The sequence below is a fragment of the Girardinichthys multiradiatus genome, chromosome Y (genome assembly GCF_021462225.1).
Source record: "Girardinichthys multiradiatus isolate DD_20200921_A chromosome Y, DD_fGirMul_XY1, whole genome shotgun sequence".
NCBI classification, from domain to species: Eukaryota; Metazoa; Chordata; class Actinopteri; order Cyprinodontiformes; family Goodeidae; genus Girardinichthys; species Girardinichthys multiradiatus.
The window spans coordinates 27,802,336-27,917,118 of NC_061818.1; the positions used below are offsets into that span (position 1 = coordinate 27,802,336).

The window sequence follows — 114,783 nt, forward strand, 5'->3', positions numbered from 1 at the left end:
GTGAGTTGCATACAGGAAGCATAGCAGTTTGTTTGCAGACTTCTGGTAGAGCTGAACCACTGAATCGTTCAGTGGGTCCTTGTTCTTGTCCAGCCAGCCAGTGATGTTGTAGTCCACTGTACCAGCATAGTGAACCAGGGAGAAGTGAGCCTCAGCTTTGCCCTTTCCAGGCTTTGGCTTCTCAAAGGCTTTGTTCTTGCCAAGATGCTGATCAACCAGCTTGTTCTTGAAAGTTGTATCAGAGGCTTTGGGGAACATACATTCCTCTTCAAGGATGGAGAAGATTCCCAATGGCTGTGAACAATTATGAATTTAAATCAGAACACAAATTTTAAATCAAGCTTCAAATCCATATATATTATTGGAGATGATTACTTTAACCTGACCAATACAGCTACTCACCTTCTCAATGAGCTCGATGCAGGCAGCCAAGTCCATACCAAAGTCAATCAACTCCCACTCAATGCCTTCTTTCTTGTATTCCTCTTGCTCCAGGACAAACATGTGGTGGTTGAAGAACTGTTGCAGTTTCTCATTGGTGAAGTTGATGCAGAGCTGCTCCAAGCTGTTGTACTGTAATTATAGAGATTCAATTAACTTATTTGAAAGTTAGGACATTTTTATAAGACTTTTAAAAATAATTTCTTATTTACTCACATCAAAGATCTCAAATCCAGCAATGTCCAGGACTCCAATGAAGAAGGCTCTTGACTGCTTTGTGTCCAGCATCTCATTGATACGGATGACCATCCACAAGAACATTTTCTCATAGATAGACTTGCACAGAGCGCTGACTGAATTGTTGACCTATATGAAGAAATTCTTTTAAGTAAACTTATCTTAACAGTTGCCATATAACAACAGTTAAGATAAGGTTTGTTATACTTGGATAAAATAAATTATTGCATCACAGATGGGTTTAATTTACCTGAGGGACAGTTTGACCTTTGGTGACCATCTCATTTCCGACTTTGACTCTTGGGTAGCACAGAGCCTTCAGCATATCAGCTGAGTTCAGACCCAGGAGGTAGGAGATTTTATCAGCCACTTTTGGAAAGAAACATAACACATGGTAAAAATGAATCGATGTTAAACTGATTGTTCAATGTATCTAAAGATATTGGTGATATCTTATAACTTACCCTCAGTGCCATCAGGTTCAGCCTGCTCCTCACGCTGCTTCTGCTTGAACTTCATGGTGCCATGATGCATCACAGCACCAGTGAGCTTGTAGATGTTAAACTTTTCATCAGCAGTGAAGCCCAAGATATCAATAGCAGTCTGTGTAGAAAGAAAGGTATAAGTACACTACACATGTGTTTTAAGTAAGTCATTTTTAAGACACCAAAATATTATTTACATCTGTAGCGATGAACTCTTCCACATCATTGATACTCTTGACAGTGATTTCACCCTGGCTGATCATTGGGAAGTCATAGGGGTTGGTGGTGATCAGCAGAGCATCTGAAACAATGGAAACAAAACAGAGCCTTCAAAAAACTGTAGGTTTTTTATTTTATAAGGTTAAGTTTTGTTAAACTTCAGATTTGAAGTATTTGGTCATTTACCAATGAGCTCAGGCTTGTGGCCTGTCATAAGCTGATAGAAGATATGGTAGCTCCTCTCAGCAGACAGCTGGAAGGTAACACGGGACTTCTCAAGCAGATCTAAGAATTACATGAATACAAGCTGAAACTTTGATAACCATATTAAGTTTTAAACTATAAAATAGAAAAAAAATACTTTAAGTGTTGATAACACTTCATTTTTGACGTACATGTTTCAATATCAGCTGAGGCCAGCTTTCCACTAGTACCAAAGTGGATCCTGATGAATTTACCCTAAGCAGAAATACAAGTATGTGTTACTTTGTGCAGAAAATCAACTATTAAATATCAAACACCGTTTTAACATTGTCTTAACTTACAAAACGGGAAGAGTTGTCATTCCTCACTGTCTTGGCATTTCCATAAGCTTCTAGCAGAGGGTTGGCAGCAACAATTTGGTCTTCAAGGGAGCCCTGAGTTTTACAGTTATTTACATGAACATTTCATACATTTAAAGAAAGTATTGAGTTGGCAGTTCTTCTTAAAACGCATAATCACCTGTATTTTGCCAGCAGCTTGTGTCTCCTTTTTGCCACCCAGAGCTGCAATTGTTGCAAAGTACTGGATGACACGCTTGGTGTTGACAGTCTTCCCAGCACCGGATTCTCCGCTGAGGTAGAAGAGATACATTTTCAATTCTCAACTTAATTATTGTGGAGTTTATAAAAGAAAGTCCAATTTAGTGTTTGCTATACTTACGTAATCAGGATAGACTGGTTCTCACGATCTAAAATACAAATAAAGAATCTTTAAAAATGTTTTTTTTGATGTTACTCTTCATGTGGTCACATTTTATTTTGGCTTTGGTAACCACTAGTAAGTTTGTCCTACCTGTGAGCATGGCCTGATAGCCATTGTCAGAAATGGAGAAGATGTGGGGTGGAGCCTCAATCCTTTTCTTGCCTCTGTATCCTCCTACAACAACAGGATCATACACAGGAAGCCACTTGTAGGGATTCACGACCACACAGAACAACCCGGAGTAGGTCTGTTATAGTAGAAGACATAAACATTAATTCACCAAGAGACATTTAAATGATACATGTTATCATTTTCCTTGAACTAAAGTGCAAACCCACGTAGATCATCCAGGATGCAAAGCGATCCTTCAGGTTATACAGCACACAGGGCTCGTTGAGGTGGGTCATCATGGCCAAGTCCTCAAGCTTGTCAAACTTTGGAGGGTTCCTGGGAAAGATTTCATCCTCTTTGACGGTGACAGTCTAAAACAAAAAGTTGTTTTTTGTATGTTTTATGATTGCATCTTATAAGAAGATAGTAAGAAAAACTACACAAAAAGAATGCACAATAAAACAAAACTACTTACCTTTCCTGCATCTGTCTCAACTGTGACTTTGCCACCCTCCCTCTTGGTGACTTTGCACTTGACGTACAGATCCTCTGGATCCACCACAAAATATGCGGTTTTGGCATCAAAAGGAGTAGTTTGAGCCTCAATCCTCTCCTTTTCTGACTTCCGGAGGTAAATGGCGGCCGGGCCATACTGCTCCATTTCTGCGTCCGTGCTCATGGTGGCACTTTGGTGGAGCCTGCATAGTTTACAGATGATCTTTCATTATTTAAAAAAGTCTTATTTTAATGTGTGTTTGTGTGTAATTTTAAAAAGATTTTTTTAAACATGAAAGCGATTTGCTTACCTTACCACAGGATCCTGACTGAAAACTACAGATGTCTTGTGGAAACCCCAAAATGCTATAAAAAAGAAAATAACCCATATTAAAATGTTTTATACACCTTAACACACAGTATGTTAATATTTTATTCATATATTTTCTTAATTCATTTTTACCATTTAAATTTTGCTAGATTGTTTACCAATATATTTAACTACAAATTTACAAACCTGAAGAAAAAAAAAACCATACATCTATATTATACATAATTGACTTCTCTCACCTGAGTCAGATGCCTGCCTGATGGCTCAGGCATCTAGAGCGGCTGCTTATATTTGCTCAAGTATGTCTACTCAGCAGTAGGGGGTGGCTTAGTTTGGTAAAATGCAAAATGCTCATCACGTCTTCACTTGCCATTCATGTCCATATTCTGTATATAAGGACACAATCATTAAATGCAATGGTGTCAAGCTATTATGTAACAACATAAATAAATAAAGTCAGTTTACCCTTCTTTCATTTGATTTACAATAAATATTGCTGAATTGAATTTTATATATGTGTACACCAACAACAATTTTAAAGATTTTGATTTTGATGCAGAACTGTTTAGTTAGTGTTTACTAATACAAATTCAAGTCCCAAAGGATTTTAAGAATGTTTAAGAAATAAAGTACCACTACAGTTCCTATACATACTTTTGTAAAAATTTCTAAATTGTAAATGTTAGGTCTGAAATTGGTTCATAAATATTTACAAGGTCTCATGTTCACAGTTTAAACGACATAGCATGAGTGCAGTGCATGGTTTGCAATGTGTTTTGCCCATTAAACACCAGGATTTATTTAGACTCTGATTTTAGTTCAAACACTTTATGATATGCACTTGTCTCCAATTTAATTTTAATATCACAGCCAGTGCTGAGTCTCAAGAAGTCAGAAGCAACAGAATGTCACCAGTGTACGGTTGCAGGGTGCAGACGCTTCATATGTCTAATATTAATTTCACACACAGCTATGCCCATTTGTGGCAGAGTTAAATTAAACTAAATTGAGTTATATCAATTCCATTTTCTCAGCTGAACACATATGCAAGATGTTCGGGACTGTGTAGCTTTTTTGTGCTCACATGTAAAAATCCCCTCTCTTCATTTTCTTCACCACATTGTACCACAAAAACACCTTCAAAGAGAAACCGTCTCGGAATCATTTTGTTGGTCTTCAAGGGAGCCCTGCAGTAATTCAATTTGTTTTCATTCAGTTCACTTCATTCATAAAGCACCAATTCATAACACATGTCATCTCAAGGCATTTTACAAAGTCAATTTCATCAAATCATACAGATTTTAAGTCATGTACATACATTCCACTTAACCATAACAATCAAACAGTGCTGTCAAATTTATTTTACTATTCAAATTGGTTATAAAGTTTTCTATGGAAAGGAAGCCCAGCGGATTGCATCGAGTCAATGACTTGCAGCGTTCACTCCTCCTGGATGAGAATGTAGCAACAGTGGGCAGTTGCTTGCATTAAACTTGCAGCAGAACCAGGCTCAGTGTAAGTGGCCATCTGCCACAACTGACATGGAGTTTGAGAGGACAGAGCATACACACAAAAGAACACAGAAGAATTCATACCTTCTATGGGAAAGAAAAGAAAAACATTAATGGTAGTATCACTTTTAGTGGCTTCATCTAGTAGGGACACTTTACTGGAGGTCAATTTAATGTTGTCCACATAAAATCAAACTAAGCAGTTTCTCTTTCAACGACTCCGAGCCAAAGTTGATAACTTTCTTTTCTAAATTTAGAAGCAGAAAATTTTAAGTCATCCAAGTTTTTATGTCTTCAAGATATAGTAGATTTACCACAGTTTGGGTTGGTAATTAAACTTTTTTTTTTTTTTTGTAATTAAGAATTTGGATTTCTAATTATTATACTATACTATACTGTTACATAGCACATGTGTTGTCTAACACATTTTGAAAGCAAATGAGGAAACAAACATACTTTTTAAATATAATATAACTGATTAGTAAAATGTTCAGTATGAATCTGATGCTTGCTGTACAACTATGCTGTGTTTTTTATAAAGAAAATACACTAATACATGATATGATAGTGCTTATTTTTTATTTAGGTTTTACAGTGGAAAAATAATTCAACTTTTGATTCATATTTTATGAACTCTGCTGAAAAGCTCCATTAAGGTCTGGTCTCTTATTCAGCAGAATCACTCTGAAAAACAGGGGAAGAACAATCAGCAATGAATGGTTTAAAGCACTGTATGAGCTTGATATAAAAGGAAGGAATAAGGGTTGCTTCCATCATGAAATATATTGAAAATGTTACCTTTCCAGCATCATGGCTCTTGGCTCTGAGCTTGTTGACCTGAGACTCAGCAATGTCAGCACGCTCCTGAACTTCCTCCATCTCATGCTGGACCTTCCTGAGACTGGACATGTGGGTGTTGGCCTGCTCCTCCTGAGAGTTTTGAGAAAACAATTAGTTTAGTGTAAAGTAAACTGAAAGTTTTATACTGTCCTTACTTAAATGGGGCAGTGTTTGGTGAAGGACAATCAACTATTTCACTTACCGCCTCCTCAGCCTGTCTCTTGTAGGTCTTAACTTTAAGCTGTAGCTTGTCCACAAGGTCCCGAAGTCTTGCCAAATTCTTCTTGTCCTCCTCAGTCTACAGGGATCAAGAAAATATTTGTGAAGACTTATACTAAACAACAAGACAAATGAATAGACAAGATGAATATTATTTTGTATTTGTATTTTGTATCATTTGGTTGTCTTAAATTCTTCTGTTTAAATTGGGCTCTAATGGTGTGTTCCAATTGTACTTGGAAGTGGGATTTTCAAATGGAACGCACCCCAAAATTGGAGTTACGAGTCAGACAGTTAGAGCAACAGGACCATACCCAACTTCCACAATCAAGATGGCTGCTACTTGCATCAACAATGGAAAACTTTCTTGCTGTGACTGTTTTTAGCAGTTCTGTATTTTTTATGTAGGTTAATTCTGAGGTTAATGAAAGGCACAATAACACTAAACTCACCTTGTTGGCATGGCTCAGCTGAATCTCCATCTCGTTCAGGTCTCCCTCCATCTTCTTCTTGACTCTCAGAGCATCATTCCTGCTCCTGACCTCGGCATCAAGAGTGCTCTGCATGGAGTCAGTCACCCTTTGGCTGTTTCTCTTAATCTGCTCCATTTCTTCATCTTTTTCTGCCAGCTTCCTGTCAATCTCGCTCTTGACCTGGTTGAGCTCCAGCTGGACGCGGAGAATCTTAGACTCTTCATGTTCCAGAGTGCCCTTAAAAGGTTTAAATACAATAAAGATTAGATCATGTGACAATAAAGTGATCTGAACATAAATACATGTATTATGTCATTTAAATGTTTTATTAGCTGGTGAGAATGGTATTACCTCTGCTTCTTCCGGTGCAGCCTGAATTTCAGACTTCTCAGTCTCCACTGTCTTTTTAGCTTTCTCCAGCTCATGGATACTCTTTCCAGTCTCACCTATCTGTTCAGTCAGATCTGAGATCTCCTCTGAAATGAAAAATAAATGGCCTTGGCAAAAGCCTCCATGTTGCTGGACAGGTCATCAATCTCCATCTTGTACTTATTCTTCTCCTTCTCCAGCTTCTGTTTAACATGCTGCGGGATGTCGATCTGCTCTCCCAGCTCAGCAACGCAGTCGTCCTCTCTATAATCTTAACAAAATCCTTCCTCATGACATATCCTCTGCTATGTTATGCAGTATTTATGTCTTATTTATCTCATGGGAGACATACCTTTTTGTGTCCAAACTTGTACTGAGTATGGTCCACATCAATGGAGCCCAGCAGTTTCTCTGAGGCCTTCTTGTTGTCAATAAACTGTCCCTCAGGGATTCAATTCAATTCAGTTTTATTTATATAGCGCCAATTCACAACACATGTTGTCTCAAGGCACTTCACAACAGTCAGGTACATACATTCCAATTAATGCTAACCATTGAACAGTGCAGTCAAAGTTGGTTATTTATTCAAATTGGATAAAATGTTTTTCTGTCTAAGGAATCCAAGCAGATTGCATCCAGTCAGTGACTTGCAGCATTCACTCCTCCCGGATGAGCATGTAGAGACAGTGGACAGTCACTGGCGTTGACTTTGCAGCAATCTCTCATACTGAGCATGTATGTAGCGACAGCGGAGAGGAAAAATTCCCTTTTAACAGGAAGAAACCTCCAGTAGAACCAGGCTCAGTTTGAGCGGCCATCTGCCACGACCGACTGGGGGTTTGAGAGAACAGAGCAGAGACACAAAGAGAACACAGAAGCACTGATCCAGGAGTACGTTCTATGGGAAGGAAAGGTAAATGTTAATGGATGTAGCTCCTTTAGTTGTTTCACCTAGAAAGAAAGAACAGATCAACTCTGAGCAAGTTTTCAAGGTTAGAGTCTGAAAGAGAGCACATACAGTTAGTTCCAGTTAAGCTCAGTCAATCGCCATCTCTAGGAGAGAGAAAAGGTTAAACACTAAAAGACAGGGCTATGTGGATCATCGGTAGAGGGTGAGCATTAAGTTGTTGCCCGCAGAAGCTCGGACGACTCCCCTCTCCAGAAAGGTGTCACAGGTAGACACACAGCCAGGCCAGATGTAGCTTCTAGGAAGAGAATAGAGAGATCAAGGTTAAAAGCTGAAATAACAGCAAATAATGCAAAATTGGAGAGTAGTGTGAGAATGTAGCGCAGAGGGTGAAAGTGGTCATTATGTCCCCCAACAGCCTAAGCCTATAGCAGCATAACTACACAGATAGTTTCAGTTCAAATTATTTAGTTAAACGGCGCTTATTTACAACGTCGTCTCAAGGCACCCCACAAAGAGTCCAACTGATGGTCATTGTTATACTAAAAACCAGAAGGATTGGGATACCTCTCTCTGTCAGACTGATTATAACCATTGGAAAAGAGAGGGGGTCATACAGGTAGCCGAAATGGAGGGTGTGTTTGCACCTCAGCCATAACTGAGCCGGTTTAGGCTGAACCTGACTCCCCCTCACTCCAACCAACATGGAGGGAGGAAGGCTCCCTCCCTGATAACCTAAGCCACTCTAACTATAAGCTTTATCAAAAAGGAAAGTTTTAAGCCTAGCCTTAAAAGTAGACAGGGTGTCTGCCTCACGGACTAAAACTGGGAACTGGTTCCACAGGAGACGAGCCTGATAGCTAAAGGATCGGCCTCCTATTCTACTTCTAGAGACTCTAGGAACCACCAGTATACCTGCAGTCTGAGAACGAAGTGCCCTGTTAGGAATGTATGGAACAATCAGATCTCTGATGTATGATGGAGCTAGATCATTAAGGGCTTTATATGTGAGGAGGAGAATTTTAAATTCTATTCTGGATTTAAAAGGGAGCCAATGAAGGGAAGCTAAAATAGGAGAAATATGATCTCTCTTTTTAATTTTCATCAGAACTCTTGCTGCAGCATTTTGAATCAGCTGAAGGCTTTTAACTGCATTTTGTGGACATCCTGATAGTAAATAATTACAATAGTCCAGCCTTGAAGTAACAAATGCATGGATTAATCTTTCAGCGTCACTCCTGGACAGGATATTGCTAATTTTGGCAATGTTCCATAGGTGAAAGAAGGAAATCCTAGAAACCTGTTTAATATGGGATTTAAATGACATGTCCTGGTCAAAAGTAACACCAAGGTTTTTTACTTTATTACCGGAGGTCAATTTAATGCCATCCAGGTTAAGTGATTGACTAAGCAGTTTCTTTTTTAAAGACTTCGGTCCAAAGACGACAACTTCTGTCTTGTCTGAATTTAGAAGCAAAATATTTAAAGTCATCCAAGTTTTTATATCTTCAAGACATGCTTGTAGTCTATCTAACTGGTTGGGCTCATCAGGATTTATGGATAAGTAAAGCTGAGTATCATCAGCGTAACAGTGAAAATTTATCCTATGCTGCCTGATAATTTGACCTATTGGAAGCATATATATAGTAAAGAGAATTGGCCCAAGTACTGAACCCTGTGGTACTCCACAATTAACCCTGGAGTTTAAAGTATATTTATCATTTACATGAACAAACTGGAATCTGTCAGACAGATAAGATTTAAACCAGCCTAGCGCTGTTCCCCTAATCCCTACAGCATATTCCAGCCTTTTTAAGAGAATATTATGGTCGACTGTATCAAATGCAGCACTGAGATCTAACAGAACCAGTACAGACACAAGTCCATTATCTGAGGCCATCAGAATATCATTAGTGACTTTCAGAAGAGCTGTTTCTGTGCTATGATGAGCTCTGAAGCCCGACTGAAACTCTTCAAACAGGTCATTGCTGTGTAAATGCTCACACATTTGATTAACAACTACTTTCTCAAGAATTTTAGGTCTGTAATTTTTCAAGTCATCTCGATCAAGCGAAGGATTCTTAAGTAAAGGTTTAATTACAGCTAACTTAAAAGCCTGTGCTACCTAGGATTTTTCTTGTTCTCTTCTATTAATGATGAGAAATAAGCTGTTCTGGCTTGGCGAAGTGTCTTTTTGTACAACAGTAGGCTATTTTTCCAGATTAAGTAGGAATCCTCTAGGTGTGTAGAGCGCCACTTTCTCTCCAATTTTCTAACATTGTGCTTTAAAGTATGCAGCTCTGAATTAAACCAAGGACCTAGTCTCCTATGAATGATTACCTTCTTTTTCAAGGGGGCTGCATTGTCTAATGCATCACGCAATGATGAAGAAACACTATGAACAAAAGAATCAATTTGTGAAGGGGCAGAAACAGAATTATTGCCCTCCACTGTGCTTTTCAGTGATAATGAGGAAATTAAAAGTGGAACAGATTCTTTAAAGGTTGTTACAGCATCGTCTGATAATGATCTACTATAATGAAATTTTCTTTCAGGTGTGGAGTACTCGGTTAAATTAAACCAAAGGTTATTAAGAAATGGTCAGACAGTAAAGGGTTATGAGAAAATATTGTTATGTCTTTACACTCAATGCCATATGTCAGCACAAGGTCCAGAGAATGAAGACAAAGGTGGGTAGGTTTGTTAATGTTTTGAGCAAAGCCAATTCAGTCTAAGATAGCATTAAACGCTATATTTAGGCTATCACTTTCAGCGTCAACATGAATGATAAAATCCCCCATTTTAATAACTTTATCTGTATTTAACACTAAATCTGATAAAAGGTCTGAAAACTGATCTAAAAATTGCGAGTAAGGGCCTGGTGGACGGTACAAAACAACAAACAGAAGTGGTTTTAGTACTTTGTAATTTGGATGAGGAAAACTAAGGATTAAATATTCAAAAGAGTTGTAGCTATTGATTGGTCTGGGACTAATCAATAAATCGGACTGAAAGATGGTTGCTACTCCTCCTCGTCGCTGGTGTCTCTAGTGCCACGTTTTTGACTATGGAGCTGCCAATTGAGTTGGCTTCTCAGCGGGTGTGTTGCTGAGCGGGGATAATCTGTTAGAAACGCAGACGGGTTGGTGGTGACCTGTGGGCTGGGATCTAGGACTATGCTTTCTATGTACCGTCACCCAGCTGGCCTGAGGCCCCGGCTGCGCGGGCTCTGTTGGAGGACTGGTACGGGGAGCTACCCTCGGTGGCTCCGTGCTGGCTAAGGGGCCTCGGCTATCTGCTGGATTTTCAACAGCGCGGAGCCGGGCTTCCAATCCCAACACCCTCGCCTCCAAAGCTACAAAAATGCTACATTTATTACACGTACCATTATCACTAAAGGATGCAGGGGAGTAACTGAACATCTGACACAGAGAGCAGGAGAGAGGAGGAGACTCAGAACGGGTAGCCATGGTGGAGCTAAAGCTAACGCTAAGCTAGCGACCCCTTACCACAACTAGAAAAACCGTGTAAGACACGGAGAGTCCCCAAACGTTAAATACAGCAACAGAAAGTATGTGTTTTAACGTGCTTAGGTATTATAACAAGTCAGAGATATCACAGCAGAGAGAAATCAGATCAAAGAGAGAGCCTTTACACACCAAACAATTCACCAAGTGCAACAGCGAAAACAGGAAGTGACGTTACCCAGAGCTCCAGCCGACAACACTCGACAATGACCCCAAAAAATGACGCTGGCGTTCAATACTTTGTATCTACAAAGTTAATACAACTATATCAGTTTTTTATGATCTTTACTAAAATGACCAAATATTCAGTTTATATTAAAAACAGCCGCCAACTCTGCTTGAAGTCACCATAGAGGATTCTGCTGGGTAAGCCCTTTCTGCAGATTCTGATGCCCTCCAGCACACCATTACACCTCAGCTGGTGGATGACTAAGAAGTTCTCCATAAGACCTGGTTGTTGGAAATATATTTAGTCAAAAATAATTCCTCAGTGTCCCTAAGCTTTAAATCATTCAAATCTGTAAAAGTTGGCATCTTACCTGGGGTCTTTGTTTCATTGGGAATCAGACAATGCACAAAGTGAGGATGAGTGCTCCCCAATTTGGTCATCAGCTACAATTAGTCTCCAGTTTAATTGCAAACAGATGTTCTCTATGGAAGTTTACATACCCCGAACAGAGCAGACACAGTCTGGAAGGTACCACCCTTCTTCATGCCACACTTTTTCCACCAGCAGCCTCAGCTAAATTATGACCTTATAACAATGGTATTAAATTATAACTTGTGCCGCACTCTCTTTACTATAGCAGTACAATTTTATCAAACATTAATTCTAGAAAGGCTTGGACAAGAACAAATTTGTGCTAATAGAGTAAAATTAGCAACACATCACTTATGAATATCATGGCACAATTTAGTTTACTTTAAATAAAAAAAAGCTTTTCAAGATCACAATTCAATAGTTTTAGAACTTCTATCACTCTGCGTCTTTTCAGGGTGTTTCTCATTTTGGATTGTCTGCTTATTTTACTGGTTCTTACCCTCATCTCCGGCATGAGCTGCATACACGAAGCAGAACAGTTTGTTTCCAGACTTCTGGTAGAGCTGAACCACTGAATCATTCAGTGGGTCCTTGTTCTTGTCCAGCCAGTCAGTGATGTTGTAGTCCACTGTACCAGCATAGTGAACCAGGGAGAAGTGAGCCTCAGCTTTGCCCTTTCCAGGCTTTAGCTTCTCAAAGGCCTTGTTCTTGCTAAGATGCTGATCAATCAGCGTGTTCTTGAAAGTCAGAGGGTTTTGGGAACATGCATTCTTCTTCAAGGATGGAAAAGATGCCCAATGGCTGTGAGCAGTTATCAATTTAAATTAGAACACAAATTTCAAATGACACGTCAAATCCATAGAAATTGTTGGAGATGATCACTTTAACCTGACCAATACAGCTACTCACCTTCTCAATGAGCTCAGTGCAGGCAGCAAAGTCCATACCAAAGACAATCAACTCCCACTCAATGCCTTCCTTCTTGTACTCCTCTTGCTCCAGGACAAACATGTGGTGGTTGAAGAGCTGTTGCAGTTTCTCATTGGTGAAGTTGATGCAGAGCTGATCCAAGCTGTTGAACTGTAATAATAGAGATTTGTTTAACTTAATTGCAAGGAATGTTTTTATTTACTCACATCGAAGATCTCGAATCCAGCAATGTCCCAGGCTCCAGTGAAGAAGGCTCTTGCCTGCTTTGTGTCCAGCATCTCATTGATACGGATGACCATCCACAAGAACATTTTCTCATAGATAGATTTGCACAGAGCGCTGACTGCATTTTTGACCTATAGGAAGAAGGTTTCTGTTTTATGTAATAAACTGCCATATAACAGCAGTTAGGATAAATGTAGTTGTGATTGGAAAGAAATAAACCATAGCATCACAGATGGGTTTAATTTACCTGCGGGATGGTCTGACCTTTGGTGACCATCTCATTTCCAACTTTGACTCTTGGGTAGCACAGGGCCTTCAGCATATCAGCTGAGTTCAGACCCAGGAGGTAGGAGATTTTATCAGCCACTTTTGGAAAGAAACATAACATGATGAACATCAAGCAATTTTAAACCAATTTTTCAATCTACAAGATGAGAATGATATTTTATAACTTACCCTCAGTGCCGTCAGGTTCAGCCTGCTCCTCACGCTGCTTCTGCTTGAACTTCATGTTGCCATGATGCATCACAGCACCAGTGAGCTTGTAGATATTACATTTTTCATCAGCACATGTGTTTTAAGTAAATAATTTTTAAGACACCAAAATATTATTTTACATCTGTAGCGATGAACTCCTCCACATCATCGATACTCTTGACAGTGATTTCACCCTGGCTGATCATTGGGAAGTCATAGGGGTTGGTGATAAGCAGAACACCTGAAACAATGGAAACAAAACACTGTAGGTTTTTTATTTTATAAGGTTAAGTTTTGTTAAACTTCCGATTTGAAGTATTTGGTCATTTACCAATGAGCTCAGGCTTGTGGCCTATCATAAGCTGATAGAAGATATGGTAGCTCCTCTCAGCATACAGCTGGAAGGTGACAGAAAACAATGTGGGTTACATTGATAACTGGCGAACATTTTGGAGAAAACCTGGTCTGATCCGGAAAAACGGCATCCATCCCACTTTGGATGGAGCAGCTCTTCTTTCTAGGAATCTTGCCGAATTTATTTGTTCTCCAAAACTCTGACAACCCAGGGTTCAGACCAGGTAGCAGGGTCTTAGTTTAATACCCCTCTCTGCAGCTTTTGTACTGCTACCCACCCATTACCCTATTAAGACAGTGTCTCGCCCACGGCCCATATTGAATAGGTTAAAAAATAATCTAAAAGGAGGAAATCAGGAAAATCTCATAAAAATAAACACAACTCAGACCGAAAAGAAAAATAAAACCATTAAATGTGGCTTGCTGAACATAAGATCTCTCTCTTCAAAGACATTGCTAGTTAGTGACCTGATTTGTGACAATTAGATTGATTGATTTTGCCTCACAGAAACCTGGCTGCAGCAAGAGGATTATGTTACTATAAATGAGTCAACTCCTACTAATTATTTAAATTTTCCCATTCCTCAAAATACTGGGCGAGGAGGAGTAGCAACCATCTTTCAGTCCGATTTATTGATTAGTCCCAGACCAATCAATAGCTACAACTCTTTTGAATATTTAATCCTTAGTTTTCCTCATCCAAATTGCAAAGTACTAAAACCACTTTTGTTTGTTGTTTTGTACCGTTCACCAGGCCCTTACTCGCAATTTTTAGATCAGTTTTCAGACCTTTTAACTGATTTAGTGTTAAATACAGATAAAGTTATTATAGTGGGGGATTTTAACATTCATGTTGACGCTGAAAGTGATAGCCTAAATATAGTGTTTAATGCTATCTTAGACTCAATTGGCTTTGCTCAAAACATTAACAAACCTACCCACCTTTGTCTTCATTCTCTGGACCTTGTGCTGACATATGGCATTGAGTGTAAAGACATAACAATATTTTCTCATAACCCTGTCCTGTCTGACCATTTCTTAATAACCTTTGAGTTTAATTTAACCGAGTACTCCACACCTGAACGAAAATTTCATAAAAGTAGATCATTATCAGGCAATGCTGTAACAACCTTTAAAGAATCTGTTCCACTTTTAATTTCCTCATTATCACTGAAAAGCACAATGGAGGGCAAAAATTCTTTTTCTGCCCCTTCACAAATTGATTCTTTTGTTCATAGTGTTTCTTCATCATTGCGTGATGCATTAGACAATGCAGCCCCCTTGAAAAAGAAGGTAATCATTCATAGGAGGCTGGCTCCTTGGTTTAATTCAGAGCTGCATACTTTAAAGCACAATGTTAGAAAATTGGAGAGAAAATGGCGCTCTACACACCTAGAGGATTCCTACTTAATCTGGAAAAATAGCCTACTGTTGTATAAAAAGACACTTTGCCAAGCCAGAACAGCTTATTTCTCATCATTAATAGAAGAGAACAAGAATAATCCTAGGTTTCTCTTTAGTACAATTGCTAAATTTACACAGAGTCATAGCTCTGTTGAGCCATCCATTCCCTTAGCTCTTAGCAGTCATGACTTTATGGGATTCTTCTTAAATAAAATTGATTCTATTAAAAAGAAAATCTTTGACATACTCCTGAGAGTTCATTTATAACCGTTTTTCTTCCTAAAGTAAAAATTACTTTATTCCTAAAGTCAGATGACAGTCAGGCCTTGATCGAACGTCTGCCACCTATGATATTTTTTAAAGAATAAATAGCAGGAAAAATTACAGACCTATATCCAATCTTCCGTTCTTATCTCAAATTCTTGAGAAAATAGTTGCTAATCAAATGTGTGAGCATTTACACAGCAATGACTTGTTTGAAGAGTTTCAATCAGGTTTCAGAGCTCATCATAGCACTGAAACAGCTCTGCTGAAAGTCACTAATAATATTCTTATGGCCTCAGATAATGGACTTGTGTCTGTAGTTGTCCTGTGTGGAAATATAAATGCCTTATCATTAGTAGCTAAAGCTAAGATATATTTGGGATTTGCTGCTTATAGATTGATTATTATTAGGAGTTTTTAGTTATGGTTTTGAGAGTTAGAAAAATCCTTAAACAGTAGCTTCTGGTGTGGTCACACAATGAGTGTTTATTATTCAAGGTTAAAGCTTGCAGGTGTTTTCTGTCTGTATCGTACGGTGGCCGGGGGGTGCAAAACACTTTTTACAAGTACCGAAACAAATTTACATGTCAGAAAACAAATTTACATTTCAGAAAACAAATTTACATTTCAAAAAACAATTTAACAAGAAGCTAAACAAATTTACATTTCAGAAAACAAATTTACATTTCAGAAAACAAATTTACATTTCAGAAAACATTTTTGCATTTCAGAAAACTAATTTACATTTCAGAAAACAAATTTACATTTCAGAAAACACTTTTACATTTCAGAAAACACTTTTACATTTCAGAAAACAAATTTACATTTCAAAAAACAATTTAACAAGAAGCTAAACAAATTTACATTTCAGAAAACAAATTTACATTTCAGAAAACAAATTTACATTTCAGAAAACACTTTTGCATTTCAGAAAACTAATTTACATTTCAGAAAACAAATTTACATTTGAGAAAACACTTTTGCATTTCAGAAAACACTTTTACATTTCAGAAAATCAACCGGAAAGGGAATGTACCAACGCCGAGGCTGACCCGAAAGTCAGCCTCAGGGGCTGCATCCTTCGAAGGTCGTATTTGTAGGCCGATTATGTTATAGCGCGGCGACGAAGGCTGTCCCAATTCATGAATCCTTCCAAGCAAATGCTGCAGACAAATGTGTCCTTATTTTGACCGATTTGAAGGATGGGTCGTGAGTATCCTTCGCGGCCCATCATTTCCCATCATTCATTGCGGGTCGAAGCGGATTGGTCAAGCAGGTGAAGCCATGGCGGACCATAGCAACAAAAGCTGTGAGTAAATTGTGGGAAATTACACTTTCTGTGACACAAATTAACTTCTACAATGTTTTTAGTGCGGGAATATAACTATGTAGAAATATCTGCTTGATTTATCTAGACATTGCTTAATTTCAAACGTGCTCCGACGTGTTCGGAGTTTTCCGTTCCCGGCATAGTAACTGGCTCACTTCGCCAGCCCTACCGGCGGTGGAGCGAGCTAGCCCGGTAGAGATCTGACCGGATTATCAGCACTAAGCTCCCGCTGACAGTCATCACAGTGAACGTTTAACACAAGTGATTTCTAACAGTTTATGTTAGTATTTTAATTGTTACTGAAAATCAATTTAACATTTCAGGTGATATTAAGGTTAACCTGAATAAATGGACAGTTTTATGTAATCCAACTGTATCGCTGGAGAGTGTGATTGAGAATAAATAAGCTTTTCAATATGAATTTTTAATGAAGAAATTTTTTATATGTTTTAAAAGTTTATTTATAATTCAGTTAGCATTATAATTTCTGATTCCAGGTACACCCGACGAGGAATACACCTCCAAATATATATATATATATAAAATATGTCGACATACATTAGCCATAAAGTTGCTATCTCTTTGTTTATTGGCTAGTTAAATCAAACATCTTTTTTACCTGAACATGATTGTCTCTGGATTGTACCTGGAATCAGAAATTATAATGCTAACTGAATTATAAATAAACTTTTAAAACATATAGAAAATTTCTTCATTAAAAATTCATATTGAAAAGCTTATTTATTCTCAATCACACTCTCCAGCGATACAGTTGGATTACATAAAACTGTCCATTTATTCTGGTTAACCTTAATATCACCTGAAATGTTAAATCGATTTTCAGTAACAATTAAAATAATAACATAAACTGTTAGAAATCACTTGTGTTAAACGTTCACTGTGATGACTGCCAGCGGGAGCTTAGTGCCGATAGTCCGGTCAGATCTCTACCGGGCTAGCTCGCTCCACCGCCGGTAGGGCTGGCGAGGTGAGCCAGTTACTACACCGGGAACGGAAAACTCCGAACACGTCGGAGCACGTTTGAAATTAAGCGATGTCTAGATAAAACAAGCAGATATTTCTACATAGTTATATTCCCGCACTAAAAACATTGTAGAAGTTAATTTGTGTCACAGAAAGTGTAATTTCCCACAATTTACTCACAGCTTTTGTTGCTATGGTCCGCCATGGCTTCACCTGCTTGACCAATCCGCTTCGACCCGCAATGAATGATGGGAAATGATGGGCCGCGAAGGATACTCACGACCCATCCTTCAAATCGGTCAAAATAAGGACACATTTGTCGGCATCATTTGCTCGGAATGATTCATGAATTGGGACAGCCTTCGTCGCCGCGCTGTAACGTAATCGGTCTACAAATACGGCCTTCGAAGGATGCAGCCCCTGAGGCTGACTTCCGGGTCAGCCTCGGCGTTGGTACATTCCCTTTCCGGTTGATTTTCTGAAATGTAAAAGTGTTTTCTGAAATGTAAAAGTGTTTTCTCAAATGTAAATTTGTTTTCTGAAATGTAAAAGTGTTTTCTGAAATGTAAATTTGTTTTCTAAAATGTAAAAGTGTTTTCTGAAATGTAAATTTGTTTTCTGAAGTGTAAATTTGTTTCGGTACTTGTAAAAGTGTTTTGCACCCCCCGGCCATCGTAGTATCGTGAGAAGCCGGCAGTGCATTAGGGAGGCATGGTACTCCTCTCCCTGAAGATTCCTGAAGACGTGTGGGAAACAATTCTTTAATTAAATGATGAAATGTATCTCTGTTTCTTTGATACTGTTGCTGGGGAGACATCCACAGACAGAATGATTGTGTATGTGTACTGCATAGCAGCGTGGGGTATAAAATGTAATGTAACACAGCCCCCAGGGAACACACAGACGTTTCCAGGTACCCGTGTAAGTGTGTGTCTCCTCTCTGAATTCAGATTGGTTTTAATAAACTTGTGGAAACGTACAACTGATCTCTGACTGAGGATTGTCCTTTGGAGTGCTAAATAAAAAGAATCGATGAGAGGTGAGGAGTAATGTAAGAGTTAACTGATGGCCAGTAAAGTTTTCCTACCTCGACACCTGTTAGATCTCGGTGATGCATTTGATACAGTCGATCACAATATTCTCTTAGAAAGGCTGGAATATGCTGTAGGGATCAGGGGAACAGCGCTTGACTGGTTTAAATCGTATTTGTCTGACAGATTCCAGTTTGTTCATGTAAATGATTAATCATCTTTAAACTCCAGGGTTAATTGTGGAGTACCACAGGGTTCAGTACTTGGGCCAATTCTCTTTACTATATATATGCTTCCAATAGGTCAAATTATCAGGCAGCATAGGATAAATCTTCACTGTTATGCTGATGATACTCAGCTTTACTTATCCATAAATCCTGATGAGCCCAACAAGTTAGATAGACTACAAGCATGTCTTGAAGACATAAAAACTTGGATGACTTCAGTCAATTCAGACAAGACAGAAGTTGTCGTCTTTGGACCGAAGTCTTTAAAAACGAAACTGTTTAGTCAATCACTTAACCTGGATGGCATTACATTGACTTCTGGTTTTGACCAGGACATGTAATTTAAATCCCATATTAAACAGGTTTCTAGAATTTCCTTCTTTCACCTCTGGAACATTGCCAAAATTAGCAATATCCTGTCCAGGAGTGACGCTGAAAAACTAATCCATGCATTTGTTACTTCAAGGCTGGACTATTGTAATTCTTTACTATCAGGATGTCCACAAGATGCAGTTAAAAGCCTTCAGCTGATTCAGAATGCTGCAGCAAGAGTTCTGAGGAAAATTAAAAAGAGAGATCATATTTCTCCTATTTTAGCTTCCCTTCATTGGCTCCCTGTTAAATTTAGAATATAATTTAAAATTCTCCTCCTCACAAAGCCCTTAATGATCTAGCTCCATCATACATCAGAGATCTGATTGCTCCATATGTTCCAAACAGAGCACTTCGTTCTCAGACTACAGGTTTACTGGTGGTTCCTAGAGTCTCTAGAAGTAGAATGGGAGGCAGATCCTTTAGTTATCAGGTTTGTCTCCTGTGGAACCAGTTCCCAGTTTTAGTCTGTGTTCCTAGAAGCTACACCTGGCATGGCTCTGTGTCTACCTGTGTCACCTTTCTGGAGAGGGGAATCGTCTGAGCTTCTGCTGGCAACAACTTAATGCTCACCCTCTACAGATGATCCACATAGCCCTGTCTTTTCGTGTTTAACCCTTTCTCTCTCCTAGACATGGCAATTGACTGAGCTTAACTGTAACTCACTGTATGTGCTCTCTTTCAGACTCTAACCTTGAAAACTGGCTCAGAGTTGATCTGTTCTTTCTTTCTAGGTGAAACGACTAAAGGAGCTACATCCATTAACATTTACTTTTCCTTCCCATAGAACGTACTCCTGGATCAGTGCTTCTGTGTTCTCTTTGTGTCTCTGCTCTGTTCTCTCAAACCCCCAGTCGGTCGTGGCAGATGGCCGCTCACACTGAGCCTGGTTCTGCTGGAGGTTTCTTCTTGTTAAAAGGGAGTTTTTCCTCTCCACTGTCACTACATGCATGCTCAGTATGAAGGATTGCTGCAAAGTCAACGCCAGTGACTGTCCACTGTCTCTACATGCTCATCCGGGAGGAGTGAATGCTGCAAGTCACTGACTGGATGCAATCTGCTGGGTTTCCTTAGACAGAAAAACTTTTTATCCAATTTGAATAAATAACTAACTCTGACTGCACTGTTCAATGGTTAGGATTAATTGGAATGTATGTACCTGACTGTTGTGAAGTGCCTTGAGACAACATGTGTTGTGAATTGGCGCTATATAAATAAAACTGAATTGTATTGACACGTGACTTCTCCAGCAGATCTATGATTTACATGAATACAAGCAAAAACGTTAATGTTTAATGGATATTATCCTTAGTGAATGCTCGAAGTTTGCTGCTGCCTACCTGGATGATGTTGTGATTGACAGTAAGTCTTGGGAGGATCACATACAACACCTAAAGGTTGTGATGGCAAAGATCCAGAATGCTGGTTTGACCCTAAATGTGAACAAGTGTGCCTGGGCACAAGAAGAAGTAAAATACCCTGGATAACTTGTTGGACATGGACAAATAAAGCCACAAATTGAAAAGATAAAAGTTATACAAGCAATCCCCAGACCCAAAACAAAGAAGCAAGTGAGGTCATTTTTGGGTTTAGTTGGGTGGTATAGAAGATTTATTCCCCATTTCTCAACTTTGGCAGCTAGTCTGACTGAGTTAACAAAAAAATCTACTTCAAAGATCATGTGAAATGATGACTGTGAACATGCTTTTCAAACCTTAAAGAATCAGATATGTCAAGCTCCTGTGTTGCAGAGTCCTGACTTTACCAAGCCTTTTGTCGTACAAGTGGATGCTTCAATTGTTGGACTTGGAGCAGTACTGGCTCAGGGACAGGCTGGTGAAGAAATGTCTGTCCTTTTCTTGAGTAAGAAGCTCTGAGCGAGAAAAAAAGTACTCTACACTAGAAAAAGAAGGACTGGCAATAAAGTGGCCTGTGGACTCTTTAAAATATTACCTCCTTGGAAGAGAGTTCATTTTACAAACTGATCACAGACCATTGACATGGATGCACTCCAAGCAGCATCAGAATGCCCGAATATTACGTTGGTGCCTTGCCTTCCAGACATACCAGTTCACCATACAGCAATGTCCAGGTAAGAAAAACCTTATTGCTGACTACCTTTCTCGTAGGCCTGAGATTTGTCAACCAGAGGGGGAGGAAATGAGTAAATGTTAAGAAGCACTAAGTTCTTCTTTAACCTTTTTACATTAGTTCCAGTGTGGGATTTATTGCAAACAGTGTGTATTCGTATACTGTTGAATTGTTTGTTTACCATGTGGGTGTGTCTTCTGTGGCAGCCATCTGGAGTTCAGCTAAAGAGGAGGTCTGCCTCAAACCCAGCTCTGATATAGGAAGTGAGCTGATGAGAGCAGGCGTTTGATTGGTTGAAATTGGGTAGAAAGTTAAAGTAATTTAAAAAAATTATTTTACTTGTAAAATATGTATCTGTACACATACCAAGTTGCTAAATGTTTTACTATTGATAAAGAATTGTAAATGTCTTCAATATCAATGTGAAAATTAACTTATTTGTTTCTTTTCCCGCTCTGGAAGACAGAGATGATTGGCTGTTTTGAATTGGGGTGGGGTCTGGAATGTATATAAGATGACTGCTGGATGTCGTAGGGATCTGACTGAAGGACTGCCATTTTGAGAAGTGTTGTGATGGCCTGAAAATTAAACAAAATCAGCTTTGTTTGCTGTACTGCAAAGCCAGAGTAATGTTTTCTTTTCCACACCGACGCCTCTCAGTGTAACAAGCATATTAAGTTTTAAACTATAAAATAGAAAAATACAGGTCCTTCTCAAAATATTAGCATATTGTGATAAAGTTAATTATTTTCCATAATGTCATGATGAAAATTTAACATTCATATATTTTAGATTCATTGCACACTAACTGAAATATTTCAGGTCTTTTATTGTCTTAATACAGATGATTTTGGCATACAGCTCATGAAAACCCAAAATTCCTATCTCACAAAATTAGCATATCATTAAAAGGGTCTCTAAACGAGCTATGAACCTAATCATCTGAATCAATGAGTTAACTCTAAACACCTGCAAAAGATTCTTGAGGCCTTTAAAACTCCCAGCCTGGTTCATCACTCAAAACCCCAATCATGGGTAAGACTGCCGACCTGAGTGCTGTCCAGAAGGCCACTATTGACACCCTCAAGCAAGAGGGTAAGACACAGAAAGACATTTCTGAACGAATAGGCTGTTCCCAGAGTGCTGTATCAAGGCACCTCAGTGGGAAGTCTGTGGGAAGGAAAATGTGTGGCAGAAAACACTGCACAACGAGAAGAGGTGACCGGACCCTGAGGAAGATTGTGGAGAAGGGCCGATTCCAGACCTTGGGGGACCTGCGGAAGCAGTGGACTGAGTCTGGAGTAGAAACATCCAGAGCCACCGTGCACAGGCGTGTGCAGGAAATGGGCTACAGGTTCCGCATTCCCCAGGTCAAGCCACTTTTGAACCAGAAACAGCGGCAGAAGCGCCTGACCTGGGCTACAGAGAAGCAGCACTAGACTGTTGCTCAGTGGTCCAAAGTACTTTTTTCAGATGAAAGCAAATTCTGCATGTCATTCGGAAATCAAGGTGCCAGAGTCTGGAGGAAGACTGGGGAGAAGGAAATGCCAAAATGCCAGAAGTCCAGTGTCAAGTACCCACAGTCAGTGATGGTCTGGGTTGCCGTGTCAGCTGCTGGTGTTGGTCCACTGTGTTTTATCAAGGGCAGGGTCAATGCAGCTAGCTATCAGGAGATTTTGGAGCACTTCATGCTTCCATCTGCTGAAAAGCTTTATGGACATGAAGATTTCATTTTTCAGCACGACCTGGCACCTGCTCACAGTGCCAAAACCACTGGTAAATGGTTTACTGACCATGGTATCACTGTGCTCAATTGGCCTGCCAACTCTCCTGACCTGAACCCCATAGAGAATCTGTGGGATATTGTGAAGAGAACGTTGAGAGACTCAAGACCCAACACTCTGGATGAGCTAAAGGCCGCTATCGAAGCATCCTGGGCCTCCATAAGACCTCAGCAGTGCCACAGGCTGATTGCCTCCATGCCACAACGCATTGAAGCAGTCATTTCTGCAAAAGGATTCCCGACCAAGTATTGAGTGCATAACTGTACATGATTATTTGAAGGTTGACGTTTTTTGTATTAAAAACACTTTTCCTTTATTGGTCGGATGAAATATGCTAATTTTGTGAGATAGGAATTTTGGGTTTTCATGAGCTGTATGCCAAAATCATCCGTATTAAGACAATAAAAGACCTGAAATATTTCAGTTACTGTGCAATGAATCTAAAATATATGAATGTTAAATTTTCATCATGACATTATGGAAAATAATGAACTTCATCACAATATGCTAATATTTTGAGAAGGACCTGTATTACTTTAAGTGCTGATAACACTAAATCTCTGATGTACATGTTTCAATATCAGCTGAGGCCAACCTTCCACTAGTACCAAAGTGGGTCCTAATCAATACATTGGACTGAAGGATAGTCGCTACTCCTCCTCGCCCAGTATTATATGAACATTTTAATGATTAGAAGGAATTGACTCATTTATTCTAACATAATCCTCTTGTTGCAGTAGTGCAGAAACCTACAGTCAGGTTTCTGAGACAAAATAAATCAATCTGATTATCACAAATCAAGTCACTAACTCAAGTGCTACAAACAGCAAGTTTCAGAGATGTAACTAAGTATTAAAAGCCTTGCATCCCTCATTATTTGTTGGCAACATTTTTTTGTGGTGCTAGTGGCATTTTTGGACAGTAATAAGACAGGAAATGGGCAGAGAGTAAAAAGGGAAAGACATGCAGCAAGGGTCCCAAAGCTGGCAATCAAACCACAGACAGTAATGTTGAGTATACGCTCCATCGCTATGCCTTGAGCCACCTCTTTTGTCTAAGAATTGCTTCTGTCCATTTATGTGAATTCTTTTGACAAATGCATTAATATTTTTTGCTGAAGGTGTCTCTTTATTGCATTGGCAATTTTCATTTAGTGTATAAACGTTTTTTGGTTTAAAAATCATAAGTCATTCTACCATGTAGAAGAAGACTAAGTTGCATTGAACTTTCTTGTAGTTTTAGTTTTCATTCCATAAAACCTTGTATTACTGTACAGTACGTTTGAGCACTCTTAAAAGGTAAATTAAAAAAACTGACAAGCAGAGCTAGTTTGCTTTGGTCTATGAACATTTGCATGTTAATGAGTGTGATTGGGTGAATGTGGCTGAGGTGGTAGGGGTTCGTCTTGTAACCGGTGGGGTGCCGGTTTGAACACCTGCTCCGTCCGTCACTCGTTGTGTCCTTAGCCAAGACACTTAACCCACCTTGCCTGCTGATGGTGGTTAGAGGGTCCGGTTCTGTCAGTCTTTCCCAGGGCAACTGTAGCTACAATATAGCCTACCACTGTCAGTGTGTGAATGGGTGGATGACTAAAGCGCTTAGGGCTCTTCGGACTAGATGTATATGGCTATATAAGTGAACACCATTTACCTTTTATCATTGTGTAAACCTCTTTGATTGGTCAGTATTACTGGAAAAGTGCTATATAAATTCAGTCATTTACCATAATTTGGGTTGGTAATACATTTTTTTTTCTTTTGTTTGTACTTAAGAATTTGGATTTCTAGTAATTATGTAAGAAGCAAATGCCCAAATGTGTTTAATATGTTCAACTACGATTACATAGTATTGCACAAATACTATACTATTATATTGCACGTATTGTCTAACACATTTCGAAATAAAATTAGGAAACATACTTTTTGAATATAATATTACTGATTAGTAAAATGTTCAGTATGAATCTGATGCTATACAACTATGCTTTGTTTTTTATAAAGCAAATACACTCTAATACAAAACATGATAATGCTTAGTTTTTATTTAGATTTTACAGTGGAAAAATAATTCAACTTTTGATTCATATTTTATGAACTCTGTTGAAAAGCTCCATTAAGGTCTGGTCTCTTATTCAGCAGAATCACTCTGAAAAACAGGAAAAGGAAAAATCAACAATGAATGGTTTGAAGCACTGTAAGAGCTTGCTATAAAGTGAGGAATAAGAGTTGCTTCCATCATGAAAGATATTGAAAATGTTACCTTTCCAGCATCACGGCTCTTGACTCTGAGCTTGTTGACCTGAGACTCAGCGATGTCAGCACGCTCCTGGGCTTCTTCCATCTCATGCTGGACCTTCCTCAGCCTAGACATATGGGTGTTGGCCTGCTCCTCCTGGGAGTTTTGAAATTTCAAGTAATTTAGTTTACATTCAAAGTAAAATGAAGGCTTTATACTGTCCTTACTTAAATGGGGCAGTGTTTGGTGAAGGACAATCAACTATTTCACTTACCGCCTCCTCAGCCTGTCTCTTGTAGGTCTTAACTTTAAGCTGTAGCTTGTCCACAAGGTCCTGAAGCCTTGCCAAATTCTTCTTGTCCTCCTCAGTCTACATAGATCAAGAAAATATTTGTGAAGACTTATACTAAACAACAAGACAAATGAATAGACAAGATGAATATTCTTTTGTATTAGAAGTATTTCAAATGTTTTTAGAAAAAGACTAGTCACCTGGTAGGTCAGCTCCTTAACTCTCCTCTCATATTTGCGGACTCCTTTAACAGCATCAGCTCCACGTCTCTGCTCACCTTCAACTTCAGACTCCAATTCACGAACCTGTTTAAAGGGGTTTAATAAGTAAATAATTTAATATTAATACAAGTTATATATGAAAACCACAATGTGCATTCACAGCACAAAATATTCATACCCTCTGCTCCAGTTTCTGGAGCTGCTTCTTGCCACCCTTCATGGCGAGGTTCTCAGCCTCATCCAGGCGATGCTGCAGGTCTTTGACTGTGACCTCCAGGTTCTTTTTCATCCTCTCCAGGTGAGAACTTGTGTCCTGCTCCTTCTTCAGCTCCTCAGCCATCATGGCAGCCTGAAATGATGGGTGTTTTTTAAATTGCAACCTTTGAGTTTTTGCTAAATTAAACTTGTTTGGTAAGATAGTGGTTCAACTAGACAGTGAACTGACATCAGTGATAGCCTTTTTGGCCTTATCCTCAGCGTTTCTTGCTTCCTGAACAGCATCGTCCACTTCACCCTGAACCTGGACCAGATCACTTTCCAGCTTCTTCTTGGTGTTCAGAAGGCTGGTGTTCTGTAAATTAATCAGGGTGATACATTTTAGATGTGTTAGTTTCATAGCTTTGAAAGCCCTTATTTCTTGTTAATGACTAAAGCCCAACCTGAGAGTGAAGCAGTCCGACACGCTCACTGGCATCAACCAACTCCTGCTCAGCCACTTTACGTGCTCTTTCTGTCTGCTCCAGAGCGGCTCTAAGCTCTTCAATCTCAGCCACCATCAGACCGTTCCTGCGCTCCACCATGGCCACCTGCTCCTTCATGTCCTCTTGTCCTCTGAGGGCATCATCAAGGTGCAGTTGGGCATCCTAACAACAAAAACAATGATTGAGTCAGACATTTTGGTTGTCATACATTCTTCTGTTTAAAGTGGGCTCTAATGGTGTGTTCCATTTGTACTTGGAAGTGGGAATTTCAAATGGAACGCACCCCTAAACTGGAATTACGAGTCAGACAGTTAGAACAACAGGACCATACCCGACTTCTACAATCAAGATGGCTACTACTTGCATAAACAATGTCAACTTTCTTACTGTGACTGTTTTCAGCAGTTCTGTATTTTTTATGTAAAGTAGTCCGTCACACACGTACTACATTTCAGTATTTATAGGACGTGATGTTTCAATGGTGTTTGTTTACATGAAATACCACGTTAATACCGCGTTTATTGTCATTGTTATTGTCGGCGGTTACAGTTGCCAGCCATACTAACAAAAACAAGCAAGAAACTTGAACGTTATATTTCGGAGACGACATGAACTCCGACTTACCAGTTCTGACTTCTGAGGTTAATGAAATGCACAATAACACTAAACTCACCTTGAGTTGTCCTTGGACGTTCCTCAGTTGTTTCTGGGCCTCAGCAGCCTGCCTGTTGGCATGGCTCAGCTGAATCTCCATCTCGTTCAGGTCTCCCTCCATCTTCTTCTTGACTCTCAGAGCATCATTCCTGCTCCTGACCTCGGCATCAAGAGTGCTCTGCATGGAGTCAGTCATCCTTTGGCTGTTTCTCTTAATCTGCTCCATTTCTTCATCTTTTTCTGCCAGCTTCCTGTCAATCTCACTCTTGACCTGGTTGAGCTCCAGCTGGACGCGGAGAATCTTAGACTCTTCATGTTCCAGAGTGCCCTTAAAAGGTTTAAATGCATATAAAAATTAGATCACGTGACAATAAAGTGATCTGAACATAAATACATTGTATTATGTCATTTAAATGTTTTATTAGCTGGTGAGAAATGTATTACCTCTGCTTCTTCCAGTGCAGCCTGAATTTCAGACTTCTCAGTCTCCACTGTCTTTTTAGCTTTCTCCAGCTCATGGATACTCTTTCCAGTCTCACCTATCTGTTCAGTCAGATCTGAGATCTCCTCTGAAGTGAAAAATAAATAGAATGAAGTGAAAATGAAAATCTGCCAAATATGACTTTAAAGAATGACATTTAAAAATGGATGATTTTCCTTCAGGCTCATAAGAAATGTCACAACTGTAGCTAAAAATGGCCTCTATCTGATTAATTTAGATTTTGTTAAATATTTCTGCATATTTAAGAATGACGTACGCTGCAGGTTCTTGTTCTCTCTCTTCATGGTCTCCAGCTGATCGAGCGCCTCTTCATAGGAGTTCTTCATCTTGAACAGCTCAGTGCTCAGAGAACGAGCCTCCTTTTGGGCTCCTTCCAGCTCAGCCTGGCTCTCCTCATACTTCTGCTTCCACTCTGCCAGGACCTGGAAAAGTAAGAATTTATTAAGAATATGCATTTATCTGCATAAATCTGCTTTTCTTGTAAAATTACTGTACCTTGTCAAAGTTCCTCTGCTTCTTGTCAAGGTTGGCAGCCAGAGAATTAGCTCTCTCCACATCAATCATGAGGTCCTCCACCTCACCCTGGAGCCTCTGCTTGGTCTTCTCTAAAGAGGCGCACTTAGAGTTCACAGCTTCAATGGACTCCTCAGCCTCCTGCAAACGCTGGGCAAGCTTTTTCCTGTAGGGAAGAAGTAGAAAAAGTAAGAAGGTTAGTAGAAACAGACAATAAAAATTACATGTACTTTCTTTAAGAGACATTTATTTGAACTCACTTGGCCTCCTCCAGCTCCTCAGTGCGCTGAATGGCATCAGTCTCATATTTGGACCTCCACTGAGCCACCTCAGTGTTGGCCTTAGACATGCCTCTCTGCAGCTCAGCCTTGGCCTCCTGCTCCTCCTCAAACTGCTCTCTGAGCAGATCACAGTCATGGCGGGCCGACTGAACAGCATGGGCCAGGGCGTTCTTGGCCTGTGAAACACAAAGTTGAGAGTAAAATGATTTCCCACTGATTTCATCATGAGACAATGCTGTGTAAAATGTTTTTTTCTGTTAAACAAGAGAATTAAACAATAAACGTTCATACCTTCACTTCCTCCTCAATGTGTCTCTTGAGCTCCTCAATCTGCTGAGTAAATGCCTGCTTGCCTCTGGTCAGCTGAGAAACAAGAGCTTCTTTCTCCTCAAGCTGACGACCAAACTCACCTGTGAAAGTCACAAATGCATTATTCTGGGACATTTGCAATATATGTAAAACATTGGTTTAAGGTCAGGTCAATTACCATTCTCTGTCTGGAGTCTTGCTTTCAGTGCATTAATGTCATTCAGCTGGCGAACGTTCTCATCATTTTTGGCTTTGATCTCACTCAGCTGGTCCTCAAGAGTCCTGCACATTTTCTCCAGATTGCCCTGAAGCCATAAAACATTATTTTTATACTGGCAAATTTAATAGACAAAACAAAAATAATTTCTAAAGGTGCAAACTTGGTCTCTTACCTTCGCCTTGGCAACAGCCTCCATGTTGCTGGACAGGTCATCAATCTCCATCTTGTACTCACTCTTCTCCTTCTCCAGCTTCTGCTTAACACGCTGCAGGTTGTCGATCTGTTCTCCCAGCTCAGCAACGCTGTCGGCCTGCTTCTTGCGAAGAGCTGCTGCTGTGGATTCATGCTGCAGGGTGGCTTCTTCAAGATCACGGCGCAGCTTCTGGAACTCAGCCTCACGCTTCTTGTTCATCTCAATCTGAGCAGCTGTGGCTCCACCAGCCTCCTCTAGCCTCTCACTGATCTCCTCAAGCTCCCTGGAGAGGTCAGCTCTCTGCTTTTCTACTTTAGCTCTAGCAGCCCTCTCAGCCTCAATCTCCTCTTCTAGCTCCTCAATGCGAGCCTAGGATACAAGTAAATGGAAGTAATATTAAGATCCTTCAATAAAAGAATGAAACAATTTAGCCAAGAGCAATAAAAGTATTTTTTTCACACCTGGAGTTCCTTGATCTTCTTCTGAAGCTGAGCTCCAAGGGACTGTTCATCCTCAATCTTGCTAAGCAGTTGGCTGATTTCAAAGTCCTTCCTGGAATTTATCAAAACAAAGGTTGAGTTGAACATTGTGACATGACACTAACACCATTCTTTGGAAATAAAGAAAGTCTGCATTTACTTCTTGATTTTCTCATCAGACTGCTGCTTGTCATTCTCCAGATCCATGATGGATTCCTGGGCAAGCTTCAGATCTCCTTCAAGCTTCCTCTTGGCTCTCTCAAGGTCCATACGGAGCTTCTTCTCTTGCTCCAGTGAACCCTCAAGCTATCACATAGGAGGTAGATTCAGTTTTATGTATCAAAACAAAAACAGGTCATGCTTGTGGCCAAACTATAAAGGTAAATAAACAGTTTTCTTACATCGTCCACTTGCTGTTCCAGCTTTGTCTTGGCCTTGGTCAGAGTGTTGACTTTGTCTTCCTCTGCCTGGAGATCATCCAGTGTTTGCTGATGGGCCTCTTGGAGGGCTTTCTTCTCCTTGGTCAACTTGGCAATGGCCTCATCCTGAGTAGCCATCTCCTCTGTCAGGTTTTTCACCTAAAGGTTGCATGAAATACACAATTTTAAATGAACTCAAGCTTTTTAGAGTTGATAAATTTTGTATTTACGTGTATTGTACTCAAATAATAGTGCGTAATATGAACCTTGTTTTCAGTGGCATGTTTCTCCTTCTCCACTTTAGCCAAGGTGAGCTCCAAGTCATCAATATCTTTCTTCAGCTCAGAGCATTCATCCTCCAGCTTCCTCTTCTTGGCAGTCAGCTCAGCATTGATTTCCTCTTCATCCTCCAGTCTCTCACTTGTCTCCTTGAGTTTGGCCTCAAGCTGGATCTTGCTCTTAATCAGCCCTTCACATCTTTCCTCAGCATCTGAGAGACCTTCCATTTCCTACAATTAAATGTACATACAAAAGGATATAAAGAGAGCATCAACATCTGATAAACTGTACATTTTCCCTTTAAAAGAAGAGAATTGTACTAACAGAGGCCACTTGGAGCTGCAAATCATTCTTTTCCTGGAGCAAGGAGACCATCTTCTCCTCCAGTTCCTTCTTTTTGGCCAAAGCAGTAGTCAAGTCTGATTTCATCTTTTCATAGTTCTCCTTCATATTCTGCAACTCCTTCTCAGTCTCAGCACTCTTCAGCAGAGGCTTGATCTTGAAGTACAGGTTCATCCATGGCCAGTTCTTGACATTCATGAATGAACGGATGTTGTACTGAATACTATAGATAGCCTCTCTGTTTGGAAAATCAGTTCAACAAAAAAAGGTTATTTCTACTACAGAAGGAGCTGGCTTTAAAAAGGTAATGCAATTCATTTGCAAATATAATACCACTCCAACCTCCTCTCCATCATCTTAACAAACTCCTTCCTCATGACATATCCTCTGCAGAGAGCCTGAGTCATGGTGACCAGTGAAGCCAGTTTCTCATCTCTCATCTCCTCAAGAGTACCCAGAAGACCAGCTTTAAAGAACACCTATGTAGATATTGCAAATGTATTAAATTTCAGAATGAAAGGATGTTCATTGATTTGTTATGCTGTATGTATGTCTTATTTATCTGATGCGAGACATACCTTCGTGTGTCCAAACTTGTACTGAGTGTGGTCCACATCAATGGAGCCCAGCAGTTTCTCTGCAGCCTTCTTGTTGTCAATAAACTGTCCCTCAGGGATGACGCTGGCGTTCAATACTTTGTATCTACAAAGTTGATACAAGTATATCAGTTTTTCATGATCTTTACTAAAATGACCAAATATTCAGTTTATATTAAAAACAGCTGCCACCTCTGCTTGAAGTCACCATAAAGGATTCTGCTTGGGAAGCCCTTTCTGCAGATTCTGATGCCCTCCAGTACACCGTTACACCTCAGCTGGTGGATGACCAAGAAGTTCTCCATAAGACCTGGTTGTTGGAAATATATTTAGTCAAAAATAATTCCTCAGTGTCCTTAAACATTGGATCATTAAAATCAGTAAAAATGGGCATCTTACCTGGGGTCTTTGATTCATTGGGAATCAGACAACGCACAAAGTGAGGATGAGTGCTCCTTAAGTTGGACATCAGCTTGCCCAAGTTCTCCTGTAGATCAGCATTATTACATCAGTCCTTAGATAATTTTAACACACTAGCTTCTCATAGTTCTCTATGAACATTTACATACCCTGAACAGAGCAGACACAGTCTGGAAGGAACCACCCTTCTTCTTGCCACCCTTCTTTCCAGCAGCAGCCTCAGCTAAAATTATGACATTGTAAACAATGGTTTTAAAACATTACTTGTCCTAAGCTCTCTTTACTGTAACAGTACAATTTCATCAGACATTTTTGCTCCAAAGGCAGGATCAAAAGATGTAATAATAGTGTAAACTTATCACCACATCACTTATCATTTTTGTGGCACAATTTAGGTTACTTTAAATAAAAAAAGCTATAATATACATATATTATTATACATTTGTTTTCTTCAGCACTGATCTATACTTTTAGAACTTCTATTATTCTCTGTCTATTCAGGGTGTTTCTCATTTGACCTACTCAATTTGGGGTTATCTACTTTTTTTACTGGTTCTTACCCTCAGCTGCTCCGTGAGCTGCATACAGGTAGCACAGCTGCTTGTTTGCAGACTTCTGGTAGAGCTGAACCACTGAATCGTTCAGTGGGTCCTTGTTCTTGTCCAGCCAGCCAGTGATGTTGTAGTCCACTGTACCAGCATAGTGAACCAGGGAGAAGTGGGCCTCAGCTTTGCCCTTTCCAGGCTTTGGCTTCTCAAAGGCTTTGTTCTTGCCAAGATGCTGATCAACCAGCTTGTTCTTGAAAGTTGTATCAGAGGCTTTGGGGAACATACATTCCTCTTCAAGGATGGAGAAGATTCCCAATGGCTGTGAACAATTATGAATTTAAATCAGAACACAAATTTTAAATCAAGCTTCAAATCCATATATATTATTGGAGATGATTACTTTAACCTGACCAATACAGCTACTCACCTTCTCAATGAGCTCGATGCAGGCTGCCAAGTCCATACCAAAGTCAATCAACTCCCACTCAATGCCTTCTTTCTTGTATTCCTCTTGCTCCAGGACAAACATGTGGTGGTTGAAGAACTGTTGCAGTTTCTCATTAGTGAAGTTGATGCAGAGCTGCTCCAAGCTGTTGTACTGTAATTATAGAGATTTGTTCAAGTTAATTGCAGGTTAGGACTGTTTTATAAGACTTTTGCAAGTTTTTCTTTACTCACATCAAAGATCTCGAATCCAGCAATGTCCAGGACTCCAATGAAGAAGGCTCTTGCCTGCTTTGTGTCCAGCATCTCATTGATACGGATGACCATCCACAAGAACATTTTCTCATAGATAGATTTGCACAGAGCGCTGACTGAATTGTTGACCTATATGAAGAAATTCTTTTAAGTAAACTTATCTTAACAGTTGCCATATAACAACAGTTAAGATAAGGTTTGTTATACTTGGATAAAAATAAACTATTGCATCACAGATGGGTTTAATTTACCTGTGGGACAGTTTGACCTTTGGTGACCATCTCATTTCCGACTTTGACTCTTGGGTAGCACAGAGCCTTCAGCATATCAGCTGAGTTCAGACCCAGGAGGTAGGAGATTTTATCAGCCACTTTTGGAAAGAAACATAACACATGGTAAAAATGAATCAATGTTAAACTGATTGTTCAATGTATCTAAAGATATTGGTGATATCTTATAACTTACCCTCAGTACCGTCAGGTTCAGCCTGCTCCTCACGCTGCTTCTGCTTGAACTTCATGTTGCCATGATGCATCACAGCACCAGTCAGCTTGTAGATGTTGAACTTCTCCTCAGCATTGAAGCCCAAGATGTCAATAGCAGTCTGTGTAGAAAAGAAAGCTTTAAGTACACTACACATGTGTTTTAAGTAAATCATTTTTAAGACACCAAAATACATCTGTAGCGATGAACTCTTCCACATCATCGATACTCTTGACAGTGATTTCACCCTGGCTGATCATTGGGTAGTCATAGGGGTTGGTGGTGATCAGCAGAGCATCTGAAACAATGGAAACAAAACACTGTAGGTTTTTTATTTTATAAGGTTAAGTTTTGTTAAACTTCAGATTTGAAGTATTTGGTCATTTACCAATGAGCTCAGGCTTGTGGCCTGTCATAAGCTGATAGAAGATATGGTAGCTCCTCTCAGCAGACAGCTGGAAGGTAACACGGGACTTCTCAAGCAGATCTAAGAATTACATGAATACAAGCTGAAACTTTGATAACCATATTAAGTTTTAAACTATAAAATAGAAAAAAAATACTTTAAGTGCTGATAACACTTCATTTTTGACGTACATGTTTCAATATCAGCTGAGGACAGCTTTCCACTAGTACCAAAGTGGATCCTGATGAATTTACCCTAAGCAGAAATACAAGTATGTGTTACTTTGTGCAGAAAATCAACTATTAAATATCAAACACAGTTTTAACATTGTCTTAACTTACAAAACGGGAAGAGTTGTCATTCCTCACTGTCTTGGCATTTCCATAAGCTTCTAGCAGAGGGTTGGCAGCAACAATTTGGTCTTCAAGGGAGCCCTGAGTTTTACAGTTATTTACATGAACATTTCATACATTTAAAGAAAGTATTGAGTTGGCAGTTCTTCTTAAAACCCATAATCACCTGTATTTTGCCAGTAGCTTGTGTGTCCTTTTTGCCACCCAGAGCTGCAATTGTTGCAAAGTACTGGATGACACGCTTGGTGTTGACAGTCTTCCCAGCACCGGATTCTCCGCTGAGGTAGAAGAGATACATTTTCAATTCTCAAGTTAATTTTTGTGGAGTTTATAAAAGAAAGTCCAATTTAGTGTTTGCTATACTTACGTAATCAGGATAGACTGGTTCTCACGATCTAAAATACAAATAAAGAATCTTTAAAAATGTTTTTTTTGATGTTACTCTTCATGTGGTCACATTTTATTTTGGCTTTGGTAACCACTAGTAAGTTTGTCCTACCTGTGAGCATGGCCTGATAGCCATTGTCAGAAATGGAGAAGATGTGGGGTGGAGCCTCAATCCTCTTCTTGCCTCTGTATCCTGCTACAACAACAGGATCATACACAGGAAGCCACTTGTAGGGATTCACGACCACACAGAACAACCCGGAGTAGGTCTGTTATAGTAGAAGACATAAACATTAATTCACCAAGAGACATTTAAATGATACATGTTATCATTTTCCTTGAACTAAAGTGCAAACCCACGTAGATCATCCAGGATGCAAAGCGATCCTTCAGGTTATACAGCACACAGGGCTCGTTGAGGTGGGTCATCATGGCCAAGTCCTCAAGCTTGTCAAACTTTGGAGGGTTCCTGGGAAAGATTTCATCCTCTTTGACGGTGACAGTCTAAAACAAAAAGTTGTTTTTTGTATGTTTTATGATTGCATCTTATAAGAAGATAGTAAGAAAAACTACACAAAAAGAATGCACAATAAAACAAAACTACTTACCTTTCCTGCATCTGTCTCAACTGTGACTTTGCCACCCTCCCTCTTGGTGACTTTGCACTTGACATACAGATCCTCTGGATCCACCACAAAATATGCGGTTTTGGCATCAAAAGGAGTAGTTTGAGCCTCAATCCTCTCCTTTTCTGACTTCCGGAGGTAAATGGCGGCCGGGCCATACTGCTCCATTTCTGCGTCCGTGCTCATGGTGGCACTTTGGTGGAGCCTGCATAGTTTACAGATGTCCTTTCATTATTTAAAAAAGTCTTATTTTAATGTGTGTTTGTGTGTATTTTTAAAAAGATTTTTTTAAACATGAAAGCGATTTGCTTACCTTACCACAGGATCCTGACTGAAAACTACAGATGTCTTGTGGAAAGCCCAAAATGCTATAAAAAAGAAAATAACCCATATTAAAAGGTTTTATACAGCTTAACACACAGTATGTTAATATTTTATTCATATATTTTCTTAATTCAGTTTTACCATTTAAATTTTGCTAGATTGTTTACCAATATATTTAACTACAAATTTACAAACCTGAAAAAAACATACATCTATACTATAAATAATTGACTTCTCTCACCTGAGTCCGATGCCTGCCTGATGGCTCAGGCATCTAGAGCTGCTGCTTTTATTTGCTCAAGTATGTCTACTCAGCAGTAGGGCGTGGCTTAGTTTGGTAAAATGCAAAATGCTCATCACGTCTTCACTTGCCATTCATGTCCATATTCTGTATATAAGGACACGATCATTAAATGCAATGACGTCAAGCTATTATGTAACAACATAAATAAATAAAGTCAGTTTACCCTTCTTTCATTTGATTTACAATAAATATTGCTGAATTGAATTTTATATATGTGTACACCAACAACAATTTTAAAGATTTTGATTTTGATGCAGAACTGTTTAGTTAGTGTTTACTAATAAAAATTCAAGTCCCAATTGATTTTAAGAATGCTTAAGAAATAAAGTACCACTACAGTTCCTATACATACTTTTGTAAAAATTTCTAAATTGTAAATGTTAGGTCTGAAATTGGTTCATAAATATTTACAAGGTCTCATGTTCACAGTTTAAACGACATAGCATGAGTGCAGTGCATGGTTTGCAAAGTGTTTTGCCCATTAAACACCAGGATTTATTTAGACTCTGACTTTAGTTCAAACACTTTATGATATGCACTTGTCTCCAATTTAATTTTAATATCACAGCCAGTGCTGAGTCTCAAGAAGTCATAAGCATCAGAATGTCACCAGTGTACGGTTGCAGGGTGCAGATGCTTCATATGTCTAATATTAATTTGACATACAGCTATGCCCATTTGTGGGAGAATTAAATTAAACTAATTTGAGTTATATCAATTCATTTTTCTCAGCTGAACACATATGCAAGATGTTCAGGACTGTGTAGCTTTTTTGTGCTCACATGTAAAAATCCCCTCTCTTCATTTTCTTCACCACATTGTACCACAAAAACACCTTCAAAGAGAAACCGTCTCGGAATCATTTTGTTGGTCTTCAAGGGAGCCCTGCAGTAATTCAATTTGTTTTCATTCAGTTCACTTCATTTATAAAGCACCAATTCATAACACATGTCATCTTTGACTTTACAAAGTCAATTTCATCAAATCATACAGATTTTAAGTCATGTACATACATTCACTTGACCATAACAATCAAACAGTGCTGTCAAATTTATTTTACTATTCAAATTGGTTATAAAGTTTTCTATGGAAAGGAAGCCCAGCGGATTGCATCGAATCAATGACTTAAAGCGTAAAGAGTATCATCAGCATAACAGTGGTTATAACCTTAAAAGCCTGCGGTACATTTCTGTTTACTGAGCATAGATTAATTATATCTAAAATTGGTGTGGTAATCAAAGAGAACACTTCCTTAAATTATTTGATTGGGATTGAGTCTAACATACAAGTTGAAGGTTTAGATGAAGCTAATATTTTTCATAACCAAGAAAACTCCACTGGATTAAAATAATTCAAATATTGTTACCTCCTATGCTGTCTTACTTACTGAGGATGAAGTAATCATGTTCGGGAGTATGCCAATGATTTTATTTTTAATAGAATCATTTTCATTTAAAAGGAATCCCTGTCATTCGTTGTGTCCTTTGCCAAGACAATTCACATGCCTTGCCTGCTGATGGTGGTTAGAGGGCCTGGTTCTGTCAGTCTTCCCCAGGGCAACTGTTGCTACAATATAGCCTACCACTGTCACTGTGTGAATGTGTGTATGAAAGGATGGATGACTAAAGCGCTTAGGTCTCTTCGGACTAGATGAAGCGCTTTACAAGTGAAGGCCATTTACTATTGTGTAAACCTCTTTATATGGTTAGTATTACTGGAAAAGTGCTGTTTAAACTCAAGGATTTACCACAGTTTGGGTTGGTAATCAAACTTTTTTTTTTTTGTTTGTACTTAAGAATTTGGATTTCTAGTTATTATACTATACTATACTGTTACATAGCACATGTGTTGTCTAACACATTTTGAAAGCAAATGAGGAAACAAACATACTTTTTAAATATAATATTACTGATTTGTAAAATGTTCAGTATGAATCTGATGCTTGCTGTACAACTATGCTTTGTTTTTTATAAAGAAAATACACTAATACATAACATGATAGTGCTTAGTTTTTATTTAGGTTTTACAGTGGAAAAATAATTCAACTTTTGATTCATATTTTATGAACTCTGCTGAAAAGCTCCATTAAGGTCTGGTCTCTTATTCAGCAGAATCACTCTGAAAAACAGGGTAAAAACAATCAGCAATGAATGGTTTAAAGCACTGTATGAGCTTGCTATAAAGGGAAGGAATAAGGGTTGCTTCCACCTTGAAAGATATTGAAAATGTTACCTTTCCAGCATCACGGCTCTTGATTCTGAGCTTGTTGACCTGAGACTCAGCGATGTCAGCATGCTCCTGAGCTTCCTCCATCTTATGCTGGACCTTCCTGAGCCTGGACATGTGGGTGTTGGCCTGCTCCTCCTGAGAGTTTTGAGAAAACAATTAGTTTAGTGTAAAGTAAACTGAAGGTTTTATACTGTCCTTACTTAAATGGGGCAGTGTTTGGTGAAGGACAATCAACTATTTCACTTACCGCCTCCTCAGCCTGTCTCTTGTAGGTCTTAACTTTAAGCTGTAGCTTGTCCACAAGGTCCAGAAGTCTTGCCAAATTCTTCTTGTCCTCCTCAGTCTACAGGGATCAAGAAAATATTTGTGAAGACTTATACTAAACAACAAGACAAATGAATAGACAAGATGAATATTATTTTGTATTGGAGGTATTTCAAATGTTTTTAGAAAAAGACTAGTCACCTGGTAGGTCAGCTCCTTAACTCTACTCTCATATTTGCGGACTCCTTTAACAGCATCAGCTCCACGTCTCTGTTCACCTTCAACTTCAGACTCCAATTCACAAACCTCTTTAAAGGTGTTTAATAAGAAAATAATTTAATATTAATACAAGTTATATATGAAAACAATCCAAATCATCCTCTCCAGGTGAGCACTGGTGTCCTGCTCCTTCTTCAGCTCCTCAGCCATCATGGCAGCCTGAAATGATGGGTGTTTTTTAAATTGCAACTTTTGAGTTCTTGCTAAATTAAACTTATGTTTGGTAAGATAGTGGCTCAACTAGACAGCGAACTGACATCAGTGAAAAGCCTTTTTGGCCTTATCCTCAGCGTTTCTTGCTTCCTGAACAGCATCGTCCACTTCACCCTGAACCTGGACCAGATCACTTTCCAGCTTCTTCTTGGTGTTCAGAAGGCTAGTGTTCTGTAAATTAATCAGGGTCATACATTTTAGATGTGTTAGTTTCATAGCTATGAAAGCCCTTATTTCTTGTTAATGACTAAAGCCCAACCTGAGAGTGAAGCAGTCCGACACGCTCACTGGCATCAACCAACTCCTGCTCAGCCACTTTACGTGCTCTTTCTGTCTGCTCCAGAGCGGCTCTAAGCTCCTCAATCTCAGCCACCATCAGACCGTTCCTGCGCTCCACCATGGCCACCTGCTCCTTCATGTCCTCTTGTCCTCTGAGGGCATCATCAAGATGCAGTTGGGCATCGTAACAACAAAAACAATGATTGAGTCAGACATTTTGGTTGTCTTAAATTCTTCTGTTTAAATTGGGCTCTAATGGTGTGTTCCATTTGTACTTGGAAGTGGGAATTTCAAATGGAACGCACCCCTAAACTGGAATTACGAGTCAGACAGTTAGAACAACAGGACCATACCAGACTTCCACAATCAAGATGGCTACTACTTGCATCAACAGTGGAAAACGTTCTTACTGTGACTGTTTTTAGCAGTTCTGTATTTTTTATGTAAAGTAGTCAGTCGTACACGTACTACATTTTAGTATTTATAGGATGTGATGTTTCAATGGTGTTTGTTTGCATGAAATACCACGTGGATACCATGTTTATTGTCATTGTTATTGTCGGCTGTTTCAGTTGCCAGCCATACTAACAAAAACAAGCAAGAAACGTGAACACTATATTTTGGAGATGACATGAACTCCGACTTACCAGTTCTGACTTCTGAGGTTAATGAAATGCACAATAACACTAAACTCATCTTGAGTTGTCCCTGGACGTTCCTCAGTTGTTTCTGGGCCTCAGCAGCCTGCCTGTTGGCATGGCTCAGCTGAATCTCCATCTCGTTCAGGTGCTCCTGACCTCGGCATCAAGAGTGCTCTGCATGGAGTCAGTCACCCTTTGGCTGTTTCTCTTAATCTGCTCCATTTCTTCATCTTTTTCTGCCAGCTTCGTGTCAATCTCGCTCTTGACCTGGTGGAGCTCCAACTGGACACGGAGAATCTTAGACTCTTCATGTTCCAGAGTGCCCTTAAAAGGTTTAAATGCATATAAAGATTAGATCTTGTGACAATAAAATGATCTGAACATAAGTACATGTATTATGTCATTTAAGTGCTTTATTAGCTGGTGAGAAAGGTATTATCTCTGCTTCTTCCAGTGCAGCCTGAATTTCAGACTTCTCAGTCTCCACTGTCTTTTTAGCTTTCTCCAGCTCATGGATACTCTTTCCAGTCTCACCGACCTGTTCAGTCAGATCTGAGATCTCCTCTGAAATGAAAAATAAATGGCCTTGGCAAAAGCCTCCATCTTGCTGGACAGGTCATCAATCTCCATCTTGTACTAATTCTTCTCCTTCTCCAGCTTCTGCTTAACATGCTGCAGGATGTCGATCTGCTCTCCCAGCTCAGCAACGCAGTCGGCCTCTCTATCATCTTAACAAAATCCTTCCTCATGACATATCCTCTGCTATGTTATGCAGTATTTATGTCTTATTTATCTCATGGGAGACATACCTTTTTGTGTCCAAACTTGTACTGAGTATGGTCCACATCAATGGAGCCCAGCAGTTTCTCTGAGGCCTTCTTGTTGTCAATAAACTGTCCGTCAGGGATTCAATTCAATTCAGTTTTATTTATGTAGCGCCAATTCACAACACATGTTGTCTCAAGGCACTTCAAAACAGTCAGGTACATACATTCCAATTAATCCTAACCATTGATCAGTGCAGTCAAAGTTAGTTATTTATTCAAATTGGATAAAAAATTTTTCTGTCTAAGGAATCCCAGCAGATTGCATCCAGTCAGTGACTTGCAGCATTCACTCCTCCTGGATGAGCATGTGGAGACAGTGGACAGTCACTGGCGTTGACTTTGCAGCAATCCTTCATACTGAGCATGCATGTAGTGACAGTGGAGAGGAAAAACTCCCTTTTAACAAGAAGAAACCTCCAGCAGAACCAGGCTCAGTGTGAGCGGCCATCTGCCACGACCGACTGGGGGTTAGAGAGAACAGAGCAGAGACACAAAGAGAACAAAGAAGCACTGATCCAGGAGTACTTTCTATAGGAAGGGAAAGTAAATGTTAATGGATGTAGCTCCTTTAGTTGTTTCACCTAGAAAGAAAGAACAGATAAACTCTGAGCCAGTTTTCAAGGTTAGAGTCTGAAAGAGAGCACATAGAGTTTGTTACAGTTAAGCTCAGTCAATTGCCATGTCTAGGAGAGAGATAGGATTAAACACTAAAAGACAGGGCTATGTGGATCATCGGTAGAGGGTGAGCATTAAGTTGTTGCCAGCAGAAGCTCGGACGATTCCCCTCTCCAGAAAGGTGTCACAGGTAGACACAGAGCCAGGCCAGGTGTAGCTTCTAGGAAGAGAATAGAGAGAACAAGGTTAAAAGCTGAAATAACAGCAAATAATGCAAAATTGGAGAGTAGTGTGAGAATGTAGCGCAGAGGGTGAAAGTGGTTATTATGTCCTCCAGCAGCCTAAGCCTATAGCAGCATAACTACACAGATAGTTTCAGTTCAGATTATTTAGTTACACCGCGCTTATTTACAATGTTGTCTCACGGCACCCCACAAAGGGTCCAACTGATGGTCATTGTTATACTAAAAACCACAAGGATTGGGATACCTCTCTCTGTCAGACTGATTATAACCATTGGAAAAGAGAGGGGGTCATACAGGCTCCCTCCCTGATAACGTAAGCCACTCTAACTATAAGCTTTATCAAAAAGGAAAGTTTTAAGCCTAGCCTTAAAAGTAGACAGCATGTCTGCCTCACGGACTAAAACTGGGAACTGGTTCCACAGGAGACGAGCCTGATAACTAAAGGATCGGCCTCCTATTCTACTTCTAGAGACTCTAGGAACCACCAGTAAACCTGCAGTCTGAGAACGAAGTGCCCTGTTAGGAACATATGGAACAATCAGATCTCTGATGTATGATGGAGCTAGATCATTAAGGCCTTTATATGTGAGGAGGAGAATTTTAAATTCTATTCTGGATTTAAAAGGGAGCCAATGAAGGGAAGCTAAAATAGGAGAAATATGATCTCTCTTTTTAATTTTCATCAGAACTCTTGCTGCAGCATTCTGAATCAGCTGAAGGCTTTTAACTGCATTTTGTGGACATCCTGATAGTAATGAATTACAATAGTCCAGCCTTGAAGTAACAAATGCATGGACTAGTTTTTCAGCGTCACTCCTGGACAGGATATTTCTAATTTTGGCAATGTTCCGGAGGTGAAAGAAGGAAATCCTAGAAACCTGTTTAATATGGGATATAATTACATGTCCTGGTCAAAAGTAACACCAAGGTTTTTTACTTTATTACCGGAGGTCAATTTAATGCCATCCAGGTTAAGTGATTGACTAAGCAGTTTCTTTTTTAAAGACTTCGGTCCAAAGACGATCACTTCTGTCTTGTCTGAATTTAGAAGCAAAAAATTTAAAGTTATCCAAGTTTTTACATCTTCAAGACATGCTTGTAGTCTATCTAACTGGTTGGGCTCATCAGGATTTATGGATAAGTAAAGCTGAGTATCATCAGCGTAACAGTGAAAATTTATCCTATGCTGCCTGATAATTTGACCTATTGGAAGCATATATATAGTAAAGAGAATTGGCCCAAGTACTGAACCCTGTGGTACTCCACAATTAACCCTGGAGTTTAAAGATGATTTATCATTTACATTAACAAACTGGAATCTGTCAGACAGATAAGATTTAAACCAGCCTAGCGCTGTTCCCCTAATCCCTACAGCATATTCCAGCCTTTTTAAGAGAATATTATGGTCGACTGTATCAAATGCAGCACTGAGATCTAACAGAACCAGTACAGACACAAGTCCATTATCTGAGGCCATAAGAATATCATTAGTGACTTTTAGAAGAGCTGTTTCAGTGCTATGATGAGCTCTGAAGCCTGACAAACTCTTCAAACAGGTCATTGCTGTGTAAATGCTCACACATTTGATTAACAACTACTTTCTCAAGAATTTTAGGTCTGTAATTTTTCAAGTCATCTCGATCAAGCGAAGGATTCTTAAGTAAAGGTTTAATTACAGCTAACTTAAAAGCCTGTGGTACATATCCATTTACTAAAGATAGATTAATCATATCTAAAATGGGTCTGATAATCAGAGGGAACACTTCCTTAAATAATTTGGTTGGGATTGGGTCTAACATAAAAGTTGAAGGTTTAGATGAAGCTAATATTTCTGATAACTCAGGAAGCTTCACAGGATCAAAACAGTCCAAACACAAATCAGGTTCTGCAGTTCTTTCCAATGTTGTCTCACTTGCTGAGGATGAAGTAATCATCTTCGGGAGTATGTCAAAGATTTTCTTTTTAATAGAATCAATTTTATTTAAGAAGAATCCCATAAAGTCATAACTGCTAAGAGCTAAGGGAATGGATGGCTCAACAGAGCTATGACTGTGTGTAAGTTTAGCAACTGTACTAAAGAGAAACCTAGGATTATTCTTGTTCTCTTCTATTAATGATGAGAAATAAGCTGTTCTGGCTTGGCAAAGTGTCTTTTTATACAACAGTAGGCTATTTTTCCAGATTAAGTAGGAATCCTCTAGGTGTGTAGAGCACCACGTTCTCTCCAATTTTCTAACATTGTGCTTTAAAGTATGCAGCTCTGAATTAAACCAAGGAGCTAGCCTCCTATGAATGATTACCTTCTTTTTCAAGGGGGCTGCATTGTCTAATGCATCACGCAATGATGAAGAAACACTATGAACAAAAGAATCAATTTGTGAAGGGGCAGAAACAGAATTATTGCCCTCCACTGTGCTTTTCAGTGATAATGAGGAAATTAAAAGTGGAACAGATTCTTTAAAGGTTGTCACAGCATCGCCTGATAATGATCTACTGTAATGAAATTTTCTTTCAGGTGTGGAGTACTCGGTTAAATTAAACTCAAAGGTTATTAAGAAATAGTCACACAGGACAGGGTTATGAGAAAATATTGTTATGTCTTTACACTCAATGCCATATGTCAGCACAGGGTCCAGAGAATGAAGACAAAGGTGTGTAGGTTTGTTAATGTTTTGAGCAAAGCCAATTGAGTCTAAGATAGCATTAAACGCTATATTTAGGCTATCACTTTCAGCGTCAACATGAATGATAAAATCCCCCACTATAATAACTTTATCTGTATTTAACACTAAATCTGATAAAAGGTCTGAAAACTGATCTAAAAATTGCAAGTAAGGGCCTGGTGGATGGTACAAAACAAAAAACAGAAGTGATTTTAGTGCTTTGCAATTTGGTGAGGAAAACTAAGGATTAAATATTCAAAAGAGCTGTAGCTATTGATTGGTCTTGGACTAATCAATAAATCGGACTGAAAGATGGTTGCTACTCGTCCTCATCGCTGGTGTCTCTAGTGCCACGTTTCTGACTATGGAGCTGCCAATTACTAGAGTTGGCTTCTCAGTGGGTGTGTCGCTGAGAGGGGATAATCTGTTAGAAACGCAGGTTGGTGGTGACCTGTGGGCTGGGATCTAGGACTATGCTTTCTACGTACCGTCACCCATCCGGCCTGAGGCCCCGGCTGCACGGGATCTGCAGGAGGACTGGTACGGGGAACTACCCTCGGTGGCTCTGTGCTGGCTAAGGGGCCTCGGCTATCTGCTGGTTTTTCAACAGCGCGGAGCCGGGCTTCCAATTCCGACACCCTCGCCTCCAAAGCTACAAAAATGCTACATTTATTACACGTACCATTATCACTAAAGGAGGCATAGGAGTAACTGAACATCTGACAAAGAGAGCAGGAAGAGGAGGAGACTCAGAGAGAGAAACAGCAGAACGGGTAGCCATGGTGGAGCTAAAGCTAACGCTAAGCTAACGACCCCTTACCACTACTAGAAAAACCATGTAAGACACAGAGAGTCCCCAAACGTTAAATACAGCAACAGAAAGTATGTGTTTTAACGTGCTTAGGTATTATAACAAGTAAGAGATATCACAGCAGAGAGAAATCAGATCAAAGAGAGAGCCTTTACACCCCACACAATTCACCAAGTGCAACAACGAAAACAGGAAGTGATGTTACCCAGAGCTCCAGCCGACAACACTCGACAATGACCTCAAAAAATGACGCTGGCGTTCAATACTTTGTATCTACAAAGTTGATACAAGTATATCAGTTTTTTATGATCTTTACTAAAATGACCAAATATTCAGTTTATATTAAAAACAGCCGCCACCTCTGCTTGAAGTCACCATAGAGGATTCTGCTGGGGAAGCCCTTTCTGCAGATTCTGATGCCATCCAGCACACCGTTACACCTCAGCTGGTGGATGACCAAGAAGTTCTCCATAAGACCTGATTGTTGGAAATATATTTAGTCAAAAATAATTCCTCAGTGTCCCTAAACTTTAAATCATTCAAATCTGTAAAAGTGTGCATCTTACCTGGGGTCTTTGTTTCATTGGGAATCAGACAATGCACAAAGTGATGATGAGTGCTCCTCAATTTGGTCATCAGCTTGCCCAAGTTCTCCTGTAGATCAGAATCATACAATTAGTCTCCAGTTTAATTGCAAAAGGATGTTCTCTATGAAAGTTTACATACCCCGAACAGAGCAGACACAGTCTGGAAGGAACCACCCTTCTTCATGCCACCCTTTTTCCACCAGCAGCCTCAGCTAAATTATGACCTTATAACAATGGTATTAAATTATAACTTGTGCTGTACTCTCTTTACTGTAGCAGTACAATTCTATCAAACATTAATTCTAGAAAGGCTTGGACAAGAACAAAATTTGTGCTAATAGAGTAAAATTAGCAACACATCACTTATGAATATCATGGCACAATTTAGTTTACTTTAAATACAAGAAAAGCTTTTCAAGATCACAATTCAATAGTTTTAGAACTTCTATCACTCTGCGTCTTTTCAGGGTGTTTCTCATTGTGGATTGTCTGCTTATTTTTCTGGTTCTTACCCTCAGCTCCGGCATGAGCTGCATACACGAAGCAGAGCAGTTTGTTTCCAGACTTCTGGTAGAGCTGAACCACTGAATCGTTCAGTGGGTCCTTGTTCTTGTCCTGCCAGCCAGTGATGTTGTAGTCCACTGTACCAGCATAGTGAACCAGGGAAAAGTGAGCCTCAGCATTGCCCTTTCCAGGCTTTAGCTTCTCAAAGGCCTTGTTCTTGCTAAGATGCTGATCAATCAGCTTGTTCTTGAAAGTCAGAGGGTTTTGGAAACATGCATTCCTCTTCAAGGATGGAGAAGATGCCCAATGGCTGTGAGCAGTTATCAATTTAAATTAGAACACAAATTTCAAATGACGCGTCAAATCCATAGAAATTGTTGGAGATGATCACTTTAACCTGACCAATACAGCTACTCACCTTCTCAATGAGCTCAGTGCAGGCAGCCAAGCCCATACCAAAGACAATCAACTCCCACTCAATGCCTTCCTTCTTGTACTCCTCTTGCTCCAGGACAAACATGTGGTGGTTGAAGAGCTGTTGCAGTTTCTCATTGATGAAGTTGATGCAGAGCTGCTCCAAGCTGTTGAACTGTAATAATAGAGATTTGTTTAACTTAATTGCAAGGAATGTTTTATAAGACCTTTCCAAGTTTTTATTTATTCACATCGAAGATCTCGAATCCAGCAATGTCCCAGGCTCCAGTGAAGAAGGCTCTTGCCTGCTTTGTCTCCAGCATCTCATTGATACGGATGTCCATCCACAAGAACATTTTCTCATAGATAGATTTGCACAGAGCGCTGACTGCATTTTTGACCTATAGGAAGAAGGTTTCTGTTTTATGTAATAAACTGCCATATAACAGCAGTTAGGATAAATGTAGTTGGGATTGGAAAAAAATAAACCATAGCATCACAGATGGGTTTAATTTACCTGCGGGATGGTCTGACCTTTGGTGACCATCTCATTTCCGACTTTGACTCTTGGGTAGCACAGAGGCGTCAGCATATCAGCTGAGTTCAGACCCAGGAGGTAGGAGATTTTATCAGCCACTTTTGGAGAGAAACATAACATGATGAACATAAAGCAATTTTAAACCAATTTTTCAATCTACAAGATGAGAATGATATTTTATAACTTACCCTCAGTGCCGTCAGGTTCAGCCTGCTCCTCATGCTGCTTCTGCTTGAACATCATGTTGCCATGATGCATCACAGCACCGGTGAGCTTGTAGATATTAAATTTTTCATCAGCACATGTGTTTTGAGTACATAATTTTTAAGACACCAAAATATTATTTTACATCTGTAGCGATGAACTCCTCCACATCATCGATACTCTTGACAGTGATTTCACCCTGGCTGATCATTGGGAAGTCATAGGGGTTGGTGGTGATCAGCAGAGCATCTGAAACAATGGAAACAAAACAGTCAGTCAGTCATTTTCTACCGCTTATTCCATAGTGGGTTGCGGGGGAGCTGGTGCCTATCTCCAGCAGTCTATGGGCGAGAGGCGGGGTACACCCTGGACAGATCGCCAGTCCATCGCAGGGCAACACACAAACAACCATGCACACACTCATTCATACACCTAAGGTCAATTTAGAGTGACCAATTAACCTAACAGGCATGTTTTGGGCTGCACGGTGGTGCAGTTGGTAGCACTGTTGCCTTGCAGCAAGAAGATCCTGGGTTCGATTCCCGGCCTGGGGTCTTTCTGCATGGAGTTTGCATGTTCTCCCTGTGCATGCGTGGGTTTTCACCGGGTACTCCGGCTTCCTCCCACAGTCCAAAGACATGCCTGGAAACAAAACAATGTAGGTTTTTTATTTTATAAGGTTAAGTTTTGTTAAACTTCAGATTTGAAGTATTTGGTCATTTACCAATGAGCTCAGGCTTGTGGCCTATCATAAGCTGATAGAAGATATGGTAGCTCCTCTCAGCAGACAGCTGGAAGGTGACAGAAAACAATGTGGGTTACATTGATAACTGGCGAACATTTTGGGGAAAACCTGGTCTGATCCGGAGAGACAGCATCCATCCCACTTTGGATGGAGCAGCTCTTCTTTCTAGGAATCTGGCCGAATTTATTTGTTCTCCAAAACTCTGACAACCCAGGGTTCAGACCAGAAAGCAGGGTCGTTGTTTAATACCCGTCTCTGCAACTTCTGTACTCCTACCCACCCATTACCCTATTAAGACAGTGTCTTGCCCACGGCCCATATTGAATAGGTTAAAAAATCATCTAGAAGGAGGAAATCAGGAAAATCTCATAAAAATAAACACAACTCAGACCGAAAAGAAAAATAAAACAATTAAATGTGGCTTGCTGAACATAAGATCTCTCTCTTCAAAGACATTGCTAGTTAGTGACCTGATTTGTGACAATCAGATTGATTTATTTTGCCTCACAGAAACCTGGCTGCAGCAAGAGGATTATGTTACTATAAATGAGTCAACTCCTACTAATTATTTAAATTTTCACATTCCTCGAAATACTGGGCGAGGAAGAGGAGTAGCAACCATCTTTCAGTCCGATTTATTGATTAGTCCCAGACCAATCAATAGCTACAACTCTTTTGAATATTTAATCCTTAGTTTTCCTCATCCAAATTGCAAAGTACTAAAACCACTTCTGTTTGTTGTTTTGTACCATCCACCAGGCCCTTACTCTCAATTTTTAAATCAGTTTTCAGACCTTTTAACTGATTTAGTGTTAAATACAGATAAAGTTATTATAGTGGGGGATTTTATCATTCATGTTGACGCTGAAAGTGATAGCCTAAATATAGCGTTTAATGCTATCTTAGACTCAATTGGCTTTGCTCAAAACATTAACAAACCTACCCACCTTTGTCTTCATTCTCTGGACCTTGTGCTGATATATGGCATTGAGTGTAAAGACATAACATTTTCTCATAACCCTGTCCTGTCTGACCATTTCTTAGTAACCTGTGAGTTTAATTTAACCAAGTACTCCACACCTGAAATAAATTTTCATTATAATAGATCATTATCAGACAATGCTGTAACAACCTTTAAAGAATCTGTTCCACTTTTAATTTCCTCATTATCACTGAAAAGCACAGTGGAGGGCAATAATTCTGTTTCTGCCCCTTCACAAATTGATTCTTTTGTTCATAGTGTTTCTTCATCATTGCGTGATGCATTAGACAATGCAGCCCCCTTGAAAAAGAAGGTAATCATTCATAGGAGGCTAGCTCCTTGGTTTAATTCAGAGCTGCATACTTTAAAGCACAATGTTAGAAAATTGGAGAGAAAGTGGCGCTCTACACACCTAGAGGATTCCTACTTAATCTGGAAAAATAGCCTACTGTTGTACAAAAAGACACTTCGCCAAGCCAGAACAGCTTATTTCTCATCATTAATAGAAGAGAACAAGAAAAATCCTAGGTTTCTCTTTAGTACAGTTGCTAAACTTACACAGAGTCATAGCTCTGTTGAGCCATCCATTCCCTTAGCTCTTAGCAGTCATGACTTTATGGGATTCTTCTTAAATAAAATTGATTTTATTAAAAAGAAAATCTTTGACATACTCCTGAGAGTTCATTTATAACCATTTTTCTTCCTAAAGTAAAAATTACTTTATCCCTAAAGTCAGATGACAGTCAGGCCTTGATCAAACGTCTGCCACCTATGATATTTTTTAAAGAATAAATAGCAGGAAACATTACAGACCTATATCCAATCTTCTGTTCTTATCTAAAATTCTTGAGAAAATAGTTGCTAATCAAATGTGTGGGCATTTACACAGCAATGACTTTCAGTCAGGTTTCAGAGCTCATCATAGCACATAAACAGCTCTGCTGAAAGTCACTAATGATATTCTTATGGCCTCAGATAATGGACTTGTGTCTTTAGTTGTCCTGTTAGATCTCGGTGATGCATTTGATACAGTCGATCACAATATTCTCTTAGAAAGGCTGGAATATACTGTAGGGATCAGGGGAACAGCGCTAGGCTTGTTTAAATCGTATTTGTCTGACAGATTCCAGTTTGTTCATGTAAATGATACATCATCTTTAAACTCCAGGGTTAATTGTCGAGTACCACAGGGTTCAGTACTTGGGCCAATTCTCTTTACTATATATATGCTTCCAATCGGTCAAATTATCAGGCAGCATAGAATAAATTTTCACTGTTATGCTGATGATTCCCAGCTTTACTTATCCATAAATCCTGATGAGCCCAACAAGTTAGAAAGACTACAAGCATGTCTTGAAGATATAAAAACTTGGATGACTTTAAATTTTTTGCTTCTAAATTCAGACAAGACAGAAGTTGTCATCTTTGGACCGGAGTCTTTAAAAAAGAAACTGCTTAGTCAATCACTTAACCTGGATGGCATTACATTGACTTCTGGTAATAAAGTAAAAACACCTTGGTGTTAGTTTTGACCAGGACATGTCATTTAAATCCCATATTAAACAGGTTTCTAGGATTTCCTTCTTTCACCTCTGGAACATTGCCAAAATTAGCAATATCCTGTCCAGGAGTGACGCTGAAAAACTAATCCATGTATTTGTTACTTCAAGGCTGGACTATTGTAATTCTTTACTATCAGGATGTCCACAAAATGCAGTTAAAAGCCTTCAGCTGATTCAGAATGCTGCAGCAAGAGTTCTGATGAAAATTAAAAAGAGAGATCATATTTCTCCTATTTTAGCTTCCCTTCATTGGCTCCCTTTTAAATCCAGAATAGAATTTAAACATCTCCTCCTCACATATAAAGCCCTTAATGATCAAGCTCCATCATACATCAAAGATCTGATTGTTCCATATGTTCCAAACAGAGCACTTCGTTCTCAGACTGCAGGTTTACTGGTGGTTCCTAGAGTCTCTAGAAGTAGAATGGGAGGCAGATCCTTTAGCTATCAGGCTTGTCTACCTGTGACACCTTTCTGGAGAGGGGAATCGTCCGAGCTTCTGCTGGCAACAACTTAATGCTCACCCTCTACCGATGATCCACGTAGCCCTGACTTTTAGTGTTTAACCCTTTCTCTCTCCTAGACATGGCAATTGACTGAGCTTAACTGGAACTAACCGTATGTGCTCTCTTTCAGACTCTAACCTTGAAAACTGGCTCAGAGTTTATCTGTTCTTTCTTTGTAGGTGAAACAACTAAAGGAGCTACATCCATTAACATTTACTTTTCCTTCCCATAGAAAGGACTCCTGGATCAGTGCTTCTTTGTTCTCTCAAACCCCCAGTCGGTCGTGGCAGATGGCCGCTCACACTGAGCCTGGTTCTGCTGGAGGTTTCTTCCTGTGAAAAGGGAGTTTTTCCTCTTCGCTGTCGCTAAATGCATGCTCAGTATGAGGGATTGCTGCAATGTCAACACCAGTGACTGTCCACTGTCTCTACATGCTCATCCAGGAGGAGTGAATGCTGCAAGTCACTGACTGGATGCAATCTGCTGGGTTTCCCTTAGACAGAAAAACTTTTTATCCAATTTGAATAAATAACTAACTCTGACTGCACTGTTCAATGGTTAGGGTTAATTGGAATGTATGTACCTGACTTTTGTGAAGTGCCTTGAGACAACATGTGTTGTGAATTGGCGCTATATAAATAAAACTGAATTGAATTGAATTGACACGGGACTTCTCCAGCAGATCTAAGATTTACATGAATACAAGCAAAAACATTAATGTTTAATGGATATTATCCTTAGTGACTGCTCAAAGTTTGCTGCTGCCTACCTGGATGATGTTGTGATTGACAGTGAGTCTTGGGAGGATCACATACAACACCTAAAGGTTGTGATGGCAAAGATCCAGAATGCTGGTTTGACCCTAAATGTGAACAAGTGTGCCTGGGCACAAGAAGAAGTAAAATACCCTGGATAACTTGTTGGACATGGACAAATAAAGCCACAAGTTGAAAAGATAAAAGTTATACAAGCAATCCCCAGACCCAAAACAAAGAAGCAAGTGAGGTCATTTTTGGGTTTAGTTGGTGGTATTAAAGATTTATTCCCCATTTCTCAACTTTGGCAGCTAGCCTGACTGAGTTAACAAAAAAATCTACTTCTAAGATCATGTGAAATGATGACTGTGAACATGCTTTTCAAACCTTAAAGAATCAGATATGTCAAGCTCCTGTGTTGCAGAGTCCTGACTTTACCAAGCCTTTTGTCGTACAAGTGGATGCTTCAAATGTTGGAGCAGTACTGGCTCAGGGACAGGCTGGTGAAGAAATGCCTGTCCTTTTCTTGAGTAAGAAGCTCTGAGCGAGAAAAAAAAGTACTCTACAGTAGAAAAAGAAGGACTGGCAATAAAGTGGGCTGTGGACTCTTTAAAATATTACCTCCTTGGAAGAGAGTTTATTTTACAAACTGATCACAGACCATTGACATGGATGCACTCCAAGCAGCATCAGAATGCCCGAATATTACGTTGGTGCCTTGCCTTCCAGCCATACCAGTTCACCATACAGCATTGTCCAGGTAAAAAAAACCTATTGCTGACTACCTTTCTCGTTTGCCTGAGATTTGTCAACCAGAGGGGGAGGAAATGAGTAAATGTCAAGAAGAACTAAGTTCTTCTTTAACCTTTTTACATCAGTTCCAGTGTGGGATTAATTGCAAACAGTGTGTATTCATATACTGTTGAATTGTTTGTTTACCATGTGGGTGTGTCTTCTGTGGCAGCCATCTGGAGTTCAGCTAAAGAGGAGGCCTGCCTCAAACCCAGCTCTGATATAGGAAGTGAGCTGATGAGAGCAGGAGTTTGATTGGTTGAAATTGGGTAGAAAGTCAAAGTAATTTAAAAAAATGATTTGACTTGTAAAATATGTATCTGTACACATACCAAGTTTGCTAAATGTTTTACTATTGATAAAGAATTGTTAATGTCTTCAATATCAATGTGAAAATTAACTTCTTTGTTTCTTTTCCTGCTCTGGAAGACGGAGATGATTGGCTGTTTTGAATTGGGGTGGGGTCTGGAATGTATATAAGATGACTACTGGATGTCGTAGGGATCTGACTGAAGGACTGCCATTTTGAGAAGTGTGGTGATGGCCTGAAAAGTAAACAAAATCAGCTTTGTTTGCTGTACTGCAAAGCCAGAGTAATGTTTTCTTTTCCACACTGATGCCTCTCAGTGTAACAGGCATGTTAAGTTTTAAACTATAAAATAGAAGAATATTACTTTAAGTGCTGATAACACTTAAATATCAGCTGAGGCCAACTTTCTACTAGTACCAAAGTGGGTCCTGATGAATTTACTGTTGGACGATTTGTACATAAATTATCATTGCTTAGGTTAAAAATGTTCTTTATCCTTATGATTTACCATTAAAAGACCTTTTCATTTATTTAGTTTGTTGAACTTTGAGAGAAGTGGTTTGCATACTTTTCACATTTATTTTTGAACTACCTTTATGAACTCTTAACAGAATTGTCATCTTGTCTAAGAGTTTCATTTGGGTGGTTGCTATGCAGACTGAGCAGGAACTTGTGTGCGTGCGAGTTGTTCTGGGAAGAAGGCTGTTCGCATCCCAGCCAATCTTCATGTCCTTGAATGCCAGATGTCGACATATGTGCTGTATCAGTATCTGGACAGAACCAGTTCAGTAAAACTTCTATTTGTGAAACTGTGTGTAGCCACACCCACAATGCTGTAACATGAGTGTTTTTTCCTTTCTTTAATAAAAGGCTGTGACACAGGGCAGCTCCTCTGACAGAGAATGGACTGTCTTTCCCTGGCCAGCCAAAGATAACTTTGACCCACTTGTGTCTTCATCGCATACCTTCTCTGAGTTTATCAGTGTGTCTAACTCTGACGTTTCCCCTGAGCAAGTTACAAGTATGTGTTACTTTGTGCAGCAAATCAACCATTAAATATCAAGCCCCGTTTTAACATTGTCTTAACTTACAAAACGGGAAGAGTTGTCATTCCTCACTGTCTTGGCATTTCCATAAGCTTCTAGCAGAGGGTTGGCAGCAAATATTTGGTCTTCAAGGGAGCCCTGCGTTTTACAGTTGTTTTCAAGCACATTTCATACATTTAAATAAAATTGTTAAGTTGGCAGTTCTTCTTAAAACACATAATCACCTGTATTTTGCCAGCAGCTTGTGGCTACAAGCAAAAACTTTGATAACCATATTAAGTTTTAAACTATAAAATAGAAAAAAAATACTTTAAGTGCTGAAAACACTTCATTTTTGACGTACATGTTTCAATATCAGCTGAGGACAGCTTTCCACTAGTACCAAAGTGGATCCTGATGAATTTACCCTAAGCAGAAATACAAGTATGTGTTACTTTGTGCAGGAAATCAACTATTAAATATCAAACACAATTTTAACATTGTCTTAACTTACAAAACGGGAAGAGTTGTCATTCCTCACTGTCTTGGCATTTCCATAAGCTTCTAGCAGAGGGTTGGCAGCAGCAATTTGGTCTTCAAGGGAGCCCTGAGTTTTACAGTTATTTACATGAATATTTCATAAATTTAAAGAAAGTACTGAGTTGGCAGTTCTTCTTAAAACACATAATCACCTGTATTTTGCCAGCAGCTTGTGTCTCCTTTTTGCCACCCAGAGCTGCAAATGTTGCAAAGTACTGGATGACACGCTTGGTGTTGAAAGCCTTCCCAGCACCAGATTCTCCCCTGAGGTAGAAGAGATACATTTTCAATTCTCAATTTCATTTTTGTGTATTTTATAAAAGAATGACCAATTTAGTGTTTGCAATACTTACGTAATCAGGACAGACTGGTTCTCACAATCTGCAAGGTACATGGTAATGCTTTAGTAGCTGTCTGAATTTCATGTCAACATGGGTTCATGTTTTACTTTCATTTTTTTAATAACACTTGTAGCTTTGATCTTACCTGTGAGCATGAACTGATATTGTCAGAAATGGAGAAGATGTGGGGTGGAGCCTCAATCCTCCTCTTGCCTCTGTATCCTGCTACAACAACAGCATCATACCAAAGGACGGTGGATGTCATCCTCTTTCACAGTTAGGCTCTATTAAAAAACAGGAGTGATCTTTTTTTTCCCAAATAAATTCATTCAATAAACAAATCGGTTTTATTTCTAAATTCAGTGAAAGTGTATTTTCTCAGTGATAGTAGACTCATATAAGTAGAAGGTGGAAGCAGTTTGTAAATGTATATTTAATCAAACCTTTACCTTTCCGCCATCTGTTTCAACAGCGGCTTTGCCACCCTCCCTCTTAACAACTTTGCACTTGAGATACATCTCATCAGTATCCACCATGAAGTAAGCTGTTTTGGCATCAGATGGAGCAGTCTGAGCCTCAATCCTCTCCTTTTCTGTCTTCTGGAGATAAATGGCCGCCGGGCCATAAGCCTCCATCTCTGTGTATGTACTCATTGTGGCACTATTAGTGGGGCCTAAACGTGTGAAAAGCTTTTAATATTACCACAGAGTAATGATAAAGCAAAAGCACGCTCATGAAATCCATAACTGATTCCTGAAAAATTACCTCTGCTGATGCAAACAGAAGTACTTCAGTGTCCTGTGTATGCCAAGATGCTACAAAGTAAAAACGAGTTAGGAAACATTTGATAATTTTTTATATAGTTTAACAAAATATTGTTGTTTTGATATATAATTTTCCATTTCAGGAATTATCAGTGTTTATAGAATTTGATTTAACAGCATTCATCAAAGAATGTTTTCTATTAATTACGTGATATGCTGTAAATCTAACACAAAAAACATATTGGGAAATTTTTCTGCACTCACCTGTCTTAGTTGCCTGCCAGTTAGAGCAGATGCCTGGAGCTGTTGCTTTTATATACAACAGCCCAGTCTCCTTAGAATATGCTCCCCACTCAATTTGGTCAGGAATGCTTGACATTTCACTGCTTGATGTTGATGCTGTTGGAAATAAACAATTGTTTCATATCTCATTTAGGATTACACAGCAAAAGGCTTGTTTAGACTCGGTTTAATTATATCAATCTACAGCAGTAGTACATTGTGAATTCTAAAACAATCAATGTGCCATAGACTAGCATATTTTGTTTACTTAATTTATTTGACAAAAAATCGAGAAGCTACTGAATTTATTGATTAATTTATGAGTCAATTAACTGCTTAGTTTTCCATACATAAATTAATCTTAGCTGTGGCTATAAAGACAAAGTATTGGCAATATTCACAGTTTTCTTACTAGTACATAGCAAAAGTACACTTAAATGTTGATGTGTTAATGTTATTTTAGATTTACCTTGTTTATAGGACAGATATGGTCTTGTTAACTTTGATATCAAAGCAGTTAATGAGCTTTGAATTAATATTATAAATAATATTAATGACCTTAGTGTAAAGAAGAACAGGGTGTGTACTTATATAGTGAGTACTTCATTTAGCATAGTAAATATTGTGAATATTATCAATAAAAAAAAAATCTTGGCTTGTATCCAGGAATAATTTTCATGTTTAAAGTTCTGCATGGACCTGGCTCATAATTTGCTATCTTGTTGTATATGATGATAATATTACCATGGTCAAAAATAAATTCAGCTTAGGCAGGGCACACTGATTCATGTTTGGCAAAGAGGAGGATATATTTATAGTGCACATTTAGATATGTTGATAGCACCATAAAATAAATCATCTCCAGAGCAAATTATTCTGGCAGTTTATTTTTAGATATTAAAAAGTAATTTCAATACAACTATTACAGGATTAAATAAAACAAATGTTATTAAGCATACTTACACAATTGCAGATGATAGATACAGGAAGACAGATGAGCAACAACTAAGCAACAACTTTGCTGTTGTTTCTGGTAAAATAACATTTCTCAAATATTTTGGGATATCATGAGAAGAATGGGGGTAACAGCACTGTCGCCTTATAACAATAGGGTGTTTTTGTTTGTCACAGTTTTTGGATTTGTTAGATTAATCTGGTGTGTAGACAGAAACGCTTCTTTGTTGCTTAGATGGTATTAGTATGAATGAAATATTAATCTTTGTCAGTTTAAATATTGATTTTGGTTGTTCTTTTTCTGGGATTGAATGATGTTACAACATACTATTTCAATGATTTTCAAAAACAACAATTTGATGTGCAAGTTTGAATCAACTGTTGCTTTTCTCTGATCCAAGGGTCAACATTAAATTGAACATACACCCACTCTATCATTTGGTTAAATCCCTCTAAATCCCTCTTTTTATTGCCATTAACAAGGTACTGGCATAATTCTGAATGGCTACTTGAACACTATTCTAATCAGAAATGGTAGAGCTAATTTTAACTGGTCAGTTTCCTAGCACTTTAAAGCCTAGTCCATATTGTTTTAAATAGTTGGAGGTTGAGCCCACTCCAGGAACTTAATGTTAGCCTGCTTTATCCATTCTTAGACCAGTTTTAATGTACAAGTCCGGGATCATTGCACTGTTGAAACGACCAGTTGTAAACAAATTCAAATGTCTCTTTGTTGATTTAATGAAAAGTGAAACAATTTAGAAGTAGCCTTTCTTCTTCATAATTCTATCCCGTGTGTAGTGCACCAGTACCATAGGAAAAAAAAAAAAAGAAAACATTGCATAAAGCTACCACTACCTTGCACAAATGTTTGTACGTTGTTCTTCCATTTCAACCAGGAAAGACTGACAGTTAGAGTTTATTAATGAAAGATTATTTATTTGGCGCTAAGAATGAAGTGGGTTTGAATAATGATCTTAGGATTATTATTAGTTACGTCTTCCCTCCCTGGGATCCGATCCTGGTGGTGGCATAGGCCTTGGTATATCGGAAGGAGTTGGGAGCCAATGGTGGAGAAGGGGTGGAAGAGGGTCAAAGCTCAGCAGAAGAGCGGTGTCTTCCATGCAGAAGGTTTTTAAAAGTGATGCCCTGGGAGATGATTGGCCGAGGAGAAGTGCGGCCCTGCCATTTATTGGAGCACCCAGTGAGGAGTGATTGGACGCGGCGGGGGTGGTGAGTCTTCCATGTTGAATTTTTGTTTAAACTCCATTTGAAAGCATTCCCTTGACTCCACCAAACAAATTTTTGTTATAATGGCTAAACAACTCAGCATTTGTCTCACGATAAAAAGTGTTTACCGAAGGCATTTGTTTTGTATCTGTGGGTTACAGTTTTCATTTGTGTTTGCAGATGTTGACTTTTGAGCAGGAGCTTCTTACTTGTCAGCAATCACGTAGTCCGCATTACTGTAAAGCTTGCCTCTCTGTGGGCAGTGGTGTTCCAGCATCGTCCAGATTATGCCAGGCTTGGGCTTTGGTTGTTCATTGGATGTTTTTGAACATACCGACCAATTTTCCTTCATCAGTTTTGTCAATTTGGGCCATATGGTTAAAACGTAGACACAGTTGTATTTCAACAGCACAGTAATCCCAAAGACACATCAAAACTAGTTTTGGATGGATAAAGCAGTCTAATTCTAAGTTTTTAGAGTGCGTTTCCCATCTCCATTCCTAACCATATTGAAAATGTATGGACTATTCTTTAAGCCGGTTTTAGTAAAATACATTTTTGGGTGTTCAAATTCACATCCGTGATGATAGTATGTTACCTTTTAAACAGAACTGTAACTTCTTTTAGCTGATGTAACAAATGCAGACTTCTAAACATGTCTTTTCATGAACTTTAGTTGTAACACATCATGTTACTGAACACAAAACTGAGTCAAGTCTTCATATAGAAACTGATCAGGTTCATGATTAGGATGATTATTTTATCAATAACTAATTCACCTACTCCAACTAACTTTTCAGTAGCATGGGCAACTCATAAAATGAATGTGTTGCAATCATAACTAAATCAAGCTAAGCTAAATTTTTATTTCTTTTGGAATAATTGAGAATGTTTTACTCACAACCCAGTTTTACTTTATGTCTGATTTCCATAAAGCTTTGAGTGTCAGATAATTTTTTATGTTTTTCACTTTTTTATGTCTTGCTTGAATAGGTTTTAATCAGAAATCCATATTCATGTAGATGTTGACAATTGCAGACACATATGTATCTAAAGCTCTGTTTAAAACCACCTATTTTGACCCTACCGCTACAGACTATCTACCTTTCCCCTGTTTCCAAAACCTGTAAGAAATATGTTATTTCAAAACAAGTCATTACCAATTTATTAAACAAAATATGTAAAAACTGATGAACTTGATGAGTGTAACTGTTATGATTCTGGCCTATCTGCCTGCTCTGCTCTCACTCATGCAATCAACTCATCTGCTTCACCTGTCTGCTGCTGCGCAATCACCGTCATGCCACACACCTGTGGAGCAGTTATATACAGCCATCTGACAGGCAGACGGTGCCAGATTTTCGAAAACATTTGTGAGTAGTTATCCAGCGTTCCTTCCTGACTGATCTTGTTCTCTGACCTTGCCTTGCCTCACGGATTTTGCCTTCTTGCCTGCCCCTTGTCTGACGGATTGGATTTCTGGATTTCAACTCTGTTTTCTGCCTCTGGTTTTCTGCCTCTGCCTGCCCCTTGTCTGACGCCTCTAGCCCTGGAATTTGACCCTGTTTCTGTCCCTAGATTTACGCCTCAGCCTAACCACTGGTTTATTCAGCCTGAGCCCGCCTGGCTCTCTAGTCCGCCTGGAATTATTGTCAAGAGGACAATCACAGCTCTGTGTGTTCCTGTCACAGCTTCAGCTGATTCCTCGGAGGATTTGGATCAGTCAGCAATCCGCCTTCAGTCTGTTTGACGCTTCCTCATTAACTGTCTGGATCACTTCCTCCTCTGGATTCTGTGCCTCATACCCAAACTGAGAAGGATAATGGCTTTATCTAACTCCTTGCAAATCCTGAGTTTTATTCAGCCACTAACTAGTCTCTCTGTTCTCAGTGGTTCCTGGAGGCTGACTGCTGTTCTCCTGCTCTCTGATCCTGAGTTTCTGAATAAACCTTTTAACTTATCACTTTGTGTTTGGCTGAATTTGGGTTCTCTGTCTCTGGTCGTGATAGTAAAATCTGGCCAAAAGATGGACCCATCGCCAGCACAGCAGTGGCGCATTAATGTTGATCTCTCTATTGCCCGTCTAGTTTCCGGCATGGAGGAAATCATTTCTATGCTGCGCTCCATGATTCCTTCCTCCACCTCAGCGCTCTCACAGCCTGTTGCCCCCAGAGTTCCTGATCTTTCCGCTGTGGTAAGAGAACCTAGACTCACGCCTCCTGAGCTGTTTAAGGGAGATCCTGACCAGTGCCGTGCTTTTCTTACTCAGTGTGAGATTCATTTGAGCTTCAGCCATCTTCGTTCCCTTCTGAGCGCTCTAAGGTGGCGTTTGTTATTTCCCTGCTCTCTGGAAAGGCTAAGCAATGGGGCACTGCTGAGTGGCAAAATGGTTCGGTCACGTGTGCTTCTTATTCTGCATTCTCCAAGGAGCTCATCAGGGTTTTTGATCCAGTTCTTCCTAATCGGGAAGCTGCCAGAGGTTTACTCTCCATTAAACAGGGAGAGAGAAGCGTCACATCTTATATCATTGACTTTCATTTATTGGCAGCAGACAGTTTTTGGAACGAGCATGCTAAAATGGATGCTTTCATACAAGGTCTTAATGAGAACATCAAGGATGAACTTGCTACCCGGGACTACCCTGCCTCCCTTCACCAACTTGAGGACCTGGCAACCCGCATCGATTTGCGGCTCACAAAAAGGAGGAGGGAGAGGCTTCATTGGGGGGGTTAAACATTCTTCAACTCACAGTCCTGTTCCCCACCTAGAACCCAAGGGTCTAACTTGTGTTTTTATTGTGGTGGACAGGGTCATGTTGCCTTTGTTGTGGAATTTTCTTATCAAAGTGGGTAGAAGTTGACTCATAACAAGAGAAAATCCGGACTTTGTCTTTATAAGTTTTATTCAAAGGCATCAGCATTTGAATGACTCTGTCACAAAGCAAGTCAGTTGAACAGAGCCCCGATCAACATTTACACACAGTATTTATACCAGAACATGACAGTGTTATCTCAACTGCAAAGAGTCTGTATTTTACGACCCTAGACCCTTCTCGGGTTCAAAGGTGACAAGGTTACCTAGGAACAACCATCTACTCTCCCAAAGGCATCACCCTAAAAAATGGCCTTAACCATTAAACTTCTGATAATGACTTTTACAGCTTTCTCCAATAACACAGAGGTTCAGAGGGAGTGAGGTAACCCAAAGGTCATACACTGTGGAATGTTTTAAAAAGAATTTCCATCACACCTTCAAGTGTCTGTTAAAAGCCCAGGCTCAGTAGAGGTGAGGAGAACTCTACTGAGCCGAAGTCTGTCTCCTCATGCTCATTTCTTGCAACCATTCAAGTGTCTTCTACTTCTCATCAGGTGTCAGTGTTCATTGACTCAGGGGCGGACATAGAGTTTATGGATGAGTCGTTCGCCAGGGACCATGACATCAAGCTCCTTCCCACGTCTGTCACCCGTAACGTTCTGGCATTGGATGGTCATAGTATCAACAGTTCACACTACAAAACAGAGGTAATAAGACTCACGCTGGGGGGCAATCATCGGGACGAAGTCACATTCCGGATCATCAACTCACCTAAACTACCCATTGTTTTAGGGGCCTCCTGGTTACAAAAGCACAACCCCCACATTGACTGGCAAGCCAAAGAGATATTGGGCTGGGCTAAGTCCTGCTCGGCCACTTGTCTGTCTTCTGCTTCTACATATATTATTCCGGAGAATGACATTGAGGAGACATACCCCGATCTGTCTAAGGTGCCGCCCGAATATCATACGTTTAAGGAGGTTTTTAACAAGTCCAGGGCCACGGCACTTCCACCTCATAGACCCTATGACTGCGCCATTGAGCTCCTACCAGGCACTTCTCCCCCTAGGGGTCGATTGTATTCATTGTCAGGACCAGAGAACCAAGCCATGAGGAAGTATGTTGAAGAGTCACTAAAAGCTGGTATTATCAGACATTCTTCTTCTCCAGCAGGGGCAGGCTTCTTCTTTGTGGGAAAGGAGGATGGTTCCTTGAGACCATGTATCAACTACAGGGGTTTAAACGACATCACCATCAAGAACTGATACCCTCTACCACTTATGAACACTGCTTTCGACCAGATTCAAGACACCAAGATCTTCTCTAAGTTGGATTTGAGAAACGCTTACCACCTTGTTCGTATCAAGGAGGGGGATGAATGGAAGACGGCATTTAACACTCTCACTGGTCACTATGAGTACTGTGTAATGCCTTTTGGTTTAACCAATGCCCCTGCAGTTTTTCAGGCATTGGTGAAGGATGTCCTGAGGGACATGGTTGGACAGTTTGCTTTTGTTTACCTTGACGACATTCTGATTTATTCCCAGGATCTGGAAACTCACAGAAGTCATGTTCGGACCGTTCTCCTCCGTCTTCTTCAAAATCATCTGTTTGTCAAAGCTGAAAAGTGTGAGTTTCACACCACTACCACTTCAATCCTTGGATTCATCATTTCTCCAGACCAAGTCATAGTGGACCCCTCCAAAGTCAAGGCGGTCTTGGAATGGCCTTCTCCTACCGACCGCAAACAGCTTCAAAGGTTTCTGGAGTTTGCTAATTTTTACAGACAATTAATCAGGAATTATGGCCTCACAGCAGCCCCTCTTAATGCTCTCACATCATCTAAGACAAGGTTTGTTTGGAACAAGACGGCAGAAAGAGCTTTTGTCAAGCTCAAAGGATTATTTACATCTGCTCCTGTTCTACGGTCCCCTAACCCCGATAAACAGTTCATTGTGGAGGTTGACGCCTCAAACACAGGGGTAGGAGCAGTCCTAAGCCAAAGAAATTCTGATGATCGTATTAACCCATGTGCCTTCTTTTCTAGGACTTTGTCCCAAGCAGAACACAATTATGATGTGGGGGACTGAGAACTTTTGGCAGTCAAGTTGGCTCTCGGGGAGTGGAGGCATTGGCTAGAGGGGGCTAAGGAACCGTTTCTTGTATGGACAGATCATAAGAAGCTGGAGTACCTGAGATCAGCGAAGCGCCTTAATCCCAGGCAGGCAAGGTGGGCTTTATTTTATGGAAGATTCAACTTCTCTCTGTCTTTCAGACCTGGAGTCAAAAATGGCTAACCGGATGCCCTGTCCAGAATACAGGAACCCTCCGAGTCACAGGCCTCTGGGGAGGATGAATTTATTCTCAGTGAGACTCTCTGTCACCATGTTGGAGTTGGAGGGAGAGGTTAGAGATGCCACCAAAGACCTCCCTATCCCAACTTCATGCCCACCTGACTGGTGTTTTGTCCCAGAGCGCCTCGTACCCAAGGTGCTTAATTCATGCCATAATTCACATCTGTTCTGTCATCCTGGTATCAGCAGGACGTTGCAGATGGTCCGAACTTTGTCAAAGATGTCACAGATTACATCACGGCCTGTACTCAATGTTCCCAAGCCAAGTCTTCTCGTTGCCCTCCTGCTGGACTCTTGCATCCCCTGCCCACTCCTCCTCATCCCTGGTCACATTTCGTCACAGGTTTGCCAGTTTCTATTGGCTTCACAGTTCTGTTAACTGTCATCGACAGATTTTCAAAGATGGTTCACCTAGTTCCTCTCAAGAAGCTGCCTTCAGCCAAGGAAATGGGGGACATTCTGGCACGTGAGGTTTTTCGCCTTCATGGCATACCCACAGACATTGTCTCAGACAGAGGGCCCCAGTTTGTGTCACGTTTCTGGAAAGAGTTTTGTTCAATCTACCTTCCACATGTCCCGGATCAAGCCCTATGTGGTGTCCCGTCTCGGGCCCACCTCTGGGCCCCCTCCACCTGCCCTGCTTCTTGCTGATGGCCCAGTCTACACTGTCCGGCGCATCATCCGGTCCAGACGGCAGGGACGTGGCATACGTTATCTGGTGGATTGGGAGGGCTATGGTCCTGAGGAGAGGTCCTGGATTCCTGCACGATTCATCGTGGACAAAACCCTCATCCAGGATTTCCACTGCCTCCATCTTGATCAGCCTCGGGGTCCGTCCGGAGCTGGACCTTGAGGAGGGGGTACTGTTATGATTCTGGCCCGTCTGCCTGCTCTGCTCTCACTCATGCAATCAACTCATCTGCTACACCTGTCTGCTGCTGTGCTGCTGCGCAATCACCATCATGCCACACAGCTGTGGAGCTGCAGTTATATACAGCCATCTGACAGGCAGACGGTGCCAGATGTTTGAAAACATTTGTGAGTATTTATCCAGCATTCCTTCCTGACTGATCTTGTTCTCTGACCTTACCTTGCCTCACGGATTTTGCCTTCTTGTCTGCCCCTTGTCTGACGGATTGGATTTCTGGATTTCAACTCTGTTTTCTGCCTCTGGTTTTCTGCCTCTGCCTGCCCCTTGTCTGACGCCTCTAGCCCTGGAATTTGACCCTGTTTCTGTCCCTGGATTTACGCCTCAGCCTAACCACTGGTTTATTCAGCCTGAGCCCGCCTGGCTCTCTAGTCCGCCTGGAATTATTGTCAAGAGGACAATCACAGCTCTCTGTGTTCCTGTCACAGCTTCAGCTGATTCCTCGAAGGATTTGGATGAGTCGGCAATCCGCCTTCAGTCTGTTGGGACGCTTCCTCATTAACTGTCTGGATCACTTCCTCCTCTGGATTCTGTGCCTCATACCCAAACTGAGAAGGTTAGTGGCTTTATCTAACTCCTTGCAAATCCTGAGTTTTATTCAGCCACTAACTAGTCTCTCTGTTCTCAGTGGTTCCTGGAAGCTGACTGCTGTTCTCCTGCTCTCTGATCCTGAGTTTCTGAATAAACCTTTTAACTTATCAGTTTGTGTTTGGCTGAATTTGGGTTCTCTGTCTCTGGTCGTGATAGTAACAATAAAGTTGACCTTTATGTTGCATGTTACAATAATCGTAGCTTTCTACTGGTGCTGTCAGTGCTCCATTTAGCCCTAGTAATCATCATATGTTAAATATATGAACTAATTCTTAGGATCAATGAGATTCTTTTGACTGTTTCATGTCTTTTTAATGTATTTTAATCTGTATTTCAGTTTTTGCATATTCATTCTGACTGTTCGACACATACTTGAGTTAGACATGGCCTTCTTGTATGGCTCCGTACAATTAGAGGCATATAAAACCTGAGAGTGCCGCTTACTTTAACGACCACCCAATGTTGACAGTGTTTTAGGGATGTTTCACAGCTACTGGCTGCTCTTCATCAATAATTAATCTGCTGTAGTACATTTTTAAAGGTTTTTTCAAATAATTATCCTTGACTATGGTGATATATATGCATGCCTTGTCTCAATGTCTACATGTTCTTAACACTCTGTATCACAGGGCATTATGTTTACATCAGTCATCCATCACTGTTCCTTATATTAACAAGTTAAATAGTGATGTTGAGAGATTTCATTTCATTTACAGAACACGCCTACAACTTCAAAGATGTATTACTTTTTATTGGGAAGCAAACAACAAATAGGACAAATTAACAGAAAACCTCAGAGTGCACCTCAGTTTTTTTAGTCCCTGCTGCTGAAAAACATCCCCACAGCATGATGCTGCCACCACCATGTTTTACTGTCAGGATGGTGCTCTCGGGGTAATGGTGTGTGTCGGGTTTGCTCCAGACATTGTGTTTCCCTTGGTGGTCAAGAAGTTAGATTTTTGTCCCATCTGACCAGATCACCTTTCTCCATACATTTGGAGAGTCGCCCACATGACTTTATCAGGGTTACCATTGGTCTCTGTGCTGCCTCTCTGATAAATGCCCTTTCTATTTGATGATGGGTTTGATGATGCTCTAGAGAAACATAAAAATTTTTTATATTTTTTATGACCCCACCCTGACTTGTACATCTCAACAACTTTGTCCTTGACTTGTTTGGAGAGTTCTTTGTTCTTTATCATGTGATTCATCTTGCTTAGTGGTGTCGCAGCTTCTGGGGGCTTTCAGAAAAGGTGTTTTTTATACTGACAGATCACGTGATGCTTACATTGCACACAGGTGAACTTTAATTTACTAATTATGTAACTTTTGAAGGTAATTGGTTGCACCAAAACCTTTTAGACGTTTTATAACAAAGGGGATGTATACATTTGCACATACAAGTTTTAAGAGTTTTACTTTTCTTCAAATATTTTTATTAATATATAGTTTTTTCTTTTAACTTCACCAACTTAGAGAGTTTTGTGCAGATCAATCACAGACGATAAATTAGAGGTTGCAATGTAACATAATAGATAAAAAGCCAAGGGGGTGGATACTTTTGCAGATTGCTTTTAAGCAATACATGTAATATCAGAAAACCCTTTAGTTTTTCCCTAAATTGTGCAACATTCGCAAGGAAAATGCATTTTTGGGTTGAATATCAGAGTTGAGAATGTGTGTTGTGCCCCTAAAAAAACTACCAGATTTTCTCCAGCAAACAGCTCTTAGTGGAGATGGTGTCAAATAGCATCTCCCTAACTGGAAAATCAGAGCTTCTCATTGTCCAAGGCAATCTCAATGCAAAGAGATATTAAGATAAAATTTTGCAACCAGTGGAAATCCTATTCAGTATCTCTACTCTTTAGGACCAGACTCTATCTTCCAAGATGTCAATGCTTGCCCACACACATTTATCAGAAACTACCTCCAGGAGTGGAGTGAATGGAATGCCCTGCCTACAGCCCTGACCTCAACACTTGATCAGCTTGGGTGTGCTGTTTGTGCTAGAGTAACAAAAACAACTAGAATGCCTTACTGATGACAAAGGCTGGTTGAAAAAAGTTATAACAACCCCTGGCAGTGTGTCACTAAGATTTTTATAAGCATATAAAAGAGGCGCCGATCTGTTGTCATTTTGTATGATTCTTCCAACCACTACTGAGGCCCCTGTTTTTTTTAATGAATAAGGTGTTAAAATGCCAACATTTTCTGAGAGGGTTTTATGGTTTTGGGACACAGAATTTTGTATGTTTTTCATGGGTGGACTTACATACTCAACTCTACAGCTCAACCTACAAATGCAGTTTTCCTATAGACCATTAAAATTCAAAATCAATCTAGTTTCACCCAAGATCACCTGGTGAAACGCTATAATATCTGAATAATTATAGCTGCCACATCTCCCTCAACAACCTGGAGAGGGGAAACACCTATGGGAGAATGCTCTTCATTGACTACAGCTCAGCTATCAATCCCATAATCCCATCCGAGGTAATAACCAAGCTCACCACCCTGGGAATGGAAAAGTCCATCTGCTGCTGGATATTGGAGTTTCTTACAAACAGACCACAGGCGTTGAGAATCAGCAGACACCTCACCTCCACACTAGTCCTCAGCACTGGTGCACCTCTGGGCTGTGTTTTCAGTCCACTTCTCTACTCACTTCATGTATGATTGTACTGCCAGGCACAGCTCAAACGTTATCCTCAAGTTTGCTGATGACACCACCATCTTGGGCCTTATTACAGATAATGACAAGAGTGCCTACAGGAATGAGGTGAAATCACTGACCCGTTGGTGTCATGAAAATAACCTCTCTCTGATAATCAGCAAAACTAAGGAGATATTAGTGGACTTTAGGAGACATTCCCCCATCTATATTAATAACACTCAGGTAAAGCAGGTCAGCAGCTTCAAGTTCCTCAGCATTCACATGAATGAGGACTTATCCTGGACAGTAAATGCAGACCCTGTGGTCAAGAAAGCTCGGCGGAGACTCTACTTCCTGAGAAGACTGAAGAAATTCCGTATGAACACCAGCATCCTCACAAACTTAATCTGGTGCATTATTAAGAGCCTGCTGATGGGCTGTATCACAGTGTGGTATGGGAACTGTACCCTTCAGAGATAGAAAGCACTACAGAGGGTGGTGTGAACGTCAGAGGCCATCACTGGCAGCAGTCTCCCCCCATCCAGAACATCTACACTGAAAAAAAGGAAACTGGCATCTGTTGAATCCATGCAAACGTCTTTATTAACTTTAACAAGATTGTTTTATGTACTGAACGAAAATGTAATTGCATTGTGTAGATACTACATAATATACATAGTCTGTGTTTTAACATGTTCAATTCATCTTGGGATAAAGTGAATCACTCATGTTAGTACAAGGTTTCTCGCGATATTGCTCTCCTAAAACGAGAAAGTTTAAAAGAAAATCCCGCCCAACGGTATCTGACTCCTTTACATCCCCAACTAAGCAAGTGCAAGGTGCAGCTCAGCTCGGTAAGTATGGAATCTATTTCAGTATTAACTAAGCAGCGATGTTTAATATATTCTTGGATAGCAACATGAAAGACCCGTTTTTAAGGGATATATTCTTGTCGCGCTGTTTAATGGGCCTATCCAGAGTTTCAGCTGCCATTAGTAAATGCGCCACTTTCTGTACAAGCTAACTTTTTGTTGCTAACTAAATGTTCCTTACTTGTTAAATCTAACAGACTAGGACATAAAGAGGCAGAATGAATGACTTTGTATAAATAAGCTGTGCCATATTTCGTGCTGTTGCGACGGCGTTTGTAAAGTTATTAACGTTAAGGCGTGGCTCCCTTGTAGTTTTTCACCATGCTAATGCTGTTTGCTAAATTAGCATATGCTCTCAAATATTTGATGTTTAGTTGACTAGCGTTGTTGGACAACCAGGAGCACATCTAGTGTTTCTGGCCATTTTTCCGACAGTACAGGGATTACTTAATGGGGCCATTAATGGGTACATTTTCGTTTGCTCATGTATTTAATGTTGGCTGCAGTCATATTAGTAAGAGGCGGGAAAAAGACGCTTTGTCCATCACCAAAGGCTCTGGCTTGAGAGCAGGTACTCTGTAAGCGGAGGGATACGGGATTCTCATTTTTCCCTCAAACCTAATCAAATACACAATCTAAAAACTTCAAAATGCTGTTGTGGACACTTTGTGACCTGCACATTCACCACGCTATGAAATAATAACGTATAATTATGTAATATTACGAGACATGAAGCAAATACTCGTAACTACATTCCTAGGACGGGTGTAGCTGTACACCACGCGCGCTTTTGAAATCCCTCCGCACAGCATCCGTCTCTGGAATGTAGTTCAGGTTCTGTGCGAAGTTCTGTTTCCCGAACTTCTTTAGGTTTTGGCTAGAAAACAACTACGTCTCGTGATGTTACGTTATTATTTTATAGCGTGGTAATTATGTAGTTCACAACTGTTCCACGAGAGCGTTTTTGAGTTGGTGGATTGTGGATTTGAGGCAAAGGTAAAAGTTCCGTTCACTGCATTGTTTTTTGTTGCTGTTTTTGCTGCAGATTGACAGACCAAATCCATCTATGGATATCCTGTTGTCAAGTCTTTTGCTGTGGACTCTAGTGTTTGTGGTGGTGAGATAAGTTTTTGTTTTATATAATCCAATGTAGAAGATGTATGAATTCTACTTTTAGAAACTGTTTTTTTTTTTCATTGTTAAGGAGATAAATAGATGCTGCATATGTGCTTTATATTGAAAAGTGTTCTTAATATTGTCTACACCCTCAGGTATGTTAATAAATGAAGTAACTTTTCAAGAAATGTCACAAGAACGTAAATACAAGTATAAATATACAGAACGTATAAAAAAATCATTAACTTTTCAGTTAATTATTTTTTTCATTAACTGATATATAGACTTTTTAGCAGCTTGTCATGCATTATTAAATCAAAAACATTTGGTCGATTTCTTATCAGATACTAATCCATTATTTTCCTTTTTCTTCTTTTCAGTGAATGATGCTGTGAATGTGGCCCTGTAAAGCATGCCCCTCAGTTCTACCAAGTAGGTCTAAAGTATTAAGTCATTATAGAGTAAAAACATAGATATCATGGGAATAATCGTTTTCCATGTCCTCATTTAAGCTGCAATTTTAGGACATGGAATGCACTTTTGATTCATTTGAATAGAGTTCATGTGTCTGAAAGCCGTCGTCAATAAGAGAGCCGTATATTTAGTTGCCATTTATGTCCTTGCAAAGATCTTGTCTTTGAAAGGAATTATTGGGCTCATATTTATACACACTTGAAGAAAAATTAGGTGGTAACTTGCCCATTTTTTGATTGCAACTTTCAAATGAAAATCTTTGAAACACTTGAATTCCATAAGAGCGGAACACATAATTCATATTCAATAACAAATTTTAAACCTGAAATCATAACAATAGCTAATGCTGTTCCACTGGAATCTGTGGAAACCCCTGTTGATGACAGTGTTTTTAATTTATTTTTTTCCAATTTCTGTCTTTCTTTTGACAACTTGTTAAAATGTTATGTGTTGTAATAACCTTTCAGGATGACATTGATACTACCACGGAGAGTCTCATAAGAGGACTCTGCATTTTCCTCATCGAGGACCCTGATGACCTTATGCAGGAGTACATGGTAAGTTTGTGTAAACATAGGCAATATGCTAAGCACAATATTTTAATAATGTTACTTGGATTCAAGTTTAAGTTATTTACCATTTTAAAGGTTCAATATCACTGGGGTGTAAAGCAGTATTTTCCAGTTACTTAAGAATAAACTGAATAGGTTTTTGTGATTTATCTATCTATCTCTCTATCTCTAGATATATATATATATCTATATATATCTATATACATATATATATATATGTATGGTGTGGGTGGGTATCTGTATAAAATTTTACTTTGAGGCATTCATGCAATTATTTCATAGTTGCTTAGTGTGCCACTGTGTGCTTTTATATTTTTTTCATATTTTATACAGTTTTGCCTCAATTACTGCTCTGGGTGTGTTCATCTTTTAGGAAATGGCATGTTTTATTTGATTATTAAATTAGTTGATTATTTAATCGATTAAATGGAATTAACCCAATTGTTTCAACCCTACTGTAAAGGATAAAAGATCTAAATGTGTTTTAAAAAAAATCTAAAAAGAAATTCTTGTTTTATCACCAGGACATGACTAATTCTACTACACCGCAGTGCCATAGAAGCAACAACTGTTGGAATCTACATATCTAGAGGAACTCCCAACAGTGACAATAAGTGCAATGTGTGCATCAAACTCCATTTATAATATAATGCTGTTCTACAACGGATGTAAAATGTGCCATTTTGACAGTTCGTCCAGGTTATAGAATATAATGTGTGGGTAGGGAGGGGTGGTGGGATCTGATACCAGTTTTGTTGTACGTATTGGAGCAATGTGTGCATCAATACACCATTTATAATGTAATGCTGTGCCAGTTTGACTGTTCTTCCAGGTTATAAAATAAAATGACCGCACCAATGAGCCAATGCAATAATTGTTAATGAGCGTTTCCATTTAAAAACAAACTGACATTTCATGTGTGTGGGGGTCCAGATACCAGTTTTGTTGAACGTTTTGGTGCAAATTCTTTTTAATCAATACACCATTTATAATGGCTGTAAAATGTGCCATTTTAACTTTTTGCAAGTCATTGAATAAAAGCTTTTATTGTGTCAAAATGTTTTCTAAATGTTAACTTATTTGGTGGGGGGAAAGTGGGTAACAAGATGTTGAAAATAGATTGTAGAATACAACTTAATTTGCATTTAAAATTTGGTTTTAATTTAGAATAAGGTTTATTTTTTGAGTAACATTTATTTTTGAAATTTTTAATGATATTAAAGTATTAACATTATCAAGGTGTCATGACTGAGTTGTGCTGAAGTCAAATGACAAAAGTGAAATGATAGAAGAACTTAATTTATTCAAACATATTTTAATCATTTTGTAGTAACATAAAATACTTGTGTTTACTGAATATAACAACTTTGTGTTAAATGAACACAACAGTGTAGATTGCTGCCAAAGTAAAAACTTTGTGTGCAACCAATGTCCACTATTGAATTGAGTAAATCCAATGCATTATTTTTTTCAGTGTACCACAGCCGGTGTCTGCGTAAAACACGCAGCATCATCAAGGACCACACTCACCTAGCTGAAGGACTTTTCCGGCAGGTGTTACAGGTGCCTACCAGCACTTACAAAAAGAAAGACAGTTATTGTCCACAAGCTGTCAGACTACTGAACTCTGGACAATAATACTGCACCAAACCACATTTGTGACACTTTATTAGCTTATTGTTGCTGCACGATGTGTACTTTTTAATTGAACACCATTATTACTTTTGTTTTTATAGTGAGTTAAATGGTTCGTCTTATCCCAGCCATTTCATTGCATTGTTGACTGTGTGTTAACCTGCAAATGACAAATAAACCACTACAATACAATACAATATAATTTAACTTTTTTTCTTAACACAATATTACAACACCTTTTCACTTGTTTTACAAGTACACCTGTAGTTGCCAGAATTTGTTAGACTACATGAGCAGACTTACTTTACATTCCTTGTTTTAGTTAACTGAAATGATAATTGGTTATTAGAACACTGCAGCTAAATGGTACTGGTGTTTTTAGTGTGACCTTAAAGTTCAACTCTGTAATGTGATGCAAATGATATGACGCAGTGTTAAACTCTTTTTAGTCACAGAAGTGCAGGTGGTCCTGAATGTGCCCCTCTCAGCATCTTTCTAAAAATGGCATTGGTTTCTGTTTTAATGACTGATCCATGTGCAGGGGCTGCCTGGTCAAGGGTTAATGGGCTCCATTTGCTTTCACTTTTTTACAGATGGGCACACTAAATGTGCTGGTTGAGGCCATTCCAGATCACAATGGAACCATAAAGCTTTGTAAAGTCAATAAATGAAAACTGAAATTCCTGCAGTATATAGTGATCAAAAGGCACACAGAAAACCTTTGATCATGTTTAGAATTTAGAACTTTGTTTAAGAAAACAAGGGCGTTAAATTTTTCTTTACAAAGAAATAAATGCCCGAAACGATATTCTCCAGTTGTTGAATCCTATCATTAAATGTGCAATCCAAGTCAAAAGCAGTTTGTGAACATGTTTAGAGTTGCTCAGTCAAACCCAAGAGCTTCCTTAATGGTGCACATAAAAGAGTGCAGGGATGGTCATTGGCTTATGTACCTCTTTGAGTGTAGATATAGCAGGGACCATACTGTATTTCATTAAAGGGAACACAATATGCACCAGTCTCCGGTCAACATGAATTTTCCCTTCATTTAGCTTCAGCTGCATTTTTAAGTATGTGTGGATTGATTTGTGACAAACAGGTGCGAGAAGCATTTTGAGAAATTATAGAGTTAGAGTCATAAAACCCTTTGAATTAATGTTTTGGTATGCCACTATATTATCTGGCGCTTTGCCAGCTCCCAAAAAGTTACCATCTCTCAAGAATTGCTTTTTTAATTAATAACTGATTTCAGTCTTGTAATTTCAAACATTTAAATATGTTTTGCAATTTTAGAACTAATGATCATTTACATGTCAAAGGCACACAGAGTTAAGATATCACCAACCACATCCTTTTGCGCGTCAAACATTTATTTCCTTTATAAGATTTTTAGTGTCCACAAGTTTTTTTACTCTACTTTTTGTGGTTGTAAAACACAAGCTCCTTGCCCTACAAAGAGAGTTCAGGACATTCCGAAATTTGAGTCATTTAAGGAATCGTTAAATCTTTTAGTAAAAATCAAAATCTCACATAGTTGCACATATTTGTTACATCTAAGGTTGCCTTACTGTCATTAACATTAGCAACATTATATTGCAGATCTTAACAAGGTTAATCAGTTTGTGGTTGGCTTTTTACAAAAATAGAAACACATCCATCCCTAAATCTCTTCCTAGCATGGAAACTGCTGTGGGGGAGATATCAAGTTTTATTGGTCGCCTGGCCAATTTATTTCATGACTGCTCACATTTTCAAACAGGGAACAAGCTAGAGCAGCATGATCCAAAATAGGACGACATCTGCCAATGTGGCCTCGTGTGTCAGGGTGCAAAACAGATGACAGAGGAATTTTCAGTACTTATAAGGTGGACCATGTGGACATTGACCCCTTTAATGACTCATTTGTGTCTCCTGTTTTAACTACAGCTACATGTTCAGTTTTACCAGTTGGTAGTGTAGCCAGTGAATATAAAATATCTTGCTGATACAGTAAGTGTTTGAAAAGTCTTTGCATTTTTTTGTTGGTTTGGCTTTTATTTTATGTCCCTTTTTCCTGAAAGAGCATTGCTTTACAGTAGATGTAAAATGGCATGATTAATTTTATGTAAGAGTGTGTTTGGTGCTAAAGTATATATAATCGAAAATAATTAAGCTTTTTATATTTTAAAAATAGTGGAGCATGATCCATTTTACATTAAAGGCATTAAATAAATTGTTACCTAAAAACCTAATTTAATATTTGTTACATTCCAAACATTTTGGAAAACGTCTTTGCGTTTTAACCTCCAAATTGTGTCTCTAAAGATGTTCTAGTTACAGTTTTATCTTGTGCACTGCAGCTTCCAAGCAATTCAGTTTATTTCTTCATCAGGTTGTTTAGTCTGTTGCAGTGATGATTTGATTGCTTGCCAGTTCAGAAAGGTAATGTTGATTTCAAAGCATGAGTTAGAAAAATACTTAAAAATTCTAATGGAACTTGGTTTTTGAATGTAAATATAAAAATATTGTGAAAGAAAATGTTTCCCTTGCCCTTTTTAAAAAAAAGAAAAACATGTTGCTTTGCTTGTATTATTTTAGGATGTTTTATAACTAAATACATAGTTTACTATGTATTATACTATGTAAATACATAGTTTACTATGTGGTGTGGAGTATATTATAATACGTTTTTCTGTAAAGTCTTTTGGTTTCTGGTTTTGCACCAATAGTCAGAGGTTTACATATATGTAATTGGTTGGTTTTTAAGGTATTTGAGCACTTATTTTGAAAATGACCCCTGTCATTGTCAGTAATAATTGTTTTTGCAGTTAGTGGGTAAACCAACACCTCTCCAACTTAGTTTAAAGTAAAATTATTTTTGTCTAATATGTACAATGTTATTTCTATTTGTTTGAATAAGTATTTTTGATATGAAGTAACTGACATCATTTTACAAATGATTAAGTAAAAGGTGTTGGCATTTTCTATTTCTCTACCAGCTTTGTATCACATAAAATATATCTTTTGGTTACATTTGTGGGTAGATTAATATTTAAACTCCAAAATATTAATGCTATTTATTCTTTAAAAAATATCATAGGTGGCAGACGTTCGATCAAGACCTGACTGTCATCTGACTTTAGGGATAAAGTAATTTTTACTTTAGGAAGAAAAATGGTTATAAATGAATTGTCTCATTATCCGTGGCAGGACACAGACAGGGTAGCCAACAACGAGATCGCACATACACATAACATAAGAAACCAGCGGGGAACAACGGAAACAAACAGGCTTAAATAGAAAACTGAACAGTAGGGGGAACCAATGACAAACATGACAAGACAATCAGGGGAAAACATAGAACAGGTTCAATTCAATTCAGTTTATTTATATAGCGCCAATTCACAACAGTCATCTCAAGGCACTTCACAAAAGTCAGGTACATACATTCCAATTAATCCTAACCATTGAACAGTGCAGTCAGATTCAGTTATTTATTCAAATTGGATAAAAAGTTTTTCTATCAAAGGAAACCCAGCAGATTGCATCGAGTCAGAGACTTGTAGCATTCCCTCCTCCTGGATGAGCAAGTAGCGACAGTGGACAGTCACTGGCGTCGACTTTGAAGCAATCCCTGATACTGAGCATGCATGTAGCGACAGTGGAGAGGAAAAACTCCCTTTTAACAGGAAGAAACCTCCAGCAGAACCAGGCTCAGTGTGAGCGGCCATCTTCCACGACCGACTGGGGGTTTGAGAGAACAGAGCAGAGACACAAAAATAACACAGAAGCACTGATCCAGGAGTCCTTTCTATGGGAAGGAAAAGTGAATGTTAATGGATGTAGCTCCTTTAGTCGTTTCACCTAGAAAGAAAGAACAGATAAACTCTGAGCCAGTTTTCAAGGTTAGAGTCTGAAAGAGAGCATATATAGCCTTAAACGTAGACGGGGTGTCTTCCTGACGGACCAAAACCGGGAGCTGGTTCCACAGGGGACGCGCCTAATAACTAAAGGATCTGCCTCCCATTCTACTTCTAGAGACTCTTGGGACCACCAGTAAACCTGCAGTCTAAGAACAAAGTGCTCTGTTTGGAACATATGGAACAATCAGATCTCTGATGTATGATGGAGCTAGATCATTAAAGGCTTTATATGTGAGAAGGAGAATTTTAAATTCTATTCTGGATTTAACAGGGAGCCAATGAAGGGAAGCTAAAATAGGTGAAATATGATCTCTCTTTTTAATTTTCATCAGAACTCTTGCTGCAGCATTCTGAATCAGCTGAAGGCTTTTAACTGTATTTTGTGGACATTCTGATAGTAAAGAATTACAATATAGTCCAGCCTTGAAGTAACAAATGCATGGACTAGTTTTTCAGCGTCACTCCTGGACAAGGTATTGCTAATTTTGGCAATGTTCCAGAGGTGAAAGAAGGAAATCCTAGAAACGTGTTTAATATGGGATTTAAATGACATGTCCTGGTCAAAAGTAACACCAAGGTTTTTTACTTTATTACCGGAGGTCAATTTAATGCCATCCAGGTTAAGTGATTGACTAAGCAGTTTCTTTTTTAAAGAATCCGGTCCAAAGACGACAACTTCTGTCTTGTCTGAATCGTCTGAAGTCATCCAAGTTTTTATGTCTTCAAGACATGCTTGTAGTCTATCTAACTCGTTGGCCTAGCGCTGTTCCCCTGATCCCTACAGCATATTCCAGCCTTTCTAAGAGAATATTGTGATCGACTGTATCAAATGCATCACTGAGGTCTAACAGGACAAGTACAGACACAAGTCCATTATCTGAGGCCATAAGAATATCATTAGTGACTTTCAGCAGAGCTGTTTCAGTGCTATGATGAGCTCTGAAGCCTGACGGAAACTCTTCAAACAGGTCATTGCTGTGTAAATGCTCACACATTTGATTAGCAACTATTTTCTCAAGAATTTTAGATAAGAACAGAAGATTGGATATAGGTCTGTAATTTTTCCTGCTATTTATTCTTTAAAAAATATCATAGGTGGCAGACGTTCGATCAAGGCCTGACTGTCATCTGACTTTAGGGATAAAGTAATTTTTACTTTAGGAAGAAAAATGGTTATAAATGAACTCTCAGGAGTATGTCAAAGATTTTCTTTTTAATAGAATCAATTTTATTTAAGAAGAATCCTATAAAGTAATGACTGCTAAGAGCTAAGGGAATGGATGGCTCAACAGAGCTATGACTGTGTAAGTTTAGCAACTGTACTAAAGAGAAACCTAGGATTATTCTTGTTCTCTTCTATTAATGATGAGAAATAAGCTGTTCTGGCTTGGCGAAGTGTCTTTTTATACAACAGTAGGCTATTTTTCCAGATTAAGTAGGAATCCTCACGGGGTGTAGGGCGCCATTTTCTCTCCAATTTTCTAACATTGTGCTTTAAAGTATGCAGCTCTGAATTAAACGAGGAAGCCAGCCTCCCATGAATAATTACCTTCTTTTTCAAGGGGGCTGCATTGTCTAATGCATCACGCAATGATGAAGAAACACTATGAACAAGAGAATCAATTTGTGAACGGGCCGAAACAGAATTATTGCCCTCCATTGTGCTTTTCAGTAATAATGAGGAAATTAAAAGTGGAACAGATTCTTTAAAGGTTGTTACAGCATTGTCTGATAATGATCTACTATAATGAAATTTTCTTTAAGGTGTGGTGTACCCGGTTAAATTAAACTCAAAGTTTATTAAAAAATGGTCAGACAGGACAGGGTTAAGAGAAAATATTGTTATGTCTTTACACTCAATGCCACATGTCAGCACAAGGTCCAGAGAATGAAGACAAAGGTGGGTAGGTTTGTTAATGTTTTGAGCAAAGCCAATTGAGTCTAAGATAGCATTAAAGGCTATATTTAGGTTTGTTTCAACATGAATGATAAAATCCTCCACTACAATAAACTTATCTGTATTTAACACTAAATCAGATAAAAGGTCTGAAAACTGATCTAAAAATTGAGAGTAAGGGCCTGGTGGACGGTACATAACAACAAACAGAAGTGGTTTTAGTGCTTTGCAATTTGGATGAGGAAAACTAAGGATTCAATATTCAAAAGAGTTGTAGCTATTGATTGGTCTGGAACTAATCAATAAATCGGACTGAAAGATGGTTGCTACTCCTCCTCCTCGCCCAGTATTTTGAGGAATGTGTAAATTTAAATAATTAGTAGGAGTTGACTCATTTATAGTAACATAATCCTCTTGCTGCAGCCAGGTTTCTGTGAGGGAAAATAAATCACTGATTGTCACAAATCAGGTCACTAACTAGCAAAGTCTTTGAAGGGAGATATCTTATGTTCAGTAGGCCACATTTAATTGTTCTAGTTTTCTTTTTAGTCAGAGTTGTGTTTATTTTTATGAGATTTCCTCCTTTTAGATTATTTTTCAATCTATTAAATTTTGGCCGTAGGCGAGACACTGTCTTAATAGGGTAATGGCTGGGTAGCAGTACAGAAGCTGCAGAGAGGAGTGTTAAACTACGACCCTGCTTCCTGGTCTTAACCCTGGGTTGTTAGAGATTTGAAGAACTAATAGATTCGGCCAGATAAGCCCAAACCTGCACCCCAAGCCCAGGTGTAGGCTTGGGGTGCAGAAAACAAAGGACCAGACCAGGTAATATTACAAAAACACAAGCAGATAGTTCTAAAGTTATCGTTCAAGATAGTAAACAAAACAAAGTGAGTGGCATTACATTTTACAGAAATTATTTATTGAAATGGTACATTATATTATACCCATTTAACAGCTTGTTCATATTATATGAACTGCATTGAATGTCCCAAAATGGAGGCTGTCGCTTATTCACTTTCAGACTGGAAGACAAGAGGAAAAAAAATAATGAATCAGTACCTGATGCACACATGTAGGGTGACAAGTACATCTGATATTGTGAGATAAAAAGATACAGGTCCTTCTCAAAAAATTAGCATATTGTGATAAAGTTCATTATTTTCCATAATGTCATGATGAAAATTTAACATTCATATATTTTAGATTCATTGCACACTAACTGAAATATTTCAGGTCTTTTATTGTCTTAATACGGATGATTTTGGCATACAGCTCGTGAAAACCCAAAATTCCTATCTCACAAAATTAGCATATCATTAAAAGGGTCTCTAAACGAGCTATGAACCTAATCATCTGAATCAACGGGTTAACTCTAAACACCTGCAAAAGATTCCTGAGGCCTTTAAAACTCCCAGCCTGGTTCATCACTCAAAACCCCAATCATGGGTAAGACTGCCAACCTGACTGCTGTCCAGAAGGCCACTATTGACACCCTCAAGCAAGAGGGTAAGACACAGAAAGAAATTTCTGAACAAATAGGCTGTTCCCAGAGTGCTGTATCAAGGCACCTCAGTGGGAAGTCTGTGGGAAGGAAAAAGTGTGGCAGAAAACGCTGCACAACGAGAAGAGGTGACCGGACCCTGAGGAAGATTGTGGAGAAGGGCCGATTCCAGACTTTGGGGGACCTGCGGAAGCAGTGGACTGAGTCTGGAGTAGAAACATCCAGAGCCACCGTGCACAGGCGTGTGCAGGAAATGGGCTACAGGTGCCGCATTCCCCAGACCTGGGCTACAGAGAAGCAGCACTGGACTGTTGCTCAGTGGTCCAAAGTACTTTTTTCGGATGAAAGCAAATTCTGCATGTCATTCGGAAATCAAGGTGCCAGAGTCTGGAGGAAGACTGGGGAGAAGGAAATGCCAAAATGCCAGAAGTCCAGTGTCAAGTACCCACAGTCAGTGATGGTCTGGGGTGCCGTGTCAGCTGCTGGTGTTGGTCCACTGTGTTTTATCAAGGGCAGGGTCAATGCAGCTAGCTATCAGGAGATTTTGGAGCACTTCATGCTTCCATCTGCTGAAAAGCTTTATGGACATGAAGATTTCATTTTTCAGCACGACCTGGCACCTGCTCACAGTGCCAAAACCACTGGTAAATGGTTTACTGACCATGGTATAACTGTGCTCAATTGGCCTGCCAACTCTCCTGACCTGAACCCCATAGAGAATCTGTGGGATATTGTGAAGAGAACGTTGAGAGACTCAAGACCCAACACTCTGGATGAGCTAAAGGCCGCTATTGAAGCATCCTGGGCCTCCATAAGACCTCGGCAGTGCCACAGGCTGATTGCCTCCATGCCACGCCGCATTGAAGCAGTCATTTCTGCAAAAGGATTCCCGACCAAGTATTGAGTGCATAACTGTACATGATTATTTGAAGGTTGACGTTTTTTGTATTAAAAACACTTTTCTTTTATTGGTCAGATGAAATATGCTAATTTTGTGAGATAGGAATTTTGGGTTTTCATGAGCTGTATGCCAAAATCATCCGTATTAAGACAATGAAAGACCTGAAATATTTCAGTTAGTGTGCAATGAATCTAAAATATATGAATGTTAAATTTTCATCATTACATTATAGAAAATAATGAACTTTATCACAATATGCTAATATTTTGAGAAGGACCTGTAGAAAGAATTTAACTCAAAAATCCAAACTGATTTTGACATCTCACCTTTCCAGCATCACGGCTCTTGGCTCTGAGCTTGTTGACCTGAGACTCAGCGATGTCAGCACGCTCCTGAGCTTCCTCCATCTCATGCTGGACCTTCCTGAGCCTGGACATGTGGGTGTTGGCCTGCTCCTCCTGAGAGTTTTGAGAAAACAATTGGTTTAGTTTACATTCAAAGTAAACTGAAGGCTTTATACTGTCCTTACTTAAATGGGGCAGTGTTTGGTGAAGGACAATCAACTATTTCACTTACAGCCTCCTCAGCCTGTCTCTTGTAAGCCTTCACTTTAAGCTGCAGCTTGTCCACCAGATCCTGAAGTCTTGCCAAATTCTTCTTGTCCTCCTCAGTCTACAGAGATCAAGAAAATATTTGTGAAGAGAAATAAATAGACAAGATGAATATTCTTTTGTATTGGTGGTATTTCAAATGTTTTTAGAAAAAGACTAGTCACCTGGTAGGTCAGCTCCTTAACTCTCCTCTCATATTTGCGGACTCCTTTAACAGCATCAGCTCCACGCCGCTGCTCACCTTCAACTTCAGCCTCCAGCTCACGAACCTGTTTAAAGGTGTTTAATAAGTAAATAATTTAATATTAATACAAGTTATATATGAAAACCACAATGTGCATTCACAGCACAAAATATTCATACCCTCTGCTCCAGTTTCTGGAGCTGCTTCTTGCCACCCTTCATGGCAAGATTCTCAGCCTCATCCAGGCGATGCTGCAGGTCCTTGACTGTGACCTCCAGGTTCTTCTTCATCCTCTCCAGGTGAGCACTGGTGTCCTGCTCCTTCTTCAGCTCCTCAGCCATCATGGCAGCCTGAAATGATGGGTATTTTTTAAATTGCAACTTTTGAGTTCTTGCAAAATTAAACTTATGTTTGGTAAGATAGTGGTTCAACTAGACAGTGAACTGACATCAGTAATAGCCTTTTTGGCCTTATCCTCAGCGTTTCTTGCTTCCTGAACAGCATCGTCCACTTCACCCTGAACCTGTACCAGATCACTTTCCAGCTTCTTCTTGGTGTTCAGAAGGCTGGTGTTCTGTAAATTAATCAGGGTGATACATTTTAGATGTGTTAGTTTCATAGCTATGAAAGCCCTTATTTCTTGTTAATGACTAAAGCCCAACCTGAGAGTGAAGCAGTCCGACACGCTCACTGGCATCAACCAACTCCTGCTCAGCCACTTTACGTGCTCTTTCTGTCTGCTCCAGAGCGGCTCTAAGCTCCTCAATCTCAGCCACCATCAGACCGTTCCTGCGCTCCACCATGGCCACCTGCTCCTTCATGTCCTCTTGTCCTCTGAGGGCATCATCAAGGTGCAGTTGGGCGTCCTAACAACAAAAACAATGATTGAGTCAGACATTTTGGTTGTCTTACATTCTTCTGTTTAAATTGGGCTCTAATGGTGTGTTCCATTTGTACTTGGAAGTGGGAATTTCAAATGGAACGCACCCCTAAACTGGAATTACGAGTCAGACAGTTAGAACAACAGGACCATACCCGACTTCTACAATCAAGATGGCTACTACTTGCATAAACAGTGTCAACTTTCTTACTGTGACTGTTTTCAGCAGTTCTGTATTTTTTATGTAAAGTAGTCCGTCACACACGTACTGCATTTCAGTATTTATAGGACGTGATGTTTCAATGGTGTTTGTTTACATGAAATACCATGTTAATACCGCGTTTATTGTCATTGTTATTGTCGGCTGTTACAGTTGCCAGCCATACTAACAAAAACAAGCAAGAAACTTGAACGTTATATTTCGGAGACGACATGAACTCCGACTTACCAGTTCTGACTTCTGAGGTTAATGAAATGCACAATAACACTAAACTCACCTTGAGTTGTCCTTGGACGTTCCTCAGTTGTTTCTGGGCCTCAGCAGCCTGCCTGTTGGCATGGCTCAGCTGAATCTCCATCTCGTTCAGGTCTCCCTCCATCTTCTTCTTGACTCTCAGAGCATCATTCCTGCTCCTGACCTCGGCATCAAGAGTGCTCTGCATGGAGTCAGTCATCCTTTGGCTGTTTCTCTTAATCTGCTCCATTTCTTCATCTTTTTCTGCCAGCTTCCTGTCAATCTCGCTCTTGACCTGGTTGAGCTCCAGCTGGATGCGGAGAATCTTAGACTCTTCATGTTCCAGAGTGCCCTTAAAAGGTTTAAATACAATAAAGATTAGATCTTGTGACAATAAAGTGATCTGAACATACATACATGTATTATGTCATTTAAATGTTTTATTAGCTGGTGAGAAAGGTATTACCTCTGCTTCTTCCAGTGCAGCCTGAATTTCAGACTTCTCAGTCTCCACTGTCTTTTTAGCTTTCTCCAGCTCATGGATACTCTTTCCAGTCTCACCGATCTGTTCAGTCAGATCTGAGATCTCCTCTGAAGTGAAAAATAAAAAAGAATGAAGTGAAAATATGACTTTAAAGACTGAGATTTTAAAATGGATGATGTTCTTTTAGGCTTATAAGAAATGTCACAACTGCAGCTAAACATCGCCTCTATCTGATTGATTTAGATTTTGTTAAATTTTTCTGCATATTTAAGAATGACGTACGCTGCAGGTTCTTGTTCTCTCTCTTCATGGTCTCCAGCTGATCCAGCGCCTCTTCATAGGAGTTCTTCATCTTGAACAGCTCAGTGCTCAGAGAACGAGCCTCCTTTTGGGCTCCTTCCAGCTCAGCCTGGCTCTCCTCATACTTTTGCTTCCACTCTGCCAGGACCTGGAAAAATAAGAATTTATTAAGAATATGCATTTATCTGCATAAATCTGCTTTTCTTGTAAAATTACTATACCTTGTCAAAGTTCCTCTGCTTCTTGTCAAGGTTGGCAGCCAGAGCATTAGCTCTCTCCACATCAATCATGAGGTCCTCCACCTCACCCTGGAGCCTCTGCTTGGTCTTCTCCAAAGAGGCACACTTGGAGTTCACAGCTTCAATGGACTCCTCAGCCTCCTGCAAGCGCTGGGCAAGCTTTTTCCTGTAGTGAACAGGTAGAAAAAGTAATAAGGTTTATTGGTAAAACCAGACAAAAAAATTTACATGTATTTTCTTGAAGACAAAGTTATTTGAACTCACTTGCCCTCCTCCAGCTCCTCAGTGCGTTGAATGGCATCAGTCTCATATTTGGACCTCCACTGAGCCACCTCACTGTTGGCCTTAGACATGCCTCTCTGCAGCTCAGCCTTGGCCTCCTGCTCCTCCTCAAACTGCTCTCTGAGCAGATCACAGTCATGGCGGGCCGACTGAACAGCATGGGCCAGGGCATTCTTAGCCTGGGAAACACAAAGTTGAGAGTAAAATGATTTCCCACTGATGTCAACATGAGACAATGCTGTGTAAAACGTTTTTTTCTGTTAAACAAGAGAATTAAACAATAAACTTTCATACCTTCACTTCCTCCTCAATGTGTCTCCTGAGCTCCTCAATCTGCTGAGTGAAAGCCTGCTTGCCTCTTGTCAGCTGAGAAACAAGAGATTCTTTCTCCTCAAGCTGCCGACCAAATTCACCTGTGAAAGTCACAAATGCATTATTCTGGGACATTTGCAGTCTATGTAAAACATTGGTTTAAGGTCAGGTCAGTTACCATTCTCTGTCTGGAGTCTTGCTTTCTGTGCATTAATGTCATACAGTTGGCGAACATTCTCATCATTTTTAGCTTTGATTTCACTCAGTTGGTCTTCAAGAGTCCTGCACATTTTCTCCAGATTGCCCTGAAGCCATAAAACATTAATTTTATACTGGCAAATTTAATAGACAAAACAAAAATAATTTCTAAAGGTGCAAACTTGGTCTCTTACCTTTGCCTTGGCAACAGCCTCCATGTTGCTGGACAGGTCATCAATCTCCATCTTGTACTCACTCTTCTCCTTCTCCAGCTTCTGCTTAACACGCTGCAGGTTGTCGATCTGTTCTCCCAGCTCAGCAACGCTGTCGGCCTGCTTCTTGCGAAGAGCTGCTGCGGTGGATTCATGCTGCAGGGTGGATTCTTCAAGGTCCCTGCGCAACTTCTGGAACTCAGCCTCACGCTTCTTGTTCATCTCAATCTGAGCAGCGGTTGCTCCTCCAGCTTCCTCAAGCCTCTCACTGATCTCCTCCAGCTCTCTTGAGAGATCAGCTCTCTGCTTCTCAACCTTAGCCCGAGCAGCTCTCTCAGCCTCAATCTCCTCTTCTAGCTCCTCAATGCGAGCCTAGGATACAAGTAAATGGAAGTAATATTAAGATCCTTCAATAAAGTTTTGTAAAGAGTGAAACCAAAACAGGCCAAATGGGAACAAATTTTATTATGTTTGCCTGGAGCTCCTTGATCTTTTTCTGAAGCTGAGCACCAAGCGACTGTTCATCTTCTATCTTGCTGAGAAGTTGGCTGATTTCAAAGTCCTTCCTGGAATTCAAGAATAAAGGCAGGTTAATTTTGTGTACACATTAATTGAGAATGTTCAAAACTAAAGAAAGTCTGCATTTACTTCTTGATTTTCTCATCAGACTGCTGCTTGTCATTCTCCAGATCCATGATGGATTCCTGGGCCAGCTTCAGATCTCCTTCAAGCTTCCTCTTGGCTCTCTCAAGGTCCATACGGAGCTTCTTCTCTTGCTCCAGTGAACCCTCAAGCTATCACATAAGAGGTAGATTCAGTTTTATGTATCAAAACAAAAAAATGGGTCATACTTGTGGCCAAACTATAAAGGCAAATAAACAGTTTTCTTACATCGTCCACTTGCTGTTCCAGCTTTGTCTTGGCCTTGGTCAGAGTGTTGACTTTGTCTTCCTCTGTCTGGAGATCATCCAGTGTTTGCTGATGGGCCTCTTGGAGGGCTTTCTTCTCCTTGGTCAACTTGGCAATGGCCTCATCCTGAGTAGCCATCTCCTCTGTCAGGTTTTTCACCTAAAGGTTATTGAAATGCACATTTAAAACAATTATACATTTAAATTACATACTAAAAGGGCATATCAAACTTTTGGTTGTGTTTGAATGTGTGCACATGTCTACTTGATGAGGACCTTATTTTCAGTGGCATGTTTCTCCTTCTCCACTTTAGCCAAGGTGAGCTCTAAGTCATCAATGTCCTTCTTCAGCTCAGAGCATTCATCCTCCAGCTTCCTCTTCTTTGCAGTCAGCTCAGCATTGATTTCCTCTTCATCCTCCAGTCTCTCAGTTGTCTCCTTGAGTTTGGCCTCAAGCTGGATCTTGCTCTTAATCAGCCCTTCACATCTTTCCTCTGCATCTGAAAGGCTCTCAACTTCCTATGATTTGTAGTGATTGGAAAATATGTGGTCAATGTTCTGCTAAGAAACTGATATATTAGAAAGATTAGATATTTGCCTACTCACTGCAGCCACTTGGAGCTGCAAGTCATTCTTCTCCTGGAGCAAGGAGACCATCTTCTCCTCCAGTTCCTTCTTTTTGGCCAAAGCAGTAGTCAAGTCTGATTTCATCTTGTCATAGTTCTCCTTCATCTGCTGCAGCTCCTTCTCAGTCTCAGCGCTCTTCAGGAGAGGCTTGATCTTGAAGTACAGAGTCATCCATGGCCAGTTCTTCACATTCATGAATGAACGGATGTTGTACTGGATGGTGTAGATAGCCTCTCTGAGAAAAAAGTCCAATCATCAAAGCAAATCCTTAATATTACCTCAGAGACACCCAAGCATAAGAATTTCATGCTAGTCTCTTGAATATTTTAATGCAATCCAACCTCCTCTCCATCATCTTAACAAACTCCTTCCTCATGACATATCCTCTGCAGAGAGCCTGAGTCATGGTGACCAGCTCAGCCAGTTTCTCATCTCTCATCTCCTCAAGAGTTCCCAGAAGACCAGCTTTGAAGAACACCTATATTGATATTGGAAAAACATTGCCAGTCAGAACACATGGATACAGAATCAGAATCAGAATCAGAAAATCTTTATTGCCAAGTACGTTTTTGGACATACAAGGAATTTGTTTTGGCGTAGTCGGTGCAATACAATACAAATTAAACAGTATAAAAATATCTACAATATAATATAAATATATGTGCACAGAGGGATAGTTTCAAGCTATGGCAACGATATAATCTTGGTCAAACATACCTTAGTGTGTCCAAACTTGTACTGAGTATGGTCCACATCAATAGAGCCCAGCAGTTTCTCTGAAGCCTTCTTGTTGTCAATAAACTGTCCCTCAGGGATGACGCTGGCATTCAATACTTTGTATCTACAAGCGAAAATGTGGAAGTTGTTTTTTCCATCTTGACATAAGAAATTATTTGTTTATATTCAGGAAGGAAAGAGCAGCCACCTCTGCTTGAAGTCACCATAGAGGATTCTGCTGGGGAAGCCCTTTCTGCAGATTCTGATGCCCTCCAGTACACCGTTACACCTCAGCTGGTGGATGACCAAGAAGTTCTCCATAAGACCTGGTTGTTGGAAATATATTTAGTCAAAAATAATTCCTCAGTGTCCCTAAACTTTGGATCATTAAAATCAGTAAAAATGGGCATCTTACCTGGGGTCTTTGATTCATTGGGAATCAGGCAACGCACAAAGTGAGGATGAGTGCTCCTCAAGTTGGTCATCAGCTTGCCCAAGTTCTCCTGTAGATCAGCATCATAAAATCAACCTTCAGTTGAATTGTAACAGGAGGTTCTCATAGTTCTCTATGAACGTTTACATACCCTGAACAGAGCAGACACAGTCTGGAAGGAACCACCCTTCTTCTTCCCACCCTTCTTTCCACCAGCAGCCTCAGCTAAAATTATGACATGATAACAATGCTATTAAATCATCACTTGTGCCGCGCTCGCTTTAGTGAAGCAGTACAATTTCATCAGACTAGATAAGCTAAGACACAAATAGAAGTTGTAATAAAGTAGTAACACATCATATATCATTTTAAGAGGCAGAGAGGTGACATTAAATTTAAAACACAAATAAAAGGAGCAGTGAAAGATGTTTCTTGTTTTCCTTTTATAGGACATCATAGGCTATCATTCTGTGTGGCTGAGTGTTTATCAGTTGATTGATTGATCTATTCAATTTGGGGTTATCTGTTTATTCTACTGGTTCTTACCCTCAGCTCCTGCATGAGCTGCATACAGGAAGCAGAGCAGTTTGTTTGCAGACTTCTGGTAGAGCTGAACCACTGAATCGTTCAGTGGGTCCTTGTTCTTGTCCAGCCAGCCAGTGATGTTGTAGTCCACTGTACCAGCATAGTGAACCAGGGAGAAGTGAGCCTCAGCTTTGCCCTTTCCAGGCTTTGGCTTCTCAAAGGCCTTGTTCTTGCCAAGATGCTGATCAACCAGCTTGTTCTTGAAAGTTGTATCGGAGGCTTTGGGGAACATGCATTCCTCTTCAAGGATGGAGAAGATGCCTAATGGCTGTGAAGAAATGGCAGTTAAAATTAAAATGTAAATTTCCATAATAAATTAATGCAAATTGTATGAAAACTCATGTAAGCAGTTGAATATAAATACATTTAAACAGCTACTCACCTTCTCAATGAGCTCAATGCAGGCTGCCAAGTCCATACCAAAGTCAATGAATTCCCACTCAATGCCTTCTTTCTTGTATTCCTCTTGCTCCAGGACAAACATGTGGTGGTTGAAGAACTGTTGCAGTTTCTCATTCGTGAAGTTGATGCAGAGCTGTTCCAAGCTGTTGTACTGTATTAATAGAATTTTATTGATTTCATAGCAAAATAGGACTAACTTGAAAAAAAATAATTCATAGATTTTCTTTACTCACATCAAAGATCTCGAATCCAGCAATGTCCAGGACTCCAATGAAGAAGGCTCTTGACTGCTTTGTGTCCAGCATCTCATTGATACGGATGACCATCCACAAGAACATTTTCTCATAGATAGATTTGCACAGAGCGCTGACTGAATTGTTGACCTATAAGAAGAAATTGTCTGTTTTATGTAATAAACTACCATATAACAACAGTTAGGATAAATGTAGTTATGCTTGGATAAAAATAAACCATAGCATCACAGATGGGTTTAATTTACCTGTGGGACAGTTTGACCTTTGGTGACCATCTCATTTCCGACTTTGACTCTTGGGTAGCACAGAGCCTTCAGCATATCAGCTGAGTTCAGACCCAGGAGGTAGGCGATTTTATCAGCCACTTTTGGAAAGAAACATAACACATGGTAAAAATGAATCAATGTTAAACTGATTGTTCAATGTATCTAAAGATATTGGTGATATCTTAAAACTTACCCTCAGTACCGTCAGGTTCAGCCTGCTCCTCACGCTGCTTCTGCTTGAACTTCATGTTGCCATGATGGATTACAGCACCAGTGAGCTTGTAGATGTTAAACTTTTCATCAGCAGTGAAGCCCAAGATATCAATAGCAGTCTGTGTAGAAAAGAAAGGTATAAGTACACTACACATGTGTTTTAAGTAAATCATTTTTAAGACACCAAAGTATTAATTTACATCTGTAGCGATGAACTCTTCCACATCATCGATACTCTTGACAGTGATTTCACCCTGGCTGACCATTGGGTAGTCATAGGGGTTGGTGGTAATCAGCAGAGCATCTGAAACAATGGAAACAAAACACTATAGGTTTTTTATTTTATAAGGTTAAGTTTTGTTAAACTTCAGATTTGAAGTATTTGGTCATTTACCAATGAGCTCAGGCTTGTGGCCTGTCATAAGCTGATAGAAGATATGGTAGCTCCTCTCAGCAGACAGCTGGAAGGTAACACGGGACTTCTCAAGCAGATCTAAGAATTACATGAATACAAGCAAAAACTTTGATAACCATATTAAGTTTTAAACTATAAAATAGAAAAAAAATACTTCAAGTGCTGAAAACACTTCATTTTTGACGTACATGTTTCTATATCAGCTGAGGACAGTTTTCCACTAGTACCAAAGTGGATCCTGATGAATTTACCCTAAGCAGAAATACAAGTATGTGTTACTTTGTGCAGGAAATCAACCATTAAATATCAAACACAATTTTAACATTGTCTTAACTTACAAAACGGGAAGAGTTGTCATTCCTCACTGTCTTGGCATTTCCATAAGCTTCTAGCAGAGGGTTGGCAGCAACAATTTGGTCTTCAAGGGAGCCCTGAGTTTTACAGTTATTTACATGAATATTTCATAAATTTAAAGAAAGTACTGAGTTGGCAGTTCTTCTTAAAACGCATAATCACCTGTATTTTGCCAGCAGCTTGTGTCTCCTTTTTGCCACCCAGAGCTGCAATTGTTGCAAAGTACTGGATGACACGCTTGGTGTTGACAGTCTTCCCAGCACCAGATTCTCCGCTGTCATAGAAGAGACACATTTTCAATTCTCAACTTCATTTTTGTGTAGTTTATAAATGAAAGTCCAATTTAGTGATTGTAATACTTACGTAATCAGGATAGACTGGTTCTCACGATCTGCAAGGTACACGGTAATGCTTTAGTAGCTGTCTGAATTTCATGTCAACATTGGTTCATGTTTTACTTTCATTTTTTGAATAACACTTGTAGCTTTGATCTTACCAGTGAGCATGAACTGATAGGCATTGTCAGAGATGGAGAAGATGTGGGGTGGAGCCTCAATCCTCTTCTTGCCTCTGTATGCTCCTACAACAACAGCATCATACACTGGAAGCCACTTGTAGGGATTCACGACCACACAGAACAACCCGGAGTATGTCTGTTATAGTAGAAGACATAAACAATGTTTAACCATTTTCATGCATACACAGACATGATTTTTCCTTTTAAACCCCTTTTCATAAAGTATGTAACTCACGTAGATCATCCATGATGCATAACGCTCTTTGAGGTTATACAACACACAAGGCTCATTGAGGTGGGTCATCATGGCCATGTCCTCAATTTTATCGAACTTTGGAGGATTCCTGGGGTGGATGTCATCCTCTTTTACAGTTACGCTCTATTAAAAAACAGGAGTGATTTTTTTTTTCCAAATAAGTTCATTCAATAAACAAATCGGTTTTATTTCTAAATTCAGTGAAAATGTATTTTCTCAGTGATAGTAGACTCATATAAATACAAGGTTGAAGCAGTTTGTAAATGTATATTTAATCAGATTTACCTTTCCTCCATCTGTTTCAACAGTTGCTTTGCCACCCTCCCTCTTCACAACTTTGCACTTGAGATACATCTCATCAGCATCCACCACAAAGTAAGCTGTTTTGGCATCAAATGGAGCAGTCTGAGCCTCAATCCTCTCCTTTTCTGTCTTCCGGAGGTAAATGGCTGCAGGGCCATAAGCCTCCATCTCTGCGTCTGTACTCATGGTGGCAATTTAGTCGATGCTGAAATTGACAGTCCAAATGAGTCCATAATAGTGTTAGCATATTCACATGCTTTGGTTATTATTAATTATTTCTCAATTGTAATATCTATTTCACATTTAAATTAGCATTATTTGTTTGTTCTTCAGTGTCCTGCTTATTATTCATTCCTCGATTAAATAAAATAATGTGTTATTGGCTGACCTGTAAAGATGCTGGGAAAGAAAATACCCAAGCATTAACATTTCTATCTGAGATTTTTGTCAAGTTTAGAGATACAAATAATGAAAAAGCAAACACCAGATGGAGCCAAATTTTTTTTCATTTAATTGGTGAAATTCTGGGCACTCTTATTTTTGGGTTCTCTACAATTAGTGAAATAACAAGACCCTAATAGCGGTTTTCATGACTACATGAGACTAGAACTCTAATGGAATGTGATCAAGTTGATGGATATGTAAAGGTAGCTCTACTTTAAAACTACGGGCAAAATGCAACACAACAATCTACTTCATAAACAAGAGCATAAAGTAATATCATAGTGAATACACTCACCTGTGACAGCAGCCTATCAGTTCAAGCAGAAGTGTGGAGTTGCCTCATTTATAGAGGGTGGGAGTGCCTGGTCAGCAGATGCCACTCACCCAGTTTGGTCATGAGCTCTAATCATCCTGTTGCTTTTTTTGTGGCGGAGATGTTTGTAGAAATGAAATGTACCTTCCTCATAGGTTCAGCTTTGAAACTAGCTTTTTGTCATATCATACACCTATAACGATTTTATGGGATGGCAAATACTGATTGGAGGAAAATCTACAATAATTTTGTAAGAGGTAAAATGTAAAAAACTAAGATCCTCAATGTTAGGGCACAATATGCAAAAAAAATTAAAAAAGGATTTCAGCATGACAAAGGCTTGCTTAAAGGATTTCTAATGACAGTGTTGTATAAATAATTAAAGACAATTAGGCAGATGGTCATGCATCAATGCTTCAAATTAAGAGCCACAAATGTTGCAAAATATGGTCCACTACTGCCTCCACATGAGGAAACAGAAGTGCTGACTAAATAAAATAATTCTCTGAACACTCTAGAACATGGTTTCTTTATGAGTCCAATAAATACAGATTTTTATTTAAGAAATATTAAAAACCAAGACATGTCCTGAACATTAAAACCTTTCTTTACAGTTGTAAGCTGCTTTGGGATTTAGTTTTGGAAAGATGTTCAAGTTCCACTGGTTTTCAGGTGTCGAGCACATTAACATATGAAAACTTCAGCCTGCTGCAAAGCTTACCCTGCAATTCAAGTTATAATGGAGCTCTAGCAGCATATATATATATTGTTATAGTTATAACAGTGTATTACTATTACAATATACAAATATGTATATATACATATATATATATATATATATATATATATATATATATATATATATATAAATATATATATATATATATGCAATTATATGGGCAAAGGTTGTACTAAAGTTGGGGTAAATTGATCTCTTATTGGAATAATATTAATTAAAACGGATGTTTTTAAGTACAAGCTTTCACTAAATCTTTAAAGAATAATAAAATGTGTGCATGCGTGAGGTAATACACTTAAAGGAAACTTCTAAATACATATTCTTCTTTACAGATGCAATTGAAGTAAAATATTAAATTGAAATGAAATCACTTTATTAATAGGCATGACTTTGGTACTTTTTAATGACCTATTGCAGAAATGCACATGGCACTTAAGCTTGGAAATGTGGCCAAAACGCTTGTAGTCTCCAGTTACTGGATGCTGGTGAATCTGACATTTCTGTAGTAAATCTATATATGAGGTCTTACCCATAAATGTTTAGCTGCCACCAGTTGTCACCCTACATGGACATGAAAGCAGGTGGCATTTTGCACAGGATATTGCTCAAAATAAGTTCCTCCCATGGGAAAATGAATGTTCTCCAGCTGCCTTATGTAATCAAGACTGGCACCTGCTAAAGACACATCATCAAAGGCTTCTAGTAAAACTTAAGTTCCAACCTAAAACTATTTTGAGCTTCACCATCCAGCCATAAAAACATTTCATATGAATGGAACAAATGGAAATGCTTCCTCTACTATTAATAGACAAAGGATTTTTTTTTTATTTTGCTGGCTAGAAAATGCAAAATTCAACTGATTGTAATGTATATATATTTATAGAATGATCCACTATTGAAACTAAATTACAGTGCTCATGACTCCAAAGGGATTTTTAGGGGCTAAAACATGGTTTAGTATCAGGTTTGAAATTAGTATTAATTGTTATAAAAAAAAAAAAGCTTGGGGAATTCATTTTGTAAACGGAATCCCCCCCATAAAGTCAGTTTTGATATAATGATCTGAAAACCGATAAAAAAGACAATGGGGGCAAATGCAAACTGCAGCCAGAAAAGTTATGGTCAAAACTAAAATAAAGGGCAGTGCTAAACACCATGCTCCTCCACTTCAGTACTTCGTTTCATAGTATTTAACACTTATCAGAATGTTTATCAAACTGACTTGTTTTTCCCTAAGATGCCAGGTCCCCCTGCTACCATTAACACGTTTTGGATTTTCTTTGGGTAAAAAACGAGTACACTTTTATGGATTTGAGATGGGGATTTCTTTTGCTGCTTGCATTTCAAGGACATGTCTTCCTGTCACCATACACTCCCTTTAGAGGCATACAAAAGCGCTGTGAAATCAAGTACTCCCCCTTTATTAAAGCCCACCAAGGCGCAAAGATGAAAGGTCACCAAAAGCATGCATGGAGACATTATTCTGTTCCAAGATTCCAGGTCAAGCCTCAGCTTTTTTTCCATGAGACAGACTTGAAGGACTTGGCAACGCAGTGTTTGTTGCTTGTGACATCTCAAATAGGACATTGCTAGGATGCAAGGAGGGACTGGGCCATTTATATGTAGTAAGCAGAATTTGATTCGCCTTATGTATTCATGGGAGGTAGATACCATTATATTAACATTTTGTTTTACTGTTCTTTATTTTATGTTAATGCCTTTTATAATCCTCTATAATTGTCTAAATCTATTTTATGCATCTGGTGGAGTATTCAAATGTAATATAAATCATAAACAGACAATCAAAAAAACATCTGATAATTGCTGTTAATGGGCAGTGTGCAAACAGGTGGGTCATTGTCATGTCAGACAATACTGGATGGTAGGGTTGGTATTATTTCAGGAATCTACATTGAAGATTCAAAGCAGATTTAAACAAAACAATTTTGATAACACTTGTCCAGTATATTGTGTGCTTCATTGCCACTGCTGTTTAATCTACAAAAGCCTATATTGTTGAGGGCTCCACGTCATTCCACAAAAAAATGACAAGATCATGAAAGCCAATCACAATTCTCATCTTTATTGTACCAAGAAACATATCCAAACAACCAGCTTATATTTTATAAACTCCGCTGAAAGGACTTCAGTAAATGATGACTCTTACTCTGCAGAATCCGACTGACAAACAAGAGCACGGAAATCAATTAGTTATTATGAAATTTCAAAGTTAGGATTTTATTTGGTGACTTATGTAAACGCAGTGTCATAAAGAAATATACTTAGTAAAAAAACAATGTTACCTTTCCAGCATCACGGCTCTTGACTCTGAGCTTGTTGACCTGAGACTCAGCGATGTCAGCACGCTCCTGAGCTTCCTCCATCTCATGCTGGACCTTCCTGAGCCTGGACATGTGGGTGTTGGCCTGCTCCTCCTGAGAAATAAATTGGTCAGTTGTTGAAGTAGATACTTACCCAATATATGTGAATATTGTAATATTTTTTTGATTTGTTAAAATACAAAATATTTCAAATAAAACATTTGACTTACAGCCTCCTCAGCCTGTCTCTTGTAAGCCTTGACTTTAAGCTGCAGCTTGTCCACCAGATCCTGAAGTCTGGTAATGTTCTTCTTGTCCTCCTCAGTCTAGAGATGTAACACGGATATATGGTAGGCGCTGACAACAACATAAAAAGTTACTGTAAAAGCTAAAAATTACCTGGTAGGTCAGCTCCTTGACTCTCCTCTCATATTTGCGGACTCCTTTAACAGCATCAGCTCCACGTCTCTGCTCACCTTCAACCTCAGACTCCAATTCACGAACCTTTTTTGTGGTAAGAAATTCAAATCTTTCAATAAAAATATGCCTTGGGATCACTTGATATTGTATGGCAAATGTATTGATTGTTCTCTTTGAATTAGATAATTTCAAAGGTATTACAGCTCATACCCTCTGCTCCAGTTTCTGGAGCTGTTTCTTCCCACCCTTCATGGCGAGGTTCTCAGCCTCATCCAGGCGATGCTGCAGGTCTTTGACTGTGACCTCCAGGTTCTTCTTCATCCTCTCCAGGTGAGCGCTGGTGTCTTGCTCCTTCTTCAGCTCCTCAGCCATCATGGCAGCCTGAAACAATGGTTTGTCTCAAGTTTTGATTAAAAATTAACAACTAAAACCCAGTTAATAAATACAGAAAAGGGATTAAATTATATGGTTTCTAAGAAGTAAACTGACATCAGTGATAGCCTTTTTGGCCTTATCCTCAGCGTTTCTTGCTTCCTGAACGGCATCATCCACTTCACCCTGAACCTGTACCAGATCACTTTCCAGCTTCTTCTTGGTGTTCAGAAGGCTGGTGTTCTGTAAATTAATCAGGGTGATACATTTTAGATGTGTTAGTTTCATAGCTATGAAAGCCCTTATTTCTTGTTAATGACTAAAGCCCAACCTGAGAGTGAAGCAGTCCGACACGCTCACTGGCATCAACCAACTCCTGCTCAGCCACTTTACGTGCTCTTTCTGTCTGCTCCAGAGCGGCTCTAAGCTCCTCAATCTCAGCCACCATCAGACCGTTCCTGCGCTCCACCATGGCCACCTGCTCCTTCATGTCCTCTTGTCCTCTGAGGGCATCATCAAGGTGCAGTTGGGCATCCTAAAAGAAACTGTCTGTCAGAAATATTTTTTCTATAAAACATCTGTTAAATTTGTGCTTCAACACTAAACTCACCTTGAGTTGTCCTTGGACGTTCCTCAGTTGTTTCTGGGCCTCAGCAGCCTGCCTGTTGGCATGGCTAAGCTGAATCTCCATCTCGTTCAGGTCTCCCTCCATCTTCTTCTTGACTCTCAGAGCATCATTCCTGCTCCTGACCTCGGCATCAAGAGTGCTCTGCATGGAGTCAATCACCCTTTGGCTGTTTCTCTTGATCTGCTCCATTTCTTCATCTTTTTCTGCCAGCTTCCTGTCAATCTCACTCTTGACCTGGTTGAGCTCCAGCTGGACGCGGAGAATCTTAGACTCTTCATGTTCCAGAGTGCCCTTAAAAAGATTTAAACAAAGAGCAAGATTAGCTGTAAGAAAAATAAAGTGATTTGAAAATGCATATTTTATGTAATACATCAATTAAATGGTTCATTAATTAGTGAGAAAGGTATTACCTCTGCTTCTTCCAGTGCAGCCTGAATTTCAGACTTCTCAGTCTCCACAGTCTTTTTAGCTTTCTCCAGCTCATGGATACTCTTTCCAGTCTCACCTATCTGTTCAGTCAGATCTGAGATCTCCTCTGCAATGAAAAATAAATAAAATATTACTAACAAAAAAGAAATATATAATTGTTAGTTTTCTTTTAAGTGAATAAGCAATATTGCTGTTGCAGTACTGCATGAAAATTAGGTTGCTTCATTCTTTACGCATAATTAATAATGACGTACGCTGCAGGTTCTTGTTCTCTCTCTTCATGGTCTCCAGCTGATCCAGCGCCTCTTCATAGGAGTTCTTCATCTTGAACAGCTCAGTGCTCAGAGAACGAGCCTCCTTTAGGGCTCCTTCCAGCTCAGCCTGGCTCTCCTCATACTTCTGCTTCCACTCTGCCAGGACCTACATTCGCATGGATCAGGTCACTCATTTTCAGGTCTTGCCTTGGGTGAAGATAGTTTTGGATTCAAGAACAGCATCTTACCTTGTCAAAGTTCCTCTGCTTCTTGTCAAGGTTGGCAGCCAGAGAATTAGCTCTCTCCACATCAATCATGAGGTCCTCCACCTCACCCTGGAGCCTCTGCTTGGTCTTCTCTAAAGAGGCACACTTAGAGTTCACAGCTTCAATGGACTCCTCAGCATCCTGCAAACGCTGGGCAAGCTTTTTCATGTAGTGAAGAAGTAGAAAAGGTAAGAAGGTTAGTAGAAACAGACAATAAAAAATACATGTACTTTCTTTAAGAGACATTTATTTGAACTCACTTGGCCTCCTCCAGCTCCTCAGTACGCTGAATGGCATCAGTCTCATATTTGGACTTCCACTGAGCCACCTCACTGTTGGCCTTAGACATGCCTCTCTGCAGCTCAGCCTTGGCCTCCTGCTCCTCCTCAAACTGCTCTCTGAGCAGATCACAGTCATGGCGGGCCGACTGAACAGCATGGGCCAGGGCATTCTTAGCCTGGGAAACACAAAGTTGAGAGTATAATGATTTTCTATTGACTTCCACATACGAGACATTGCTGTGTAAAACCTTTTTAAAATTGTTCTGTTAAACTAAAGAGTTGAACAATAAACTGCCATACCTTCACTTCCTCCTCAATGTGTCTCTTGAGCTCCTCAATCTGCTGAGTGAAAGCCTGCTTGCCCCTTGTCAGCTGAGAAACAAGAGATTCTTTCTCCTCAAGCTGTCGACCAAATTCACCTATGAAAGGCACACATGTATTAATCTTACACATTTTTACAGATAAAATTTGTTAAATTAAGGTTGGGTGTTTTACCATTCTCTGTCTGGAGTCTTGCTTTCTGTGCATTAATGTCATTCAGCTGGCGAACATTCTCATCATTTTTAGCTTTGATTTCACTCAGTTGGTCTTCAAGAGTCCTGCACATTTTCTCCAGATTGCCCTGATGTCATAAAACATACATTTTATACTGGCAAATTTAGTTAAACTTTCTTTATTAAATTTTCAACTGTTTGATACACAGTATTGATCATTGGAACAATGAAAAGGCAGTAACCTCAAAGATGAAGGACAAAAATAATTGCAAGCTGTTCTACCTCAACCGCCAACTCCCCCTCCCATACTTTTAACTAAAGCTGCAAACTTAGAAATATTAATATTAAGGGAATTATATAAATAGAAATACATTTTTTTATGTAGGTCTATTGAGAGTTTCCAAAAGTGTTTCAGGTCAAATCATACCGGCAAATTTAATAGACAAAACAAAAATAATTTCTAAAGGTGCAAACTTGGTCTCTTACCTTTGCCTTGGCAACAGCCTCCATGTTGCTGGACAGGTCATCAATCTCCATCTTGTACTCACTCTTCTCCTTCTCCAGCTTCTGCTTAACACGCTGCAGGTTGTCGATCTGTTCTCCCAGCTCAGCAACGCTGTCGGCCTGCTTCTTGCGAAGAGCTGCTGCTGTGGATTCATGCTGCAGGGTGGCTTCTTCAAGATCACGGCGCAGCTTCTGGAACTCAGCCTCACGCTTCTTGTTCATCTCAATCTGAGCAGCTGTGGCTCCACCAGCCTCCTCAAGCCTCTCACTGATCTCCTCAAGCTCCCTGGAGAGGTCAGCTCTCTGCTTCTCTACTTTAGCTCGAGCAGACCTCTCAGCCTCAATCTCCTCTTCTAGCTCCTCAATGCGAGCCTAGAATACAAGTAAATTAAATGGCTAAGATCGTTTTGTAAAGAGTGAAACCAAAACAGGCCAAATGGGAACAAATTTTATTATGTTTGCCTGGAGTTCCTTGATCTTTTTCTGAAGCTGAGCTCCAAGCGACTGTTCATCCTCTATCTTGCTAAGGAGCTGACTGATTTCAAAGTCCTTTCTGGAATTCAAGAATAAAGGCAGGTTAATTTTGTGTACACATTAATTGAGAATGTTCAAAACTAAAGAAAGTCTGCATTTACTTCTTGATTTTCTCATCAGACTGCTGCTTGTCATTCTCCAGATCCATGATGGATTCCTGGGCCAGCTTCAGATCTCCTTCAAGCTTCCTCTTGGCTCTCTCAAGGTCCATACGGAGCTTCTTCTCTTGCTCCAGTGAACCCTCAAGCTATCACATAGGAGGTAGATTCAGTTTTATGTATCAAAACAAAAACAGGTCATACTTGTGGCCAAACTATAAAGGTAAATAAACAGTTTTCTTACATCGTCCACTTGCTGTTCCAGCTTTGTCTTGGCCTTGGTCAGAGTGTTGACTTTGTCTTCCTCTGCCTGGAGATCATCTAGTGTTTGCTGATGTGCCTCTTGGAGGGCTTTCTTCTCCTTGGTCAACTTGGCAATGGCCTCATCCTGAGTAGCCATCTCCTCTGTCAGGTTTTTCACCTAAAGGTTGCATGAAATACACAATTTTAAATGAACTCAAGCTTTTTAGAGTTGATAAATTTTGTATTTACGTGTATTGTACTCAAATAATAGTGCGTAATATTAACCTTGTTTTCAGTGGCATGTTTCTCCTTCTCCACTTTAGCCAAGGTGAGCTCTAAGTCATCAATGTCCTTCTTCAGCTCAGAGCATTCATCCTCCAGCTTCCTCTTCTTTGCAGTCAGCTCAGCATTGATTTCCTCTTCATCCTCCAGTCTCTCACTTGTCTCCTTGAGTTTGGCCTCAAGCTGGATCTTGCTCTTAATCAGCCCTTCACATCTTTCCTCAGCATCTGAAAGGTTCTCAACTTCCTATGATTTGTAGTGATTGGAAAATATGTGGTCAATGTTCTTCTGAGAAACTGATATTTTAGAAAGATTAGATATTTGCCTACTTACTGATGCCACTTGGAGCTGCAAGTCATTCTTCTCCTGGAGCAAGGAGACCATCTTCTCCTCCAGTTCCTTCTTTTTGGCCAAAGCTGTAGTCAAGTCTGATTTCATCTTTTCATAGTTCTCCTTCATATTCTGCAACTCCTTCTCAGTCTCAGCACTCTTCAGCAGAGGCTTGATCTTGAAGTACAGGTTCATCCATGGCCAGTTCTTGACATTCATGAATGAACGGATGTTGTACTGAATACTATAGATAGCCTCTCTGTTTGGAAAATCAGTTTAACAAAAAAAAGGTTATTTCTACTACAGAAGGAGCTGGCTTTAAAAAGGTAATGCAATTCATTTGCAAATATAATACCACTCCAACCTCCTCTCCATCATCTTAACAAACTCCTTCCTCATGACATATCCTCTGCAGAGAGCCTGAGTCATGGTGACCAGTGAAGCCAGTTTCTCATCTCTCATCTCCTCAAGAGTACCCAGAAGACCAGCCTTGAAGAACACCTATACAGATATTGCAAATGTATTAAATTTCAGAATGAAAGGATGTTCATTGATTTGTTATGCTGTATTTATGTCTTATTTATCTGATGCGAGACATACCTTAGTGTGTCCAAACTTGTACTGAGTGTGGTCCACATCAATGGAGCCCAGCAGTTTCTCTGCAGCCTTCTTGTTGTCAATAAACTGTCCCTCAGGGATGACGCTGGCGTTCAATACTTTGTATCTACAAAGTTGATACAAGTATATCAGTTTTTTATGATCTTTACTAAAATGACCAAATATTCAGTTTATATTAAAAACAGCTGCCACCTCTGCTTGAAATCACCATAGAGGATTCTGCTTGGGAAGCCCTTTCTGCAGATTCTGATGCCCTCCAGTACACCGTTACACCTCAGCTGGTGGATGACCAAGAGGTTCTCCATAAGACCTGGTTGTTGGAAATATATTTAGTCAAAAATAATTCCTCAGTGTCCTTAAACTTTGGATCATTAAAATCAGTAAAAATGGGCATCTTACCTGGGGTCTTTGATTCATTGGGAATCAGACAACGCACAAAGTGAGGATGAGTGCTCCTCAAGTTGGTCATCAGCTTGCCCAAGTTCTCCTGTAGATCAGAATCATAAAATCAACCTTCAGTTGAATTGTAACAGGAGGTTCTCATAGTTCTCTATGAACGTTTACGTACCCTGAACAGAGCAGACACAGTCTGGAAGGAACCACCCTTCTTCTTGCCACCCTTCTTTCCACCACCAGATTCTGTTTTAAAAACAAATGAATAGCTGAATAGTTTGATTTACAGAAGCTACGTTTTTGAATGGTCCAATTTAAACAGCTCATGCCTTGCTTACAAAACAGTCTCATACTGGATATACTCCGACGCAAAATGAAATCTTTCCTGTCATATCTTACTAAATAAATATCTAGATGCTTTCTGAATCTGACCTAACATGTGGCTCTCTGTTCTGTTAAATTAAACGTAGTTTATGTTTTTAGTCCATAAATATGTCATAACTAGGCTATTAATGTATTAAAGAGCACCTTTAAGCACAGTATATCTGTGTTTTAATTAATAAAACTGTAAATATATAAGTGCCTGAAGGAGTTTTACATAATTAATTTATGCTTTATATACATGCAATCTTACCCTCAGCTCCTGCATGAGCTACATAGAGAAGACATAGCAGTTTGTTTGCAGACTTCTGGTAGAGCTGAACCACTGAATCATTCAGTGGGTCCTTGTTCTTGTCCAGCCAGCCAGTGATGTTGTAGTCCACTGTACCAGCATAGTGAACCAGGGAGAAGTGAGCCTCAGCTTTGCCCTTTCCAGGCTTTGGTTTCTCAAAGGCCTTGGTCTTGCCAAGATGCTGATCAACCAGCTTGTTCTTGAAAGTTGTATCCGAAGCTTTGGGGAACATGCATTCCTCTTCAAGGATGGAGAAGATTCCCATAGGCTGAGAACAATGGTTAATTCAAATTAAAACTTGAACTTAAATAAAATGTCACCTAAATTTATGTAAACATTCGGAGTTGATTAATTTAAGCTCACTGAATGATGCAGCTACTTACCTTCTCAATGAGCTCGATGCAGGCAGCCAAGTCCATACCAAAGTCAATGAACTCCCACTCAATGCCTTCTTTCTTGTATTCCTCTTGCTCCAGGACAAACATGTGGTGGTTGAAGAACTGTTGCAGTTTCTCATTAGTGAAGTTGATGCAGAGCTGCTCCAAGCTGTTGTACTGTAATTATAGAGATTCAATTAACTTAATTGCAAGTTAGGACATTTTTATAAGACTTTTTAAAATATTTTTTTATTTACTCACATCAAAGATCTCGAATCCAGCAATGTCCAGGACTCCAATGAAGAAGGCTCTTGCCTGCTTTGTGTCCAGCATCTCATTGATACGGATGACCATCCACAAGAACATTTTCTCATAGATAGATTTGCACAGAGCGCTGACTGAATTGTTGACCTGGAAGAAGTAATTGCCCGTTTTATGTAATAAACTCCTTTATAGCAACTGTTAAGCTTTTTGAGGTTTTGTTATATTTGAACAAGAATAAATCATAGCATCACAGATGGGTTTAATTTACCTGTGGGACGGTCTGACCTTTGGTGACCATCTCATTTCCGACTTTGACTCTTGGGTAGCACAGAGCCTTCAGCATATCAGCTGAGTTCAGACCCAGGAGGTAGGCGATTTTATCAGCCACTTTTGGAAAAAAGACAGTTATTGTTCAACAAAAGCCAACTTGACATTACACTATGAAGCATTGCATTTGGAAACTAGATAAAAATTGTGTAATGTTTGCTTGTACCCTCATTGCCATCAGGTTCAGCCTGCTCCTCACGCTGCTTCTGCTTGAACTTCATGTTGCCATGATGCATTACAGCACCAGTGAGCTTGTAGATGTTAAACTTTTCATCAGCAGTGAAGCCCAAAATATCAATTGCAGTCTACAATAGATTTGAAGCATGTCATTGAACTTCAAAACACACCTTGAAAAGCAGGATTTATATCAGCTAAACATACAAACTTACATCTGTTGCAATGAACTCCTCAGTATCATTTATGCTCTTGACAGTCACCTCACCCTGACTGATCATGTGATAGTCAAAGGGATTGGTGGTGATCAACAAAACCTCTGTAAATGATTAGAAGAAATAACTATAACAGGCATGGTGTGTTTTTTCATCCAAACGTTGCAAGCAAATTATCTAATATTATACCCAGCAGCTCAGGCTTGTGGCCTGTCATCAGCTGATAGAAGATATGGTAGCTCCTCTCAGCAGACAGCTGGAAGGTGACACGGGACTTCTCAAGCAGATCTAAATTTTACAGATCAGTGTAAGAAAACAATATACTTCATAATATATTTCATCACACATTAGTTGTGCATGTCTTTAAATGTTTTCCAAACAGCATTATACTGCACCTAAATCAAAACCCATTCAAACATGACACAATAATTTGTCAAAATGACTTACATGTTTCAATATCTGCTGAGGCCAGTTTGCTAGTGGCTCCGAAATGGATTCTGATGAATTTACCCTAAACATGTCACACTGTTAGAATTCTCAATATTCAACTCAAAATCATTGACTTTCTTTCTGACCCCTAATACTTACAAAACGAGAGGAGTTGTCATTCCTCACAGTTTTGGCATTACCATAGGCCTCCAGCAGAGGGTTTGCTGCAATGATCTGATCCTCCAGTGAACCCTGTCAAGTGTAAATTCAATTTATTTAAGTAAATATTATCCTAACAGATGATTCTTTGACCTTTGTACCCTTAAAGGAAAGCATACCTGTATCTTTCCTGACGCCGGCTCTGCCTTCTTAGATCCAGTCACTGCAATTGTTGCAAAATACTGGATGACACGCTTGGTGTTAACAGTCTTTCCAGCACCAGATTCTCCACTAAGGGACAGGAACATTTGATAATTTATATTGTTTACTCACATTATTACACTTCTGCACATCTAAATAAACATCAAATAATTTTTTTTATTACTTACGTGATGAGGATGGACTGGTTCTCACGATCTGAAAGAAACATTAATGTTTATTTACATTCACGCTGTTTCATGCAGCAAAATTGAATCACCGTCTGTCACTGTATGACATCTTACCAGTAAGCATGAACTGATAGGCATTGTCGGAGACAGAGAAGATGTGAGGGGGTGCCTCAATCCTCTTCTTGCCTCTATAAGCCACAACAACTTCAGCATCGTACACTGGAAGCCACTTGTAGGGGTTCACGACGACACAAAACAAGCCAGAGTAAGTCTGAAAAAACAGAAATATTCCTTCTTGAAATTATAGTCTATATTTGAGTTTGTACTTTTGATGTATTATGGTGATTTATTCATTCTAAATTCTCACATAGATCATCCAAGATGCAAAACGATCTTTGAGGTTATACAGCACACAGGGCTCATTGAGGTGGGTCATCATGGCCATGTCCTCAATTTTGTCAAACTTTGGAGGGTTCCTGGGATGAAGGTCATCCTCTTTCACCGTGACAGTCTGAAAAGAAAACAAGCTTTCACAAATGTGTTTAAAATATAACATGCAGTGGGAATGAGAAAATGCTAGAAAATTATAGAATTGAACAAAACTGAACCCACCTTCCCTCCATCTATCTCAACAGTGGCTTTGCCACCCTCCCTCTTCGTAACTTTGCACTTGAGATACATCTCATCAGCATCCACCACAAAGTAAGCTGTTTTGGCATCAAATGGAGCAGTCTGAGCCTCTATCCTCTCTCTTTCTGGCTTGCGGAGGTAAATGGCCGCTGGACCATAAGCCTCCATCTCTGCATCTGTGCTCATTTTGGCACGTTTTCAGCCCTGCAAAAAGAATGACTTTTATTTTAATCCTTAATCCTACATATTGTCATGAAATTTTTATGATAATTTCAGCCCATTTTAAAAATATTAAAATGTTTTTTTAGATATTATTTATATTTATATCATTGGATATATATCCTACCTGCGTCCCAGCTGAGTTACCCGGATATGATGATGTCTAAAGGTGCTATCAAAGAAAGATTTATATAATTATTTAAATATAAAAAAAACACAGCATGCTCCCCTTCCTACATCCTACTGCATTAAAGACGTACTGCTTGACATATAGCATCAAACATTATTGTATAAAATGTTGTTACAAATAAACCCTTTATGTCCTTCTGAAAATCTTTCCTCAAAATACTTTCTCAAATTTTTTAAATCTTAAAATCTTTCATTTGAATCTTCATTTAATCCTGGACTAATTAGGGAGTTGTTTCATTTCAAATAATTCAGATCAGCATTACAAAGAATCACTTGACATGACAAAGGTGACAAGAAAAAGAAGATGAAATTAATAACTTAAAGCAAAGTACCAGTATTGGTTAATGTAAACAACAAATGACTTACCTGTGAGTGATGCCTATCAGTTCTCAGTGGAGTCTGGGGCTACTGCTTTTATACAGGCTGAAAATGCCTGGTCAGCAGCAGTCTGTCTCTCGATTTGGTCAAGCATCCTTGTCATCTTAAGACCCATCGTGTGAGATTTCAGCATCACTCTGCTATTTATTGATATAACATTTACTAGCTTTCAAACTAAAGCCTTTTTAAACAAAACTGAATTACTTTATTGATAAATCAAGATAATTCAGAACATGTGTAAAAAAACAAATGATGAATGAACAAATGAAACTAATGAATTGGAATAAAAAGTAAATAAGGCAGCAAAACATTAACACTGTAGTTTTAAAACAGTATGCCCTGAGTTCTATAATATACAATAATAATGACAGCAAGAAATAATTACAATTTTTAATTGCTCTATTTGGGATCAAGTCACATGACCATCCATTTTGGATCCAATAATGTGTTGCCCATAGTCAAATCTCAGTAAATGTCACCTGTATCAAGTGGCAAAGTTTGTCCAGATTTCAAATATTTTTAACAAAACTTCATAGCATACTGTTTTCTTAAGACATGCATGTTTCTCATATAAGCATGTGTCATTTGCTCATGAAACATAAGTCTGACAGTAATCTTGAAAGTATGTCCAGAAATAGATACTAAGACAAATGTGTACTTAAATAAATAATTTACACAAATAAATTTCAAATCTTACTAACTTAAATGAGATTAACTTTAAAGAACTGATAACCTTGTAGTGAAAAGCTATGCCTTCTTATGCTGGCAAATAAACAAGCCTGCAGCCAAGAACAGAAATTCATTTGGGGAAGCTCCCAAGTGGTGCTGGTATACAGTTGCAGGACACTGGCACAGCTCATATTCCTCTTATAAAACTGAATGTAAGGCCTTTCCTTAAAGTTCAAGCGGTGTTACACCTTGCCTTAAAAGGGGTAGAAGAACATTTGGCAACAGGGTGAGAGAAGACCTAAAATAAGTACCACTCATATGTCAAAGATGTTTATCCTCATGCAGCAATTGATTCTAAGGATATTGTTGCTGTTGTGGACAGTTAGTATCCTTGCAAAAATATGCAACTTTGATTGTGATCCTTTACTGGCCAAAGCTTGAGAAATATGCATGAAAACAACTGCCTAAATGGTTTTCAAAGGGATTAATAATACTAAGGACAATAGATCGGTGATATTTATTAGACTTTAGAACAGTTTCTATTATTAAGGTGGTACAAAAAGAAACAATTTGTTCTATTTATCTGACTTGTTTATTGCACTTTTCATTGTATTTCTTATTTAGATTGTATTTAACAGCATTACTTTTTATCTGAGAGTACAACAAAGGAGTTGTCTTTGTATTGTTTATTCTTGTATGACAGTTGATTAATTATTTACTTTTCTGACTTACTTTAAATAGAAAAGTAACATTTTGCGATAACCATTCATATTGATCTTGGTATTATATTTATTTTTGTCCCATAGACATAAACATTTTTGTCTTAAAGCAATAAGCTGTGTCAGTGTTTGCAGAAGTACAGTTTTCTTTAGTTTTGTTGTTTCTTAAAATTTATAGAGTTGATACAAAGATTTATGTAAGTATGTTGAGAAGTATATTGTTGTTTACAGTTAAAACAGCATTTCCCTCATGATGTTTGAAAAAAGGTTATCCAAACTGATGAAATCATAACAAAATGACAATTATGAAGGTTAAACCTTTCCTTGATGGCTCAGAACAGAAGATTCAAATTGTCAATATGCTTACATCAGGTTACTATGTTGTTAAAAAGTTAAAGTTTTCATGTTTCATCATTGTCAATATCATCAGGAATACTAAAACCTGCACAAAAGTCATTATATTTTAAGCTTTTTTTGGCACCACTGGCCTTTATTTATTATTAGTTGGAAAGGAAGTAGAGCAGAGACTAATAGAAAAGACCCAGGACTTGAAATTGAAACTGGGACAGCTGCATCATTCGCAGCCTCAGTACAGGTCCTTCTCAAAATATTAGCATATTGTGATAAAGTTCATTATTTTCCATAATGTCATGATGAAAATTTAACATTCATATATTTTAGATTCATTGCACACTAACTGAAATATTTCAGGTCTTTTATTGTCTTAATACGGATGATTTTGGCATACAGCTCATGAAAACCCAAAATTCCTATCTCACAAAATTAGCATATTTCATCCGACCAATAAAAGAAAAGTGTTTTTAATACAAAAAACGTCAACCTTCAAATAATCATGTACAGTTATGCACTCAATACTTGGTCGGGAATCCTTTTGCAGAAATGACTGCTTCAATGCGGTGTGGCATGGAGGCAATCAGCCTGTGGCACTGCCGAGGTCTTATGGAGGCCCAGGATGCTTCGATAGCGGCCTTTAGCTCATCCAGAGTGTTGGGTCTTGAGTCTCTCAATGTTCTCTTCACAATATCCCACAGATTCTCTATGGGGTTCAGGTCAGGAGAGTTGGCAGGCCAATTGAACACAGTGATACCATGGTCAGTAAACCATTTACCAGTGGTTTTGGCACTGTGAGCAGGTGCCAGATCGTGCTGAAAAATAAAATCTTCATCTCCATAAAGCTTTTCAGCAGATGGAAGCATGAAGTGCTCCAAAATCTCCTGATAGCTAGCTGCATTGACCCTGCCCTTGATAAAACACAGTGGACCAACACCAGCAGCTGACACGGCACCCCAGACCATCACTGACTATGGGTACTTGACACTGGAATTCTGGCATTTTGGCATTTCCTTCTCCCCAGTCTTCCTCCAGACTCTGGCACATTGATTTCCGAATGACATGCAGAATTTGCTTTCATCCGAAAAAAGTACTTTGGACCACTGACCAACAGTCCAGTGCTGCTTCTCTGTAGCCCAAGTCTGGGGAATGCGGCACCTGTAGCCCATTTCCTGCACACGCCTGTGCACGGTGGCTCTGGATGTTTCTACTCCAGACTCAGTCCACTGCTTCCGCAAGTCCCCCAAGGTCTGGAATCGCCCCTTCTCCACAATCTTCCTCAGGGTCCGGTCACCTCTTCTCGTTGTGCAGCGTTTTCTGCCACACTTTTTCCTTCCCACAGACTTCCTACTGAGGTGCCTTGATACAGCACTCTGGGAACAGCCTATTTGTTCAGAAATGTCTTTCTGTGTCTTACCCTCTTGCTTGAGGGTGTCAATAGTGGCCTTCTGGACAGCAGTCAAGTTGGCAGTCTTACCCATGATTGGGGTTTTGAGTGATGAACCAGGCTGGGAGTTTTAAAGGCCTCAGGAATCTTTTGCAGGTGTTTAGAGTTAACTCGTTGATTCAGATGATTAGGTTCATAGCTCGTTTAGAGACCCTTTTAATGATATGCTAATTTTGTGACATAGGAATTTTGGGTTTTCATGAGCTGTATGCCAAAATCATCCGTATTAAGACAATAAAAGACCTGAAATATTTAAGTTAGTGTGCAATGAATCCAAAATATATGAATGTTAAATTTTCATCATGACATTATGGAAAATATTGAACTTTACCACAATATGCTAATATTTTGAGAAGGACCTGTATATGATCCACCTGCATACAGTACAGACCAAACGTTTGGACACACCTTCTCATTAAAAGAGTTTTCTTTATTTTCATGACTATGAATATTGTAGCTTCACACTGAAGGCATCAAAACTATGAATTAACACATGTGGAATTATATACTGAACAAAAAAGTGTGAAACAACTCAAAATATGTCTTATATTCTAGGTTCTGCAAAGTAGCCACCTTTTGCTTTGATTACTGCTCTGCACACTCTTGACATTCTGTTGATGAGCTTCAAGAGGTAGTCACCTGAAATGGTTTTCCAACAGTCTTGAAGGAGTTCCCAGAGATGCTTAGCACTTGTTGGCCCTTTTGCCTTCACTCTGCGGTCCAGCTCACCCAAAACCATCTCGATTGGGTTCAGGTCCGGTGACTGTGGAGGCCAGGTCATCTGGCGCAGCATCCCATCACTCTCTTTCTTGGTCAAATAGCCCTTACACAGCCTGGAGGTGTGTTTGGGATCATTGTCCTGTTGAAAAATAAATGATGGTCCAACTAAACGCAAACCGGATGGAATAGCATGCTGCTGCAAGATGCTGTGGTAGCCATGCAGGTTCAGTATGCCTTCAGTTTTGAATAAATCCCCAACAGTGTCACCAGCAAAGCAACCCGACACCATCACACCTCCTCCTCCATGCTTCACGGTGGGAACCAGGCATGTAGAGTCCATCCGTTCACCTCTTCTGCGCCGCACAAAGACTCGGTGGTTGGAACCAAAGATCTCAAACTTGGACTCATCAGACCAAAGCACAGATTTCCACTGGTCTAATGTCCATTCCTTGCGTTCTTTAGCCCAAACAAGTCTCTTCTGCTTGTTGCCTGTCCTCAGCAGTGGTTTCCTAGCAGCTATTTTACCATGAAGGCCTGATTCACACAGTCTCCTCTTAACAGTTGTTCTAGAGATGTGTCTGCTGCTAGAACTCTGTGTAGCATTGACCTGTTCTCTAATCTGAGCTGCTGTTAACCTGCGATTTCTGAGGCTGGTGACTCGGATGAACTTATCGTCCGCAGCAGAGGTGACTCTTGGTCTTCCTTTCCTGGGGCGGTCCTCATGTGAACCAGTTTCTTTGTAGTGCTTGATGGTTTTTGCGACTGCACTTGGGGACACTTTCAAAGTTTTCCCAATTGTTCGGACTGACTGACCTTAATTTCTCAAAGTAATGATGGCCACTTGTTTTTCTTTACTTATCTGCTTTTTTCTTGCCATAATACAAATTCTAACAGTCTATTCAGTAGGACTATCAGCTGTGTACTGTATCCACCTCCTGCACAACACAACTGATGGTCCCAACCCCATTTATAAGGCTTGAAATTCCACTTATTAAACCTGACAGGGGACACCTGTGACATGAAACCCATTTCAGGTGACTACCTCTTGAAGCTCATCAACAGAATGTCAAGAGTGTGCGGAGCAGTAATCAAAGTAAAAGGTGGCTACTTTGAAGAACCTAGAATATAAGACATATTTTCAATTGTATCAAACTTTTTTGTTCAGTATATAATTCCACATTTGTTAATTCATAGTTTTGATGCCTTCAGTGTGAAGCTACAATATTCATAGTCATGAAAATAAAGAAAACTCTTTGAATGAGAAGGTGTGTCCAAACTTTTGGTCTGTACTGTATGTTAAAGTATGTTAAATTATTTCGAACTCTTTGCCATAAAAATTGACGTATATCCTGTAGAATTCAAGTAAAAAACAAACATGTTTATTAGAGGAAAACATGTTTTAATAATTGTAATCACGTTATTGCACAAATATTCAAGCCGTTAAACTAACAAAGAGTCTATACTTCCTGAAACAGCTCAAGAAGTACAAGCTACCACATTATGTGGTAGCTTGTACTTCTACACAGTCATTAAGTCTGTCAAGTGTTCGTCCATCGCTGTGTGGTTTGGCTCCTTGGTTTAATTCAGAGCTGCATACTTTAAAGCACAATGTTAGAAAATTGGAGAGAAAATGGCGCTCTACACACCTAGAGGATTCCTACTTAATCTGGAAAAATAGCCTACTGTTGTATAAAAAGACACATCGCCAATCTTGAACAGCTTATTTCTCATCATTAATAGAAGAGAACAAGAAAAGAAAGAAGAGGTTTCTCTTTAGTACAGTTGCTAAACTTACACAGAGTCATAGCTCTGTTGAGCCATCCATTCCCTTAGCTCTCAGGAGTCATGACTTTATGGGATTCTTCTTAAATAAAATTGATTCTATTAACAAGAAAATCTTTGACATACTCCCGAAGATGATTACTTCATCCTCAGCAAGTGAGACAACATTGGAAATAACTGCAGAACCTGATTTGTGTTTGGACTGTTTAGATCCTGTGAAGCTTCCTGAGTTATCAGAAATATTAGTTTCATCTAAACCTTCAACTTTTATGTTAGACCCAATCCCAATCAAAATATTTAAGGAAGTGTTCCCTCTGATTACCAGCCCCATTTTAGATATGATTAATCTATCTTTAGTAAATGGATATGTACCATAGGCTTTTAAGTTAGCTGTAATTAAACTTTTACTTAAGAAACCTTTGCTTGATCGAGATGACTTGAAAAAATATAGAACTATATCCAATCTTCCATTCTTATCTAAGATTTTTGAGAAAATAGTTGCTCATCAAATGTGTGAGCATTTACACAGCAATGACCTGTTTGAAGAGTTTCAGTCAGGCTTCAGAGCTCATCATAGCACTGAAACAGCTCTGCTGAAAGTCACTAATGATATTCTTATGGCCTCAGATAATGGACTTGTGTCTGTTCTGGTTCTGTTAGATCTCAGTGCTGCATTTGATACAGTCGATCACAATATTCTCTTAAAAAGGCTGGAATATGCTGTAGGGATCAGGGGAACAGCGCTAGGCTGGTTTAAATCTTATCTGTCTGACAGATTCCAGTTTGTTCATGTAAATGATAAATCATCTTTCAACTCTAGGGTTAATTGTGGAGTACCACAGGGTTCAGTACTTGGGCCAATTCTCTTTACTATATATATTCTTCCAATAGGTCAAATTATCAGGCAGCATAGGATAAAGTTTCACTGTTACGCTGATGATACTCAGCTTTACTTATCCATAAATCCTGATGAGCCCAACCAGTTAGATAGACTACAAGCATGTCTTGAAGATATAAAAACTTGGATGACTTTAAATTTTTTGCTTCTAAATTCAGACAAGACAGAAGTTGTCGTCTTTGGACCGAAGTCTTTAAAAAAGAAACTGCTTAGTCAATCACTTAACCTGGATGGCATTAACTTGACCTCCGGTAATAAAGTAAAAAACCTTGGTGTTACTTTTGACCAGGACATGTCATTTAAATCCTATATTAAACAGGTTTCTAGGATTTCCTTCTTTCACCTCTGGAACATTGCCAAAATTAGAAATATCCTATCCAGGAGTGACGCTGAAAAACGAGTCCATGCATTTGTTACTTCAAGGCTGGACTATTGTAATTCTTTACTATGAGGATGTCCACAAAATACAGTTAAAAGCCTTCAGCTGATTCAAAATGCTGCAGCAAGAGTTCTGATGAAAATTAAAAAGAGAGATCATATTTCTCCTATTTTAGCTTCCCTTCATTGGCTCCCTGTTAAATTTAGAATAGAATTTAAAATTCTCCTCCTCACATATAAAGCCCTTAATGATCTAGCTCCATCATACATCAGAGATCTGATGGTTCCATATGTTCCTAACAGAGCACTTTGTTCTCAGACTGCAGGTTTACTGGTGGTTCCTAGAGTCTGTAGAAGTAGAATGAGAGGCAGATCTTTTAATTATCAGGCTCCTCTCCTGTGGAACCAGCTCCCAGTTTTAGTCCGTGAGGCAGACACCCTGTCTACTTTTAAGGCGAGGCTTAAAACTTTCTTTTTTGATAAAGCTTATAGTTCGAGTGGCTTAGTTTATTAGGGAGGGAGCCTTCCTCCCTCCCTGTTGGTTGGAGTAAGGGGAGTCAGGTTTAGCCTAAACGGCTCAGTTATGGTTGAGGTGCAAACACACCCTCCATTTCTGCTACCTGTATGACCCCTTCTCTTTTCCAATGGTTATAATCAGTCTGACAGAGAGAGGTATCCCAATCCTTGTGGTTTTTAGTATAACAATGACCATCAGTGGGACCCTTTGTGGGGTGCCTTGAGACGACATTGTTGTAAATAAGCGCCGTTTAACTAAATAATCTGAACTGAAACTATCTGTGTAGTTATGCTGCTATAGGCTTAGGCTGCTGGAGGACATAACGACCACTTTCACCCTCTTCGCTACATTCTCACGCTACTCTCCAGTTTTGAATTATTTGCTGTTATTTCAGCTTTTAACCCTGTTCTCTCTATTCTCTTCCTAGAAGCTACACCTGGCCTGGCTCTGTGTCTACCTGTGACACCTTTCTGGAGAGGGGAATCGTCCGAGCTTCTGCTGGCAACAACTTAATGCTCACCCTCTACCGATGATCCACATAGCCCTGTATTTTAGTGTTTAATCCTATCTCTCTCCTAGACATGGCGATTGACTGAGCTTTTACTGTAACTAACTCTATGTCCTCTCTTTCAGACTCTAACCTTGAAAACTGGCTCAGAGTTTATCTGTTCTTTCTTTCTAGGTGAAACAACTAAAGGAGCTATATCCATTAACATTTACTTTCCCTTCCTATAGAAAGTACTCCTGGATCAGTGCTTCTTTGTTCTCTTTGTGTCTCTGCTCTGTTCTCTCAAACCCCCAGTCAGTTGTGGCAGATGGCCGCTTACACTGAGCCTGGTTCTGCTGGAGGTCTCTTCCTGTTAAAAGGGAGTTTTTCCTCTCTGCTGTCGCTACATGCATGCTCAGTATGAGGGACTGCTGCAAAGTCAACGCCAGTGACTGTCCACTGTCTCTACATGCTCATCCGGTAGGAGGGAATGCTGCACGTCACTGACTGGATGCAATCTGCTGGGATTCCTTAGATAGAAAAACTTTTTATCCAATTTGAATAAAAAGCTAACTCCGACTGCACTGTTCAATGGTTAGGATTAATTGGAATGTATGAACCTGACTTTTGTGAAGTGCCTTGAGACAACATGTGTTGTGAATTGGCGCTATATAAATAAAACTGAATTGAATTGAATAAAGTCTATACGCCATAAACACTTGAAATTGAAGTCAAATTTCTTGTTTGTGCACACAATCGTGGGCAATAACATTCATTCTGATTCTCATACTTGGTTGAAGTACATTTTGATTCAATTTCAGCATCAGTATTCTTGAGTTTATGGCTACCATCAATTAAATTGAATCTAATTAACCTGATATATTCCTAACTGAGTTTTTCCTGACATTTTCTCATTTGCATCCTTTGTCTAAAGCCATAGTTTGCTGTGAAATTACAAAAAGTCGAAAGGATATCAGTGTGTAAAGGTATCAGCAAGAGAAGGGTATAAAAAAATCCAGTGTCATGCAAACACCATGGCTCAGTGTAGGCAGTCACCAATAATTGGAAAACATAATGGGACATACAAAAACGGGACATTTCTGATAAAAAGACATGATGTGTATTTTTAACAGTTTTGGTGACATGATTGAAACAGTCAATACTGCCCATAGGCAAACACTGAAGGAGCTTCAAAAATTTCAAATAAGTACTGGTTGTGTTCTGCATGTGACAACAATCTCCTGTCATCTCCACCTGTCTAGAAGTAGTTAGTAGAAGTAATAGGGTTCCAAGGCATAATTTGTTTTTTCAGAAAAATACATCCAGGCTTGGCTAGAATTTCTCAAAACCCTGTACAAGAATGTATCTTGGCCAGGTGAAATCAAACTGGAACGTTTGGACCATATCTCCAAAAGTTATGTTTGGCACCAAAACATGACTAATAGTAGGCTATACCATAGCGACAGTAAAAATGGTGGTGGCAACATCAAGCTCTTACTTTTCTGCAGGACTTAAGGACTTGCAATGAAGTTGCTCTCAAGGTGAAGGATGTTTTTGACAAATACCTTCAATTGTCTGCTAGAAAGCAGAAGATGAAAAAGGGTTTTAGTTTTCAGCATTACAGTCTAAATCAACAAAAGATTGGCTTTATAAGAGGAAATTAAAGTCTTGAAATGGTCTAAACACAGTTCAGAAAAAAGTTATGTTGGGTCACCTCAAGGTGACTGTAGACAATAGACATCTACACAATCTGATAGATTCGCAGAAATGGCAAGTAG

At 39.3% G+C, this 114,783-nt stretch overlaps 3 protein-coding genes, 1 long non-coding RNA gene and 2 pseudogenes across 4 annotated transcripts in view; 1 reads left to right on the forward strand and 5 right to left on the reverse strand.

The window, feature by feature from the left end:
• LOC124864250 (myosin heavy chain, fast skeletal muscle-like) overlaps positions 1 to 3,585 on the reverse strand; it is a 10,822-nt gene extending 7,237 nt beyond the window's left edge. The window contains exons 1-16 of the mRNA XM_047358940.1: positions 3,525 to 3,585; positions 3,266 to 3,320; positions 2,935 to 3,157; positions 2,687 to 2,830; positions 2,439 to 2,595; positions 2,307 to 2,334; positions 2,106 to 2,217; positions 1,928 to 2,020; positions 1,778 to 1,841; positions 1,569 to 1,667; positions 1,361 to 1,464; positions 1,143 to 1,281; positions 929 to 1,047; positions 658 to 807; positions 403 to 573; positions 1 to 294 (exon numbers count right to left, since the gene is read on the reverse strand). The exon at positions 1 to 294 is cut by the window's left edge and continues 13 nt beyond it. Coding sequence (XP_047214896.1) covers positions 1 to 294; positions 403 to 573; positions 658 to 807; positions 929 to 1,047; positions 1,143 to 1,281; positions 1,361 to 1,464; positions 1,569 to 1,667; positions 1,778 to 1,841; positions 1,928 to 2,020; positions 2,106 to 2,217; positions 2,307 to 2,334; positions 2,439 to 2,595; positions 2,687 to 2,830; positions 2,935 to 3,138 — 1,878 coding nt within the window. The 5' untranslated portion in view covers positions 3,139 to 3,157; positions 3,266 to 3,320; positions 3,525 to 3,585. The remainder of the gene's footprint in view (positions 295 to 402; positions 574 to 657; positions 808 to 928; positions 1,048 to 1,142; positions 1,282 to 1,360; positions 1,465 to 1,568; positions 1,668 to 1,777; positions 1,842 to 1,927; positions 2,021 to 2,105; positions 2,218 to 2,306; positions 2,335 to 2,438; positions 2,596 to 2,686; positions 2,831 to 2,934; positions 3,158 to 3,265; positions 3,321 to 3,524) is intronic.
• Positions 3,586 to 6,947: 3,362 nt separating this feature from the next.
• Positions 6,948 to 13,717, reverse strand: LOC124864256 (annotated as a pseudogene).
• An 11,454-nt stretch (positions 13,718 to 25,171) lies between these two features.
• Positions 25,172 to 90,852, reverse strand: LOC124864246 (myosin heavy chain, fast skeletal muscle-like). The gene is made up of 49 exons (XM_047358938.1): positions 90,634 to 90,852; positions 90,328 to 90,471; positions 90,072 to 90,228; positions 89,939 to 89,966; positions 89,738 to 89,849; positions 89,560 to 89,652; positions 89,410 to 89,473; positions 89,201 to 89,299; positions 89,007 to 89,110; positions 88,787 to 88,925; positions 88,573 to 88,691; positions 88,307 to 88,456; positions 88,054 to 88,224; positions 87,633 to 87,939; positions 87,238 to 87,311; positions 87,069 to 87,156; positions 86,862 to 86,979; positions 86,654 to 86,777; positions 86,278 to 86,414; positions 85,916 to 86,171; positions 85,586 to 85,828; positions 85,293 to 85,469; positions 85,050 to 85,195; positions 84,877 to 84,967; positions 84,384 to 84,773; positions 84,170 to 84,296; positions 83,974 to 84,092; positions 83,662 to 83,858; positions 83,380 to 83,563; positions 83,141 to 83,306; positions 82,841 to 82,965; positions 82,418 to 82,726; positions 81,703 to 81,906; positions 81,489 to 81,614; positions 81,220 to 81,390; positions 38,626 to 38,730; positions 38,408 to 38,503; positions 28,524 to 28,648; positions 28,246 to 28,429; positions 28,007 to 28,172; positions 27,693 to 27,817; positions 27,268 to 27,576; positions 26,553 to 26,756; positions 26,339 to 26,464; positions 26,072 to 26,242; positions 25,873 to 25,977; positions 25,655 to 25,750; positions 25,405 to 25,536; positions 25,172 to 25,290 (listed from the first exon to the last, which is right to left on the reverse strand). Exons 1-49 carry the CDS (start codon positions 90,835 to 90,837, stop codon positions 25,273 to 25,275), a joined length of 7,425 nt encoding a protein of 2,474 aa, XP_047214894.1. The 5' UTR covers positions 90,838 to 90,852; the 3' UTR covers positions 25,172 to 25,272.
• On the reverse strand, positions 40,549 to 55,455 carry LOC124864249 (annotated as a pseudogene).
• On the forward strand, positions 68,151 to 72,238 carry LOC124864252. Its single transcript, XR_007037277.1, has 5 exons — positions 68,151 to 68,226; positions 69,290 to 69,361; positions 69,741 to 69,792; positions 70,302 to 70,391; positions 70,931 to 72,238. It is a non-coding gene; the product is annotated as an uncharacterized LOC124864252 (long non-coding RNA).
• Positions 90,853 to 94,214: 3,362 nt separating the features above from the next.
• LOC124864251 (myosin heavy chain, fast skeletal muscle-like) lies at positions 94,215 to 104,452 on the reverse strand. The gene is made up of 39 exons (XM_047358942.1): positions 104,234 to 104,452; positions 103,989 to 104,132; positions 103,736 to 103,892; positions 103,622 to 103,649; positions 103,412 to 103,523; positions 103,233 to 103,325; positions 103,092 to 103,155; positions 102,834 to 102,932; positions 102,645 to 102,748; positions 102,422 to 102,560; positions 102,197 to 102,315; positions 101,926 to 102,075; positions 101,671 to 101,841; positions 101,249 to 101,555; positions 100,790 to 100,860; positions 100,621 to 100,708; positions 100,414 to 100,531; positions 100,204 to 100,327; positions 99,968 to 100,104; positions 99,607 to 99,862; positions 99,277 to 99,519; positions 98,993 to 99,169; positions 98,752 to 98,897; positions 98,579 to 98,669; positions 98,099 to 98,488; positions 97,614 to 97,740; positions 97,419 to 97,537; positions 97,098 to 97,294; positions 96,820 to 97,003; positions 96,572 to 96,737; positions 96,299 to 96,423; positions 95,871 to 96,179; positions 95,592 to 95,795; positions 95,378 to 95,503; positions 95,099 to 95,269; positions 94,868 to 94,972; positions 94,699 to 94,794; positions 94,451 to 94,582; positions 94,215 to 94,328 (listed from the first exon to the last, which is right to left on the reverse strand). The coding sequence occupies exons 1-39, from the start codon at positions 104,435 to 104,437 to the stop codon at positions 94,311 to 94,313; spliced, it is 5,811 nt and encodes a 1,936-aa protein (XP_047214898.1). The 5' UTR covers positions 104,438 to 104,452; the 3' UTR covers positions 94,215 to 94,310.
• Positions 104,453 to 114,783: the final 10,331 nt, after the last annotated feature.

Excerpts from the sequence above, each read along its gene's own strand:
- LOC124864251 (XM_047358942.1), bottom strand. The coding sequence starts at position 104,437 with ATGAGCACAGATGCAGAGATGGAGGCTTATGGTCCAGCGGCCATTTAC. Across the intron at positions 104,133-104,233 it reads TTGAGATAGATGGAGGGAAG|ACTGTCACGGTGAAAGAGGA; the intron begins GTGGGTTCAGTT and ends TTTTCTTTTCAG. Across the intron at positions 103,893-103,988 it reads TTGCATCTTGGATGATCTAT|ACTTACTCTGGCTTGTTTTG; the intron begins GTGAGAATTTAG and ends CTGTTTTTTCAG.
- LOC124864246 (XM_047358938.1), bottom strand. The coding sequence starts at position 90,837 with ATGAGTACAGACGCAGAGATGGAGGCTTATGGCCCTGCAGCCATTTAC. Across the intron at positions 81,907-82,417 it reads ACGTCCAAGGACAACTCAAG|GACGCCCAACTGCACCTTGA; the intron begins GTGAGTTTAGTG and ends TTTTGTTGTTAG. Across the intron at positions 26,465-26,552 it reads TCGGACTGCTTCACTCTCAG|AACACCAGCCTTCTGAACAC; the intron begins GTTGGGCTTTAG and ends ATTAATTTACAG.